Source organism: Mobula hypostoma, chromosome 14, assembly GCF_963921235.1.
Source record: "Mobula hypostoma chromosome 14, sMobHyp1.1, whole genome shotgun sequence".
NCBI lineage: Eukaryota > Metazoa > Chordata > Chondrichthyes > Myliobatiformes > Myliobatidae > Mobula > Mobula hypostoma.
In genome coordinates, this window is record NC_086110.1 from 13993216 (window position 1) to 14105458 (window position 112243).

General features: G+C 43.4%; 1 protein-coding gene across 2 annotated transcripts; it reads left to right on the plus strand.

Moving 5' to 3' along the window:
- Positions 1-42814: 42814 nt before the first annotated feature.
- Positions 42815-106147, plus strand: rfwd3 (ring finger and WD repeat domain 3). 2 transcript variants are annotated; one of them, XM_063067396.1, is made up of 13 exons: positions 42815-43437; positions 44390-44741; positions 50601-50803; positions 73595-73680; positions 75290-75502; positions 75792-75883; positions 77639-77753; positions 88517-88739; positions 89814-89964; positions 92622-92798; positions 93394-93608; positions 95929-96146; positions 105051-106147. In XM_063067396.1, exons 2-13 carry the CDS (start codon positions 44392-44394, stop codon positions 105192-105194), a joined length of 2187 nt encoding a protein of 728 aa, XP_062923466.1. In that variant the 5' UTR covers positions 42815-43437; positions 44390-44391; the 3' UTR covers positions 105195-106147. The 2 variants fall into 2 exon arrangements, with proteins under 2 accessions (XP_062923466.1, XP_062923467.1); XM_063067397.1 differs by lacking the exon at positions 42815-43437 and adding an exon at positions 43468-43577.
- Positions 106148-112243: the final 6096 nt, after the last annotated feature.

The window sequence follows — 112243 nt, forward strand, 5'->3', positions numbered from 1 at the left end:
GGTATGGGCCCCCAAATCCTAACAACTTTCTGCAGGGGCACAATTGAGAGCATCCTGACTGGCTGCATCACTGCCTGGTATGGGAATTGTACTTCCCTCAATCACAGGACTCTACAGAGAGTAATGTGGACGGTCCAGCACATCTATAGATGTGAACTTTCCACTATTCAGGAGATTTACAAAGACAGGTGTTTAAAAAGGGCTCCGAACGATCACTGGGAACCCAAGTCACCCCAACCACAAACTGTTCCAGCTGCTACCATCAAGGAAACGGTACCACAGCATAAAAGCCAGGACCAATAGGCTCCGGGACAGCTTCTTCCACAGGCCGTCAGACTGATGCCAATATAATTGTATTTCAATGTTATATTGACTGTCCTGGTGTACATACTATTTATTATAAGTTACTATAAACTGCACATTTAGATGGAGATGTAATGTAAGTAGCTTACTCTTCATGTATATTCAATAATTTTACAGTCATTTGCAAAAGGACATCAAGAAATAAAGGTGTTGTAATTCACCAGCACATGCCACTTTTATTTACCTTTCTAAGTTGTGATAAAATATGGAAATAAATTTGAATTGTTGAGTTTAAAATAATTTATTCGATTGCCACAGTGAAATTCTGATTGGTTAAATTGTGTAAACATCTAGGGTAGTGGAACTGAGGCAATCACATATAAATACCAGAATCAGATTTATTATCACTGAAAATTGTTATTTTGTGGCCTTCAGTACAGTGCAAGACATAAAAATCACAATAAATCGCATAAATAAATAAATAACTTGTGCAAAAGAAGAAAAGTGAGGTAGCGTGCATCAGTTCATGGTCCATCAGAAATCTGATGCTGAGGGAAAGAATCTGTTTCTAAAGCTTTAAAGGTGCATCTTCAGGCACTGTACCTCCTCTCCAATGGTGGCAATGAGAAAAGGACATGGGCCAAAAGCTGGAAGTCTTAAACATTGGATGGCGCCTTATAGAGGCACTACCTTATGATGGAGTCTGCTGTGGCAGGGAGGAGTTGCCTGAGTCTACCACCATCTGCAGCCTCCTTTGATCGTGCACATTGGAGACTCCATACCAGGCTGTGATGTACCCAGTCAGAATGATCTCCAAGGTACATTTGAGAAAATTTGCAAGAGCCTTTGGTGGCATACCAAATCCCCAGAACTCTGAATGAAGTGTAGCAACTGCTATGCCTTCTTTGTGATTGCATCAACGTGTCGGGCCCAGGATAGGTCTCTGAGATGGTGACACCCAGGAACATGAAGCTGCTTGCCCTTTCCTTTATTTTTGGCGCCTGCGTGCGTCCGTGTGCAATGTCGGCAGGACAATGTCTTTTTCATGCCTTTACAAGGCGCGGAGTGAGAGAGAGAGAGAGAGAGAGAGACTGTGTGGAACGTCACTCCTCACACAGACATTTCACAGTATTTTTCCCTTTATTTTTTTACGAGGTTCAGTTGCAATCTCAACATTCAACCCGGCACGGATGGAAAGTGTACTCGGAGCAGACCCGGCTGGGTTCTAACCTGGGAACCTCTGTTCCAGTGTCCGGCGCTGATGTCATTGTGCCACCAGCCAGCCCCTGCTTGCCCTTTCCACTGCTTTCCTCTCCAGGAGGACTGGTGTATGTTCTTCCAACTTCCCTTTCTTGAAGTCCACAATCAGTTCCTTGGTCTTGCAGACACCGAGTGCAAGATTATTGTTGCAACAAAAGTCAACCAGCCAATTTGTCTCACTCCTGTAAACCTCTTCATCGCCATTTGAGTGTCTGCCAACAATAGCTGTGTCATCAGCATATTTATAGATGGTGTTTGGGCTGTGCCGGGCTACACAGTCATGAGTGTAGAGAGAGCAGAGCAGCTGGCTAAGCACACACCATGTCAGCAAGGAGGAGATGTTATTACTGATCCACACAGATTGTGGTCTCCCGGTGAGGAAGTCAAGAATCCATTTGCAGAGGGAAGTATAAAGGCCCAGATTTTGAAGCTTGTTGATCAGTACTGAGGGGATAATGGTGTTAAATGCTGAGCTGTAATAAATAAGCAGCAGCTAGACACACGTATTACTATTAACCAGATATTCCAAGGCCGAGTAAAGAGCCAGTGAGATTGCACTGGCTGTAGATCTGCTGTGACAAATTGCAGTGGGTCCAGGCCCATGTTCAGATAGGAGTTAATTCTTACTGTGACCCACCTCTCAAAGCACTTCACCCCAGTTAATGTGAATGCCACTGGGTGATAGTCATTGATGAAGCTCACCCTCCTCTTCTTGGGCACTGGCATGATTGATACCATTTTGGAGGTCATAGAACCTCTGACTGCAGCACTGAAGGACTGAAGGTGCCCTTGAACACCAGTCAGTTAGTCAGCACAGATTTTTTAAGCACTCTACCAGTACATCATTGGGGCCTGACGCCTTGTGAAGATTGTTCTGACTGCAGCCTCCATGACAGAGATTACATGGTCACCAGATGCTGTGAAGATTTGCACGAGGGAAACCAGAGACTACAGGTGCTAGAAGCTAGGACAGCAAACAGTCTTCTGGAAGAACTCTGAGTCAAATCAAGAAGGGAATCTGCAATGTTTCAGGTTGAAACCTGCATCGGGAGTCTTGGATAGGATTCTTGGGACAATTGAGATGTTTCTGCATTTTTGTTTTACTGTGCTTGCCCGGAAAACAAATTCTAAATTAAGAAATTTAAAATTACTGTGAATTTATTCCTTTAGTGTATACTTCTGACAAAATGAGTTCCAAATTAACCACATAAACTTAAAAGCCCTCATGAATTTTCTGTACTTTTTTTTAAAAAAAAAACAGATAATGATGGTTTTTCCAAGTTAAATGTTTATTCATGGTATAGGCAGACATCCAGAAGCTTTAAGACTTTAGAAAGTTGTCTTCAGACACCAGATGACAAATGCCATGGCAAAGTGATGATTTGTACCAAAGATATTGCTGTTTACAGACTGTCAGCGTGCTGAAGCAGGGACCCAATCACAGACCAAGTACGGTGCGCACTGTGATATTTACTGTAGCAAATCCAGAGGGACAACAGAGTCGGCGTCAAAGTTCAGGAGGAGATCAAAAATTCCAGAGAAATCCAAAATCAAGAAACAGGCAGAGTCAATATTCAGACAGACAGTTCAGATACAAATGCTGGCCAGGTTCAGGAAAACTCACTGGCACAATTTGGCAACAAACAGCTGAAAAGACGGACTGAAATACACTGAGCAATAAACAGAGAGGCAGATGATAGGTGGAGCACAATGAGACACAGGTGGCAGCAATACAGGTAATAACGAGAAACATGAGAGATGCAGTACTCAGTAATACAGGGGCCGGAGTAGAGCAGGAGCAGGGACGGGAGCACATGGCAATACAAAACCACAGACTGACAGCTGGGGGAAAACACACAAAAGGACAAAGTTCAACTGGAGGTACTGACAGTAACACCCCCCCCCCCCACAAACACCTCGTGGCGTCACAGCAAGTAGAGCTGGGTGCTGGCGATGAAAGCCCCTGACGAGAGAGGGTTCCAGGGTGTTAAGGGCGGGGACCCACCACCTCTCCTCAGGACTGTAGCCCTCCCAGTCCACAAGGTGCTGGAGGCCACGGCCCTAACAACGAACGTCCAGCAGTTGACGCTCCATGAAGGCCTCTGACCCATCGATGAGCTGTTGGGGGGGTGGTGGGAAGTGTTTGGGGACAGGACACAAGGAGCGGCTCATGAAAGGCTTGATGCGGGACACATGCAAACTGGCATGAATGCGGCAGAGAGTGGAGGGGAGTTTGAGACAGATGGCAGCAGGACTGGTGACTTTAGCCAATGAAGTGCGGGAGGGGCGAACTTGCAGGAATCCACCTTGAGGGGCAGGTCTCGAGTTGAAAGCCACACACACCATCCCTTGGCGGAAATATGGGGCCTTGGAGTAATGGCGGTCAGCTTGACGCTTGATCCTAGCAGAGGCACGGAGAAGGGCAGAGCAAGTGCACCTCCACGTCCACTGACAACGGCTGTTGAATGCCTCGGTAGATGGAATGCCAACCTCCTCCTCCTGGGCAGGAAACAGTGGAGGTTGGTAGCCAAGGCAGCACTCAAAGGGGGACAGACTGGTGGATGAGGATGGGTCAGAGTTTATGGTGTCCTCGGCCCAGGGTAGCTGCTGACTCCACGCAGAGGGTTTCTGGGAGACCAAACACCACAATACAGTCTCTAGTTGTTTGTTGGCCCGCTCGGTCTGGCCATTGGTCTGTGAGTGGAATCCTGAAGACAGGCTCAGATGCACCCAGAAAATTACAGAATGTCCTCCAGAAGTTGGATGTGAATTGAGAGCCTCCGTCTGACAACATCTACAGGTAACCCATGTAATTTAAAAACATGTACTAGTAATTTGGCTGTTTCTTTGGCTGAGGGGAGTTTATTTAAAGGAATGAAGTGTACAGACTTGGAAAAACAATCAACTACTGTGAGGATGGTGGTGTTACCATCTGATGGGGGAAGACCGGTGACAAAATCCAGGGCAATGTGGGACCAGGGTCTCTTGGGGATAGACAGGGGTTGTAACAGACCAGCAGGTGACCGGTTAAAGTTCTTGACTTGAGCACAGACCGAGCAGGCTGAGACAAAGTTGTGGATGTCATCTCCCATGGAGGGCCACTGGAACCACTGACTGATGAAGGCCTGAGTATGCTTGGAAGAATGACCCCACTGCAATACCTGTGAGCGGACAGAGCTGGGAACATAAACACGGTTAGTGGGACATTGACGAGGGGCTGCCTCGCTCTGTTGAGCAGTTTGCACCATGGCTTCAATGTCCCATTGCACTGCATCCATGAGACAGTGAGCAGGGAGGATGACATCGGGTACCTCAGAGGTCTCAGGGGAAGGAAATCTTCAGGAGAGGACATCAGGTTTTCCATTCTTGGAACCTGGGCGGAAGGACAGGGTAAAATTGTATCTTGTGGAAAACAGGAACCAGTGAGCTTGACGGGAGTTGGGATGCTTGGCCGTATGGATATATTCCAGATTCTTGTGATCAGTCCAGACTAAGAATGGCACCTTTGCTCCCTCCAGCCAATGCCTCCACTCCTCCAGAGCTAGCTTCACAGCCAGCAGCTCTGGGTTTCCGACATCGTAATTCCGCTCCGTGGGAGTGAGGTGGCGAGAGAAGGTGGCGCAGGGGTGTACTTTCTCATCCTTGGCCGAGCGCTGAGAGAGAACAGCTCCTACACCAATGTCAGACACATCCACCTCCACAATGAACTGCCAGTTGGTGTCGGGTTGAATCAGGATGGGGGCAGAGGTGAAACGTTCCTTCAGGTCAGAGAATGCTTTTTCAGCAGCAGGGGATCAGGAGTATCTGACAGCCGATGAGGTAAGAGCAGTGAGGGGTACAGACAGTGTACTGTATTTTCTGATGAAGCAGCGATAGAGGTTAGCAAAGCCCAAGAAGTGTTGCAACTCCCGATGAGTCGAGGGTTGGGGCCTTTCAACCACCACCTTAACCTGCCGTTGGTCCATCTGAATGGAACCGCCTGAAATTACACACCCCAGGAAGGAGACGGTATTGCGATGAAACTCACATTTCTCAGCCTCCACAAAGTGCTGGTTCTCTAGAAGGTACTGGAGAATTCTGCGGACGTGACCTGTGTGCTCAGCAAGGGACTTAGAAAAAAAAATCAAAATGTTGTCGAGATACACAAACAAATTGGTTCAGCATGTCCCTGAGAACATTATTGACCCGGGCTTGAAAGATGGCGGGGGCATTGCTGAGACCGAATGGCATGACCAGATACTTGTATTGGCCTGATGTGGAGTTGAAGGCCCTCTTCCACCCAACCCCTTCGTGGATGCATACAAGATGGTAGGCGTTACAAAGATCAAGCTTGGTGAAAACTGAGGCCCCTTGGGAGAGATGTGCCAGGCAAGATGTCAATGGCGCAATCATGCGGACGATGAGGCGGTAGGGAATTGGCCCAAGACTTGCTAAACACAGCCTTGAGGTCCAAGTATTCAGGAGGGATAGCACTAAGGTCCAGAAATTCCTTGGCAGTGCAGGGTGGATCTGGGCTTAGAGACAAGGGGATCTGAACACGGTGGAGGCAGTGGAAGTGACAGAATGGGCTCCAGCCTACAATCTTGTGACAGAGCCAGTCAATGTGGGGGTTGTGTTTAACTAACCAGGGATGGCCCAGGACAATGGGAGCTTGAGAAGAGTCAATAACATAAAGGGTTAATTGTTCATGATGGTTGCCGGATAAACTGAGACTCACCGGGGCTGTGACTTGGGTGACGTTAGCCAGTCTCTGACCATTCAAGGCGTTGGCTACCAATGGTGACTGGAGAGCAGACGTGGGTAGCCCCCCCTGGGCAGCCAAGCCGGAATCGATAAAACACTCCTCCGCACCGGAATCAACCAAGATGGAGACTGCTCGCCATTGGACGCCCCACTCCAGAGAAGCAGGCATGAGAGTGAGTGGCGTCAGGGAGGGCCGGACAGGGGTCACGTTCCCCAATACTCTTTGTCCTACTGTTGAGTGCTTGGCTTTTGTTGGGCAGGTGGAGACAAAGTGGTCTGGTTGGCCACAGTACAGACAAGAATGGGTGCTGATTCTGCTTTGTCTTTCAGTCGGCATCAGGTGGGTACAGTCAACCTTCGTAGCTCGGGCTCTGGAAAGGGAATTGTAGATGGGGGAAAACGGCAGGTCAATATAGACTGACGAGGAGCTTGGAAATCACCCAGTGCCCCCAGGGACCCTCTGGAACCCCTCCCTCTGTGGCCCTGCTGAAGGCAAACATCAATCTGGATGGCCAAATCCACCAGGGCTTCAAAGGTGGCAGGAAGGTCCTGGGTGAGCAGTTCATCTTTGATGTCTTCGGAGAGGCCATTCAGGAAGCTGTCGTACTGTGCCTCCAAGTTCCAGCCGCTGAAGATGACTAGGGTCCGGAACTCTATGGTGTAATCCGACACCAATCTGCACCCCTGGTGTATGTGCAGCATTTCACGGGCAGCCTCTCTCCCATGTTTGGAGCGATCAAACACTTTTCTCATCCCTTCAGAAAGTAACTGAAAACTAATACAGAAAGGGGAGCCTGTCTCCCAGACGGTTGTTCCCCATTCTCTCACCCGACCAGACAGTTGGGTGATGACATAGGCTACCTTGGCTCGATCAGTCGGAAATGTTGTTGGTTGTAATTCAAAAATGAGGGAGCACTGGGAAAGAAAAGAGCGGCGGATATCGGGCTCACCTGAATACTTTTCTGGAGGAGGCAGACGGGGCTCTTGGACAGGAGGAGCATGTGAGGACACAAAGGGCAGGGCAGAAGATGCAGTCGCAGATTGTTGATGGAGGCTCTGGGGTAGCTGGAGTGACTGAGTCTGGGCCACAAGATCAGCTACATCGGCAGAAAGCGACTCCACTGCCCAAAACGCAGACTCCAGCTGGTTCTGGTGTATCCCCAGCATCACTCCCTGTTGATCTAGGACAGCTCTGAGACAACCAGGGTCTGCTAAATCCGTTCTGGCCAGATTGTACTGTCAGGACACTGGAGCAAGGACCCAATCGCAGACCAAGTACGGTGCGCACTGTGATATTTACTGAGTAGCAAATCCAGAGGGACAACAGAGTCAGCGTCAAAGTTCAGGAGGAAATCAAAAATTCCAGAGAAATCTAAAAACCAGAATCAGGAAGCAGGCAGAGTCGATATTCAAACAGACAGAGTTCAGATACAAATGCTGGAAAAGCTCAGGAAAACTTGCTGGAACAATCTGGCAACACACTGCTGAAAACACAGGACTGAAATACACTGAGCAATAAACAGAGAGACAGATGATAGGAGGAGCACAATGAGTCACAGGTGGCAGCAATACAGGTAATATTGAGATACAGAAGAGAGACAGAGTACTTGGCTGGGCGTTGGGCATGGGCTGCTGGTTGGTTGGGCGTGGCTCTGCAGGAACTGCTGGGCCTTGATGCGTGAATGTGGTTTGGAACTTGTTGAGGGAAAGAGAGTGGGGAAGGAACGGGAATTGCTGGGAGGGGGTCGTGTGGGTGCAGTAATGGCGGACAAGATGGGGGGGGTGGTTGAGGGAAAGAAAGTGGAGAAGGAGCGGGATAGGGATTTGGGATCAGAGGTAGGCAGCTGGGGAGAGATGGATTATTGTGAAGGGAGAAATAAAGAGAATGAGGAGATAGTGAGGGGACAGATGAATGAAAACCGAGACAAAGGGAATAAAAGAATAGGAAATGACGGTGGAGAGAGCTCTGAAAGTGAGGAAGATGAACAAGCTCAGAGAGGAGGTGTTGTCATAATTAGGTTTAATGAGAAGGTTCAGGGACATATGAAGAAAATTAACCCGTTTGTGCTAACAACAACTCTGGCAAATAAGGTAGGGGAAATAATACTTGCAAAAGTCCTTGATGACGGCAACTTATTGGTAAGATGTGCGAATGAGGAACAACTTGAGAAAGCACTCAAGCTAAAAGAGATAGGAAAATGCAAGGTGGAATACACAGGGAAGGTGGAAGCACAAAATAGTGATTGTAAAGGAGTGATCACGGAGGTACCAATGAGTATAAATATGGAGGAGTTAAAGAGGAATATCAAAGGAAGGAAAGTAATGAATGTTCAAAGATTGAAAACAACAAAGGAGGGAGTGAAAAAGGAAAGTGAATCAGTATTGATTGAATTTGAAGAAGAAAGAGTGCCAAGGAAGGTGTTCCTGGCTTTCATGATTTACCCAGTAAGGGTGTATGTGCCAAAACCATTGAGGTGCTATAATTATCAAAGGTTTGGACACATAGCTAAAAACTGTAAACGGCAGAGGAGATGTTCTAGATGTGGGGCTGATCATGAATATGGAAAGTGCAGAACAGGAGTTCAACCAAAATGCTGCAATTGTGGAGGAGCTCATATTGTGGCATATAGTGGGTGTGAGGTTATGAGACGGAAGAATAAAATTCAAGAAATAAGAGTGAAAAGAAAGATCACTTATGCAGAAGCTGTAAGAATGTCAAGAGAACAGAATAATGCTCCTAATGAACAGGGAGCGATAGGGATATGAGAGATGCAACAAAGAACAAATGGTAGGATTTATGTAGACAAAAAGGCTCTAGCAACATTCATTGCAGGAGTGATTAATAGTACGGCTGAGGTAAAGTCAAAAAGTGACAAAATTCAGCTGGTGTTAAAAGCAGCAGTAAACCATTTAGGGTTAGTAGGACTGACATGGGAGGAAGTGAGGGTGAACCTCACTAATCAGTCAAGCCAGGAAGTGTCATGAGTTGGTTAATACTAATTATGGTGATTCTTTTACAATGGAATGCAAGGAGCTTACTGGTCAATGGCCAGGAATTCAAGCACTTTATTAAAGAAATGGTTGTAAAACTGGATGTAGTGTGTATTCAGGAAACTTGGTTGAAACCAACTTTAGACTTTGTGGTATATGGGTATACAATGATAAGGAAAGATAGAAACCTAGGGGGAGGAGGGGGTTGTGCTATATTAATCAAGCAAGGTATACCATATAGGGTACTGGAAAAAGGAGATGATCAGGGATACATAGTGGTGGAAGTGTGGGAGAGAGGGGAGGGAGTGGTTATAATTAACTACTGCAATCCATGTAAAAGGTTGGATTTGGACAGCCTATTAAGGATACAAGGACAAAACAGACATAAAGTAGTGTGGTGTACAGATTTCAATGTTCATAGCACAATAAGGGGGGATCAGTTTATAGATCCAAATGGAAAGGTAGTTGAAGATTTGATGGAAGAAAGGAATTTGGTGTGTATGAATGATGGTAGAGGAACAAGGATAAACATAACAACAGGAACTGAGTCAGTGTTAGATATTACGTTAGTGTCTAATACCTTGGCTGGCATTAGTAACTGGGGAGTTTGGACTGCTTCAGCAGTAGGCAGTGATCACTACCCAGTTTTATGTTCAGTGGGTGAAAGAGTTGAAGTAAGACCAGGTGGTGGAATCCCAAAGTGGGTGTTTGGAAAAGCAGACTGGGGTAAGTTCCAGAAGTTGAGTGAAGAAGCATTGACAAGGATTGACATTTCTGGAAATATAGATGAATTAAAAGTCAGGTGACTTCAGCAATTATTATGGCAGCAGAAGGATCTATACCCATGAGTAAAAATAGGATGAATAGAAAACTGGTACCATGGTGGACAGAGGAATGTTGTCAGGCTGTAAAAAACAGAAATAGAGTATTCAGGCTAGTTAAAAAAACCCATAATATGCAGCATTTGATTCAATATAAGAAGGCACAGGCAGTGGTGAGAAGAACTATACGTCAAGCTAAAAGGGCAAGTTGGAGGAGTTTTTGCAACAAAATGGGAAGAACAACACCTGTGGGAGAGGTATGAGGAATGATTAAGAGAATGGGAGGAGATAGAAGGGAATGGGAATATCCAGTAATGATATCTGAGGAGGAAACAGCAGTCTCCAGTAGGGATAAGGCTGAGATCATGGCCAAGTCATTTGTACTGATACACAGTTCAGAAAATTTGTCTGAAGAAGGGAGAAGGAGAAGGGAAAGAATAATGAGCCAACACCCAGGTGTGTTAATCAGGAGGGAAGGAACAGATGATATAATTGATGATCCATTTACGTTAGCAGAAATGGTGAGAGCAATAAAGAGATCGAGACCAACCTCCCCAGGGAAAGATCTGATATGCTCTGTGATGCTAAAAAATCTAGGAGAAGGAGTGCTCTTGAAGTTGCTGCATTTTTATAACAGAGTGTGGGAGGAGGAAAGATTACCAAGTGCATGGAAAGAAGCAGCAGTAATTCCAATAAGGAAACCTGGCAAGGATCCATCAAAACCCACTAGCTACAGACCATTAGCATTAACATCAGATATATGTAAGATAACGGAAAGGATGATAACAGAAAGGTTATCGTATGAGCTTGAGAAGAGGGGAATGCTGGCAAGTTATCAGAGTGGTTTTAGAAAGGGAAGGAATTCCATGGACTCAGTGATAAGGTTAGAGACTGAAATAAGGAAGGCCCAGGCAAATAAAGAGTCAGTAGTTGCAGTGTTCTTTGACATTGAAAAAGCCTATGATATGATGTGGAAGGAAGGATTATTAATTAAATTGCACAAGATGGGGGTTGGTGGGAGAGTTTTTAATTGCATTAAAGATTTTTTGTTTGGTAGAAAAATTCAAGTTTGGATTGGATCAGAATTATCAAAACAGTACATAGTGGGAAATGGCACACCTCAAGGTAGTGTGATTAGCCCGTTACTTTTCATCATTATGATCAATGATGTCTTCACAAAGGTACCAGTGGATATAGGTAGGTCACTGTTTGCGGGTGATGGGGCCTTGTGGAAAAGAGGCAGGAATGTGGAGCATATAATCAGGAAACTACAAGAAGCAATTGATGAAGTGGTGGAGTGGGGTTACGATTGGGGATGTAGATTTTCAGTGCAAAAAACTCAAACCGTATTTTTTTACCAGGAAAAGAATTGAGGTAGGGAAGAAGTTAAGGATGTATGGAATTGAATTAGAAAGGGTTGCATCATTTAAATTTCTGGGAGTTATATTTGATTCACGATTAACATGGGCAGACCATATCAGGAAAGTTGAGGGGAAACGTAAGAAAGTAATAAATGTGATGAGATGTTTGACTGGTAGGGAATGGGGAGCAAGTTGTTCAGCATTGAAGAGAATGGCTTTAGTAAGATCTGTGTTGGACTATGGAAATACAGCATATGGATCAGCAGCTAGGTCTCTTATAAGGAAACTGGATGTGATTCAGGCTCAGGCTTTGAGAGCGTGCAGTGGGGCTTTTAAAACATCACCAGTGTCAGCCCTTCAGGTAGAAATGGGAATAATGCCTTTGGAACTAAGAAGGATGCAACTGATGGCAAACTACTGGGCTAACTTGCAGGGGCACAATGATTCTCACCCTGATAAAGGAGTGTTGCAGGAGTGCTGGGAAAACGGGAGGTTTCAGAGGGATAACTTTAGTCGGGTAGGGAATGACTGTGAAAGAATGTGGAGTGTTTGATCTAAGGATAAGTCCTTCAGTAGTTTATCCGGTTGTAGCTCCATGGAAGCTTGTATGGCCTGACATAGACTGGCATTTGTTAGAGGTAAAAAGGAAAGGAAGATACAAAACTGATTTGGTAAATGCATTTAACTGTCACGTGATGGAAAAGTATAGTGATTATACTCATATTTATACGAATGGTGCGAAGGAACCTGAAACAGGAGTGACAGGGTTTGGGGTGGTTATACCAGCAAAAGAAATTGGAATCAGCAGAAGAACATCTAATAAGTTAGGGGTGTTTACAGTGGAGATGCTGGCAGTGTTGCTTGTGTTGCAATGGGTGCAGAAAGCCAGACAAGCCAAAGCATTGATATGCTCAGATTCATCCTCAGTTCTAGCAAGTTTAAGGTCTTTTCACACAAACAGTCGGCAAGATGTACTTTATGAAGTCCTTCAGTTAGTTGCAAGACTTGCAAATCAGGGAGGTCAGGTAAATTTTCTATGGGTTCCAGCACATGTAGGGGTGAAGGGGAATGAGAGGGTGAATGAGTTGGCAAAGAGGGCGTTAAAGAAAGAAAACATAGAAATGCACATTAGTATCAGTAAAGCAGAGGTTAAGTGTGTAATCTGGGAAAAAATCAACCAAATGTGGCAAGAAAGATGGGACAGGAAGGGGAAAGGGAGGCATTTATATCAAATACAAAAAAGTGTTGCAGTTACTAGGGTGGGTAGTGGAAACAGAAGAGAGGAAATTGTGTGGACTAGGTTAAGGCTGGGGCACTGCACTGTGCATTAAACAAAACATTGAAAATGATAGGGAAACACCAGACAGGATTGTGTGAGGAATGTCAGGAAGAGGAGTCAGTAGAACATGTAGTTCTGAGTTGCAGGAAGTATGGGATACAGAGAGAGATGATGAGAATTAAACTAAGGGAATTAGGGGTGCAGGAGTTCACATTAAAAGGGTTGCTGGGCATGGGTAAGAGAGCACAGGTTAGGGTATTTTTAGCTTTCTTAAGGGGTACAGGGGTTTTTTTATAGGATATGACAGATAAACAGGAATAGGGTACTAGGATGGCCAAAGATGGGAGGATAAAGTATAGGTTAGGGTGTGTGTGTGTGTGTGTGTGTGTGTGTGTGTGCGTGTGTGTGTGTGTGTGTGTGTGTGTGTGTGTGAGAGAGAGAGAGAGAGATTGGGTGAAGGGGTTTAGAATGTGTGTCTATTGCACACTCTGGAGCAGAAGGTGGCGGTAATGCACCATTAAGCTGGGTGCCAACCACCATAAAACAAGACACAGACAGACAGACAGACAGAGTACTCAGTAATACTGGGGCCGGAGTAGAGCAGGAGCAGGGACGGGAGCACATGGCAATACAAAACCACAGACTGACAGCTGGGGGAAACACACAAAAAGTCAGAGTTCAACTGGAGGTACTGACACAGACTTAGCCTCAATGTAAACAGATCTTCCAAGACAGAATACAAAAGAAATATTTAAAAGTTATCTGAAGTAATTGCTAATTGCATGCTGTGTTGTCTTGATGTAACATCTCAAAACCAAGGGATACCTATTTTAATTGCAATTCATTATATAAATCAATTTTGAAGCAAGTATACCTGAAGTGTAAGGATATAATCATATTTTCATGAAAAAAAATCATTGTGCAGTATCTCTGGAATCCGAGTTTTGGAGGAGAAAAAAATCAGAATATTGATCGAACGACAGAGACCTGCAATCTAGATTTTGGATTTGGGATCACATTGTAATGATAAAATGCACTGAGCCTCAATATGGTGAGTTACTTACAGAAAAAGAATGGTCCTGTAGAATAAAGGAACAAGATCTATTGGTACGTGGAACCAACTGGGAATGTTTAATCTATGTTGTCTATTGTTTTCAACAGTAAAAATACTCCAGGGCTCCTGAAGCAGATGAGATGGTATTTACTACATGAAACATTTGTGAAATTGAATAAGAGGTAGAGATTATTAGATAAGAAGAGAAAAATTGCGTTGCCAAATGTTCTAAATTCATTTTAAAATCACATTTCTATCTGATTTGGAATAAATCATCTAGACATATAAGTTACCAGTCTGATGTGAATATGAGAGCTAATGAAATTTAATCTAATGTAAATACAAATAATAAACAGTTTACAGACATAGATGTTGTGCCCTTGTCCATATACATTTAAAGACAACACTGTGTGGAGAAATGGGGGAAAGGAAGTGCTCCTGACACCTTCACTCAACAAAGTTCTCCAACCCCAATTATTTGATGAGTTCATGCAAAAACCCAAGGAATGCCTTCTACTGTACTTCATGACAATGGGCATGCCTTTGGAATGCCAATCTATATGCTACCTTCACCTTCTTCTTTGACACTCCCTCCCCCAGGATTGAGGGTGACTTGCTTCCACTCGAGTGGAGAGAGGAGGGTGTGGAGTACGTTTCTTTTAATGTGTGATGGGTGTTGCACATCAGCTGCCAGTCTTGGCAGAATGAGATTTTGGTCCAATTACATGGAGGTCCAAAACAACTGGACATCTGAGACATCATATTTCTTCAAAGAATGGGGTAACCCTTCTTCTTCCATTGTTGTTGCCCTCACTACATCTCCTTCATTTCTTGGACATCGGCCCTCATCCCATCTTCCTGCCACCATAACAGTTGGCGTTCCTCTTGTCCTTATCTACCATCCCACAAACCTCCACATTCAATCATTATTTTTGCAACTTCTGCCATCTTTAACAAGAACCTACCACCAAACACACCTTTATCCCACCGTCACCCCCAATCTCCACTTTCCACAGAGGTTGCTCTCTCCATGATTCCCTTGTCTATTTATCCCTCCGCACTGATCTCTCTTCTTGCCCTTATCCCTGCAGGCAGGACAAGTGCCACACTTGCACAACTCCTCCTTCACCATCATTCAGGGCAGTTATAATGGGTGACTTCAATCTACATGTAGATTGGGTGAACCAAATTGGTAAAGGTGCTGAGGAAGAGGATTTCTTGGAATGTATGCGGGATGGTTTTTTGAACCAACATGTCGAGGAACCAACTAGAGAGCAGGCTATTCTGGACTGGGTTTTGAGCAATGAGGAAGGGTTAATTAGCAATCTTGTCGTGAGAGGCCCCTTGGGTAAGAGTGACCATAATATGGTGGAATTCTTCATTAAGATGGAGAGTGACATAGTTAATTCAGAAACAAAGGTTCTGAACTTAAAGAGGGGTAACTTTGAAGGTATGAGACGTGAATTAGCTAAGATAGACTGGCAAATGACACTTAAAGGATTGACGGTGGATATGAAATGACAAGCATTTAAAGATTGCATGGATGAACTACAACAATTGTTCATCCCAGTTTGGCAAAAGAATAAATCAAGGAAGGTAGTGCACCCGTGGCTGACAAGAGAAATTAGGGATAGTATCAATTCCAAAGAAGAAGCATACAAATTAGCCAGAAAAAGTGGCTCACCTGAGGGCTGGGAGAAATTCAGAGTTCAGCAGAGGAGGACAAAGGGCTTAATTAGGAAGGGAAAAAAAGATTATGAGAGAAAACTGGCAGGGAACATAAAAACGAACTGTAAAAGCTTTTATAGATATGTAAAAAGGAAAAGACTGGTAAAGACAAATGTAGGTCCCCTGCAGACAGAAACAGGTGAATTGATTATGGGGAGCAAGGACATGGCAGACCAATTGAATAATTACTTTGGTTCTGTCTTCACTAAGGAGGACATAAATAACCTTCCAGAAATAGTAGGGGACAGAGGGTCCAGTGAGATGGAGGAACTGAGCGAAATACATGTTAGTAGGGAAGTGGTGTTAGGTAAATTGAAGGGATTGAAGGCAAATAAATCCCCAGGGCCAGATGGTCTGCATCCTAGAGTGCTTAAGGAAGTAGCCCAAGAAATAGTGGATGCATTAGTGATAATTTTTCAAAACTCATTAGATTCTGGACTAGTTCCTGAGGATTGGAGGGTGGCTAATGTAACTCCACTTTTTAAAAAAGGAGGGAGAGAGAAACCGGGGAATTATAGACCGGTTAGCCTAACATCGGTGGTGGGGAAACTGCTGGAGTCAGTTATCAAGGATGTGATAACAGCACATTTGGAATGAAAGCGGTGAAATGATCGGACAAAGTCAGCCTGGATTTGTGAAAGGAAAATCATGTCTGACGAATCTCATAGAATTTTTTGAGGATGTAACTAGTAGAGTGGATAGGGGAGAACCAGTGGATGTGGTATATTTGGATTTTCAAAAGGCTTTTGACAAGGTCCCACACAGGAGATTAGTGTGCAAACTTAAAGCACACGGTATTGGGGGTAAGGTATTGGTGTGGGTGGAGAATTGGTTAGCAGACAGGAAGCAAAGAGTGGGAATAAACGGGACCTTTTCAGAATGGCAGGCGGTGACTAGTGGGGTACCGCAAGGCTCAGTGCTGGGACCCCAGTTGTTTACAATATATATTAATGACTTGGATGAGGGAATTAAATGCAGCATCTCCAAGTTTGCGGATGACACGAAGCTGGATGGCAGTGTTAGCTGTGAGGAGGATGCTAAGAGGATGCAGGGTGACTTGGATAGGTTGGGTGAGTGGGCAAACTCATGGCAGATGTAATTTAATGTGGATAAATGTGAAGTTATCCACTTTGGTGGCAAAAATAGGAAAACAGATTATTATCTGAATGGTGGCCGATTAGGAAAAGGGGAGGTGCAACGAGACCTGGGTGTCATTATACACCAGTCATTGAAAGTGGGCATGCAGGTACAGCAGGCGGTGAAAAAGGCGAATGGTATGCTGGCATTTATAGCGAGAGGATTCGAGTACAGGAGCAGGGAGGTACTACTGCAGTTGTACAAGGCCTTGGTAAGACCACACCTGGAGTATTGTGTGCAGTTTTGGTCCCCTAATCTGAGGAAAGACATCCTTGCCATAGAGGGAGTACAAAGAAGGTTCACCAGATTGATTCCTGGGATGGCAGGACTTTCATATGAAGAAAGACTGGATGAACTGGGCTTGTACTCGTTGGAATTTAGAAGATTGAGGGGGGATCTGATTGAAACATATAAGATCCTAAAGGGATTGGACAGGCTAGATGCAGGAAGATTATTCCCGATGTTGGGGAAGTCCAGAACGAGGAGCCACAGTTTGAGGATAGAGGGGAAGCCTTTTAGGACCGAGATTAGGAAAAACTTCTTCACACAGAGAGTGGTGAATCTGTGGAATTCTCTGCCACAGGAAACAGTTGAGGCCAGTTCATTGGCTATATTTAAGAGGGAGTTAGATATGGCCCTTGTGGCTACGGGGATCAGGGGGTATGGAGGGAAGGCTGGGGCGGGGTTCTGAGTTGGATGATCAGCCATGATCATAATAAATGGCGGTGCAGGCTCAAAGGGCCGAATGGCCTACTCCTGCACCTATTTTCTATGTTTCTATGTTTCTAAAACAAGTGAGACAGCATTTCACCTGCGAGTCTTTCAAGGTCAGCTACAGTATCGAGTGCTCCTGGTGCAGCCTCCTCTACGTCAGGGTATTGAGGGACCACTCGCTCTGTCCTCAACAGCTAGGATTTCCTGGTGGCTAACCATTTTAAGTCCAAACCCCGTTCTCGTTCCGACATATCAGTCCATGGACTCCTCTACTGTCATGATGAGGTCTCTCTCAGTTTGGAGGAGCAACATCTCCTATTCTCATATTCTGCCTGGATAGCCTTCAACTTGACGGCATGAGAATTGATTTTGCTAACTTCTGGTAATTTCTCTCCCACTCCCCTTCCTCTCATTTTTCATTTTCCCATTCTAGCTCCCCACTTACCCCTTCTCTTCTTCTCAACTGCCTATCAGCTCCCTCTGGTGCTCCTCCTCCTTCCCTTTCTCCCTCCTCTCCTATCATATTCTTTCTTCTTCAGTCCTTAACTTTTTAACCAATCATCTCCCAGTTTCTCACTTCAACTCCTCCTCACCTGGCTTCACCTATCTCCTTCCAGCTTGTACTCCTTCCTCGCCCCCCAGCCCCTCACTTCTTCTTCTGTCTCCTTTTCCCTTCCTTTCCAGCCCTGATGACAGCTTGGCTGGGATGGTTGTGTTGAATGCCGAGTGTAGTCAATGAATTGCAGCCAGGTGTATATGTTCCTAGTGAAGAGCCAGAGAAATTGTATCTGCTATAGCAATAAGCAAATTGTACCAGATCCAGATCATCTCTGAGGCAGGAATTAATCTGTACCTGAACCATCCACTTGAAGCATTCCATTACAATTGATGTAATCACTACCAGATGGTAGTCATTGATGCAGGTCACCACTCTGTTCTTGGCCACTGATTCAATAGATGACTTTTTGAAGTAAGTGGAAACTCAGACCAGAGAAGCGAGAGGTTGAATATGTCCATAAATACCAACTCCACATCCTGAGATCTATACCTAATGCCATGCATCAACACATGCATGGTCTTGACCATTTCCTGCAACAAGACTCACTCTCTTTGTCTCAAAGTTCTCCTTGTCCACATTTCCACTCCAACTTTTGTTTCCTTCAGTGTTTCAACCAAATCTTTTTTCCCCTGTTTTTTCATGCAGAAAGATCACAAACCAATCTAAATTAAAAGCAGAAAATGAGGGAAATATTCAGTAGCTCTGGCCTGTAAATGAGAAGAGAAACAGAGTCAATACCATAAGGTTGAAGATCCTTCATTTTTTTTTCCACAGGTGCAGCCAGATCTAGCAGGATATTTCCAGTATCTTTCATTTTTAACCATATAACCATATAACAATTACAGCACGGAAACAGGCCATCTCAGCCCTTCTAGTCCATGCCGAACTCTTACTCTCACCTAGTCCCACCAACCTGCGCTCAGCCCATAACCCTCCATCGCTTTCCTGTCCATATATCTATCCAATTTAACTTTAAACAACAACATCGAACCTGCCTCAACCACTTCTGCTGGAAGCTCATTCTACACAGCTACCACTCTCTGAGTAAAGAAGTTCCCCCTCATGTTACCCCTAAACTTTTGCCCTTTAACTCTCAAGTCATGTCCTCTTGTTTGAATCTCCCCCATTCTCAATGGAAAAAGCCTATCCATGTCAACTCTATCAATACTCCTCATAATTTTAAACACCTCTATCAAGTCCCCCCTCAACCTTCTACACTCCAAAGAATAAAGACCTAACTTGTTCAACCTTTCTCTGTAACTTAGGAGATGAAACCAAGGCTACATTTTAGTAAATCTCCTTTGTACTCTCTCAATTTTATTGACATCTTTCCTATAATTCGGTGACCAGAACTGTACACAATACTCCAAATCTGGCCTTAACAATGCCTTATACAATTTCAACATTACATCCCAACTCCTACACTCAATGCTCTGATTAATAAAGGCCAGCATACCAAAAGCTTTCTTCACCACCCTATCCACATGAGAATCCACCTTCAGGGAACTATGCACCATCATTCCTAGATCCCTCTGTTCTACGGCATTCTTCAATGCCCTACCATTTACCATGTATGTCCTATTTTGATTAGTCCTACCAAAACGTAGCACCTCACATTTTTCAGCATTAAACTCCATCTGCCATCTTTCAGCCCACTCTTCTAACTGGCCTAAATCTCTCTGCAAGCTTTGAAAACTTACTTCATTATCCACAACGCCACCTGTCTTAGTATCATCTGCATACTTACCAATCCATTTTTTATTTTAGTTTTCCAGCATTTGTAGATTTTTTTTATTTTCAGTTCTTGAATTCCACTGTTCCTGATTTTTCTCCTCCTTCACTTTCCTCTGACCGAGCACTTCTACTCTTACATTTATCTGTATTATCTCTGCCCCCTCTGATTCTGAATGAACTGTTCCCTGCTGAGGCCCCAGCTTCATCCACCTCTTCCCTGAACCTGACATGACATTGATCTATTCTTCCATTCCCCTGACGTCTGATCTTTTGCCAGGTCCTACAGTCTCCACAGTTCCTGCTCCAATTGAATTCTTCCTTTCAGCCTCTTTGTCTAGATTTGTTCATTACTAACAGCCAACATGATACTGAGCATATCAATTTTACCCTCCCCCACTTACTCTAACCAACCTCTCCATGAGTTTGCAGATCTCCACATATTAGATACAAACACTGAAATAGTCATCAAACCTATTGACAGTGGTGGTGTCGCTGTGGTTTGACAATGCAACCTGCACCTCACAAGTTGAATGTCAGGTCCCATGGAAAGGATCTGGCCCAGATGTTGTACCTGGCCGGGTACTGAAGACAACTGGCTCAAATGTTTACTGACATCTTTAACCTCTAACTTTGACAGCCTGAGATACCTACCTGCTTCAAGCAGGCTTCAATTACACTGATGCCCAAGAAGAATATGGTAACCTGCCTCAACAACTATTGTCCAGTAGCAGTTACATCCACTGTGATGAAGTTCTTTGAGAAGCTGGTCATGGGGCATATCAACTCCTGCTTAAGGAGTGACTTGGATCCACTCCAATTTGCCTACCATCCTAGGAGGTCACCTGCAGATGCCATTTCATTGGCTCTTCAATCAGCTCTGGAACGTCTAAACAATGAAGATGCATACATCAGGATACACTTCATTGACTACAACTCAGCATTTAACACTACTGTTCACCTGAAACTAATCAAAAACCTCCAAGAGCTAGGCCTTGATATCTCCTTGTGCAACAAGATCTTTGGTTTCCTCACTTGCAGACCCCAGCCAGAGCAGATTGCCAACAACATCTCCTCCACGATCGCAATCAGCACAGGTGCATCACAAGACTGTGTGTTTAAACCCCCACTGCATTTGCTTTATGGCTGTGAGTCTAAGTACCCCTCCAATGCCAAGTTCAAGTTTGATGATGGCACCACTGTTGTAGGCCGAATCAAAGGTGGCGATGAATCAGCATATAGAAAGGAGATTGAAAATCTGGCTGAGTGGTGTCACAACAACAACCTCTCACTCAGTGTCAGCAAAACCAAGGAGCTGATTATTGACTCCAGGAGAAGAAACAATGAGTCCGTGAGCAGGTCCTTTTTTGGGGATCAGATATGGAGAGAGTCAGCAAATTTAAATTCCTTGGCATAGTCATATCAGAGGAGCTGTCCTGGGACCAGCAAGTAAGTGCCATTGCAATGCCTCTACTTTCTTAGAAGTTCACAATGTAATCTAAAACTTTGACAAATCTCTTCAATTGCACAGTGGAGAGTATCCTGTCTGATTGCATTCCAGCCTAGTATGGAAACGCCAATCTCCAGGAACAGGAAATCCTACAAAAAGTGGTAGATACAGCCTAGTCCATCACAGGAAAAGGCCTGCCCAACATTGAGCACATCTACAAGGAGCACCACCACAAGGAAGCCAAATCCATCATCAGGGACTCCCGACCATCCAGGCCATGTTCTCTTCTCAGTGCTGCCATAGGGGAGGGAGTACAGTTACTGCATTGAAGCTTTCTCCAAAAGCCTTAGATCTGTTGCAGTAAGTGCCCATCGTAGCTGTTTATCGCAAGTCACTCCCCTGTGCTTGCTAGCGATTGGGCTGTTTAGGGAGCATTGCAGCCCTTCTGCTGGCTGCCGTCTGGCACCATGACGCTGGCTGCTGACACCGCAGCGCTGGTAAAGTGTAAATCTAGTGTGCTGAGTGCACCTGGGTCATTAGCCAGTGCCATGCTCTCTGGGTCACCACGGACTGGGCCATGACCGATGCCACAGGGGCAGCGGAAGTGTGTTGTAGTGAACAAACACACACTTTAGATAAGTACTGAACTTGTAACTGTGTGTAACTTGAAGGGTTTACTGAAGGTTTAGTGTTTGTCTTGTCTGGTAAATAAATAGTTAACTTACTTACTGGTAGTGAGTGTCTTACGTGCCCACTCAATGAACCCACGAACCTGATTTGACACAACAAGGCCCCAAACCACCAGCTTCAGGAACATTTATTACCCTTCTATTGTCAGACACCTGAACCAGCATGGATAACTTCACTCTCCTCAACACTGAACTGATTCCACAACCTATGGACTCACTTTCAAGGACTCTACCAAACACGTTCTCAGTATTATTTATTTACTTGTTTTTGCACATTGGCTGTTTGCCAGGCTTTATTTGTGTGTAGTTTTCATTAGTTCTATTGTATTTCTTTGTTCTACTGTGAATACCCGCAAGAAAATGAATCTCAGGGTAGTATATGGTGATATACACTCGGTGGCCACTTTATTAGGTACACCTGTACAGCTGCTCATTCATGCAAATATCTAATCAGCCAATCATGTGGCAGCAACTCAATGCATAAAAGCATGCAGATGTGGTCAAGAAGTCCAGATGTTGTACATCAGAATGGGAAGAAATGTGATCTCGGTGACTTTGATTGTTGGTCCCAGGTGAGGTGGTTTGAGTATCTCAGAAACTGCTGATCTCCTGAGATTTTCACACACAATGCTCTCTAGAATTTACAGAAAATGGTGTGAATAACAAAACAAAATCCAGTGAGTGGCAGTTCTATGGGCGAAAATGAGAGAGGTCAGAGGAGAATGGCCAGATGGTTCAAGCTGACAGGAAGGTGACAGTAACTCAAATAACCATGTGTTTCAATAGTGGTGTGCAGAAGAGCATCTCTGAACACACAACACGTCGAACCTTGACGTGGATGGGCTGGAGCAGCAGAAAACCACAAACGTACACTCAGTGGACACTTTACTTGGTCCAGGAGGTAAATAAAAAGTGGCCAATGAGTGTATATGTACTTTTGACAATAAATTCGAACTTTATCATATCTTTGTTTGGATCATGTGTAATGAAAGAGTTAAATGTATGCATATACATATGCTAAAGTAAAACATAACCTTGTACAACGAAATAGTGTTTCCCTAGAATTGGAATTGTTTTGCCAAAGTTAGAAGTCTACAGGCTTAAGAATGGATAATGATGAATATGTAGGTTTTCATAAGTAAAATGGCAGAGGCATTTTAAGTTATAGGGAAATCATGACAACTCCTTTATTTTCAACCAAATAGAGAACACAAAGCGTAGTAAAAACTTTGTGTCAGTACATCATCTCATCAGAGCAGCCTCTTAAAGTGAACCCCAACCCAATGTCAGTGCTTGTGAGTTCTGCCTATGTCCCCACCCTTTGCATTACCCTACAAATACACATTTGTCTAGGGAAGGTGAGATCATTCAACACGTGCAGGTACCAAATGGTGCCTTATCATGAGAATGCACTGGGGAAGAGTTACGTTAGAGTTTTGAAGGGATCCTATCTTAGCTTGCTGCCCATTGCACGAGTGTACTTTGCTGGCTTATAGTTTCCTAGTCCCAATTATTTCATCCAATCCTTTTACACTCTGTCCTATACAAGAATGATTGGAGAGCCCTTCTCCTCTTCTTTGAACGGACACCTAGGCAGTAACCCTCCACCACACGCACCTGTACCTAAATTGAAATACTTCACCTCAACCCCAATCACTTTCTCCAGATCAAAAGAGTAAGGAAGGAACTTATGTGTGCCTGTACTATGCCTGTCTCTTCTTGGAATATGTGAATCAGTCCTTGCTTTAATTCTCCTCAGCTCCTATATCATCAGAAACTCTGTTGTTGCTTCTCCCTACATTCATACAAAATCTGAGAACTTCATTAACGTTCCTGCCCGATTTGACTTCCACACAGTCCATTTCTGACTCTTTCCTTCCCTTTATGAATATCACTATCTTCATCTTGGGGGAGGGGGGTGGTCAGGTTACAATCCCCATGACCTCTTTTAAAGAAAGAATTAAAATGTGTGGCACAAAATGGAAGTTTGTAAGACAAAGTGGTGTCATCATGGAAAGTGGTGATAGATAGTCTGGAGGTGTGCATGAACACACATCCTTGAGATTGGATACTGTCAAAGAACGTCTTCCTTCCCTCAGACCTATTGTCTCTGTCTCTAAGTTACTGTATGTGCCTCAGCCCAAGGTCACAAGAAGTAAGAAGGTACAGGCTCTTATCACTAAGGGATTGAAAAGAACTGGGGTAAAAGTTATGTTAGAAATATTGAAGGATCTAAAAAGGGCCACTTTCTTTGTGTGTGGGAATTGTGGGGGGAGAGAGGGGGAGGGGGAGGGGTGAGAGAGGGGAGTGGGGAGAAAGGGGTAAGAGAGAGGGGAGAGGGGAAGTGAGAAAGGGGGAGTGTGTGGAAGGAGTCGGGGGAGGAGGAGGGGGAAGGGGAGAGAGGGGAGGGGGGAGAGGGAGAGATGTATGAAAGGTTGTCGGATATTTATGGCTCCTTCCAGCATTGTGCAAATCAGCTCATTAAGTGGGTGATAAGTATAATTTTATTTTCGGTACTGGTACTCCATTAATTATTTCTCTTTCTTTCCGTATTGTATGCTCTATATACTGTAACTCTAATAAAGTCATTCCTTGTGGCCTTTAACACCTCCTTTGTTTGCCACTACCTCTTGTTGATGAATTAGAAAAGAACACAAGACAAATTTTGAAATATTTCATTAAATGATCATCATAGTTGGCAGGACTCAGCAGAATGGGCACCAAATTTTGCAAACAACAGGATGTACCCACAGGCAGGACTGAGCTAGGGTACCGGGCGGGTCAGACAACACCCATGGTTTTGGGCAGTGGTCAGCATATTGTCTGTGTGTTACCCTCCCACGCCAAGATGGAAAACAGTGGCAGTGACATCCCAAGCATTGAGCCATTCTGCTGAAAAAAGCAGGGTTTCCAGACAGGAGGAAAGTAAGGGTAAGGCTGGTTGGATTTTGTTAGTCAAAAGAAGATAAATGACACGTCTTAGGCAACAGAGCAATGAGGGGCCGCGATGACTGAGAAAGTGGAAAGGCTAGAACAGGAAAACGTCACTTTAACTGATTGGGCTCAGTCAGCCCAGGAACGTGCTGACAAAGCTGAAACCCAGCAAACTATCCTAGCGTGTAAACTGCTGAAAGCACAGCAGGCATACTTGGCAAAGCTGAGGAATCAGGATCTGGATCCCGTCAGAGTGGGGGCACCGAGGACTGAGAAAAAGGGACCACGTGGGATAAGTACGTGAAAGGGAGCAGAGAATGTTTCGCTTCATGGCTAACTCGGTTGTGGGGCACAGGAGCCTGCCATGGGGAAAGCTAATGACTTGCTCCCTCTCTTTACAAAGCCTGGTATTAATAGTCAGATGTGGACTGAAAATTATGATCCTATGGACTTGTTCTTGTGAGTCCGACGTTCACCAATGAGGGTCTATCCGAATGCAGTAGACTGGGTGTACTCTGGCACACTATAAATGAAGGAATTGTGATGCTTCGAACTATAGTCACACATATGGGCCTAGATGAGGAGATATTGAATCAGGGGCGTGGGAACTGGGTAGTTCAACATGTGCCCTGACATCTGAAGGGGGACCTGGTGTGTAGCTTGGGAACGCAAGTGGGACAGCTGTGGAGAAGGAACTGGACAGGATGGAAGCAGATTAACAAACTCGGTGCTTTGAAGTCAAAGGAGGCACAGGAAACATTAAAGAACAGTGTTTGCAGTAACCGCCAGCTAACCAGCGGGGAAGTATTTCAAGCCCTGTTAAAGGCAGGAGTGGATAAAGCAAGGATTGACGGTATTCACGAGAACCACGTATGCCTTATGGAAACGTGGGCAATCCATCACCAGGGCTGAAGTAGAAGGAGTAGTAGAAAGAATGATTGACAGCAGGGGCACAGGGAATTGATCCTGAGTGACCCCACCCCTCCCCAGCCTCTCAAATAGAAGTGGAGCCAGAGCCCGGAGAAGTCAGAATAATAAAGACTCTCCCCTGAGGGTGGAGAGATGGGAACGAGCAAAGAGTTAATGCTCGGCTTGATACAAGAACCTAACATTCAATTATAAGTTGAAACTGGCCAGCATCAGTGGCTCTGGAGCAAGTAGAGGAGGTAGGTGGAAACATAGCAAAAGCCTGGGACCCACATGGCTACTGGGGAGGGACGACTGACGGAAGCCCAGGTACAGATAGCTGTGTTATCTGAAAACATAAACAGGATGAATGTACTGTAGGCACAAACAGTGCAGACTGAATTGGGAAAATGCACACTTGGCACTTTAAAAGCAACTGTCTGAGTGGGATTAGCGAAGTGGGAGCCTCTAACGATACCACCACCCAGTGTTGTGTCTGTGTGAAGCAACACCGAACACCAGGAGGACCCATACACCATCACAGGGCTGTTATAACCAGGTGTGCTCAGGCAGGCAACCTCAGTGTACAACAATCCTGTTTGGCAAGTTAAGAAATCAGATAGCATCTGGAGGACGACTGTCTGTTATCACCAGCTAAACAAACATGCTCCTCCATTAACTGCTGCTGTCCCAGACAGTGACCTTAGTGAAAAGAATGTCGCAGGGAGACAACAAATGTCAAATGTCAAAGAAAGACCACAGTAACTTCAGCACTTAACCAGTGTGCAAAAGACACAAACTGTAAATACAAAAAGAAATAATAATAATAAATAAGTATAATGTCAGGAATATGAGATGAAGAGTCCTTAAAAGTTGAGTCCATAAGTTATGGGAACATTTCAATGATAGGACAAGTGAAGATGAGTGAAGTTATCCCCTGTGGTTTAAGATCCTGATGGTTGAGGGGTAATAACTGTTCCTAAACCTGGTGGTGTGAGTCCTGAGACTCCGGTACCTCCTTCCTGATGGCAACTGTGAGAGGAGAGCATGTCTTTGATGGTGTGGGTCCCTGATGATGGATGCTGCTTTCCTGCAATGCTATTTCATGTAGATGTCCTCAATGGCGGGAAGGGCTTTGCCTGTAATGCACTGGGCCATGTCCACTACTTTTTGTAGGATTTCCTGTTCAAAGGCATTGTTGTTTCCATACCAGGCAGTCAATATACTCTCCATAGAAGTATATCTATAGAAGTGTGTTAGAGTTCTAGATGTCATGCCAAATCTTCAGAAACTCCTAAGGAAGCAGAGGTGCTGTTGTGCTTTCTTCATAATTTCACTTACGTATTGGGCCCCTGAAATGATAACACTGAGGAATTTAAAGTTGCTGATCCTCTCCACCTCTGATCCTCTGATGAGGACTGACTCGTGGACCTCTGGTTTACTTCTGAAGTCAATAACCAGCTCCTTGGCCTGCTGACACTGAGTTATTGTTGTTATGTATGGTGTCTCTCAGCCAGATTTTCAGTCTCCCTCCGATAAGCTGATCATCACCACCTTTGATATGGCCCGCAACAGTGGTGTCATCAGCAAACTTGAATATGGCATTGGTGCTTTCTTAGCCACACAGTCATAAGTATAAAGCGAGTAGAGCAGCAGACTACATATCAGGGCATTTTCTGAACTTAAGATATATAGCAAATATTAACTTTAGCAACCAATCTTTAGGCCTGGACATGGATTGTAGATTAGGTTTAAAATGAAGCCCTGGAGAATAGTTTCCTGGAGTGGTGAATTTCAGTTAATTGAAAACCAAACAATGCAGGGCTGGCTGGTGGCGCAATGACACATCTGTAACGAAGGTTCCCGGGTTCGAATCCTGTCGGGGCTGCTCCCGAGTACGCTTTCCATCCGTGCCGGGTTGAGTGTCCAGATCGCGACTCGACCTCCTAAAATAAAGGGAAAAATACTGCAAAATGTCTGCGTGGGGATTGGCGCACCACACAGTCTCTCTCCCGCTCCGTAGCTTGTAAAGGCATGAAAAAGACATTGTCCTGCCAACATTGCACATGCACACGCACGCATGCACACGCCAAAAAATAAAGAAAACCAGACAATGCTGATTAACATTCATTTAGGGGCTCTGGAGCGTGGGTGCGAAGAAGGAGGTGTGAAAGTTGTACATAATTCAAAGGAAGCATTGTAGATACATCTTTATTATAGCATTGTCCTGCTTCTACCTTTGATCTTTAGCACATAAAATGTCATGTAATATTGGGTTAAGCAGATTTCTTCCTTCAAGAGTGTCTCATTTTGTTGAATGAAACACATCTGTATCCATTAGCTTCAGTGTCTCTCTGGTGACTTTGTTCATGTTACAACATTTGGGGGCTCGTCCGGGATGCTTTTGTGACCCATTGTGTGGCCTGGGATCTCAGCAGTCTAAGTGGGTGAGTGTTTTTAAAATTAGCACCACTCCTACTTGGATCTATTTGGGTTGCTGATTACCGGATTATGGGGTATCACGAATACGGCAGAGAACTGAACTCGTAGATATAAAAGTAGTGTAGTGTATCCGTGCACATGTATTAATGTAAGAGACTAAACAGTTGTGTGTTAATTTGGTGAGAGAGGGCCACCAGTTGCAAAGGGTAGCTACAGATGGTTCAGGACACCAGTGGAGTGCGTGTATACTTGTTCCGGGAACTGTATTTTGGCAGATGTGTTTGCAAGTGCATGTGTTTTAAGAATATGTCTGTAACCTTGGTGTAACAGTTTTAAATGCAAAGGGATACCATAGGCATTATGAGCTCAGTCGCACATAGGTGGAAGATTGTGAAGTACATATTCTGTGGTTGTAGGTATGTAGACGCAAAATTAGCCCATTTGCCCCATTAAGTCTGTCCCTCCATTTTATCACAGCTGATCCATTTCCCTCTTGCCTTCTTGCCTTCTCCCCATAATCCTTCTTACCCTGACTAATCAGGAATTTATCAACCTTTGCCTTAAATATACCCTATGATTGGCCTCCGCAGCTGCCTGTAGCAACAAATTCCACAGATTCACCACTCTCTGGCTAAAGAAATTCCTCCTCATCTCTGTTCTGAATGAACATCCCTCTATTCTGAGGCTGTATCCTCTGGTCCTAGGCTCCCCTCCCAGAGGAAACATCCTCTCCACATCCACTCTATCGAGGCCTTTCAACATTTGATAAGTTTCAATGAGATTCCACCCTCATTCTTCTAAATTCCAGTGAGTACAGGCCCAGAGCCATCAAACACTCAGAGAAAGCCTTTCAATCCTGGAACCATTTTAATGAACCGCCTTTAAATCCTCTCCAGTGTCAGCTGATCCTTTCTTCAATCAGGGGCTCACAGTACTCCAAGTGAGGCCTCACCAGAACTTTATAAAGCCTCAACATTACATCCTGACCCTGGCACCCAGGAGGCAACATACCATCCAGGTGTCTCTATCACATCCAAAGAATCTCCTCTTTATTCCTCTAACTATGGAATCTCCTCTCAGTCCTGCAGCCCTATTCACCTCTCTTCTGAGCCACAGCACCAAACTCAGTGCGAGATACCCAGTCACTGCGGCTCTCCCTGTAGGTCATACCCCTCAATAGGATCCAAAAACTTGCTGTGGAGCGGAACGGCCACAGGGGTCCTCTGCACTGGCTGCCCATTTCCCTTTCTGCTCCTTCCTCCTGTAATCTAGGGGTGACTACCTCCCTGTAGCTCCTATCTGTCACTTCCTCAGTCTCCCATATGAGGGGAAGGTCATTGAGCTGCAGCTCCAGTTCCTTAACAGGTTCTCCGAGGAGCTGCCGCTGAATGCAGCTGGTGCAGATGTGGTTATAGGGAAGCTGGAGGTCTCCTAGAATTCCCATAAAGGACACAATAGCGACCCTGGAGCCTTTTTCACTGCACCAACTGTGCCCTAACAGATTCAGAATGAAGAATAAAGAAAATGAAGAAGAAACTTAGCAGGTACTTACCTCACCCAAGCCTGATCTCACCAAAGCCTGATGAGTTAAAGCCAATATAACACTTGCAATTGTGGACAAAACTTGAATCAATGAAGGATGCTTGACAGTTGTGGCAGGACCTGAATACTATCACCTCTTATAAAGTTAAATCGGGTGACATGGGAGACAGCAGGGCTTTGCTTTCAGATGAGCTCAATGCCTTGTTCGCTTGCTTTGACTGTCAAATCATGGAGGAACTTGTTGCAGCTTGTGATAGTTCCTCTATGACTTGACAGTCAAAGCAAGCGTAGAAGGCATTGCCACAACTGTCGAGCATCCTTCATTGATTCAAGTTTTGTCCAGAATTGCCACGTCGCCCATGAGATGGCTTTACAGAGATTGTACCTGGACCTCTTGTGACTTTCTTGGTCACCAGACTTGAGTGACTCTGATCTGGCCCTCAGCAGATTGTGGATCTCATGGTTCATCCAGAGCTTCTGGAAGACTCTGAATGATTTTGTGGGGTCACATTCGTCTGCAACCGTTCTAATGAAGTCTGTGACAACCGTGGAATGTTCATTCAGATCCACAGATGAGTCCTTGAACATGGCCCAGGCCACCTTGACAAGCTAAGATCAAAAGTAGAATTCTTTTATAAATAATGAATATGAGAAAGTCTGCAGATGGTGGAAATCCAAAGCAACACACACAAAGTGCTGAGGGAGCTCAGGAAGTCAGCCAGAGTCGATGGGAGTGAATAAACGGTCGGCATTTTGAGCCCTGATCCTTCTTCAGGACTCAAGATCAGTGGTTTTTACTGTCTCCAGAATAGCTGTAAATATGGAATCAGTTGTTCTTTCCAAAGGCAAGCTACACAGATATCTGAAAGGAGTTCTTGTGGCACTTGTTCGTGAAAAGCAAGAAGTAACTACACAGATATAGCAATCAGTTAAAAAGTGAAATAGAATACTATCTTTTATTATAAGGAACTGGATTACAAAAGTAAGCAACTTTTGCCACATCTATATAGGGCTTTGGCAGATCCATATCTAGAGTACTGTACACAGATTTGTATTCTCTTTCTAAAGAGAAGAATGGGAGCTGGGGAGAAGTATCTCTTTTGCTCCTTGAAAGTGTGGTCCGCAGCAGCCGACGAAGTTATCCATGAGGTAGGTGCTTGGTGCAGTGATTTGGCCATAGTTTCTGTTGAAACAACAATAGACATGGAAGGATCTCAAGAAGCGTTGTAGCTGCTTGAGGGAGTAAAGTCGGGACCTTGCAACAATGGCGAGCACCTTCTCTGGGTCCATGGTTATGCCTTGGGGTGAAAGGATGTAACCCAGGAAGGAAATGACCTGGGTATGAAATTGGCACTTCTCCAACTTGCAGTGGGGTGGGATTTTGAGGAGACCCTGAAGAACTAAATGGAAATGACAGACATGGTCTTGGATATCCTTGGAGAAGATGAGGATGTCATTGAGGTAGACGAGCACATTCCTGTGTAGCATGTCTCGGAGGATATTGTTAATGAAGGCTTGGAAAGTGGCTGGACCGTTGGAAAGTACGACGTGCATCACCAAGTATTCGTAGTGGCCAGTGGGTGTTATGAACGCCATCATCCACGCATCCAATCTGAAAATGCGGATCAGGTTGTACACGCTCCACAGATCCATTTTGGTGAAAATATGAGACCTGCAGAGTGTTTTGAATGTGCTATCCATCAAGGAGCGAGGGTAGCGGTTCTTAATGGTGATTTTGTTGAGTCCACAGTAGATGATGCAGGGATAGAAAATGCCAATCTTTCTTTTTGACAAAGAAGTATCCTGGGATGGTTGAATGAAAGTATGTTTTAGCGTTTCACCTATGCAGTTATTCATGGCTTAGGTTCAGGTGGGGAGAGGGAGAACAGACGGTCTCGGATTGAGTGGTATCTGGGAGTAGGTCGATCACGCAGTCGTGTGGTCTGTGAGGCGGCAGGGTTCTGACCACCCATAGGCGATGGCTATCCCATGGTATTCTTGTGGGAGTCTGGTGAGGTCGAGGGTTTCCTTCATCTCCATATACTTACAAGGTGAAGACGACTGGGGTTGCAGGCGGGTGGGTCCCCAGCTCAGCATTGAACCAGGTGACCAGGCGAAGTGATGCTCATCAGTGGAGAGCCAGGGGTAACCCAGGATGAGAGAAGTGTTGGGTGAGGCGATTAGGAGGAATTGGCTGGACCTATGGTGCTCTCCAATGCTCATATGCACAGGCACACTCTGAATATTCCAGACCCCAAGGAACGTAGAAAGGATGAGAGATAGGCTCAGTACTGACTACACGCTGCAAACACGGAGTCCGGTCCAGAAGGTTGCGGGCTGCGCTGGAGCCTACCTCAGCCTCCTGTGTGCATAGAGCTGTCAGGGTGTGGAGGAGGATGGAGACTGAGTTGGGCTATGGTGCTGGAACGAGGGGCTGTGGGGAGCTTACCAGATAGAAGGCCCCTCGTCTCTACCTGGTGGTGTTGGTTCCCAGACTCCGTGGACATTTGTTGCATGGATGACTGGCAGCCCCGCAATAAACGCGCACAAATCTTTTTCTCCAGCGAAGCTCATGCTCCCGGGCAGAGTGGGGAGATGGTTAAAGGAGCATTCCCTAACTGCATGGGTTCAGGAAGCATGGCTGTTGAGGTTCTTGCAGCTTGAAGTGGTTCTGGGGTCTCTGGCTGGTGATCTGAAGAGACATTCCACTTGTTGATATGGAGGGCCAGAGTGATGACGCTTTCAAGGTCAGTGGTCATCTCACTGGTAGACAACTTCCATTTCAAGAGCCTTGAGAGGCAGTGATAGTAAAGAGCCAGGAGTGCTTCCCCATTCCAGCCACACCCCGCTGCGAGGGTATTGAATTCCACGGTGTAATCCAGCACTGAGTGTGAGCCATGATGTAGGTGAAGTATCTGATCCACTGCCTCCCTTCCACTTCCCAGACGGTCAAAAACCTGGCGCATCCCAGCAGTGAATGCCTCATATCTATCGCCATTGGTGGTTTTGTTATCCTAGTTAGTGGCGGCCCAGCTCAGAGCTTGCCCAGTCAAGAGAAGCAATCTTGGCTTGGTCTGTTGAATATAGAGATGGCTGGAGCTCGATGTGTAAGATGCACTGGGACCGGAAGATGCGGCATCGGGTTGGGGATCTGTCGAAGTGTTTGGGCACCAGAATTCGAGGCTCGGAAGGGGGAGGTTGACTGGTGTGGTGTTGCTGTATCAAGACAGAGAGTAGGAAGGTATACAGTATATACTCAAGGTTGCTCAAAGCTACGACTTCCATTGAGGTTATGGATCAGTTTTGGTTGTTATTTAGTGTTTTTAGTGGTCAGTGTTGAGGATCAAGGCCCAAGGGTCAAAAGTACAGATGTCAAATCCTTTTGGCTGGAGTCCTGGGTCTGCTGGGGCAGTTGAAGGCCCAATGTCTGCATTTCCACATTCAAATCCAATTCCGCCCCTCTTCTTTCTTTCAAGGCCTTCTGTCTCTTTCACCAATCAGCTTCCCAGCTCTTTACTTCATCCCTCCCCTGCAGGTTTCACCTGGTGGTTCCCTTTCCCACCTTTTAAATCTACTCCTCAGCTCTTTTTACACAGTCCTGCCGAAGCGCTTCGGCCCAAAACGTCGACTGTACTTTTTTCCATAGATGCTGCCAGGCCTGCTGAGTTCCTCCAGTATTTTATGCGTGTTGCTCGGATTTCCAGCTTCTGCAGATTTTCTCTTGCCTGTGATTATTTCATTGCCCCAGATGGTGCCTCTGAAAAATCCATCACCTTTTATAATCCAGATAACATAAGACTAAACCAATCACTGGTTGCACAATTACATCCCGTGGGTAATGTGCTAATACTTAACCAATGAAAAGTGAAAAGGTATGGGTAATTGCTATCCTGCTTTCTGCCAGAATGTGGGCAAACAACTACATCCTGTGAAAAGTACATGAATTTGTTAAAAAATGTAGAAATTATGATTAAACTATGACTTTAGTAGAAGTACAGATGATTAAACTACCACATAGTCTATCATTAATTCATCTAATATCTTACAAAGAGTATTAAAAAGGCAGTGGTTTTCAACAGTTGGTTGTTGTTCTTGTGATGTGAGCATTATTAAAAGCAAGCTAATACTAATTTGGATAATTGGGGGTGGGGGGGGATTTACTTCCGTTCTTTTTACTTCCGGTGCTTCGTATATAGTGTCCTGCCATGCCGTACGGGTTGTGAAAGCCTCTGTATAAACATAACAGTTTTGATGTTGGAGATAAAGTTGGTTCTTTGGGCATGAAGTTGTCAAGTGTGCCTTTTTCAAAGTAGAAGTTACCACATATTTTTGGCGACAAGGTGAACTGGTTGTGTGGACGTGTCGGCACATTTCGAATGGGAGCAGCAGTGCCAATAAGGAGCCTCACGTTCAGATGGCTACGTTTGGGACTATCGTTGAATTTGTGGAAGTAACAGAGGACTGGCTGGAGTACGAGGAAAGGTTGGGACACTTTTTCTGTGCTAATGGAATTACTGAGGAGGCTAAGAAGCGCTCTATTCTCCTGAGTGTGTGTGGGGCAAAGACTTACAAGCTAATAAGGAATTTAGCCACACTGCGGAAACCGGGGGACATTCTATATAATGAACTGGTCAAGCTCGTGGGGAACCACTACAATCCGAAATCTTCTGTGATGGTCCAACGGTGTAAGTTTCACAGCCGTTTCAGGAAGCCAGGTCAGTCTGTGGCCAATTTTGTGGCCGAGCTTCGGCAGCTGTCAGAGCGTTGTGATTTCGGAGCAGTGCTGGAAGACATGCTCCGTGATAGATTGGTACGCGGCATTAATAATGACAGCATACAACGCTGCCTGTTAGGGGAAACCCCGCCGTTGACTTTCAAGAAAGTCTTAGAGATTGCCTAAGGCATGGAGATGGCTGCTAATAATGTCAAGAATATCCAGAAAGGACATGGGGGGTCACAGTCGGCGGCAGGGAGACTGGTAAACAGGCAAAGCGGGTGGAATGTTTCCGGTGTGGAGGGACACACTATGCAAATGATTGCAAATTCAAAGACACTGTCTGCCATGCTTGTAGCAAAAAGGGACATTTAGCTAAAAAGTGCAGAAGTTCAAAGGGTAAGATTAAGCCTGGGCAGGGGAAAGCTCGACAGGCTCAGGCAGCCACACACCATCTAGAAGAAGCAGATGAAGAGGCAGCGTGTGCCTACAACATGTTTGCAGTGGAAACAGATGAGGAACCACCTGAACCATATTATGCCACAGTCAGAGTCAGGGGAAAGGCCATTAAGTTTGAGATTGATTCAGGGGCTACTGCATTGGTCATTAGTGAGGAGACCTACAGGAGGATATGGGGGTCCAACCTGCCTCCCATCCGACCGTCAAAGCTCAAACTTAGGACCTATACGGGGCAGGCCACACCTCATTTAGGGGTGTTATATGTGGACATTTCAGCCGGGGGTCAGAAGGTTGAAGCCAGGCTAGTGATAGCAAAGGGCAGGGGGCCCAGTCTTTTGGGCCCCGATTGGCTTCACAAAATCCGGCTAAACTGGCATGAAATTAAATATCACACATGACGGAGAACATTCTGCAGCGGTACAGTGACGTTCTCAGGGACGAGCTGGGAACACTAAAGGGTGTGACAGTGAAACTCCATGTCGACCCTGAGGCTACACCACGTTTTTTTAACCCCAGGTCGGTGCCCTATGCCATGAAAGGCAAAGTCGAGGAGGAGCTGTAACGTTTACAGAGGCTGGGCATTATTGAGCCCATCCAGTTTTCAAGGTGGGCGGCTCCCATTGTTCCAGTTCCGAAGGCAGACAAAACGGTGAGGATATGTGGGGATTATAAGTTTACGGTGAATCAGGTCTCTGGGCTGGAGGAGTTACCCATTGCCACCGGTGGATGACCCATTTGCGACCCTGTAAGGGAGTAATCTGTTCACAAAGCTGGACATGAGCCACGCCTACCAACGGCTGCTGATTGACGAGGATTCAAAGGAGTATATCACAATTAATACGCACAAGGGATTATTCAAGTACAGTCGCCTGGTGTTTGGAGTGGCGTCCAGCCCTGCCATTTTCCAAAGGACAATGGACACTTTGCTGCAGGGGATTCCACACGTAGCAGTGTACTTTGATGACATTTTGATCACAGGGGCTGCGGAGGTGGAGCATCTGGCTAATTTAGAACGGGTGCTGAAGAGGCTCTCAGACGCAGGGCTGCAGTTGAAACGCAGAAAATGTGTGTCCCTGGCATCGAGTGTTACTTACCTGGGACACAAGATCACAGCTGAGGGGCTTTGCCCTGTGGAGGACAAAGTGAGAGCTATTAAGGAGGCCCCAAGCCCTAAGACCGTCACGGAACTCAAATCATTTTTGGGCATGGTGAATTATTATGGCAAGTTTCTTCCTGAACTCTCGAGGGTTTTGACCCCACTGTATAAGCTGATTCACAATGACACTAAGTGGCAGTGGGGTGAAGAGCAGGAGAAAGCTTTCAAGGAAGTGAAAGATCTCCTTCACTCAGTGAAGCTGATTCTTCACTATGACCCAGACAAGGAGATCACCCTTGCAGCGATGCCTCACCCTATGGCACTGGCAGCCCCAGAGATTTTTTCTTGCTGGTGCTACGGAAGGGCTGAATTATTCAGTGATGGTGCTGAGGGATGCACTGTATGGTAATATGTATTTGCAAGGCCAGACGCGTGGCATTGGAAAGTCAGTTTCAAGTATTATGTGCCTACTATAAATGCCTCTGTTGATTCACAAGCAAAAGCAATTGATAGATCTAATATAGAAGTGAACTGTGACAGTGTCAACAGCATCGGACACAACCCGGGCTACACAGAGCATAAACAAACAAACCAACAGAGCACCCGACCCACAGCGCACAACGTGAATCACGCACCAGTCCCACAATCAGCGTCAAATGCATGCTTTTCAACTGAAAAACACAAAATGAACCCACTGCTATTCACATTACATAGTCAGCAATGCCAAAAGATACACCATTATTAAAGTCAAATAAGGCAAACAACAGATGCAAGGCTTTACCAGGAGTTGGACAAATCGTACTCTGACCATGCAATCCCTCAATTAATTTGGCTATTGAATTTAAAACAAAAATCAACAGAATCACCGCTTGGAAGTGTAAGCAAAACCAGTAGGCTTAATAGCAGTAAATGTAATATTTTTGGATTTGCAGGAAACATAAGGACTATGGGGTATCCACCACAAAATAATAATAGTAATCAGCATTAGTCTTGGCCCAAATTTTTAAAAAAATCAACTGCACTCACCATAAATGTTTTCAGAGAAGCACAACCCGTCTGTTGTTGTGATTGGTGGCGAAAGCATCAATGATTTTCTGGATGTCAAGTGCCTTGGTCCTCCGGCTATTTATGGCCAACAGAGCCAAGTTGCTGTTCTGAGCATCGCCGCTGCTATTCCTTAAGTAGTTTTTGAAGCGTCTGAGGCAAGAGAAACTCCGTTCCCATGAGGCAGATGTAACAGGCAGAGTCAGTGTTATGCAGATTAGTTTGTATAAATCTATAAATGCATCGCGGTAGGGTCTCATTAGAGCTAGAAACTCCACTGTGTCATTCACTGTCTGTCCTTGCTTTTGTTTTGTTTCCAGCAGATGCTGAACCTGATGTAGCTCTGCAGTCAGGTTCACTTCAGTCACTCCATAGTATTGGGCATTGACCAAAGACAATTCTTGTCTCGGAAGCACTTGTGTTTGGGACTCAATGCTGAGACTCCAGTCAGAACACTCCCAGTCTCAACTGAGAACCGTCTTTTCATTTCAGTCAGAAGTCTGTCTACAACTGGATAGAAACAGTGCTTGTGAAGGTCATCAGAGGATGTGACAGGTGTGCGTTCAGTTTGGGCCTCAACAACAAAATCATGTAGGCGGCGGGGTGCCTGGGCCTGTCTCCTTTCATGTGGTCTGTTCTGTATACCGGCCTTGACGCACAGGTCCCTAGCTCTTGTCTGAATTCCACTCCATGATTCCTCTCCCCGTTTTGCTGAGAGTGCTTCGATAACAGACTGAGCCAAGGCCACAGCGGATGAAAGCTCCAAACCGGGAGATTGTAGCTGGTCTGACATGAACTTGGTGATTCGGAATAAATCCTCAAACAGAGTGAGAAGTAAAGTCAATCAGTCCATTTACAGTTCTGGCCTCCGTTTTCCTCCGTGCATTTGGTTGACCCATAATGTCCTGTAGTGTAGCTAGAATGGCAGGGAGTGATTTCCTTATAGCCCACAAAGCTGTATACTGCCATGCCCAGCATGTATCTGACAATTTCTTCAACTCCATGGGCTGTGCAGTTGATTCCAGTTCTCTCTGTTTCTTCATGAAAAGATCATGGGCAACAGAGTTTGAAAAGAAGTTGTAAAGCAGCTGCACAGTTTCAAAACACTCACCTGCTTGCTGTACATTGCTCACAACATCCACTAAAACAAGGTTAAGTCTGTGAGCACGGCAGTGTATGTATAACGCCTGCAGGACGTCTTTCTTGAACCTCTCTTGTATCCCGTTATTGCACCTGGACATCAGTGCCGCCCCATCATGACACTGACCTATACACGCGTTCTTATCAATAACACACTGGGCGAGTGTCTGTTCAATGCTTTTAAGAAGCGACTCTGCGTCCAACCCTTCTGCTGGAGTGAAGTGCAAGAATTCTTCAAGCACTGTTTCGTTATTTAAATACTGCACCACCACTAATATTTGCTCCTTTTTACTCAAGACTTTACTTTCATTCACCATGATGGCAAAATATCCAGCCTCCTTGATTTCTGCACTTATTTGACGTCTGACCATGTCTGCCATAATACCCATAATTTCATTTTGGATATCGTGATGGGTGTTTTTTGCATTTCCAGGATTTCCCTCTTTTTTTTAGCTACAGTCTTATCAAACTTCCCAATTACACTGAGCAACTCAGAAAAGTTTCCTCTATTGCCAGATCCATCATTATCCCGGTATCCTTGTTGGGCAATGCCTTGGCACGCAGTATAGCGTAGAATCTCAACCACAGCTGTCATATACTCACGATTTTCTTGGACAATCTTTGCATGTCCTTTATCAAGCACATTTCCCAATCTTGAACCATCTTGTTTTCTCAGTCTGAATTTGGCCCATGCCTCCATAGCAAACTTATGAGCTGCACTTACGTGGTGGGTTTTGAAAGCTGTTGTAGCTTTCCGCCAGTTGCGGTAACCGGTGACAGTGAAGGTAGACTCAGAATGGAACCTATATCCTCCACACAGGAAATGCCTGCATGCGAAGCAGAATGTAGCATCTTTTGTGATTGAATATTCCAGCCAGGAGTACAGGTCAAACCAGCCACGAATCCTCCTTTGCTGATTGCCAAACTGTTGTGAAGGGTACTTTTTCAATGCTGGCCGACAGGGTCCTTCCTCAGGCTGCTGGCTAACATCGCTAATATTATTCCCACTCGCACTAAGAGCGGCTTCATCCACGTTCTCTTCCAAATCCCGCTCCACTTCTTGTTCCTCTACTTCGCCCTCACACTCCTTCAATGAACTGCTGTCGCCCTCATCCCCACTTACTTCTTTCTGCATGTCACTTTCAATTCAGACAGGCTCAGGCTGAGACACCACTGATCCCTCTGGATGAGGTCGTTTTCTCACTAAAAATCGATCCATTTTTCACGCCGGCCAAAATAATGCACGTGCCAGGCCCACGCTCGCTTGTAAGAGCTAAAAGCACAATACCTGTATGTGTGTGTGTGTGTGTGTGTGTGTGTGTGTGTGTGTGCGTGCGCGCGCGGCACCCGTTAGTCTCGCGAGACCATGGATCTGTGCCTGGACGTATACTGTCAATCTCTCGCATGGGTGAAAGTGAGTGACATCACCATCTGAAGTGACCTTAGATCGGCTTAACTGATCTGAGGACAGCAACGGCAAGACATTGACAACGAACGACTAAGCAGAAGTGTCGAGTGGATCTGACAGAGTTTATAACTTTATTGCTGTGTGGGTGCTATGGTAGTTGGGGGCGCTGTTTCTCTAGATCAACTGGAGAAACAAGCTGTATTCAAAACTATGCAGAGAAAGCAAAGCAGCTGCAGTTAATTTCTTGGTGGTGCTATTGCAATTTCTGCTGGGGCTATAGCCCCAGCTAGCACCACCTTAGCACCACCCCTGCCCTATGGAGTTGGGGCAGTTCTCTCACATGTAATGGAGGACCATTCAGAGAAGCCTTTTGGTTTTGCTTCACGTACCCTGACAGCTGCTGAGAAGAGATATTCACAGCTGGACAAAGAAGGTCTGGCCATTGTATTTGCGGTCAAGCACTTGCATCAGTACTTTATGGATGTGTATTTACAATTTATACAGACCATAAACCACTGATGAGCCTGTTCAGTGAGACTAGATGCATCCCACTGCTAGCCTCAGCGAGGAAACAGCCTTGGGCTCTTACATTGTCAGCCTACCAGTACATTATAGTGTATAGAGCGGGTGGGGATAATGCAAACGCCAATGCACTGAGTCGACTACCTTTACCTGAGACACCTCCAGAGACTGTGTTTTCATTGGAGAGGCTGTCAGAGACACCAGTAAAGACGACCTAGATCAAGCAGTGGACAGAGAGGGACCCAGTCCTGTCCCAAGTCAAGACTTTTCTTTTACAAGGTTGGCCCAGAGTCGTGGAAGGAGAGGAACTGAGGCCTTATGCCAAACGCAAGACAGAACTCGATCTGCAGGATGGCTGCATTTTCTGGGGGGCGAGGGTCATCATGCCTCCCCCTGGCCGTTCACAGATTGTGGAGGAAATTCATGAGACTCACCCAGGGGTGTCTCGAATGAAAAGCCTTGCAAGATCCTCGTCTGGTGGCCAGGAATGGATCAGGATCTGGAGAACAAGGTAAAATCACGCACGCAATGTCAGACTAATGAGAATATGCCACCACCAGCTCCTTTGCACCCATGGGAGTGGCCAGACCATCCCTGATCTAGGCTACATTTGGACTTTGCTGGCCCTTTTATGGGGTAGATGTTTCTTGTAATGGTAGAAGCGCATTCGAAATGGATTGAAGCTCAGATCATGAGCAACATCACAGCCCCCTCAACCATAGACAAACTCAGGCAAGTGTTTGCAGTCCACGGGTTGCCTGACACTCTGGTCACTGATAATGGCCCGATGTGCACCAGTGAGCTGTTCAGTGAGTTCATGCAGCAGAATGGCATTCATCACATCCGGATGGCCCCTTTCCACCCAGCCTCAAATGGTTTGGCTGAGCGGGCTGTTCAGACAGTGAAGGACGGCCTGAAGCGGATGACAGGGGACTCCCTTAGCATTCGGCTTTCACGTTTCCTGTTTAAATACCGCCTCACGCCACAGACTACGACTGCCCGCACTCTCGCAGAGATGCTGATGGGGCGTAGGCCCAAGTCAAGATTGGACCTGCTGCGCCCGGACATGAAGGCGAAAGTGGAGAGAAAGCAGGAAAAGCAGAAGGAGGAACATGATCAACATGCTCGAGGAGGCAGATAAATCCGGATGACAATGTCTATGTGAGAAAAAATCAGCAATGGCTGCCTGGGGTTATTCTTAAGCAGAGTGGTCCCGTCTCCTATGTTGTTAAGCTGACTGATGGGCGTGTTTTCCGCAGACATCAGGACCATGTGCGCCTGCGTCATGATACCGGCTCAGAGGCGGACAGTTCCATGGAGTTTCCATTTGTGAGACAGACTACGGTGGAAGCATGTCCACCAGTGATTTTGCCAGAGGGTGAGATGCTGGCAGAGGGGTCGGGGTCCCCTGAGGAGGATGGACATTCTCACGCAGACACACAGACCCCTCTCAGGCCCCCAACACCAGACCCACCCAAAACACCCTCACCAGTGGTGCCTGCTGGGTCATCGGGGGTAGTACGCAGATCACAACACACTCGTAAACCTCCTGACAGACTGAATCTTTGACGGGATAGCTCTTTTTTGTTGTTGTTAGATTGAATGTTGAATCTGTCACATTTTCCAGATGTTTTGTATTGGTAAGCTGGTGCTGAAATACTAGTATAAGTTTTCAGGGGTACGCAAGTTAATAACACCACTGCTTTTATTTCCTAGTTTTTTTACACTTGGGGGATGTTGGATTTTAAAGGGGGAGAAGTGTTGTGATGTGAGCGTTATTAAAAGTAAGCTAATACTAATTAGGATAATGGGGGGTGGGGTTTACTTTCTGGTTTGTTTCAACGTACACATGATTAACTTGAATCTTCAATCCAGAAAATCTTTAAGGAATGCTAAATAGTTTGAGTAAATCCAAATTGAATTTAGAAGACGCCTGCTATCAGATTGATAAGATGGATATATCCGAATATGACCTCTCATCTAAAACTTCGACTAACTTCTATAGATGTATGTTGGAGAATGGTTTAATCATGGCCTGGTTTGGAAACACCAATGCCTTTGAACAGAAAGGGCTACAAAAAGTAGTGGATGCTGCCTAGACCATTACGGGTGAAGGCACAGTTCTCATTAAACTGTGGGGGTGTGCGGCCGTGCAGTAACTGAAACGCTCCCACGCACATAGCCTTTGTTGCCGCGTAACTGGAATTGAAAGCGGCACGAGAAAGTTTACGAAATGTGAAAGCTTTTCTTTGTTGTACTGTTTCATTATACCCTTCAGTTAATAAATAAAATCACATGATTTTTCAATTTTCATTTTAAATATTCGTAGTATGCATTTTACAAAGAAATAATTAAACTGAAAACATTTTAGTGCAGTTCGGTGCAGTTTACAGGCAGTGTAAACATTTCCTGCTCAGAGCAATGGTTGGTCGGTGCAGCTACAAAAAAATTAGAAAGAAGTTTGGGTAAAGCCTCCCCACCATTGAGCACACCTACACGGCGCCCTATGGCAGGAAAGCAGCATCCATCATCAAGGAACCACACCTCCCCCACCTCGCAGGCCAGGCTCTCCTCTTGCTGCCGCCATCGGGAAGAAGGTACAGGAGCCTCAGGATCAGCCCCACCAGATTCAGGAACAGTTATTATCCCTCAACCATCAGGCTCATGAACCAGCAGGGATAATTCACTCGCCCTGTTCTGATGACTCACTTTCAAGGACTCTTCATCTCGTGTTCTCGATATTTATTATTTATTTATTCATTATTATTATTATTATTATTATTATTATTGCATTTGCACAGTTGGTTTCCTTTTACACATTGGTCGATTGTGTGTCCTGTTGGACGCAGTCTTTCACTGATTCTATTGTATTTACTGTGACTGCCCGCAAGAAAATTTATCTCCGGGTTGTAAATGGTGACATCTATGTACTTTGATAATATAGTTAATTTGAACTTAAACGTCAGCATGGACTAGTGAGACAGAAAAACAACACTCTTTCCAGTCTTGTGTTTGAGTCCAAACAGTGAAGGAAAAAAGGCGGATAGGATCAATATCAGATTCCATCCTGATCTCACACCAGTCATAAACTTCTCAGCAGATGACCATGGTGGCTGGGAATTTGGAACCACGGCTCTGAGTCTGCAGGCCTAATACATTGACACTGTCCCGAATTCGTAGAAATCCAACCGCCACCGTCCGTGGCCCTGCAGCAAATGCTATTGATTGACATGTCGCTTTCCGGATTGATTGGACAATTGAAGATGATTGGCATGCATATTCGCCCGCTTATTGGCTCTCGTTGTAAATTAGGAGGAGCATCGAGCGGCCCTGTGAGTGGCGCGGATTTTTCAGTTAGAAGCCGAGAAGGACGGGGGCGAATTATAGGCTGTGGGCCTGTGCCCTTTTTGGTAAGCGTTCGGTCTGGAGAGTAACGTTACCGGGGTTTCGCATCCTCGTAAATACGTAGAGTTGACGGTGGGGTTCCGGTCTGGATTTGCAGCAGTCCGAGCCGGGAGAGCGGCTTTCCCGGTGGCCCAGGCCTTGGCCGGTGGGTCCGGCGGCGGTGTGGCGCCATGCTGGAATGCAGATGGACACAATATCTAACAGTCCCTGGCGAGAGCCCGATGGCTTCTCGTTATACCTGGCACTCTGATCCCTTCCGTGTCCGTCCTGGCGCTGCTCCAGCTTCTCCCTCTCCCCTTTCCTAGCCGTTTTCAATTTTCCTTCACCAACCAGCACCAACTTCTCTCTCCCGGTTCTCCTCGCTCCTCTTGCCCTCTCACTTGCACACCCGCTTTTGTTTTGTTTTTACTCATTATCCTTTATTCCTTGCTCCAATCCCCGATTTCTGACGAAAGTGTTAATTCTGCTTCTCTTTCCACAGATGTGCCTTGACTATTTCCAGCACTTTCTGTAATTGTTTCAGTTTTGTTGCATCTGTTTTTTTTTACCTCCCCTCCACCTTTTTAGGAAAGTGGATTCATTCCTCCCAACCTTTTTATGCTGGCTCTCTTATCTTTCCAGTTCAAATGAAAGGTCTGATCCCCAAACGCTGACTGTGAATTTCCCTTCAGAGATGCTGCTTGACCAGTTGAGTTCCTTCAGCACTTTGTGAACCTGCAGTCTCTTGTATCTCCTTTCATGGTGGTTCTCCCTTTACTTTCACCGCACTTTAGCCCTTTATATCTCTCACATTCTTGTTGCCCTCGTCTGTCCCTCAGAAGCCTTTGCTCTTGCATTCTTATTAAATCATTTTTGTACTTATTTCCACATTTCTGATTACCTACACTGGGAGTTCATTATTTTAAATATATAATGTATTCATTTCTTTTTGACAGCATTTGTTCCTCTCTTTCCTAGGAATGGCTCAAGAATTAATTGATGTTGTTATGCAGGCAGAGGAAGAAGCTGTTTCCTCGCAGTTAATATTTCGTGACCCAGCTTCAAGCTCAACAGGACCAAGCACTGATGATAATCCTGGCGGTGAGCAGCTGAGAGAGCTGCCCTTACCAGCAGTCCCTCCAAGTTCTCATCGTGGTGGGCTGGAAGCAGCATTACTAACTGAGGAACTTCAAAGGCTGCAAGGTGCACTGAGAACAGTAGCCCAGCATTTTTCACTTGGGCAGAGACCTAGTCAGCAACGTAGACAGTTCAGGAGGCATAGTCGTCGCCAATCAAGTGCGAGTACTTCTCAGAGGTCAGCTTCATCCAGGTAACTCCTGTAGCCACAAAGCATTGAGAATCTAATGGCTGTGGCTTAACTTTTCAAGCATTAAGAAGCTTGGACTTAGAATTAATCATATTTATTTTGGCCTTCTGCAGGACTCTATACCAATGTTTTTAATTGTACTCCTAATGTTATTTTCTTACTCAGATCTGTTCTGACACAACTGTGGTTTGATTTAAAGGACTGTTGGTGTTGTAAAAGTGTTTTCTTCTGTAAATTTGGAACTCTGCAAATTTACAGCTGTCCATTTATGGATGGTGAACAACACCTGAATTCCACATTTTTTTTTCAGTTTTGCTCCTCTATTGTGCTGCATTGTCACATTGCTGAACTCTACCATCATCAAATAATACAGTAACACGTCTGATAACCTTCCACCTTTGGAATTTTGTCGATGCTGGTCTAATGGGAGTTTGAGATAGTGGCTGAAAGGTAGGGCTCAGATCGCAGTTGGGTGCGTCCAAATGCAGACAAGTAGGTACCAATGACATGGGTAGGAAGAGTGACAACATTCTGCAAAAGAGTTGGGTGTTAAGTTAAAGGACAGGACCTCCAGCATTGTGATCTTAGGATTGCCACCCGTGGCATGTGCTTGAGGCCAGAAATAGGAAGCTTATACAGTTTAACACCTGGCTAAGGAGTTGGTGTAGGAGTGAGAGGGTCAGAGTTTTGGATCATTGGGCTCCCTTCCGGGGAAGGTGGGACCTGTACAGAGAGATGACTTATACCTGACTATTATCCTAGCGGTAGGTTTGCTCGTGCTGCACAGTGGGGTTTACACTAGAGCTGCAATGGGAATGGAAACCAGAATGCCAGAACAGAGAGTGGAGAGGCTGTGGAGATAGATGTCGGTAAGACCTCAGACAAAGTCAGGAATCAAGGGGTTGACCATTGTGTGACTGGTGTCCTGAGCTGCGTATATTTCAATGTAAGAAGTATCGTAGGAAAGGCAGATGAGCTCAGAGCATGGAATTGTGATATTGTAACCATTAGTGTGACTTGGTGCAGGAGGGGCAGGACTGGCACCTTAGCTTGCCCGAGTTCCGTTGTTTTAGACGCAACAGAGTGGGAGGGATTAAAGGGGAGGGGTAACGTTACAGGTCAGGGAAAATGGTACTGGAGTATTCATCTGGTGAGATTATGTGTGGAACTGAGAAATAAAAAAGGTATGACCACGTTAATGGAGTATATTAGAGACCACCCAATAGTTGGAGGGATTTAGAAGAACAAATTTGTAGAGAGATTGCAAACTTGCAAGAAACATTAGGTGATTTTTAACTTTCCTCATATTGATTGGGCCTCCTATACTGTGAAAGAACTACAAACCCCATTTCCAGAAAAGTTGGGATATTTTCCAAAATGCAATAAAAACAAAAATCTGTTATATGTTAATTCACGTGAACCTTTATTTAACTGACAAAAGTACAAAGAAAAGATTTTCAATAGTTTTACTGACCAACTTATTATATTTTCTAAACATACACAAATTTAGAATTTGATGGCTGCAACACACTCAACAAAAGTTGGGACAGAGTTAAAATAAGATTGAAAAGTGCACAGAATATTCAAGTAACACCAGTTTGGAAGACTCCACATTAAGCAGGCTAATTGGTAGCAGGTGAGGTATCATGACTGGGTATAAAAGTAGCGGCCATCAAAGGCTCAGTCTTTGCAAACAAGGATGGGTGGTGGCTGACCCCTTTGTGCCAAAATTCGTGAGAGAGTTGTTAGTCCGTTCAAAAGGAACATTTCTCAACGCAAGATTGCAGAGAATTTAGGTCTTTCAATATCTACAGTACATAATATTGTGAAAAGATTCAGAGACATCTCAGTGCGTAAAGGGCAAGGTCGGAAACCACTGCTGAATGCGCATGATCTTCGAGCCCTCAGGCGGCACTGCCTAAGAAACCGTCATGCTACTGTGACAATTATAGCCACCTGGGCTCGGGAGTACTTCGGAAAACCATTGTCACTCAACACAGTCCGACGCTGCATCCAGAAATGCAACTTGAAACTGTATTACGCAAGGAGGAAACCATACATCAACTCTGTGCAGAAACGCCAGCGAGTTCTCTGGGCCTGAGCTCATCTCAGATGGACCGAAAGACTGTGGAACTGTGTGCTGTGGTCAGATGAGTCCTCATTTCAGCTAGTTTTCAAAAAAAAAGGGCGTCGAGTTCTCCGTGCCAAAGATGAAAACGACCATCCAGATTGTTATGAGCGAAAGGTGCAAAAGCCAGCATCTGTGATGGTATGGGGGTGTATCAGTGCCCACGGCATGGGTGAGTTGCATGTACGTGAAGGTACCATTGACTCTGAGGCGTATATTAGGACTTTAGAGAGACGTATGTTGCCATCAAGGCGACGTCTCTTTCCGGGACGTCCATGCTTATTTCAGCAGGACAATGCCAGACCACATTCTGCATGGGCTACAACAATTGGCCTGCTGCCAGTCCAGATCTATCTCCTATTGAAAATGTATGGCACATCATGAAGAGGAGAATCAGACATCGGAGACCACAGACTGTTGAGCAGCTGTAGTCTTATATCAAGCAAGAATGGACAAAATTTCCAATTGCAAATCTACTAGAATTAGTATCCTCATTTCCAAAATGATTAAAAAGTGTTATTAAAAGGAAAGGTGATGTAACAGAATGGTAAACATGCCTCTATCCCAACTTTCGTTGAGTATGTTGCAGCCATCAAATTCTAAATTTGTGTATGTTTACAAAATACAATTAAGTTGGTCAGTAACTCTATTGAAAATCTTTTCTTTGTACTTTTGTCAGTTAAATAAAGGTTCATGTGAATTAACATATCACAGAATTTTGTTTTTATTGCATTTTGGAAAATATCCCAACTTTTCTGGAAATGGGGTTTGTAGGTGGAATAGAGTTAATCAAGTGTGTTCAGAAAAGTTTCCTTTATCATGGAGAAGACCCAATGAGATACTTGATCTGCTATTAGGGAATGAGACAGGACTGGCGACAGAAGCTTATGTATGAGAAATCTTTACTTTATTGTCGCCAAACAATTGATACTAGAGCGTACAATCATCACAGCGATATTTGATTCTGTGCTTCGCGCTCCCTGGATTACAAATTGATAGTAAATATTAAAAATTTAAATTATAAATCATAAATAGAAAATAGAAAAGGAAAAGTAAGATAGTGCAAAAAAAACCGAGAGGCAGGTCTGGATATTTAAGAGGGTACGGCCCAGATCCGGGTTAGGATCCGTTCAGCAGTCTTATCACAGTTGGAAAGAAGCTGTTCCCAAATCTGGCCGTATGAGTCTTCAAGCTCCTGAGCCTTCTCCCAGAGGCAAGAGGGACAAAAAGTGTGCTGGCTGGGTGGGTCGTGTCCTTGATTATCCTGGCAGCAGTGCTCCGACAGTGTGCGGTGTACAGTGATTCCACGTATGGAAGATTGGTTTGTGTGATGTGCTGTGCTGTGTTCACAATCTTCTGCAGCTTCTTCCAGTCTTGAATGGGACAACTTCCATACCAGGTTGTGATGCACCCTAGAAGAATGCTTTCTACGGTGCATCTATAAAAATTAGTGAGGGTTTTAAGGGACAGGCCAAATTTCTTTAGCTTTCTCAGGAAGTAAAGGCGCTGGTGGGCCTTCTTGGCAGTGAACTCTGCTTGGTGGGACCAAGTCAGGTCATTTGTGATATTGACCCCGAGGAACTTAAAGCTTTTGACCTGTTCCACTTGCGCACCACTGATGTAAATTAGGTTGTGCGGTCCGCTACTCCTTCTGAAGTCAACAACCAATTCCTTCGTCTTGCTGACATTGAGGGATAGGTTATTGTCTTTGCACCATGCCACCAGGTTCTTAATTTCCTCTCTACTCAAACTCATCGTTACCCGAGATATGGCCTACAATTGTTGTGTCATCAGCAAACTTATATATTGAGGTTGATGGAAACTTGGCTACACAATCATGGGTGTACAGTGAGTACACTCATGTATCTGCATCTAGTGATCCACTAGTCTGCTCTGTGGGTTGAGATTCCAAACTGGACAAAGGCCAATTTTGATGGTATCAGAAAGGATCTGGCAATTGTATTCTTGAACTACACTTCAAGATGAGGTGATAAATTGAATTTACCATTGGCTTTGTGGGAGAAGCCAGAGAGTGATAGTAGATGGTTACCTCTCTGAACGGAGGTCTGTGATTAATGATGTGCTGCAGGGATCGGTGCTTGGTCTGTTGATGTTTGTCATCTATATCAGTGATCTGGATGATGTGATTAACAGGATCAGCAAATTTGCAGATGACACCAAGATTGGGGGGGCCGGGGTGGTGTAGTGGCAGTGTGGAAGGCTGTCATGGCTTATAGAGGGATCTGCATCAGTTGGAAAAATGGGCTAGAAAATGGCAGATGGAATTTAATGCAAACAAGTGCGAAGTGTTGCACTTTGGTAGGACCAACCAAGTTAGGGTATACACTGAACAGTAGGGCACTGAGGAATGTGGTAGAACAAGGGATCTAGGAATAAAGGTCCATAATTAGTTGAAGTGGCGTCACAGGTAGACGGGGTCATAAAGCTTTTGGCATATTGGCCTTCATAAATCAAAGTATGGAATACAGGAGATCGATGTTATTTTGAAGCTGTATAAGATGTTGGTGAGGCCTGATTTGGAGTATTGTGTGCAGTTTTGATCACCTACCTACAGAAAAGATGTAAATAAGATTGAAAGAGTGCAGAGGAAAAATCTACAAGGATGTTGCTGGGTCTGGAGGATCTGAGTTGTATGGAAAGATTGAGTTTATTCCTCAATGTAGAAGATTAAGCGGAGATTTGATAGAGGTATACAAAATTGAGGGGTATACATTTAGGGTAGATGCAAGCAGGTTTTTTCCACTGAGTTTGTGTGGGGCTACATCTGGAGGTCATGGGTTAAGGGTGAAATGTGAAAAATTTATGGAGAACATGAGGGGGAAACTTCACTCAGCGGGTTGTGAGATTGTGGAACAAGGTGCCAGCACAAGTGGTGCACACAAGCTTGCTTTTAACATTGGGTAAGCGAAGTTTGAAGAGGTTCATGGATGGTAGTGGTATGGAGGGCTATGGTTCCAGTGCCGGTCGATGTGCGTAGGCAGTTTAAATGGTTGTGGCATGGGCTAGGTGGGACGAAGGATGTGTTTCTGTTCTGTACTTTTCTATGACTAGCTTAAATGTGTGGTTGGCATGGTGAGATGGAGCAAAACACGATTTCCATGCTGTTTATTCTGATAAATGTTGAAGTTAGCAGGAGTCGTCCTGGATGAAACAATGCTGACCCTCCAGTGTCAGAACAAGATATGGGTATGTGGTGCAAGATAGAATATGAGTGCTGGTAGTTTATGTAGGCTGCAATCTAATTATTTTGATTGCCTGCTTGAATTCAGTTTTTGGCTACCTGATAATTAATTGCTCCCGTGGTGGGCTATCCCAACATGTAATGCACTGCTTGTCTGTCCAGCAATAATGGATTAATCCATTTTGTTTTATTCTGCAAACAAATTTTATTGATAAGCTACTTCTGAGGAAGCACACTTCTCTAACCTATCTCTGTAATTTCATTTGACATTAAATTTTCCTAAGGCATAACCTTGTTGAAGAAGATCAGTACTACTGACTGCTGATGTCACTGCCTCAGCTGCTCCATGGTGACCAAGATTTTGCTCTCAGCAGGAGAGCTTAAGAAAAATGCTCTGATTTGAAGGAGAGAGATTTGGATTTGAAATCCTTTTTATTTGTCTTTGACATTTGACTCCAATATTCTGACATTTGATGACTGGGAATAAAATTTACATGTGCGATTTTCCCCCCCCCCCCATCTCCCCCTCCAGGTCTGGGGCTCTGGATAACTACTTTCGGGTTAATACCCAACAGCGCACAGCAACAGACGGGCTTGCACAATATGGAGCAGATGATGTGAGCAGTGAAGATTCAAGCACTGATCAGAGCACTGATCTCAGTGAATCAGAGGAGAGTGGTAGCAGCACAGAGATCGAGGATGACTTTGGAGGAAATGAATCTGTGGCAACCTCTGGTGAGTTGAGAGGTTTTGGTGTCATTGTTAATGTAATGTTCCGTTATATTGGCTCGTGTATGTCTCGGCGAAATCCAGCCCAGCACCTGCTTCAACACTCCCCACAGAGTTGGTCGCCGCCCGAATCAATCACAACATCAATCATCAGCCAGCACACCCAGTAAATTTTAACAAATACACTTTATAGATATTACTAATTCTATGACATTAATATACATTTGATACAGAGAGGAAAGTAATGAAAAAAAAAGGCACCAACACTTATCAAAGTCCAAAGTCCAAGTTCTTCGCGCGCTACCGTTGGAGCTCAATTCGACTTCAGACGACCACCCGAATTCCGTCGACTCACGGCTCGGGACCACCCTGAGTGATCAACCGGAGCCTCTCCGCACATCCGCGGTCCTCCTCGTCTCTCCTCCGACCCCCCCCCCCGTCTCTCCTCCGACCCCCCCGTCTCTCCTCCGACCCCCCCGTCTCTCCTCCGACCCCCCCGTCTCTCCTCCGACCCCCCCGTCTCTCCTCCGACCCCCCCGTCTCTCCTCCGACCCCCCCCGTCTCTCCTCCTCCGACCCCCCGTCTCTCCTCCTCCGACCCCCCCGTCTCTCCTCCTCCTCCGACCCCCCCGTCTCTCCTCCTCCTCCGACCCCCCCGTCTCTCCTCCTCCTCCGACCCCCCCGTCTCTCCTCCTCCTCCGACCCCCCCGTCTCTCCTCCTCCTCCGACCCCCCCGTCTCTCCTCCTCCTCCGACCCCCCCGTCTCTCCTCCTCCTCCGACCCCCCCGTCTCTCCTCCTCCTCCGACCCCCCCGTCTCTCCTCCTCCTCCGACCCCCCCGTCTCTCCTCCTCCTCCGACCCCCCCGTCTCTCCTCCTCCTCCGACCCCCCCGTCTCTCCTCCTCCTCCGACCCCCCCGTCTCTCCTCCTCCTCCGACCCCCCCGTCTCTCCTCCTCCTCCGACCCCCCCGTCTCTCCTCCTCCTCCGACCCCCCCGTCTCTCCTCCTCCTCCGACCCCCCCGTCTCTCCTCCTCCTCCGACCCCCCCGTCTCTCCTCCTCCTCCGACCCCCCCGTCTCTCCTCCTCCTCCGACCCCCCCGTCTCTCCTCCTCCTCCGACCCCCCCGTCTCTCCTCCTCCTCCGACCCCCCCGTCTCTCCTCCTCCTCCGACCCCCCCGTCTCTCCTCCTCCTCCGACCCCCCCGTCTCTCCTCCTCCTCCGACCCCCCCGTCTCTCCTCCTCCTCCGACCCCCCCGTCTCTCCTCCTCCTCCGACCCCCCCGTCTCTCCTCCTCCTCCGACCCCCCCGTCTCTCCTCCTCCTCCGACCCCCCCGTCTCTCCTCCTCCTCCGACCCCCCCGTCTCTCCTCCTCCTCCGACCCCCCCGTCTCTCCTCCTCCTCCGACCCCCCCGTCTCTCCTCCTCCTCCGACCCCCCCGTCTCTCCTCCTCCTCCGACCCCCCCCGTCTCTCCTCCTCCTCCGACCCCCCCGTCTCTCCTCCTCCTCCGACCCCCCCCGTCTCTCCTCCTCCTCCGACCCCCCCGTCTCTCCTCCTCCTCTGACGACCCCCCCGGTCTCCTCCTCCCCCCCCCCCCCCCGGTCTCTCCTCCTACCCCCCCCCCGCCCCCGGTCTCTCCTCCTACACCCCCCCCCCCCGGGTCTCTCCTCCTACCCCCCCGTCTCCCGTCTCTCCTCCGACCCCCCCCCCCCCGTCTCTCCGACTCCCCGTCCACAGTCATATCATACAGCATGGTATCCCAAAACAAAACGATACATAACCACCCATTGGCTAATAGAAGGCTGCTAGCTCAATTTAAAGTAAAACAAACTGCTGGCGCAAACTCTCTTCAGCGTTAAAGCACAACAAAGCCACATTCCCCAGATTAACATAACAAAGTCGCCATTTTAAATGTAACAAAAGAAAGACCCCGTACACTCTTCCCCCCCACCACAAAAAGTCATGCCCTCATGATGTTAACAGAGTTCACTAGTGCTCCTTGTAAAACACAAAACCCAACCCAGGTGCATAAAGCAGTGACATTGCAGAGCAGTAGAGATCACACCCTGCTCTCCCGGCGCTATATAAGTTAGTCTTTACGGGGGATGCCTACTCCTCTGAGGCCTCTGTACTTCCTCTGCTGACTCTCCCTGTTCAGACACCCCAGTTGACCCCCCCCGGGCCTATCTGTCGGACCTTCCCCTTCACCAGGATCCCTCTGCCCCGGTGAGCCCTCTGGCTCGGGTTCTGCCTCCACCCTCTCCTCCCCCAATCTCGGCTGTAATACAGGCAGCTCTGCAACTCCCTCCCTCAGTTCCCCTGACTCAGTGATGGAAGGGCCAGGAGTCTCTTCTCCCAGCACCGGGGAATCAGCGAACGGAAGCAGGTACCACACGTCTGAATCATCATCTTCCGATGACGTAACCCTTCTCGAGGTGGGGACCCGCCATTTTCTTCGCAGCGGGCTCTTCCTTCGCCCCGTGCCCTCGCAGAGTCCTCGTAATAGGAGTAAACTCCCATTCAGGCTCTGGATCCATCTTCACCTCTCGACCCAGAGGCAACAGGTGGTTCCGATGTAGTACCTTGACAGGGCCCTGCCCGTCCTCGGGTCTCACCCGGTAAACCGGGAGATTCGGCATCTGACTCTCCACCACATAGGGGGTGGCTGCCCAACGGTCTGCCAACTTGTGCTTACCCTGTAGTCCTAAATTCCGGATAAGGACTCGGTCTCCCAGCAATAGCTGGACGAACTTTACCTTCTGATCATACCTCCTTTTATTCCACTGGTTCTGCTTGGTGGCTGCCGCCTCAGCCAACTCGTACGCCCTTTTCAACTCTCTCCTCATATTGGACCCGTACTTCAGATATGGCTTCAAAGGTATTTCCCCCGCTTCAGTCCCAAAACACAGATCAGTGGGCAACCTTGCTTCCCATCCGAACATCAGATAGTAGGGCGAGTACCCCGTAGCATCATTGTGAGTACAATTGTAACAATGAACCAAATGGCCAATGTGCCGACTCCACTTACTCTTCTGTCCAATCTCCAAGGTGCTCCGGTTAAACGTCCCGGGTTGAGGATCACCCTGCGGGTGATAGGGGGTGGTTCTGGACTTTTCAACCCCAAGCATATCCAGCAATTCATGGATAACCCTGCTCTCGAAGTCCCGTCCCTGATCACTGTGGATCCGCCGGGGAAGGCCATAATGAACAAAGTACTTCTCCCATAACACCTTTGCCACTGTAGTCGCTTTCTGGTCCTTAGTGGGAAAAGCCTGCACGTATCTAGTGTAGTGATCCGTGATGACCAAGACATTGGCGGTGTTGCTGGTGTCCGGCTCAATAGACAGGAAATCCATACACACCAGGTCCATGGGTCCCACACTCTGCAAGTGGGATAACGGAGCCGCCTGCGCAGGTAGGGTCTTCCTCCCGACGCAACGGCTACAGGTCTTACAGTATTCTTTCACCTCCCCCCTCATCCGGGGCCAGTAAAACCGGTCCTTGACTAATCCATAGGTCTTCTCTACCCCTAAGTGCCCGGAATCATCATGTAGAGCCTGGAGCACAGACTTCTGATGCTTCTCCGGCATGACCAGCTGCCAGCGCCGGGGGTGGTCCGGAGGCGACGTGACTCGGTACAGGGCGTGGTTCTTCAGCTTCAACCGAGGCCACTCCTTCAGTAGTAGGGGCACTGAGGCATGTTTCGCCTTCTCCACCTGCCCCATATCACCCTGTCCAACCGCGTACCAGGTAGTGCCAATGCTCGGGTCATCACACTGAGCCGCCCCCACTTCCTGGGGGCTCAGCTCCGGCAGCTGCCTGTTCCTCAGAGCAGTCACATTACAGTAAACAGTGGGTAGCACGTCATCGTCAGCCCCCAATTGATCCACTGCCCGATCCGGCCCCATCGGGGCTCCTGCTTCCCCGTCACTCCCAACTTGACACATGGCCTTTACTCCCTGGGCGGGGACACTCTTCCACTCCTCGGCCGTGCCCGACTCGCCATGCGCCCAACGAGACAGGGCATCTGCATCGATGTTCCGACTCCCCGGCCCGTACTTCAGGCTGAACTCATAGGCAGACAAGGCTGCTAACCACCGGTGCCCAGTAGCATCCAGCTTCGCCGAGGTCAGGATATAAGTGAGGGGGTTGTTATCAGTTCTCACCTCAAACTGGGCCCCATATAGGTAGTCATTCAACTTGTCCACCACCGCCCATTTCAACGCCAAGAACTCCAGCTTGTGAGTGGGATAGTTTCTCTCAGATGGCGACAAACTCCGACTGACAAACGCCACCGGCCTCAATCCGTTTCCCTGGTACAGAACAGCCCCCAGACTGTCGTGACTGGCATCAGTGTGTAGAACATACGGCTTCCGGGGATCAGCAAATGCCCACACTGGGGCCTGCGTCAGCGCCCTTTTTAGAGATTGGAACGCCTCCTCACATTGAGCATTCCACCTCAATCCAAAAGGCTCTCCCGGGTTCAAGTATCCTCCTACCTCCGACCCTCGGTCTTCCTTCCCCCTCCTCCCCACAGGTGGATAGCCACACAGCAGCTGGTTCAATGGATGACTCATTTTCGCATATCCTTTCAGGAACCGCCGGTAATATCCGCAAAACCCCAAAAACGAGCGTAAGGCGCTCACCTTCTGAGGTCTCGGCCAGGTGGTGACTGCGGCTATCTTACCCGGATCGGTGGCCACTGCATCTCACGAGATTATGTGTCCAACATAACTGACTGACGTCTTGCAGAACTGACATTTATCCAGAGAAAGTTTTAATCCTTCCTCCTTCAGCCGACTCAGCACCCTCAGCAGCCGCTCCTCATGTTCCTCCAACGTAGATCCAAACACTATCAGGTCGCCCAGGTACACCAATACCTCCAGCAGGTTCATGTCCCCCACTGTCCGCTCCATGAGCCGCTGGAAGGTGGCTGGGGCCCCCGAGATGCCTTGGGGCATTCGTTCGAACTGGAAAAACCCCAGGGCGCAGATAAAGGCTGTCTTCTCTTTATCGGTCTCACTCATCGGAATCTGGTAATACCCACTCCGCAAATCCAATACACTAAACCACTGCGCCCCACTCAAACAGGCCAAGGCATCTTCCATCCTCGGGACAGTATATTGGTCGGGAACAGTGCGGCGGTTCAGGGTCCTATAGTCCATGCACATGCATACCTTCCCATTTTTCTTCCTTGCCACCACTATGGGGGACGCATAGGGGCTTCGGGACTCCGCAATAATCCCTGCATCTTTCAACTGCCGCACATCTTCCACATCTGCTGGGGCCAACTGCCGCGACCTCTCCCTAAACGGGGTGTCATTTGTCACCCAGATAGTGTGCCCAGTGCTCTTGGAACATCCTACATCAAACTCCCCCTGAGAAAAGACATCCCCTAGCTTCAGCATCTTCTCCACCAGCCTGCTCTTATACGCCGGCGGTACAGGGGAGTCTTCAAAATTAAAGGCCTTCTCGATCAGCCGCCCCCCGTTTCCCAATAGTTTCCCTCCAGTGGGCTTCACGGGGGCGCTGGACATCACCGTCACTGGGAACAAGTGCGTGAGGGGCATCCCGCGCTTAAAGGTGATCTCTCTCTCCATTATGTTCCTTACCATCACCCCCATCCGCCGTGCCTGTACAGCTGAGGGCCTCTGCAATTCAGGTCTCACCAGCGCCCCAGCCGGGAACCGGGACTCCCTTTCCAGGTCGTCGGGGGCGTCTACTAGCAGGGCCTCACCCGCAAGTACTCCGGGGAATCTGGGGTTCCCCATCACTAATGCAGCCTCCCCTGGCCGTATCACCTTAGGCCTCGCCTGAGTGCACCACACCGTCCCTCGTTTACACTCAGGATCCAGCCCCTGGGGGTCACCCACTCCTTCATACACCGCTCGGAACACGGGGTGTACTGAGAGGGTCTTCAGAAAGTTCTCTCCCCCCGCCCCCTTCTAGCTACAAGTTCTACCTGCCCGATACCTTTAAGCAAACTCAACCCTCGCACCAGTACCTCTACCGGAATGGGATAATCGACCCCGCTTACCACACACGCATGATTCACCGGTACCTCCTCCAATTCACACCAATTTACAATCTTGTCTCGATCCACCTTCACACCACTTACCGCAACGACAAGTACAACTTTCCTGAAAAGTCCAAATCCAGGACGGTAGCCCCCACTTGTAACGTTCCGTTATATTGGCTCGTGTATGTCTCGGGGAAATCCAGCCCAGCACCTGCTTCAACACTCCCCACAGGGTTGGTCGCCGCCCGAATCAATCACAACATCAATCATCAGCCAGCACACCCAGTAAATTTTAACAAATACACTTTATAGATATTACTAATTCTATGACATTAATATACATTTGATACAGAGAGGAAAGTAATGAAAAAAAAAGGCGCCAACACTTATCAAAGTCCAAGTTCTTCGCGCGCTACCGTTGGAGCTCAATTCGACTTCAGACGACCACCCGAATTCCGTCGACTCACGGCTCGGGACCACCCTGAGTGATCGACCGGAGCCTCTCTGCACGTCTGCCGTCCTCTCCGTCTCTCCTCTGACTCCCCGTCTCCCCGTCCCTCCCCCAACTCCCCGCCAAAACTCAGTCCACAGTCATATCATACAGCATGGTATCCCAAAACAAAACGATACATAACCACCCATTGGCTAATAGAAGGCTGTTATCTCAATTTAAAGTAAAACAAACTGCTAGCGCAAACTCTCTTCAGCGTTAAAGCACAACAAAGCCACATTCCCCAGATTAACATAACAAAGTCGCCATTTTAAATGTAACAAAAGAAAGACCCTGTACATTAACATCAATCAATTTTACTTCTTATTGCAAGGGAAATGAGTCCTGCATTTAGTTCCAACTATTCACTGCTTGGTGCCTGTGAAGAACTGTGCAGCACTAACGTTCATAGAATATTTGTATTTGTCTCTTTCACTCTCCAATCAGCCTGTTCTTCAAGGATTCCTGTCTGAATTGGAGAAGGGAGAATGAGAAACTTGCAGGTGGTCAAAATATGTTACCTTGGTTGAGTAGAACAAGGTCATTTCTAGTTGCTGTTTCCCTAAACTGAGGCTACGTCCTCACTACGCCAGATAATTTTGAAAACGAAGCTTTTTCTCTTCGTTTTGACCCTCCATCCACATTGAAACGGTGTTTTCATCCCCCGAAAACGGAGCTTTGATAAAACACTCCAGAGTGTATAAATTTGAAAACGATTGTTGCACGTTGTAGTGTAGACGGGGTAATTGGAGATATTTAAAAACACTGACATGCCAACACCACAACAACCATGCTTTTTCTGCTTCTGCTTGGTACTTCGCAAGCACTGCCGGATAGCTGTTATAACGCGCAGTCAGTGTGAATGGCGTGAGAGTTAAATTGTGAAGTGAGCTTTTTTGACTAGATCCCCTAAATTGATTTGATGGAGTCTATCTTTAAAAATACTATTGTCGGAACTGCGCAGGTCTGGCGGCAGAAGATTCCACTCTCTTGTTGATCTTGGGTAGAGGATGGCTTCATGCGTGTGTTGCTTACTTTATTGCCTACGTTAATAGCTTGTTTGGAGTTAAACATGTCCACGTTCTCCACTGCTTTGCTGACTTTGTAGTCATTTGTAACTCGCAGAAACAGCTCAACTTCATTGTCTGTCTAAACGAAGAAGTCTGGTCTGCTTTTTCCAGCGGAGGTTTTCTTTGTGTTCCTCGAAGACATTGTTGAAAACTTTCTTTCGCTGTTGTTGTTCGAACTCTAGTTTTTCACAACGCCACCGCGGAAATGTAAATATTATACCGTTCCCTTTTGGCTTGTCTTCTGTAGAAGTGTCTGCGCATGCCCAGTAGGAGTAGATTTGCCCAAATATCCATTTTAATGTGGACAGACATATTTTGAAAAACGCCTAGTGTAGACACCTGTCGTTTTTACTCGAAACCGGCGTTTTCGAAATTATCCGGTCTAGTGTGGACGTAGCCTGAGGAAGGGTGGCAAATGTTTGTTTATCCTGCTCAACATTTCATCATATTAACACTTTTAACTATTAAGTGTTATCACTATTAACACTTCTTTGATAATTAATCTATTTAACATGCATGGTGATTTGAGCAGCACACACAGAATGCTGGAGAAACTCAGCAGGTCAGGAAGTGTCCATGGAAATAAATAAACAGTTGATGGTTTGGGCTGAGACCTTCAGGACTGGAAAGGAAGGGGGTAGACACCAGAATAAAAAGGTGGAGGTAGGGGAAGGAGGACTAGCTAGAAGGTGATGGGTGAAGCCAGGTGGTTGGGAAAGGTAAAGGACTGGACAAGACATGATCTGTGAGGAGAGTGAAGCATGGGAGAAAGGGAAAAAGGAGGGGCACCAGGTGAGGAGAAAAGGTAAGAGGCCACAGTGGGGAACAGAAGAAGAGAGAAGGGAGAGGGGAAAAATTGATCTTTATCCAATCGGGTTGGAGGCTACCTAGATGGAATATGAGGTGTTGTTGCTCCATCCTGAGGGTGGGCTCATCATGGTGAAAGGAGGCCATGGACCAATACTTCGGAATGGAAATGGAATAGAAATTAAAATGGTTGACTGCCAGGAAATTCTGCTTTTGGCAAGTGGATTAGAGGTGCTCAACAAAGCAGTCCCCCAATTTGCATCAGATCTCACTAATGTAGAGGAGGCTGCATCAGGAGCATCGAATACAGTAGATGAGCATTTTCAACATTTTCACAGGTGAAGTGTCGCATCACCTGGAAAAACTGTCTGGGGGCCCTGAATGGAGTTGAGGGAGAAGTAACTTTTCCCCTCCCTTCTTCCCCCTTCTTCTACTTCCCACTCTGGCGTCTTCCCCCTTGCTCCCCAGTCTGAAAAAGGGTCTCAGACCAAAACGTTGACTGTTTATTCAGTTCTGATGCTGCCTCACATACTGAGTTCCTCCAGCACTATCTTTTCTGTTTTATGATTTGAGCAGGATCATTCCTGTGGAAGCAATAGAATCAAAAGAACAACAGAAAAAAAAGATTTCAAAGTTATTTGGGTCATTAAAAGTGGATATGCATACCCTAGCATTGACCTTAAATTGTATTGCCCCCAACCCCAAAGTTTTCCTTTTAGCACCTTGTTTGGTAGATTTCTACAGTAAAAAATCCTCCTTTAAGTTAAATTTTAGGTCTCTGGTTTGTTTTTCAGTATTTAAGCTTTTGATCTGACCTCATTTAACCTGAATTAATGTGTTTGAGTTCATTTTTATTTACGCAATACATTACTTCACGTGGTTCCAAGTAATCTCATAACACTATCTTCCCCTGGGCTATTATCGGGCCATGATCTACTTTGTAGCTTCCCCTCTCCCAAGTATAACTGCAGATGGTTCTGCTCTTCCCCCCGACCCCTCCCCAAGTATAACTGGAGATGGTTATGCTTTTCCCCCCCACCCCTCCCCAAGTACAACTAGAGATGGTTCTGCTCTTTCCCCCCCCCACACCTCCCCAAATGTAAATGGAGATGGTTCTATTCTCCCCCCCGACCCCTCCGCAAGTATAACTGGAGATGATTCTGCTCTCCACCCCCCCCCGACCCCACCCCAAGTATAACTGGAGATGGGTTCTGCTCTCCCCCCCCCCAACCCCTTCCCAAGTATAACTGGAGATGCTTCTGCTCTCCCCCCACCCCAAGTATAACTGGAGATGGTTCTTCTCTCCCCCCCAACCCCTTCCCAAGTATAACTGCAGATGGTCCTGCTCTCTCCCCCCCGCCCCCCAAATCTCTTCCCAAGTATAACTGGAGATGGTTCTGCCGTCCCCCTGACCCCACCCCAAGTATAACTAGAGATGGTTCTCCTCTTTCCCCCCCCCGACCCCACCCCAAGTATAACTGGAGATGGTTCTGCTCTCCCTGCCCCCCCAACCCCTTCCCAAGTGTAACTGGAGATGGTTCTGCTCTCCCCTTCTTCATTCCTTTTGAAATTTATTGATAACATTTTGCATTGTATTTGAAAGTGCAGACTGACAAACTGCATTTGAGATTTGTTCTATGTAGACTATTTTCATAAATCCTAATATTGTCCTTGCATTGTAATCCTCAGTTGCTTGTCTTGCGATCAAAAGTCGATCTAACTCAATTTGAAATCAACTCCAGTGCATCGAGTCTGAACTTTAAAATGACAATTTCCCTTTGGAAATAAATGCCCAATCAAATTGTTGTTGAGAATGAAGATTCTGCTGTGGTACTATAATGTAAGGAGTATTTGGTTATGTCGATAACAATAAAGAAAAGTGTGATGTCAAAGTCAGGATGCTGTGTGAACTGGAGAGGAACATAAAAATGGTGGTATTCCCATGCCCTACTTTTGTCCTTCTACGCAATATCGTCAATCGAGCCTTGGTGGGATATATCTTTTCTTTCTTTTTAAATCTTTTTATTGAGTAAGTATACAAAAAAGGTAATCCATATAAACATTAATACAATGTTAAAGTATAATAAAATTCCAAAAGATAACAATACCAAAAAGAAAATACTACAATGTAATTTAAGCATAAGAAACCAAGATAACATAATAGTATACTAGATTTTATATATATCAATGGAAAAAAAAGAAAAAAAAACCCCAAAAAAAAACCCACCGTGCAACTAACTAAAAGCAAAGCAAAGCAATGGGCTAACTTGAAACCAAACAAAGTTAAACTTAAAATCACGTCCTCAATCCCGACCTCCATTAAAACAGTGAAAAAAGAACAAGAAGGGTAAATATTACATTAAATGAAAATATCGAATAAAAGGTCCCCAAATCTGTTCAAATTTAAATGAAGAATCATAAAGGTTACTTCTAATTTTCTCCAGATTCAAACATAAAATCGTCTGAGAAAACCAAAAAAAGGTAGTTGGAGCATTAAGCTCTTTCCAATGTTGTAAAATACATCTTTTCGCCATCAAAGTAAGAAATGCAATCATTCTACGGGCTGAAGGGGAAAGATTACTAGAAATTTTAGGTAGTCCAAAGATAGCAGTAATAGGGTGAGGAGAGATATCTATATTTAATACCTTAGAAATAATATTGAAAATATCTCTCCAAAAAGTTTCCAAAGTAGGGCAAGACCAAAACATATGAGTTAAAGAGGCTATCTGCCCCGAACATCTATCACAGAAAGGATTAATATGCGTGTAAAAACGCGCTAACTTATCTTTGGACATATGTGCTCTATGAACCACTTTAAATTGAATTAGGGAATGTTTAGCACAAATAGAGGAAGTATTAACTAATTGTAAAATCTGCCCCCAATCATCCACAGAGATGGTAAGCCCCAATTCCTGTTCCCAATCTACCCTAATCTTATCAAATGGAGCTTTCCTAAGTTTCATAATAATATTATAAATCATAGCCGATGCACCTTTCTGACATGGATTAAGGTTAATTATCGAATCTAAAATACATATAGGAGGAAGCATTGGAAAGGAAGAAAGTATAGTACTTAAGAAATTTCTAACTTGTAAATATCTAAAAAAATGTATTCTTGATAAGTTATATTTATTAGATAATTGTTCAAAAGACATAAGGGAACCATCTAAAAATAAATCCAAAAACCGTAAAATACCCTTAGTCTTCCAAGTTTGAAAAGCGCGATCCGTAAAAGAGGGAGGAAAAAATATGTTACCTAAAATAGGAATCGCTAACCCGAATTGATTAAGATCAAAAAATTTTCTGAATTGAAACCAAATACGCAAAGCATATTTAACGATCGGGTTAGAGACCTGCTTAAGGCGTTTCGAATCAAAGGGAAGAGATGAACCTAAAATAGAACCAAGTGTATAACCCTGAACAGATTGTAATTCCAATGCTACCCATTTAGGAATAGATAGTATGTCCCGGTCAAGTAACCAAAATTTCATATGTCGAATATTAATAGCCCAATAATAAAATCTAAAGTTAGGTAATGCTAAACCTCCATCTCTCTTAGCTTTCTGTAAATGTATTTTACCCAGTCTCGGATTCTTATTCTGCCAAATAAATGAAGAAATTTTAGAGTCGACTTTATCAAAAAAAGATTTAGGAACGAAAATTGGTAATGCCTGAAACACATATAAAAATTTTGGCAAAAAAAACATCTTAACTGCATTAATACGACCAATCAAAGTTAAATATAAGGGAAACCATTTAGATGAAAGTTGAGTAATATGGTCTATTAATGGTAAAAAGTTAGTCTTAAATAAATCTTTATGTTTACAAGTAATTTTAATCCCAAGATATGAAAGGTAATTATTAATCAATTTAAATGGAAATTTATAATATAAGGGAAGATGTTTATTAATCGGAAAAAGTTCACTCTTACTAAGATTTAATTTATAACCTGAGAAAAGACCAAATTGTGCTAATAACTCTAAAACAGCAGGAATAGATCTCTCAGGATTAGAAATATATAAAAGTAAATCATCAGCATAGAGTGATAATTTATGGAACTTTAATCCCCGAGTTATCCCAGTAATATTTGAAGATTCTCGAATAGCAATTGCAAGAGGTTCTAATGCAATATCAAATAATAGGGGACTAAGAGGACAGCCTTGTCGAGTACCACGAAAGAGAGGAAAAAAAGGTGAGTTTAAAGAGTTAGTACGAACCGAGGCTACAGGGGAGTGATATAACAGTTTAATCCAGGATATAAATTTCAAGCTAAAATTAAACATTTCAAGCACCTTAAATAAATAAGGCCATTCTACTCTATCAAAAGCTTTCTCGGCATCTAAAGAAATAACACACTCAGGAACATTTTGTGAGGGAGTATAAACGATATTTAACAATGTACGAATATTATAAAAAGAGTAACGACCTTTAATAAAACCCGTTTGGTCTTCCGAAATAATAGAAGGAAGTACTTTTTCTAGTCTATTTGCTAATAACTTAGAAAAAACTTTAGAATCAACATTTAATAAAGATATTGGTCTATAAGATGCACATTGAGCAGGGTCTTTATCCTTCTTTAGTATTAAAGAAATTGATGCTCTATTAAAAGATTCCGGAAGTTTACCAAGTTTCAAAGAAGCCTCAAAAACCTTATAGAGCCAAGGAATCAATAAAGAGGCAAAACATTTATAAAATTCAACGGTAAACCCATCAGGGCCAGGAGCTTTCCCCAGATTCATAGAAAAAATAACATTCTTAATCTCATCCATTGTAATGGAAGTATCTAATAAAGAAGACATATCCTGTGAAATCTGAGGGAAGTCTAACTTATCTAAAAAATCATTCATATATTTAGAATCTCGAGGAGACTCTGATTGATATAAAGAAGAATAAAAATCACAAAAGGTTTGATTAATCCCCACATGATCCAATATCAATCGATCATTTTGGTTATAAATCTGATTGATTTGAGATTTAACATAATTAGATTTCAATTGATTAGCCAGCAGCTTGCCAATTTTATCACTATGAACATAAAAATCACTTCTTGTTTTCTTTAATTGGTTTACAATCGAGGACGAGAGTAGTAAACTGTGTTCCATTTGAAGTTCAGTTCTTTGTTTGTATAGCTCCTCAGAAGGAGCCATAACATATTTCTTATCAATTTCTTTAATCTTGTCCACAATTGCCATCTCCTCCTGCTTCTGTTTCTTCCTCAAAGCAACGGAATACGAAATAATCTGACCCCGAATATAGGCTTTAAAAGTGTCCCAAAGAGTGTTAACCGAAATATCTTCTGTATGGTTAATTGTAAAAAAAAGCTCAATCTGTTCATTCATAAAATTAACAAAGTCCGAGTCCTGAAGCAACAGCGAATTAAAACGCCATTGTCTATTGTTTGGTATATTGGCCATAATTTTAATAGAAAGCTTAAGTGGAGCATGATCCGAAATGGTTATAGAATCATAATCACATTTAATCACTGAAGGAATGAGACGAGAGTCAATAAAAAAATAATCAATTCTTGAATAGGAATGATGAACATGTGAAAAAAAGGAAAAATCTTTTTCCTGAGGATGCAGAAAACGCCAAATGTCCGTCGACCCAGAATCAGAAAGAAAAAAATTAATCAAATTTGCAGATTTATTAGGTAAAGTCCGTAAAGGAGCCGAACGGTCCAAAGCTGGAGATAAACAGGTATTAAGATCTCCGCCCCAAATCAATGAAAACTCGTTCAAATTCGGAAACTGATCAAACAATGATTTATAAAATTCCGGACAATCCATATTAGGAGCATAAACATTAACCAAAACTACTTTTTTATTAAATAGTAAACCACTAACCAATAAAAATCTACCATTCGGATCAGAGATAATATCCTGTTGTATAAAAGTAACTGAGGAATCTATAAAAATAGAGACGCCTCGAATCTTAGCATTGGAGTTCGAATGAAATTGTTGTTCCTTCCAGAATTTGAAAAAACGTAGTCTGTCCCCCCTCTGTACATGGGTCTCTTGTAAAAATAAAATTTGTGCTTTAAGTCTCCGGAACACTTTAAAAACTTTTTTTCTTTTAATAGGATGATTAAGACCATTAGTATTCCAGGAGACAAAATTAATAATAGACTCCATAAATCCTAAAGTCAACCCACAACAAGGAGGATTGACAATAGGCGTGACCCACAAACCCGGAGAGGAAACAGAACATACAGAAGATACCGGGGAAAAGGACGCAACCAGTACTTCAATAATGTATATAGCCCAAAGAAAAACAAACTAAAACGTGAAGCCCCTCCCACCACCCCCCACCCCAAGACCCCAAGGCAAAATCTAAAGCAGACCCGCCAGAAAGAAGCAAGCGCTAAAACTACCCCCATGACTTCCGGTATACGCTCCCTAAAAAAAAGGTATAAATATGAAAAGGATCCGCTAATTGTAAAACAGTAAAAAAATAAGTAAAAAAAAAGTTAGCTCAATTAGAATACACACAGAACAGAACAAAAGCCGGAAAATATATATTAAAAAAAACCACAATAAACCTCAAACTCATGAATAGACACAGCAACAAAAAAAAATAGGATTATTAACATAAAGTGATTATAAAAAGCAAAACAGAATAAAATTTAAAAAAAACTACAAAATTTAAGGCCGCACAGGAAATACGTAAGATGACAAAAGGGAAGTAACCACCCAGAATCCCCTGGGAAAAGAAAGAAATGACGCAGTTAAAAAGAAAGTTTAGCAGCCATATTAAGAAATCAAAAGTAAACTTTTCTGCCCAAATAGGGCACAGAAAAGTTAAAACCAACCAATTCACAGCCTCCGATCAACGGAGAAAATTAAAAAAAAAGGCAATTAAGATGTTGAAGATGAAAGTTGATCCAGATAGCTCTGGGCATCCGATGGAGAATCAAAAAAACGAAGGGCTCCATCTAACATGCGAATCCTTAGACGTGCAGGGTACAGCAGCGCTGGTCTTAAATCCATCTTATAGAATTCCGACATCACGGATCTGTAACGGACCCGTTGGTCCCAGATTGGTTTACTGAAATCTTCCACGAATCGGAACTTAAGATCCGAAAAATCAATGAAACCTTTAGATCGAGCGAATCGAAACAGTCTCTCCTTGTCTTGAAAGTAATAAAAACGTAAAATAACATGCCTAGGTCTATCTGACCTAGACGAGTATGATGGGATTCTGTGAACACGATCCAGTAGCGGTGGTTGGTCAGGAAATACAGTAGGGAATGCATCTTTTAAAAGTTGAGAGAAATATTTCATGGGGTTGTTAGCTTCAACGGCTTCTCTCACGCCGATCATTCTTAAATTCTGCCGTCGCATTCTAGATTCCAAGTCAGAGTTTTTAAAAGTCAAAAAGTCAAGTTTCTTCTTCATTACATTAATTGTTTCTTCGATTTTCCCCATCTTAAGCTCACTTTGTTGCGCGAATTTTTGAAGATCAGATATAGCCGACTGATGTTCCGCAATACATGTTTGCATCTTATCAATTAAATCGGCAATTTTCTGGAAATTAGTTGAGATTTCCGCATGAATCAGATCTTTAACAAAGCCTGCAATTTCCGTACGAATCATCTCCCTAACAGAGGTTGAAATTTCCCTCTGAATTAACTCCGATATCGCTTTCAAAGTCACCGGTGATTCAGTCGGAGGGAGATCCGTAGCTTTCGGTTTAGCCGAAGGTTTACCATCCTTGCCGTTTTTCCCGTTCTTAGACATAGCAGATCTAAGTATCATCCAATTGTCAGAGAATTCAGTTTAATTCAAAGTATTATAAAAATTGATGCCTTAATGGTTAATTAAAGTATAGCTGACCATAGAGTAAAAAAACTCAGAGGTAATGGAGCGAGTCAAGAACGCGACTTCACTCCATGAGCGCTACCGGAAGTCTCGGGATATATCTTGTAGATTGTACACAGTACAGCTAATGTGTTGGTGATGGAGAAGTTGAATGAAAAAGATGGTGGATAGGATGCCAATCAATCGGTACGGTTTCCTGGATGCTGTCGTGCCTGGTCTGTTATCAAAGCTGTTTCCATCCGAGCAAGTGGAAAGTATTCCATTGTACCTCTGAATTGTGCTCTGCCAATATATCAAATTTATTGTGGAATTGTGATGTGAATCGCCTCCAAGAGAGCATCCAAGCACTGATGTGCACTGTATTTGTCCAGTTGGGCCAGTTAAATTTTTAACTAATTGTAAACCCCCCCCGAAGTCATCAGTGGGGAAATACGGTGCAAGTATTTGCATGTATCAGGAGTTATTAATTCTAAAAGTATGGGGATGTAATTAAAGATGGTTGGTCTTTGACTGCTTGAGGAACTCCTGCAGCAATGGTTTGAGGTAGAGATGCAATTTGAATAACTATAGGCATCTTTATTTGAGATAGCAATTATTCCAGCCTGTAAGTTTTCTCCTTTAATTTCTACCCAAATAAATTTTACTATATCTAATTGATGCCTTTTCATTAACTCAGTTATCTTGATGTCTACCCTCACCTCTTGCATTTGTGCCTGGTCTATAGAGGTGTGGAAATGCAGTGCTGGTGGAACCCAGGCTTAATGTGAGGAGATTCTTGAGGTGGTGGATTGATTCTAGATTTCCACCTTGGCTTGATGGCAGTGATGGTGCAGGGATTTAATGACTAGATTACAGTGTGCGGTGGGATATAATTCTACTGTTCTTGAAAGCCCATAATGACTCATCATGGCTCAGTTTCGATATTCTGGGATCTTTTCTGCAACTGGCCAAGTTCAATATGGTGATAGTGTAGCCTAAAATGGAGCACTGAAGCTATTTACATTTTTTTCAGTCAGGCTGAGATGTGCTATAGTGGTTTGTTTCCTAAAACCCAATACTTTTGCTTCTCTCAGTTAAATTTTATTTGCTAACTATCAAGTTTTAACCGGTGTAAATTCAAGCATCTAATGGTGCTCTGTTTCTTTACACCTCAATTTGTCTGTAAATATAGATTACCCTTGTAGCACCAACAGCTTTTCATTTAGCAGAACTGTCAGTTGACCATCACACTACCTGCTTCTCTTTGGAAATTCATCTTGTTCCAACCATGTTCCTTTTAGAAATTAAATATATTGTGTGCAGTTCTGGTCACCTACCGACAGAAAAGCTATCAATAAGCTTGAAAGAGTGCGGAGAAGATTTACAATGATGTTGCCAGGACTTGAGTGGAGTAATAGTGAAAGGTTGAACAGATTAGCGCTTTATTCCCTGTTCTCTGCAGTGTAGGTGAATGAAGGGAGATCTTATAGAGGTGTACAAAAATTATGAGGGGCATAGATAGGATAAACACATCCAGGCTTTTTCTCTTGAAGCTGAATGAGACTTGACCTAGAAGTTATGTTTAGGGTGAAAGATAGAACCTCAAGGGAAATTTTAGCAGTGGTGTGAGTGTGGAATGAGTTCTCAGTAGAAGTGGTAGATGCCGGTTCCGTTGCAAAATTTAAGAAGTTTGGATAAATATATAGATGGGAGGGGCATGGAGGGCTATGGTCCAGTAGCAGGTAGATGGGACCATAAACAGGTCAGTGTGGACTAGACAGTCCGAGGAGTCTCTTTCTGTGCTTATAGTGCTCTATGACTCTAAGATCCAAGAGCGAGTGGTGCCATTGCCCTATACAGCTGTGCTGATCTACTTCTACAGGCTGAAAATAATGAGCAAAGTGTCCTCTGGTTATGTTTATTAAAATAGACTAGAAATGGTTTTCATTTGATTAATTCTATTTCCCTTGTTTACTTGGAGGATTACTCTCATTTAGAATTAATGTGTCTTGGGTAGTGACTGAGCAAGTAGCTCAGTTGTATCTGGGCAAACCAGGGTGGGCAATCAATGCCAGGTTTCTCTGCAATGCTCATATCCTGAAAATGAGCTTCACAATATTTTTGCAATGGAGATTATTTTTTAAGACCTCACACTTCTGTTTTCTATAAAGTAATTGTAGCTTGTGTGGCTTTTTAATATTAGCATTCTGAAATGCTCAGAGTGAAAAGAACAGTATGTTTTAACTGTTGGGTATTCATACCTGCTTTTACATGACATACGACTGGGTTATGGTCACTATTACAGTCTGCATCTGGATATGTTTTGCATTAAGTCACTGAGTTTCTAAATCTTTGGTTTATAGTAATAAAGTCAATTTTATTTCTAGTGTTATCACCTGGACTTTTACAGGTCCACAAGCGTCTTGGATGGTTTTTAAAGTAGGTATTCATAATGACCTGATTATTCATCTTGCACCATTCTACCTATTTCTCACCTGTCATTTCTTTCTCCACCCCCCCCCCCAGTCCAAATTTTCCTAAGGCAGGGGTCCCCAACCTTTTTTGCACCGTGGACCAGTTTAATATTGACAATATTCTTGCGGACCGGCTGATCTGTGGCGGGGGAAGAGGGTCGTTCAAGTAGGGTTGTCAATTTTTTCACTCCCAAATAAGGGACAAAAGTAGCAGTCAAATACGGGACACTTGTGTTTACCCCGAGAAAGACAACCATGACCATGAAGCCTTGCACGGGCACCTGTATGCAATTTTTTTTTCTACAAATCAGTTTTGGCTTAATCTTCCTGATTCTGTTAAGTGAAACTACACTGTACATACATTATTTCTACTTTATATGGGCTGTGTATTTATCGTATCATTCCTGCTTTTACTGTATGTTAGTGTTATTTTAGGTTTTATGTGTTATTTGATAGCTTATTTTTTGGGTCTGGGAAGGTGCAAAAATTTTTCCCATATAAATTAATGGCAGTTGCTTCTGTGCTTTACGCCATTTCGGCTTATGAACGGTTTCATAAGAACGCTCTACCTTAGCGGGGGAAATAGGGGACAAGGGCGGTCCTGTATGGGACAAACCAATTTAGCCCAATATACGGGATGTCCCGGCTAATACGGGACAGTTGGCAACCCTATGTTCAAGTTCAACAGTGCGTGACAGGGAATGAGGAAAGGTGCAGCTGACTCATATCATTTCATATCGCCAAATAATATCATTTCTTCGCAGCCCAGTAGCACATGCTTTGCAACCTGGTACCGGTCCGCAGCCCGGTGATTGGGGACCACTGTCCTATGGTATTTTCATCAGCAAATTGTCCTACTTTAGCATTTAGATTTCCCGTGACAATAACAATATCTTGAGATTTGCATCCATTCTTTGCTTGCTCAAGCTCTTCATAGAATTTATCTATATCCTCATTTGTTCCATCTGTTGTTGGTGCATATACCCGTATAATTGCTAAATCAAATGGTTGTCCTCTGAATCTAACAAAGAGCACTCTTTCTGATATTGCCCAATGTCCTAAAACACTTTTTGCCATGTTTTCATCCATAAGAATTCCTACTCCATTAATATGGGATGTTCCACAAGAATAAATTAGTGTTTTATTTCTATTCTGACATGTTCCAGCACCTATCCAACGAACTTCACTAATTTCCATGATGTTAATCTTTAGTCTTTCCATTTTGTTTATCACATTGTCCAATCTTCCTGCTTGATATAGGGTTCTTACATCCAAGTGGCAATAATTTTCTTTTGTGTTACTTGAATTTTGTGAGCACTAGCTTGATGACGGTCAGGGATCCCCAGCTGACCAGAATCAACCCTACCGAGCAAAGCATCTTCAGAATTGTCTTGAAGATCCTCTTGACGCTGTTATTGTGTGATACATTTTGTGAGTTTGACCATGGTTTTCTTAGCAAATAGAGTCTAGGAAACATAGTATCTAGCAACAGTGGTTTGCTATTGCCTACCGTTGGGCGAACTAAAGAAATCGTCACTTCTCTTCCCAAATGTTCATCTGCCTGTACTATAGCTGTTGACATTTGAGGTCCTAGCTCATCTGCCTTCTCCGTCATAAGTTCAGTTACTGAATCTGCCGGATCTGCTGTTGGCCTTCGCTCGTATCCTGAGCAGGAATCCTTGCAGGTGCTACCGTTCCGGGTCAGAGTGGCCCTGGGAGCAATGAATGACTTGCCCCAAAGCTCTGAAAGTCCCCAGTCAGAGCCTCATCACCAGTTGCAGTTTAGAGTCATACCCTAGACTTAGAATAGAAGAGCAATAGAATGTGAATTACATAGGACCATAAGTTTAATGAGTCATATCATCAAGATACTTCTAAGAATTTTGATGACAAGAGCTAAAGGTAAGATACAAACTGAAATAGGTAAAGAACAATGTGGTTTTGTGAAAGACGAAGGTACAGGAAACACAGTATTGATGTTAAGGAGACTATCAGAATGAGCTATTCAAGTGCAAAAAGATTTGTTTGTTTTATCGACTACACAAAAGCATTTGATAAAGTGAAGCACAATAAGTTATTTGAAATATTACAGAAAATTTCAGATCTAGATTCGAAAGACCTCCGCCTAATCAGAAATCTGTACTGGGAACAAACTGCTGCTGTAAGAATAGATGGAGAAGTGAGTTAGTTTACAAAAATCGAGAGAGGTGTTAGAGAAGGGTGTGTTTTCTCCCTTGATTTATTTACTGTGTACAGTGAAATAATTTTACAAAAAATAAGAGACATCTTGGGAATCAAAGTTGGCGGTGAACACATCAATAATTTCAGATATGCAGATGACAATTGCAAGTACGGAGGAAGAACTACAAAACTTAATTGACATAATTGTCGAAGATAGACCTATTTTTGCACTTTCTATCAATTTTCAAAAAGACAATGTATGGTGTCACGTACCCCGTGATGGGTTAAAGAACCAGCAGAGATGGAAAACACTTTGGAGTCTGGTATTGCTATTAACTAATAATAATTATTAGTAACTATGCAATATAGTAAAATAAATCCAGATAAATCAAACAGATTAGCAATGATTATATATAAGTAAGTGTGGAATATATATGAAGACCAAGCTTCAAGTCTAGGGGTAAATAGTCTAGGGTCTTACGATAATGAGTAAAGTTCAGTTCGTGGTATTGAATTGAGTAGTGATGGAGAGAGAGAGGGAGAGATTTGAGTCTTCAGGTGAGCTGACACTGTCGATCTTCCCGTTGTCCTCAGTCCTTTAAAAGTCACCGACTGTGACCACAACAAAGGGGACCGTTCTTCTGTGGTGGAACTATCAACCCAGGCCCATTGGTCTCGCCCTGTTCACACTGCAAGAGCCACTGATCAATCCGCCTGTTCGACCCTCCAAAACACACTTTCTTTGGGCACAACAAAAGTCATTCAGTGTCCAAAATCATGTGTCACAGGTCTATCATCTGACCTTCTATTTATCTCACTGTACTGAGTACCAACTGTCTCTCAAATAACTCCTCCCTTCTCTGTGTAAGAATGTACAAGCAGGCAATGTCCTTGGAGAAAGTATAAACAACCTGTGAGCAGCCTTTGTGTGTGTGTCTCTCCCTCTCTCCCTCTCTCCCTCTCTCCCTCTCTCCCTCTCTCCCTCTCTCCCTCTCTCCCTCTCTCCCTCTCTCCCTCTCTCCCTCTCTCCCTCTCTCCCTCTCTCCCTCTCTCCCTCTCTCCCTCTCTCCCTCTCTCCCTCTCTCCCTCTCTCCCTCTCTCCCTCCCGTTGCCCTCTTCCTTCCCCCCCCCCCCAAAAGCACAGTTCATAGGGGTAATCAAGCACAGTGTATAGTAGTAATTCAGGACCCCGTCACAATGGTGATATCCAAAAAGAAGGAGAATCCTATCTGCAGGCTGTGAATAAACAGGGAAGATATAAAACAAGTACAGAACTTTTGCAACTTAGGAAGCTGGGTGACATCAGATGGCAGGTGTGACATGGACATCAAAAGAAGAATAGACAAAAGCCACCTTTACGAGAATGAAGAGTATACTGACCAACACTAAACTAGGCATGACAACCTGCCTCAGAGAACTGAAATGTTGTGTTTATCCAGTTATGTTATGGATTAGAATGTTGGACAATATCTAGTAACATGAGGGAACGAATTGAAGCAGCAGAGATGTGGTTTTTGAGGAGGTTGCAAAGAATATCCTGGATGAAATGAATATGTAACGAGGATGTCATGAACAGAGCAAACACAAAATGAGAAATAATGTATGAGATCATGAAAAGGCAACGTAACTTCATTGGACATGTGATTAGGAAAGAGGAGTTAAAATGCACGGTGATTATGGGAAAGATTGAAGGGAAGAAAGCAAGAGGAAGACAAAGACAAATGATGATGGAGACAGCAGCCAGAGAACTGGAAATGAATACCAATGAATTGATCCACTTGACCCGAAACAGGAGTGTGTGGGCCATGGCAGTCAAAGTTCAAACTGGGCACAGCACCCGATGATGATGATTCATACCTGCATATAGCTTTATTTGTGTCCATTCATAACCCACGCCATTTAAGGTATCATTTTCTTTTAATGCAAATAATTACTTTAAATGTGGTATTTTCTGCTTTTACAGCTTCAGCCAGCACCTTGGCAGCAGCAAACCCCGCACCAGCACAGAGTGCTGAGAATGAGGGATCACAGTCTACACATCAAGAACAGGTCAGATATCCTGATAACTTTTTTTTTGCTTACAGACTTAATGCTGGGATTTCTAACTTGTGTTTCTTTATTTCTATTTAGAGATTCAGCATGAAATAGGCCCATCCAGCCCATTACACCCATGTGACCAATTAACCAACTGGCCCATATGTCTTTGGAATGTGGGAGGAAACTGGAGCACCAAGAAGAAACCCACACGATCACGGGGGAACATACAAACAACAGTGGGATTGAACTTGGTGTAGTACAGCATTATGCTAACCGCTACACTACTATGCTGCTCAAACAGTACAGTATCTTTGGTCAGAACTTTATTCTGTGATTTGCTTTACCTGGATTGTGGATAATTCTGTGGCAATTAGTTAAAGCAGCATAGTATTTTAGCTTGCAGCATCAAAGACCTGGGTTCAATCGTGACCTTAGGTGCTGTCTGGATGAAGTTTGCATGTTCTCAGTGTGGGTTTCTTCCGTTTGCTCCAGCTTCCTCTTCTGGTCCTAAATACATGCAGATTGGTAGGTAAATTACCCACACTACATTGTCCCTAGTCTGTAGGTGAGCAGTGGAATCCAGGGTAGCTGATGAAAATGAAGATAGAATGAAGAAATTGAGATTGATGTAGGATTAGTGTAATGGATAGTGATGGTTTGCATGGAATCAATGGGCCGAAATGGCTGTTTCTGTGCCATATCTCTACAAATGCCAAACAGGAATTTTATACATTTGCGATATAAAAATGAGGTGGTTAAATGCAACTAAAATGTCAATTGATTAAGATCTAATTAAATGACACTGGATGGGAAAATGGAGCTGAATGGCTTCCTGGCTCTCGATTGAGTTCTTTGGTTAGACTGCTTGATCCTGATATTTGATATTTTTTGGTTTTTTTGGTGTATTCATGAGCTGTCATGTTAATAAAACTGAATGAATGATAGTTCAAGATCGTACCATGTTAATAATGATACCCTCATTGAGGCCATGCTTTACTTCATTACTAATATGGTGTGAGCTCGTGAGATTTGTTCCTTTATCAATGTTGAGTTTTATTAGAGTAAGCCATACATTTTCCACCAATGATTTTTCTGTACAATGTTAGGAACCATTTGTATTTAAAATATTTTAAAATGCAAGCATGTATTATACAATTTAATAGATTAAACTGGATAGCAGACAAGCAGTTAGTAACTGTTGTAACTACATCTTGTGCTCAAGTTGTCCGCAGGATGAATTGATCCACAATACTACCAGCTTTAGGTTCATGAAATACAACTGCATTTCATTTTTGACTGCAGCATTCCCTCATCTGTCCATATGCCTGCTTTCAATTTACTTGAATACACAAAAAATAGAGTCCTCAGAGTTGGCTGGTCAACCTACTTTCAACACATATAGACTTATGACTCCATAGAGGTCCTTGCAAAGTTAGGCAAAGCAGAGAAACAGAGCAAAAGTAGGAGGTTTAAGGATATTCTCATTTTTGAGTCGTATAATAAAAAAAGTGACTGCTGCAAACATTGAAATTTTAGTGCATTTTTCTGATGACTTGCACTAGGAGAACAAAATGGGTCTGTAATGGACAAACATTCATCTCTCACTGAATATTTTACCTAGGAGTGCATGGCTTCACGTTCAGAAGACACTCTAAATGTGAAAAAGGATGAACCAAGTTCGGTCTCTGATGATGAAGGTGATACTTGCTCAATATGTTTTGAGCCGTGGACTAATGCAGGAGAGCATCGTCTTGCTGCTCTGCGATGTGGCCATCTTTTTGGGTTTACTTGCATTGATCGGTGGCTGAGGGGACAAGGAGGAAAATGTCCACAGGTATGTCTGCAACATGGCATTGGGGTAATGAGCAAAATTTGCATCTTCACAAGTTTTAGAGAAGTATAATGGGCTAGTACAGTGTTCTCTTGTTTTTAAAGCCCAAAATAGGTGGATTCCACTGATACGAATAAAATTCTTGGCGGCTGTTTTACCTGAGTATAAAGGATAGATTCATGGAGCATAGACAATAAGGAAATGAGAGCCTGCACCTCTTGAGGTTTTAACGTCTATCTGAAGCCAGTGGCAGAATAGAACTATACTAAAAGATTTTGTTTGGATTTTGCAGTGTAATAAGAAAGCTAAGCGATCAGATGTGGTACTACTATATGCTCGAGTACTTAAAGCTGTGGATACCAGTGAACAGGAGCGATTAAAGAGGTATATACCAATATGTGAAAACTTTTTTCCACTTGAAGTTACGAAAGCTGCCGTACTTCAGCAGCAGGACTACGGGGCAGGAGTGGGGAATGATCAGTATTGGAGGTTGTGGAGAAACTCGATAAAAGCCATGAGCAAAGTGACCTGGATTTTGCTTAAGTGGTCCAGTACATTTTGGCCCAATTAAGCAGCTGTCCCAATTAGCCAAAATTTAATTAAAATAGTCAAAAATGTATATTTAAAAAAAAGACAAACTGCTGTTTAACTGGGCATTCAGTTATGTATTTAAGTGAAATACAGAACAAATTAAATCACTAATAATACTACAGTACTATAAAACTGTAGTTCCTAATAGTTATTAGTGTTGGCACATAGCCAAGTGGTTCAGGTATTCATCTAGTGATCTGAAGGTCACTAGTTTGAGCCTTGCCTAAGGCAGCGTGTGTGTTCTTGAGCAAGACATTTAACCACACATTGCTCTGCAACGACACGTGCGCCACGCTTTATGGGTCCTAATGCCCTTCCCTTGGACAACATTGGTGACGTGGAGAGGGGAGACTTGCAGCATGGGCAACTGCCGGTCTTCCCATACAACCTTTCCCAGGCCTGCGCCCTGGAAACCTTTCAAGGCGCAAATCCATGGTCTCATGAGACTAACAGATGCCTAAAAAATAGTTATTGATGGAAGAATTAATCTGGTGTACGCTGCCATGTTCTTTTAGCTGTAAATGAATAAAATCAGTCCAGATAATGGACTGCCTTCACACAGTTATGTTTTCCAATTTTTCATTTCTTTGGAACATTCAAGATGATTGTCAGTACCTTCAAATTCTTTGTAGTTCCAAACTTGTTAAAGTAGTGAAGTCATTTCATTTTCATTCCCGGCCATTTCTGGCATCTCCAAGCCTGATTGCTTGAAACCACAGTGAGCAAAATTGTTCAGAATTGTCTTGCTGCTTATTTCTCACCAACTATCAGTGATAGAAATCACTGCTTTTTGAACACAAATACATGCAACTACTCTACTTAAAAACTATTTGCTCCAAGCACAGTATAGAGCTTAATGGCCAAACGAGTGCATATGACTGATGCTAGTTAGAAACTTTGGCAACATTCTCCTGTCCCAATTAATCAGCCGTGTGTCTCAATTAAATGAAGAGAATTCCAGCTATTTTCATGATTAGATTTTGTTCTTTAAGAGTTTTCACAAATAAGAGGCTGACCTGATTAACCAGAATCTACTGTATTCAAATTCAGTCTAATTGTAGCATACTGTGTACCCTAATGGTATGTGAATTTGAGTAATAATGAAAACTTTAAAAGGAGCAGCCTTTGAGAAATCTGGCATTTTGCTCTAGTCCCACACCTGTGCAATTAATCTTTAAATTACTCTTCGAAATGGCTGAGCACAAGATCTCCAATATTCCCACTGTTGATCATATCCTGACCAATCTTTATAATTTCAGTAACATTGCCAAAAACAGATAATTTGGTAATTTTTGCCTTACTTGTGATTTACTGTATGCAAATTGGTTACTGTATTTTCTACTTTAGTGCCTTATGTATAATTCTGAAATCCTGAAAGTATAAAAAAATTCTCATTCCTAGTTCAAAGTATTGAATTTGAATAGAATATTTATGAACTTGTGCTCCCTTAAAATCTATTTCATAAAGTTAAAATTTCATTTTTCCTTTTGGATCTCCTTAATGTGTTTTCTTTGTGTGGCTCTTTTTCCATTCTGTTCTCTTGGACAGTGATCTGGAAAAGGAGCAAATGTTACGCCAGAAGGCAGAGCTGGAATCTGCACAATGTCGCCTCCAGCTCCAGTTCCTGACAGACGAGTGCTCCAAGTTACGTAAACAGTTGCAGGTCAGACAGCTGTAAATCTTCTCTAATCACTTAAAACAAAAGAAAGGTTATTGGTAAATTGATTTACAAAATCTCTTATTTCCACAAAATAACTACTCTACTTAATACTGTGGAGTTCCAGAGTATTATGGAGGTGGTTGGTTGGAGGTGCGTGTAGAGTGATTGTGTTTTACTGATAAGAAAGGAGCTGGTATCAGTGAGATTGTAGTTTTTAGTATGTTTCTTGGGAGGTACATTGTTTGTACCTGTGCATACCAGTTGCTCTTTTCTGTGTAAATATTTACACACAGTGAGATGATGCATACAGTAAATCTGCTTGTGTATAGAAAGGCGAGGCTGACGTCCAACCGGTAAGAGGCTACTTTGAGCCCCTTATCTCTGCCGGCTTTGTCGAGTACTGATCATTAGACACTCAGCTGTGTAGTACTGGCATGTGCAATACTTACAGCAGTCCAGCATCCATGAGGTGTTTGGGGATGCTGGAAGTGTGAGAATTGCTTAAAAAAATTACTGTACACAGTGACATTCTGTGCATAAATATTTAAACTGAAGAACTGTCATCTATAAAACTGTAATAATTCCTAAGTGATTGACAGGAAATCATCCAGTGTATGCTGCCATGTTCTTCTGAGTGACTGTAAATGGTTCAGTGGGGTGATATTTTCAGCTAATGTCAAATCTTGTGTTGTGGCGTGAATGAAATCATGAGAGAGAGAGAGAGATTAGATAGATAGATAGTGGTAGATACAAACCAGCTTCTTTATTTGACAAAACAAGGTTCAGCAGGCATCATATGGGACTGAGATGCTTTTGGTGGAAAGGTCTGCCGGCCCTGTGATGGGGCTCGATATTTATTTGCTAAACACAAAGGACAGTCCATATTAACAAGTATAGACAAAAACAACAGGAATTCTGCAGATGCTGGAAATTCAAGCAACACACATCAAAGTTGCTGGTGAACGCAGCAGGCCAGGCAGCATCTGTAGGAAGAGGTGCAGTTGACGTTTCAGGCCGAGACCCTTCGTCAGGACTAACTGAAGGAAGAGTGAGTCAGGGATTTGAAAGTTGGAGGAAGAGGGGGAGATCCAAAATGATAGGAGAAGACAGGAGGGGGAGGGATAGAGCCAAGAGCTGGACAGGTGATAGGCAAAAGGGGATACGAGAAGATCATGGGACAGGAGGTCTGGGAAGAAAGACAAGGGGGGGGACCCAGAGGATGGGCAAGAGGTATATTCAGAGGGACAGAGGGAGAAAAAGGAGAGTGAGAGAAAGAATGTGTGCATAAAAATAAGTAACAGATGGGGTATGAGGGGGAGGTGGGGCCTTAGCGGAAGTTAGAGAAGTCGATGTTCATGCCATCAGGTTGGAGGCTACCCAGACAGAATATAAAGTGTTATACCTCCAACCTGAGTGTGGCTTCATCTTTACAGTAGAGGAGGCCGTGGATAGACATGTCAGAATGGGAATGGGATGTGGAATTAAAATTTGTGGCCACTGGGAGTATAGACAATGAAGCTTTCACACCTTTTGATTAAATCAGTTCCACCAGTGCCAGCAGCATTCGGGCTGGTATTCAGGAATCCATTGTTCCAAACTGAATCCACAATACATTTATTTAGTATTTTACGTGCTTAACATGAAGGACAATCCATATTTACAAAGTGTAGATAAGGCTGTCTTTGAAACTACCCGTAAACTTCACACTTTCATCCCAGAAGCACCAGAAGCGTCTGGGTTAGTATTCTGGTATTCACAGCTTTTAGGAAATGCGTTGTTACGAACTCAATCCACAGTACTTTGTCAAAGATCAGAAGACTGGTGGCCAAAGTCATTTAAGTGTAAATGAATCATCTACCCAAAAACTCACTCTAACATCATGGACATCTTGGCAAGGGTCTAAGTTTTTTACAGTCAAAGTAAAAAGCAAAATTATCAAAAAACATTGCTTTTTTGAATTGATGTCCAACAGCTCAGATGGATAACACAAGCACATGCAACTGACACTATTTAAAACTATATGCTCTAAGTGTCTAATAGCTGCACAAGTGCACACAGCTGTGCTAGTTAGAACCTTCAACAGCAGTGTCCTGTCCCAGTTAAGTGGCATGGTGTCCCAAATAAATGAAAGGAATCCTGGCTATTTTCTCAATTAGATTTCTTTGAGTTGTCCCAAATAACTAATGGCTCAGTTAATCGGAATACAACAAAAAAAATCAAATGATTGAACTTGCGTGAAATGCCAGATCTTCAAGGAAGATGCTGCTGCATTTAGCCTACAACTGATCCTCCTGTGTAAAGGTGTAAATAAAGTAAAAAAAAGACTTTTCAGAAAAAACAATCTTGTGTAGGCTCAGTATTGAATTTTGCAAGTGGTCTAACCAAGGCTTGAGTCCTTGTGAGGTTGTGGGAACAGTTCAGTGATAGGGCAAGTGAAGTTGAATGAAGTTATCGTCACTGGTTCAAAAGCTGGATGGTTGACGGGTAATAACTATTCCTGAGCCTGGTAGTGAAAGTGCTGAGGCTCTCCTGTACCACTTTGATGGTAGCAGCGAGAAGAGAGCATGACCTGAGTGGTGGGGTCCCTGATGATGGATTTTACTTACTTATAAACAACACTCCATGCAGATGTGCTCAATGGAGGGAGGGCTTTACCATGGGGCCATATCCACTATTTTTTGTACAGTTTTCTATTCAGGGGCATTGGTGTTTTCATACCAGGCTGTGATACAGCCGGTCGATATACTCTCTACCACATATCTATAGAAGTTTGTCAAAAGTATGAGATGTCATACCGAATGTTCACAAACTTCTAAGGAAGTAGAGGCGCTGACGTAATTTCTTAGTTGCAAATACATGCTGGGCCCAGGACAGGTCCCTGAAATAATAACACTGGGGAATTAGAAGTTGCTGACCATCTGAACCTCTGATCTTCCAATGAGGACTGACTCATGGACCTCTGGTTTCCTCCTCCTGATGTCAATAATCAGCTCCTTGTTCTTGCTGACATTGAGTGAGAGGTTAACAACAGGAATTCTGCAGATGCTGGAAATTCAAGCAACATACATCAAAGTTGCTAGTGAACGCAGCAGGCCAAGCAGCATCTGTAGGAAGAGGTGCAGTCGACGTTAGAGGCCGAGACCCTTCGTCAGGACTAACTGAAGGAAGAGTGAGTAAGGGATTTGAAAGTTGGAGGGGGAGGGGGAGATCCAAAATGATAGGAGAAGACAGGAGGGGGAGGGATAGAGTCGAGAGCTGGACAGGTGATGGGCAAAAGGGGATACGAGAGGATCATGGGACAGGAGGTCCGGGAAGAAAGACAAGGGGGGGGTGACCCAGAGGATGGGCAAGAGGTATATTCAGAGGGAGAAAAAGGAGAGTGAGAGAAAGAATGTGTGCATAAAAATGAGTAACAGATGGGGTACGAGGGGGAGGTGGGGCCTTAGCGAAAGTTAGAGAAGTCGATGTTCATGCCATCAGGTTGGAGGCTACCCAGACGGAATATAAGGTGTTGTTCCTCCAACCTGAGTGTGGCTTCATCTTTACAGTAGAGGAGGCCGTGAATAGACATGTCAGAATGGGAATGGGATGTGGAATTAAAATGTGTGGCCACTGGGAGATCCTGCTTTCTCTGGCGGACAGAGCATAGATGTTCAGCAAAGCGGTCTCCCAGTCTGCGTCGGGTCTCACCAATATATAGAAGGCCACATCGGGAGCACCGGACGCAGTATATCACCCCAGTCAACTCACAGGTGAAGTGATGCCTCACCTGAAAAGACTGTTTGGGGGCCCTGAATGGTGGTAAGGGAGGAAGTGTAAGGGCATGTGTAGCACTTGTTCCGCTTACACGGATAGGTGCCAGGAGGGAGATCAGTGGGGAGGGATGGGGGGGACGAATGGACAAGGGAGTTGTGTAGGGAGCGATCCCTGCGGAATGCAGAGAGAGGGGGGAGGGGAAAGATGTGCTTAGTGGTGGATTGAGTGAGAGGTTGTTGTCTTGGAATCACTCAGCCAGATTTTCAATCTCCCTCCAAAATGCCACCTTTGATTCAGCCAATGACAGTGATGTCATCAGCAAACTTAAATATGGAATTGGAGCTGTGCTTAGACTCACAGTTATAAGTATAAAGTGAATAGATTGGGGGAGTTAAGCACACAGCCTTGTACTGCACATGTACCAATGGAGACCGTAGAAGAGATGTTGTTGCCAATCCAAACTGATTGGGTTCTGCAAGTAAGAAATTGAGGGTCCATTTGCACAAGGAGGTATTGAGAACAAGGCCTTGAAGCTTATTGATTAGTTTTGAGGAGATGATGGTATTGAATGCCAAGCTGTAATTGATAAAGGGTATCCTGATGTATGCAACTTTGCTGTACAGAAGTTTCAGGGTATAGTGAAGAGCCATTGAAATGACAACTGCTGTGGACCTGTTGTGTTGTTCGGCAAATTAGAGTGGATCCAAGTCGCTTCTTGGGTAAAAGTTGATGTGTTTTGTAACCAACCTCTGGAAATGCTTCGTCACAGTGCAAAGTGTTACCAGCAGTTCTTTTATCAATTAAGCTATATTTGTGAAATTGGACTTGAGATATACCGATCAGTGGAACACAAGTCAAATTTCTCTAGTGTCTAAGAAAATAAATCCTTAGTATATCCTGTTTATGCATCGTGTAACTATGGAAAGTGTTTCTTGAAGATTGCTGCTTCTGTTTGATGGTCTCAGTGGCTGTAGATTCCAATTTTGAATAATCTCTTTGCCATGTGCTCTCATGACGTACATACATTTGAAAAGTATAAAGAGAAGTGGAAAATTTTCATTCCCATATTGCCCAGCACAGACCTACCCTTCCCAGACAATTATGTAGTCAAAAAATTTTCAACCCATGGTAACTTTCATTTGTGGTTGCAACAGATTGCATTAGGTTATTAATCTTCATAATCAAGACTTGAGCATTAATTGTAAATGTGTTAGTTCATTACCTTATTAAATCCCATCTGTTTTGTTAGCCTATTCTCTCTAACCATTGGCAACCAAAAAAACATACTTCCTGACACTTTAATCTAATGCTACTTAACCGTCTATAAATGCATGCTGTCTAATTTTACTGTCCGTCCATTCAAGCAAAACAAAATTGAGCAAAAAGCATTAGCAATGAGTACAATTCTAAATAGTGGATTGTGGTTAATTGGGACATATCAGGGCCAGTACATTTCAGCCCAATTAAGTAGCTGTTCCAATTAACCAAAGGTTCTGGAAATAGTTAAAGTATTTTTTATTTAAAAAATGGCAAACTTGTTTAACTAAGTAACAAATTACATATTTAAATGAAATACAGAGCAAATTAGAATACTATATCAATACTAGTGATTGTCTATCATCCGATAGTAATAGGAAACCTGTGCAAGAGTGTTTTTAAAGTGGAAAAACCATTGCACTAGGGCAGTTCCACTCTCTCAACCTCTGAAATCCAGGTCCAGTGGTGTGAGTAGTCGTCACAACTGGGGTCTTCTTTGGTTGTAGTAGATGACCATGACTTCTATGCCTTGTTATACCCTTTCGCTCTCCATGGAGTGTTGCACTGCTAGGGCAGACATGTCCTATTTCTCTGGGGTATGAGACTCAGCGGCTACCCTCACCTGCTTTAGCCTGCCTGTTGAAGTGGTGTACTGGTGTGTGGCCACTATCGCATGCAAACTGCTACTTGGAGCCACTGTGAGAGCTGAGTATCTGGTGGGAACTAAAAGTAACATACAGAATGATTTTCGATACCTTAATTCTTCATAGTTTCTTGTGAAACTGAGTAGTGAAATCTCACTCCTGGCTGTTTCTGGCATCGCTAATCCTGAGTGTTTGGGGGAAAAACAGTTCTGATTTCTCACCAATGATCAGTGATAACTCACTGCTATTTGAACACAAACACACACAACTAATGCTATTTTTTTTATTGTTCTGTGCCTTGAAGCAAGGTGTAGTGTCTAACAAGAAGGCAAGTGCAACAGTCCCCTGTCCCAATTAAGTGGTATAGGATTCCAAAGGAACAAAGGAAATCCCAGCTATTTTCTCAATTAGTTTTTGTTCATTCAGAGTTGTCCCAAATAAATGGCTACTCCTCTTAACTGATGGACCAATTAACCAGAATCCACTGTGTCTATGGCCATAAAACTACATAACATTCATACCCGTCCTGATAAAGGTCTCTGCCGGAAATGTCGACTCTTTACTCGTTTTCAGTGATGCAGCCTGACTTGCTGAGTTATTCCAGCATTTTGTGTGTGTTACCTAATTCAACATTTACTACCATGTCAGGGAGCCAAAGTTCATAACTACCAATGTAGCTGTTCTTTTTCTGCAGCCGTGCCATTATCTTAAATTGCCAATGGTCATCCTTTTTGCTTTTTGGATAATGTTTTGGTATGATGTAAATATTGAAGGACTCTTCAGTTCCCAAGTGCTGACTGTGTCACTTTTGAGTCTACTGACCCAATAGCACTTAAAACTTTCAATTTGTTCTGTTCCAGGAGAGTTTATATATGGTGCCACTGAAGCCTTTTGTTATCGGAGCAGGTGTCGCAATTTTCAAATACTGGCACTTCTGAAACTGAACTTGAGAGTGTACGCTCACGAGATGAAAAGGAAAGGTCAAATTAGAGGAAAGAGAAAAGAAATAATTTTCTGCATCCATACCCCTTTCAATGTAAAACTGTAGTATAAAAATAATAGTAATTTTCAATGTTGGAGTTTGTGATTTTTGTTTTTGTCAGCGAAGGAACAGCTGTCCTCAATTCCACACTATAGTGTATTCTTGCAGGTTACAGCACTTGGTACACATCTATGCTTTAAATTATTCATTTTTGTGATCTGAGCATCACCATCAAGGACAACATCTATTTTCCATGCCCTTGAAGGTGAGCTGTCGTCTTCATCTGTGGTAGCACTTCTGATATCTTAAAGTGAAATTGGGAGAAAATCATTGCGAGCAGTTCTGAGCTCCTTGTGTAAGAAAGATGTGACGGCATTGGAGAGGGTATAGAGGAGGTTTACAGGAATGATCCCGGGAATGAAAGGGTTAGGTTAACGCATAAGGAACATTTGATGGCTCTGGGCCTTTACTTGCTGAAATTTAGAAGAATGAGAAGGGGAGCTCATTGAAGCCTGTAGAATATTGAAAAACCTGGATAGAGTGGACATAGAGAAGATATTTCCAATAGTGGGAGAGTCTAGAATCCGAGAGCACAGCCTCAGAATAGAAGGGTGTCTCTTTGGAACAAATGATAGGAATTTCTTTAGTCTGTGAGTAGTCAATCCGTGTAATTCATTGCTGCAAATAGCTGTGAAGGCCAAGTGATTGGGTATATTTAAAGCAGAGTTTGATAGGTTCTTCATTAGTCAAGGTGTTGAAGGTTATGGGGGAGAAGGCAGGAAAATGGGGTTGAGACAGATATAAACCAGTCATGATGGAATGGCGAATTATACTGGATGGTCTGAATGGCCTAATTCTGCTCCTGTGTCTTTATCATCTTAGGGGTTTTAAGGATTTGGAACTAGTGATGTGCTTCAAGTCGGAATGGTGTGCAGCTTTGAGGACAATTTTCATGTAATGGTCTTTCCACATACCAGCTTCCCTTGTCTTTCTTGGTAATAGCATAATCTGGGTATGTGATTTTCAGTATATTTTGTAGATGATACAAACTGCAGCCAGTGTCCACTGAACTATTGTATGCTGGTGGTGAAAGAGTGCCTGTTTCAGGAAGTTGATGGAATGATAATTTCTCCTGGATGGAGTACGACTGTTCCTGATTTGTGTTATAGATCAATAAAAGCCCTGAAGTATCAGAAGGCAATTTACTTCTGTAGTCTCTGACTTGCTCTTCTAACCATAGTGTTGCTGTGGCTAGTCTGTTCAGTTTCTGCTCAGTTAACTTTTCCCCATGGGCTTGCAATGATAGAACCACTGAATATTAAGGGTAGGTGGTTGAGACTTGCTCTCACTGACACTTTGTGGAGCAAATATTTTTTGTCACTTCTGAACCTCTGCTTGAATGTTGTCGAGGTTTTGCTGATGCTTGTATGTGCTGTTTCATTTACCAAGAAGTTGCGAATGGAATTGCACTATTCAATATTGTTGTATGCAATACACAACACTATACATGCATGCATTTCTAAATGACAATAAATGAGGACTGAGTGTCCTCATAATCTAATCTGAAATCTAATCTATACAATATTCAACAAACATCCTCAGTTCTGACCGTGTGGAAGGAAGGTCATTGAAGGAGTTGTAACTGGTCAAGCCAAGGATGCCATGCTGAGGAACTCCTGTAGTAACAGCCTGAGACTGTGGTAATTTATCTCTGGTATCATATTTGAAGCATTTTCCTTTATCTATGATGTAAGGTGCAATCCCAACCACTGGATTTTCTTTCCTTTCCCTACTGACTTCCGTTATACAAGGGTGTCTTCATGCTCTTGGTAAAATGCTTTCTTGCTGTCAAGGCCAATTGCTGTTATCTTCCCTTTGAAATTCAGCTCTTTGGCCCATGTCAAAAGGTCTTGAATATCTCTGACATAAAATTTTTGAAAAACATTTAAAAGCAACTAAAAATTAATCATGTTACAAAACTGCAAAATGAAATGTATTAAAGACTAGATCTCACTAGTTAAAAAAAATCATTTGACACAGTAATTCTAAATGCGGTAAAAGGGCATATCATTGAGTTAGCTCTTGAAATCATTGCATCTGCTCCATTGGGACTGGTTTAGTAGGCAGATTCCCCAGTTACCTACTAAGGAACTGCAGGAGAAATATTTGGCCAATGAACTCCCAAAAGAGCCTTGCATTAGTGCTTGGTAGCACCATATTCAATAACTTCAGGAGCAACACACACAGTGCTGGAGGAACTCAGCAGGCCAGGCCCGGCAGCATGGAAATTAATAAACAGTCAACGTTTTGGGCCAAGACCCTTCATCTGGACCTTAAGGATCCATGTCACAAGCTATCCTTGGCAGTAAATTCAGATGTTAATCTGCTTTCCCTGCTGAAAGGTTGTGTTCAACCACAGAAAATACAATGTATGCAGTTCTGATTACCGCACAACATTTAAGATTAAAATACGCGAGAATAAGGAAGGGATATGAAGATATTGCCAATACTGGAGAATTGTAACGGAGGAAAAGTTAAGCTGGAGTTGCTTTCTTTGCAATAGGAAATGCTAAGGGTCCATTTAACCAAATTGAAATAGATTAAAAAGTGAAAAGGAGCTGTTTCTTTAGGTTTCAGTGTTGAAGGACCCCAGATTTGACTAAGTTGCTAGAATCAGTGAGTAGAATATATTTTGAGGTAGGAGGTGGGAAGAGGTTCAAAGAATGATTAAAGTTTTTTTTAAACTAAATTGTATTTAATACAAACACACACATTTCCAGCATCTGCAGATTTTCTCATGTTTGTATGTAGGAGGGGGTGGGGGAAGAACTTACAACTAATATTAGCAAACATGACCTGGAACATTACCTGATTGGTTTTAAAAGAACCCTTTTGGTTCACTGACAGTATGCTTGGGAGGAAATGTTCCATTTCCTTTTTTAACTGACCTGGGTGACCAATGACTTCAGACCAATTCCATGTGATTGTCTCTTAAATGCTCTCTGAAATAACTAGGCAAGCCACAGGACATGTACTACTGCCACTAAATTTAAAACAGAGGAGGAATAAAACTTGATGAATCACTTGTTTTGGTCCTAGTCATATCGCATGGAAACAGACCCTTCGGTCCCCCAAATCTCTACATCACGTACCCATTTACACATTCCTACAGTCTCGTTTTATTTTCCTTGTATTCCTATTCACTTCTCTCCTCCCTCTCTCACCTCTTCCCCCCCCCCCCACACCAAACCTTCATTTCTGCACCAGGGTAATTTAGTATCAATGAATGTATTTTGTAATGTGGGAGACTGGAGTACCCACATGATGTTGGGGAGGACATGCCTGCTCGATACAGATATTGGGGATGAATCCAAGTGGCTTGAACTGTGAAGGAGTGACTATGGACGGCTCCTCTGCACTCCCCAAACAGCCCAGTAAACCTAGGGGCATGGTGTAATCAGCTTATGTAGTTGTGGAGACAGGATTTTCATTTTTGGCTGGTAGGACTCCATGTGGCGTTGCCCATCTGCAGTTTGCTTTGAGGAAACTAATGCAAAGAACCAAAGTTGGGAGAATGGCAGATAACAGGCAGGTTGAACAGAAATACTCCATGGTTACCTTTGGTTCACAGCATGGATATTTTGCACCACTGATCTGACATAACCCCCTTGCATGAGTGGAATGCACTGGCAAGATACTATTTATTTACATTTCTCAGATCAGATTTTTGAATTCATTTTCTTAAAATCATTGTAGCTAAAATGGACGGAGGGACAGCCAGCAATGTTGAAATTTGAATTGCAAATAAGGTGCAGGGCAGACATTGTTTAGACAGCAGCTCACTGTATGAATTTATGTAGCATTTAGCTTTCTTTGCTAGGGATATTTTTGAGTTTTGTTTCTGTATTTGCTAATTGTGAAGCTTTGCTTTGACTATCATGTGAATGTGTTAAATTTAGTAATATTTACTAAAAAGCTGTATTATATAAAAAAAAAATTCTGCGTTGAGTTCCTGGTATGCATCTACATGGCTAGGTGCTGAAAGACTTTGATTTCTCTTTGACTCTGGTGGGTGTTTTATGTGGCTGTGGCACAAATGTGATATTTAGTTTTGACCATCACTACAGGAGCTGAGATGCCTGATGGCCAAGCATGGTCCAAGTGCTTCACAAGGTCCCTCAAGTTCAAATAACTCACTGAACATCAGTTCCAGCCAAAGTCAGTGCAAGTACCAGTTTGAGAAAGGCATTATGATTTCACAGAGTGGAAACTGTCGAGTCATGGCGTACTGTGCTTCAATGAGCTGCCTCGTTGTGTCCCAACCTTCTCCTCAAACCAGTCTCCTTCCTGGTAAGTTTCTGAAGGATTTATAAACTTATTGAAGTATTAAGAGTTATGCATGTTGCAGTTTGCAATATATAAATAAACAAATCTCTTGTTTCATCTGTAACTGTCTTTCAAAGACATCATTTTAGCTTTTCATCGTTTACTTCCCATAATCTGTGAATTATTTTATTAACGTTAGTCACTTCTATATGACTGTTTTCCTCTACTGCCATGATGAGGTTATTCTCAGGTTGGAGAGGCAACAACTTGTATTCCATCTTTGTAGCTTCCAACTTGATGACATAAACATTGATTTCTCTAACTTCAGATGATTTTTCCCACCTCCTCCTTATCTCCTTTTTATCTACCTGTCACTTCCCTCTGGTACCCCTTCGCCTTCACTTGTTCTCTTGGTCCACTCTCCTACGTGGACACGTGGCCAAGTGGTTAAGGCATTTGACTAGCAATCTAAAGGTCGTGAGTTCGAGCCCCAACCGAGGCAGAGTGTTGTGTCCTTGAGCAAAGCACTTAACCACACATTGCTCTGCGACGACACTGATGACAAGCTGTATGGGTTCTAATGCCCTTCCCTTGCACAACATCGGTGTCGTGGAGAGGAGAGACTTGCAGTATGGGCAACTGCCAGTCTTCCATACAACCTTGCCCAGGCCTGCACCCTGGAGAGTGAAGATTTTCCAGGCGCCGATCCATGGTCTTGCAAGACTAACGGATGGCTTTAAATTAGTTAATTCTCCTCCCAGAATTCTTCTTCAGCCCTTCACCTTTTCCATCACCTCCCAGCTTCTGACTTCATTGCACCTTCCCCCCGCCCCCAACCTGGTTTCACCTATCACTTGCTAGCTTGTACACGTTCCCCTCTTTTCCCTCCGCCCCCCCCCACTCTCAACTTATTATTCTGGCTTCTTTCTCCCACCTCACCCTTCTCCTTCTTTTACTGTCCTGATGAAGGGTCTCAGCCCAAAATGTTGAACATTTATTCCCCTCCATTACTGTTGCCTGACCTGCTGTATTCCTCTAGCACATTGTGTGATTAAGCGTTTTTCCTCCAAGCCTCATCTTTTCTCATCTGGCTCACAGGGTGCGGTGTTAAGAAGATCAGTGCTGTGAACTTCCGCAGTACCCAGTACATTCCAATCCATTCCAAACAGATCAGAGGCTTGGCATTCAGTGATCGACTTGACAGTGTTCTCTTATCTGCTTCACTAGACACCACTGTCAAATTAACCAGGTAAATGGGTATTGGTCTGCAGTGCCCCTTATAATGGGAGTAAAACATTGGCAAAATGTTACTGGCATTGTTGCGGCACCAGACGAGTTATGTTTGTCATGGATGGTCTCTACTGACTCTTGTTGGAACGTAAGGATTATGTGCATATTTTTTGTTTGCTCCAAGTTGTCTTCAGTTATTTATTTATTTGAAGGTGTCCTGATTCTTTACGTTGGAGATGAAGTTTTGGGCAGTAGGTGCTAATGAAATAGAACCCTCTGCGTGCTGTGTGATTTGGTTAAACCAGGGGTTCCCAGCCTGGGGTCCACAGACCCCTTAATAGTATTGGTCCATGGCAACAAAAAAAGGTTGTGAACCCTTGGGTTAAACTGGTTTTCAACAACTACTCCAATTTCTTACTTGCATCTTCTGACACTTCCTCATTTTCCACTTGCATTCGCTATCTCATGTTTCATGTTGCATTTGCAGATGACCAGCACTGGAATTTTTTTCTCCCCAATTTCCTCAAACCCTCTCTCCTCTCTCTCCCCCCCACCCCCACCCCCACCCAACCACTTCGGCCTTGGAAGGTGTTGATGCCCCACTTGTATCTGCTTTCATGGAGAACAGCTGCTTCTCAGTACCGTGCTTATTTAATTTCTGTATACTTTCTGAGTCCAGCTATACTATCACACAGCTAACCAAGCCTGAACCTGCTTGTGCCAGACCTCTCTTGAGATTTTGCAGCTAAACAGTCAACTTAGTAATGGAGCAATTAATTTCAGATCTGTGGTCTTTCACATCCATCTTCAGGGCTTTGGGATCGAAAGATGTTAGAAATGAGGAGGATTGAGACCACAGAGGGACCTGAAAACAAGAATGAAGATTTTAACATGGAACTGATGCCTAACAAGGAGCCCCTGTAGATTAGCTGGCACTGGGATAATGGATGAATGCTTCACTGAGCAAGAACATGAGCAGCAAGTTTGGATGGCCTCAAATGAGGGAAACCAGCTAGCATGAAGTCTTCTGAAGTGAATGAACTTGCATAGGGAAGGTTTACTTAGTTGGAAAATTGTAAAAGAAATGCCTTTGAGATGGCAAGTATCAGTTTAGAACTTCATATTTGATGCCTGGTCTGATGCAAAATATTGTCTATTTTCAAGAATTGCAGAGCTATGTTTGGAGTTGAACAGTGTTTGTATGACAGAGGTAGACAGTGTAGATTTCTAGTGTAGACTGTCAGTCTTTCCATGATTATTACACGGAATTTCTGTTCATCCTCTCCTAGACGGCAAGCAAGCATTGTGATAAGTGAGGGTTCAAGAGTAGGGTTGTTGAGGTAAAGCCAGCTGTTGACAGCATATAACTTAATCTACATATAATGTATATGGGCCAGGAATACTTTGTTACCCAGACAGAGAAAGAATTGTCTGTCATTTCCATTCAAGTCTTTGTCCCTCAGGATTGAGGATTTGTTTAAGGCTGTACTTTAGGAGAAGTATTGGGGTGGGAGAGAGTAACCCATTTAAATGGGGACAAGGGTATTAAAGATAGATGTAAAAATTTGAACAGGTCTGTAGAAATATGAAGTATTTAGCGCAGTTGAAGTTTTCAATGAGTAAATACGAGTGAAGTGACAAGAGATCATGTTCCAAAAGAGTGCATATGTCATTGGGAGGGTGAGGATGGATATGGTTGAAGATAAATTAAAGGTGCTGCAGTTTGTGATTGAGGCAATAGTTGGGAAGCTCAGTGAGATGGCACAATCAAGAAGGTGACCAGGAATGAGTTGTGGAATTAATGTGAAGTATGAATTTGGGAGGGAGAAGAGGGCAATGAGCTTGAGATGCATGAGAGTAAGGCAATTTGAATTGGAAGGTGAAATCTCAGAAGGGTAAGTCCTATAATATTCAGAGGCTGAAGGAGAGAAATGAAGATATGAGAAAACCCAATTTCCCTCGGGATCAATAAAGTATATCTATCTATCTATCTAAACTCTCCTTTGTATGTGAATAAATGAATGAGAACAGTCATTTTTGAACAGGAGCCGAAAGTGGTGGGGGGAAGAAAAGGTGTGATGTGTGATAGACCAAGCTGTCATTTGCTGATGAAAGTTTCAGCAGCACTCTGACAGTCTCATTAGGTAAGTGCTGAAATGTGTAGCTAATTAGAAAAAAGTTTGAGGGATGATGTTGTTGTTTACAGTCCAGGCTCTTGTCAAAGCCATGACACTTGTAATCATTTGCTGTAAAGTAGAACTGTTGCTTAGATACTCTGAAAATTATCTTGCAAGATGTTGTGATATATAAATAAGATGTTAGAAGGCAGACCACAATCGGATTAATTGCACTTGCTATTGTCAGCATTTGACAACCCAGGAAGCATTAATAGCTGGCAGTAGATGAGGGAATTTGCAGCACTCTAATTTATTCCAGTTCGAAAGTGCCTAGTGCTCAAAGCCACATCCTTCCTTACTAGCGTTGGTTAAATTCATGACAGAGGAATTGTGAATGGCTGCACTGTCTCATTAGCTAAGTTGATTTTTTTTTTCTTGATGAGAAAAAGGCCTTAAGCCCTAAGTTTGTACCTCAATGTTAGCTATTCCATTCTTTGCCATCATCTTTTGTTTGATTTAAACTATCTTAAGTATTTTGTTTTGAAATTTCTGTCTCTAGTTTGATTGCAAATACTGTGGTACAGACCTACAACACTGGTCGCCCTGTATGGAGTTGCTGTTGGTGCTCAGATGACACAAACTACATCTATGCTGGACTGATAAATGGTTCTATCCTGATGTATGACATGCGGGACACCACCACCCATGTTCTGGAGCTCCCCCCACAGGGTTCCAGGTAGTTATTTTTCAATGCACATTAGCTTTTATTTTGCTGTTGCACTACTCACCACCTTTTGTCCTTCCTGACACCAAATGCTTGCCCACTTATTTTCGTGATATATAGTATTGTGCATATATAGTCCTAGTCCCTCACCCTGTAGCCGTCTGTACTTTCGATGACTGTTCCTCTCATCGTGCAGCAACCTTTTTCCCAGCTCACAGAGAAATGTAGCATGGGAACCGGTCCTTCAGCTCAATTTGTCCATGCTAAGTTGCCCAATTAGGTTATTTCTTCCTGCGTTTCTCTCGTATCCCTCTGAACCTTTCTTCTCTGTGTACTTATCCAAGTATTTGTTCTTGCCTTAACCACTTCTTCTGACAGCTCATTCCATATAGATGCCACCCTCAATGTGAAGAATTTGCCTCTCATTTCCCTTTTAAATCTTTATCCTCTCAGTTTAAACCTTTTCCCAATAATTTCTGATTCCCTGTGCATTCACCCATTGATACCCCTCATAATTTTATGTACTCAGTCTCCTACACTCTAAGGAATAAATTCCTAGCCTAACCAATCTTTCCACATAACTCCACTTGTATGTCTTAATATTCAGGTGTCCTGTGACCTCGCTGTCCTACCTCCCTCGAATGGCATCTGCAGCATTTCCATGCGGTGGTCTAGTGGCAGGCACTTTGGAAGGGGGTTGTTTTTGGGAACAGAAATCCACAAACACATACAAGGCACATCTGCTACCTCTGGAGGCTGGGAGTTGCACAGATATACAGATTGAACCTGTAATGCGACACTGCCTTGTTACCTACAGACCAGGTATGTGGAAGAACTGGGAATATGTTGCCAATGGATGTTGAATGGAGTAGGGTGGGTATTGAGCAATCATCTGAAATCAAAGCTACAGATGTTAGAAATCTGAAATAAAAACAGCAGTTCATGCAGCACCTGTGCAGAGGGTAGTTAACACTGCAGTTCAGTTATCTTTCATCAGTAAATATTTCAACATTTTCATCTTTTAATTGGGCACTGAACTGTCTGGCTTGGCTGGTACAGTGCCTTGAAAAAGTATTCAGCCCCCAACCTTTTGTTCACATAAGTGAGTATTATAACCGGGGATTTTAATCAATTTAACTGAGAATTGTTATTTGTCAATCACTGCCCAAAAACAGGGAGAATTGTAAAACATAAACTAAAAATTCAAAAACTGCAAAGTCAGCAGTTCAAAAGTATTCATCCCCCTTTGCTCAGTAGAGTACTTAACTGAGCCACCTCTCACAGCTATTACAGCCAGTAGTCTTTTTGGATAAGTTTCTATTAGCTTTGCAGAATGTGATGGAGCAAGATTTGCCCATTCTTCCTTGCAAAATTGCTCCAGCAGTGCTGGTTTAGTTGGGGAGTGGCAGAGATGATCGATCGGGTTAAGGTCAGACGCTGACTGGGACATCAATGATTACTCTGGCAGTATGCTTTGGTTGTTGTCATGCTGAAAGACAAACTTCCTCCCCACTTTAAGCTTTCTGGCAGAAGCTAGCAAGTTTTTATCCAGGATCTATCTATATTTAGCAGCATTCATCTTCCCATCAATCCTGACCAGATTTCCAGTACCTGCTGCTGAATAACATCCCCAGAGCATGCTGCCACCTCCACCATACTTTACAGTAGGGATGATGTTAGTGTTAACTGGCTGATGTGCAGTATTAGATTTAGACCATATGTACCACTTAATGTTGAGGCCAGAAAGTTTTACTTGAGTGTCATCCGACCATAAGACCACCTTCCACGTCTTTACAGTACTTTCTAAGTGACACTATGTAAAGTCTTTACGGGCAAGGATATGCTTTTTTTTTAAGCCAGGATTTCTTTCTTGTCGCTTTTCCATAAATACCTTTTATATGCAAGGCCTTAGAGATTGTGGAGCCATAAACTTCATCTCCAGTTGCAACCACTGACTTCAGCAGTTTACTCAGTGACTGCCAGTGTCATAGCAGCCTTTTCATACAAATGTCAGTCTTCTCTGGTGACTTCAGTGTAGAGGGGCAGCCTGATCTAGGCAGTAAGCTGTGGTTTCATATTTTTTCATGATTGACTGCACTGAACTCCGAGGTATGTTCAGTGCCTTTGAGGTGGTCATGTACCCTTCCCCAGATGTGCTTCTCTATTAATTATTTCCCTGACTTGTCTTGAACGCTGTTGTCTTCATTTTGGTTTGATCTGTTGAAAATCTACAATACTTTTGGATCTTAGAGGGGGAGGGAGTGTGGGACAGCTTCTTCCACGAGGCCAATCAGACTGATTAACTCATGCTGATTTGAGTGTATTTCTATGTTATATTGTCTGTTCTATTTATTATAAATTACTATGGTTGCACATTTAGACGGAGACGTAACAAAGATTTTTACTTGGATGTAAGAAATAAAGTCAATTCAATGTATTCTCATGAATTCATTGAAAACAGGTGATCCTCCAATTTTCTACAACAACAAATTGGGTGACTTGTTGTGGAAATGTACAGTAATGCAACTGATATAAGTTAGCATAGTAATTATAAAAAGGAAGAACACTTTTCAGTCTCACAATTTTGGTTTTTAATTTTTAGTTGACATGTTGTGGAATTTTTCTTTTGATTTGATATGATGCACAATATTTTGTAAATTAGCTCAAAAAATCCCCTTCAAGATATTTTAAATTTAGAAAAGATGTGACAGTAAAATGGAAATAGTTGTGGGGGGCTGAATACTTTTTCAAGGCATTGTAAAGCGATGACCAATCCATGTGGTTATAAAACCGACTCTGGCTTATTAAGGCAAAAGCTAATAAACTTCATTGTTTATCCTTGTGTGTAACTTCATCAAACCAGAAAGCCTCAGTGCAGTTGCTGAAATGTTCTGCAGTAGTAAATTCCATTTAGAGTGGGACTATGCTGTTATGTTTGGCTACAGTAAGGAAATATAAAATAACAGCCAGTATTGCATTGTTCTGATAACTGGATGGGTATTTTCCTGTTCTTATGTAGCTGTTGGCATGATGGAATAGATGCTGACAGATTCTCATTTATGATAGAAATTTTATTTACTATTCAAAATCTTGAAGTTTCACTAGTCCTGGAGGCAGTAATAAAGGTTGTTTATTTTTGAAGGTAAAACTCACAATTCTTTACGGTGTGTCATGATGGAGTTATCAAGCAGTGCCTCTCCAGAGTCGCTCGAGAACCTCATCTGCACTTGTTACCCAGTGCAAACGTTCAATGCAGGCCCCACATGTAAGCTTTTAACGAAAAATGCAATTTTCTTAAGTCCTGAGAAAGATGGCAGTGTCCTGGTGTGTGCAGGAGATGAGGCAACCAACAGTGCAATGGTAAGTGATGTCTTTTTGACTGCTCTTGAATATCTGCTTGTCTTTAATGTTTAATGTTTGTTCTTAATCCAGGATTCCAATCTCACTGCTGGTTAGGATAATGGAGATAAATGTATTATGTTCTCTTGTTCTCTGATTTAAAAATTTTTTAAAAATTGTCTTGTGTGTAGCAATTATAAAAGGAATGCAGGGAAGTGGGAGTTGGAGTCGAAAAGAATACACTGCAATGTAAGGTAGTGTTAACACTTGTCTTACTTAGAAATATGCCACCTTTTTAAGGTAACCAGTTAATTACTTTTCATTATTTAAAAATCTGTTTTTATTTCTTATACCAAAATCAATGACTTCACATTTGTCTTATATTCTGTTTGTGGTGCACATCCCCACTAAAAGCCCATGCATTCTCTATACATTCTCCCACCACTCCACACTAATCCCAGCTTTAGATCATTGGGAGATTTGGTGAACCTGCTCTTCATCCCCTCACCAAATTATTGATACCCGACTGTGAAGAGCTTAAGGCCCACATCAAACCCTGCAGTATTCCATAGATCAGAGTCCAAAGGTAAACTGATTACTCTGCAGTTTTCAAAACATTACCCAATCTTTAATTCACACCATTTTCTAATTCCAAGTACGGTGTTACATTATCAGAAGCCTTATTGAAGTCTAAAGTACCTGATATCAACTGGTTTGCATGTCTTTTCTGCCAGTTACAACCTCTAATGCTTTGAACTGATTTGTACAATGTGGTGTCCCTTGCATAAATCCATGTTAACTCTGCTTAATCATGTTAATAACATTTCTTTAACTCTAACGTTTCCTAAGATCAGACAAGCTAGTCTACAGTTTTCAAGATTAAGATTTATCATGTGTACATTGAGACATATTTACGTGTTATTTGGGTTAACACTACCACACCTGAGGGTAGCCTGCAAGTGGCACCCCACATTCTGGCGCCAACATAGCAAGCTTACAGTGCTTGGCAGAACACCACACAACACAAAACAAAACAGAACATACCAAGCAACAAAACAAGCACCATTCCTTCCTCCCCACCCATAAACATGGTCCTCTAATCGCACAGAAATTATTTTTGTGTGCTGAGTTGACCCACATAATAGCAGCAGGCATGGTCATCACTTGAAATTCCTGATGTGTCAAGGAGAATTTCATTTTCTCTTTCCCTTCTTCCATGAATAGTATGGTTATATTTACTACCTTAAAATCTGTGGCGGCTGTTCTAGAATTTAATGGAATTTTGCAACAGCTAGTGCACACACGATCTCCACTACCATCTACTTCAAAACTTTGGGAATCAGATTATCAACTCCTGCAGATTTAGTGACTTTCAGTCCCAGTAATTACTGTAAAGTAAGTTTTTTTTTAAACTAATTCTAATTTCTTTGATCTCATTTGTTAAAGACCAATGGTTCGATTTTCTTGGTCACTCTACAAACACTTATCTCTAATGTTTATTAGATGTACCCATTCGTTTTGATCTATGCCACGACCAACTTGTTAATGAATGTTGTATGCATTTGGATAACAAGCCTTAAATTTTGTCCTTGTGTTATTTTCACTCTCTCCTCCAACTGAGGGTATACAGTCATTTCTGTGTATTTACTTCCTGCAGGATCCTGTTATCATTATCCATTTTGCTTCCTTGCACAAGAGCTGTAAATGCAAATGATGGATGAGCCAGTGCATCTTCTGTTCCTAGCTGCTTTCTAACTCTGTGACGTCATAGTAATTTGTGTGTGTGCCGTATCCAAGACATCTAATCTCCTCCTCTACCTCTAATTCAATTTTGTTTTAGGATTTGATTTAAATTGGGTTTAACTATAAAGCAATATGAAAAATATTTTTTGTTTTGATCAGCTCAAGTTTGAGCTGTGAATGCCTGCTTTATAGCAGCATGCTTCCATTTTCTGTTTCCTACAAGTAAGAATGACACATTGAAGGTAACCTCTGACTATGAGGCAAATGTAAGAGGTGGATTCTAGTGATCATTACTGTAAAAATGGGGAAAGGTGGGAGAAGAATTTAGCACTGAGTGAACAGAAAGCAGCTTGAGAATGTGGTAGCAGTGACTGAAGGTTGTATCACTAAGTTCCGCAGTTTTGCTTTTAAATAAAAATGTTGGGCGTGTTCAGGTCTGTCAATTTAAGGAAAGGAATTTCACACTTTTGTTTACTGTTCAACTTATTTCACCTTTGTGTTGAATCTGAAGTGCAGTTTCTGTTTTTTTTAACATTAGTTTCTGATACTTGTATGCATTCCATCAATTTTGTTTTTTCATCTCTACTCTGACAAACTCAGCAATACAAGATATGTTATGTTAGTGGCCCAACCAGAAACAAGCATGCTGGTTGTTTAATGTTTAGAGTACTGCATTCTGTCCTTTCAAGAGAATGTAAGAAATAAATCAGTAACAAGCCACATAACCCTTCAAGCGTACTCTACCAATCTTATGATTGTTGTTGATCCTTGTCCACTTTCTTAATTCTCTTGATTTTAAAAAAAATAGAAAGGGAAGGGGAAAGACCAATTATTCCAAAACCCCGATGGTTTGGCATGTGGTTCACTGAGAATGCAATTCCTTGCTCCTTGTTCTGACCTTTCTTCTTCTATTGCACAGGGATCACTGTTCCCTTAAAACTTGTTTGGAGAACTATTAGTTATTGAGAGAACTATTGTACTCTGGAACATCTTAAAGTGATTTAAAATTTATATTTTTCAAATCACAAATATTTTAATATGCAGTAAATATTAATACAAATGCATATAATATAATTAATATTATAAAAGTAATGAATTTAAGAAATATAACATAAATAATTAAAATTCCTAAATAACAGAATAACATCCAATAATTTGGAATATCTGACAGTGTGGGAACACTGTCACAAGAATGCTGAGAAAAAAATTTTTAAAATATACTTGGCAACTGATCTTCTACAGCGCCTGGGCTAGAGAATTCCAAAGTAATTGGTCCTCATTCCAATTTAAATGCATGATCCTATAATTCTGAGATTTTATCTCCGAGTTCTAGATTCTTCATCCAGAGAATACAGCCTCACTTAAATTTTGGAATCATAGTTGTCTCAATGAGATCTCTTCCCACGCACCACCCACCACAAACTATAGTTAATCTTTTTAAATCCTTGTTTCCCAATGAGGAACCTCTCCTTCCAAAAAAAAATCAGTCTAGTTAATTACACTGTACCAACTCCCAAGACAAGTATGAAAAAGAGTCAAAAACTGCATGTGACACACCAGCTGTGGTTTTACCTCGCCCTTGTATAATATTTAAAGCAAGAATTTGTATTTTTTGCACTCTAATCACTCTGCAATTCTGACCTATATATCAATCTTTATGTTTACTTTTTGTATGTTCATGGTTTCTTGTGAGCTGGCACATCAAGATTTCTCTGTACATATTTACTGTTTTGATTTAAAATATTTTCCTCTTCATCCTGCCCAAGTGGATGGCCTCAAATGTTTCCATATATTTCATCTGCTGCCACTTTACCTACTCTCATAACTTATCTGTTCCCTTTGCATGCACATTGTATTCTCCTTGTGGCTCATTTTTGCACCTGGAATTGTTTCATGAGCCACCTTGGATATGTCAGCAAGATAAATTGAAACAGCTGAGATCCCAAAAAGATCCTGGTAACAACCCACCAATGATAATATGCTTTCCTGAAAAAGAACTTTTACCGTTTCCTTTTGTCATTTAACCAACACTGAGCCCTTGGGAAATATCCTGATTTATCTTATCTATTGTGCTAGTTATATTTTTAAAATAAATTGGATTTGTCAGATATGATTTACTTATCATTAACTCGTTGAGGCTGATTAATCATGTAATGATTTTCCATGTGTCCTGTCACTGTCTTTTAATTGTCAGCTACCTGCTAGAATTCATTATGTCAGTGTGAAAGATTTACAGTTCCTAATTTCCCTTCATCTTTTGAATAGCAATGTTATACTTGCTTGCTTTCAGTCTGTTGCAAGTATTCCCATTTTGAGGAATTTTTGAAAGGTGCTTTAACCATCTTCTAAAACCCTATGGTAAAGGCTATCAGACTCAAACATCAATTTTTTACTCCGTTTCTCCAGTAGTGGTGTGATTTACTTTTCCCTTTGTTTCTGTGTTCTATATTTTTTTAGATTATGAAGACACACAGTCCTCTTTTAGAACCATAGAACCATAGAAACTACAGCACAGAAACAGGCCCTTTGGCCCTTCTTGGCTGTGCCGAACCATTTTCTGCCTAGTCCCACGACCTGCACACGGATCATATCCCTCCATACACCTCCCATCCATGTATCTGTCCAATTTATTCTTAAATGTTAAAAAAGAACCCGCATTTACCACCTCGTCTGGCACCTCATTCCATACTCCCACCACTCTTTGTGTGAAGAAGCCCTCCCTAATGTTCCCTTTAAACTTTTCCCCCCTCACCCTTAACCCATGTCCTCTGGTTTTTTTCTCCCCTTGCCTCAGTGGAAAAAGCCTGCTTGCATTCACTCTATCTATACCCATCATAATTTTATATACCTCTATCAAATCTCCCCTCATTCTTCTATGCTCCAGGGAATAAAGTCCTAACCTATTCAACCTTTCTCTGTAACTGAGTTTCTCAAGTCCCGGCAACATCCTTGTAAACCTTCTCTGCACTCTTTCAACCTTATTTATATCTTTCCTGTAATTTGGTGACCAAAACTGAACACAATACTCCAGATTCGGCCTCACCAATGCCTTATACAACCTCATCATAACATTCCAGCTATTATACTCAATACTTCGATTAATAAAGGCCAATGTACCAAAAGCTCTCTTTACGACCCTATCTACCTGTGACGACACTTTTAGGGAATTTTGTATCTGTATTCCCAGATCCCTCTGTTCCACTGCACTCCTCAGTGCCTTACCATTAACCCTGTATGTTCTACGTTGGCTTGTCCTTCCAACGTGCAATACCTCACACTTGTCAGTATTAAACTCCAACTGCCATTTTTCAGCCCATTTTTCCAGCTGGTCCAAGTCCCTCTGCAGGCTCTGAAAACCTTCCTCACTGTCTACTACACCTCCAATCTTTGTATCATCAGCAAACTTGCTGATCCAATTTACCACATTATCATCCAGATCATTGATATAGATGACAAATAACAATGGACCCAGCACTGATCCCTGTAGCACACCACTAGTCACAGGCCTCCACTCAGAGAAGCAATTCTCTACCACCACTCTCTGGCTTCTTCCATCGAGCCAATGTCTAATCCAATTTACCACCTCTCCATGTATACCTAGCGACTGAATTTTCCTAACTAACCTCCCATGTGGGACCTTATCAAAGGCCTTACTGAAGTCCATGTAGACAATATCCACTGCCTTCCCTTCATCCACTTTCCTGGTAACCTCCTCGAAAAACTCCAACAGATTGGTCAAACACGACCTACCACGCACAAAGCCATGTTGACTCTCCCTAATAAGCCCCTGTCTATCCAAATGCTTGTAGATTCTGTCTCTTAGTACTCCCTCCAATAACTTACCTACAACTGACGTTAAACTCACCGGCCTATAATTTCCCGGATTACTTTTCGATCCTTTTTTAAACAACGGAACAACATGAGCCACTCTCCAATCCTCTGGCACTTCACCTGTAGACAGCAACATTTTAAATATTTCTGCCAGGGCCCCCGCAATTTCAACACTAGTCTCCTTCAAGGTCCAAGGGAACACTCTGTCAGGTCCCGGGGATTTATCCACTTTAATTTTCCTCAAGACAGCAAGCACCTCCTCCTTTTCAATCTGTACAGTTTCCATGGTCTCACTACTTGATTCCCTCAATTCCATAGATTTCATGCCAGCTTCCTTAGTAAATACAGACGCAAACAACCTATTTAAGATCTCCCCCATTTCCTTTGGTTCCGCACAAAGCCGACCACTCTGATCTTCAAGAGGACTAATTTTATCCCTTACAATCCTTTTGCTCTTAATATACTTGTAAAAGCTCTTTGGATTATCCTTCACTTTGACTGCCAAGGCAACCTCATGTCTTCTTTTAGCCCTCCTGATTTCTTTCTTAAGTATTTTCTTGCACTACTTATACTCCTCAAGCACCTGATTTACCCCCTGTTTCCTATACATTTCATACAACTCCCTCTTCTTCTTTATCAGAGTTGCAATATCCCTTGAGAACCAAGGTTCCTTATTCCTATTCAATTTGCCTTTAATCCTGACAGGAACATACAAACTCTGCACTCTCAAAATTTCCCCTTTGAAGGCTTCCCACCTACCAATCACATCTTTGCCAGAGAACAACCTGTCCCAATCCACGCTTTTTAGATCCTTTCTCATTTCTTCAAATTTGGCCTTCTTCCAGTTCAGAACCTCAACCCTAGGACCAGATCTATCCTTGTCCATGATCAAATTGAAACTAATGGTGTTATGATCACTGGAACCAAAGTGCTCCCCTACACAGACTTCTGTCACTTGCCCTAATTTGTTACCCAACAGGAGATCCAATATTGCATCCCCTCTAGTTGGTCCCTCTATGTATTGATTTAGAAAACTTTCCTGAACACATTTTACAAACTCTAAACCATCTAGACCCCTAACATATGGGAGTCCCAATCAATGTATGGAAAATTAAAATCCCCTACCACCACAACTTTATGTTTCCTGCAGTTGCCTGCTATCTCTCTGCAGATTTGCTCTTCCAAGTCTCATTGACTATTGGGTGGTCTGTAATACAATCCCACTGATGTGGCCATACCTTTCCTGCTTCTCAGCTCCACCCATAAGGACTCAGTAGACAAGCCCTCTAATCTGTCCTGCCTGAGCACTGCTGTAACATTTTCCCTAACAAGCAATGCTACTCCCCCACCTTTCATTCCTCTGCCTCGATCACATCTGAAACATCGGAACCCTGGAATATTAAGCTGCCAGTCCTGCCCCTCCTGTAGCCAAGTTTCACTAATTGCTACAACATCATAATTCCACGTGTCAATCCACGCCCTCAACTCATCCGCCTTCCCCGCAATACTCCTAGCATTGAAATATATACACCTCAGAAGATTTTTACCACCACTCACAACCTTTCTATTAGCGGATTTGCTTAAACTTTCAACATCATTTATTTTCACCCCAGCCACACTGTCAGCTCTGGCACTCTGGTTCCCATCCCCCTGCAAATCTAGTTTAAAGCCTCCCCAATAGCACTAACAAACCTCCCTGAAAGGATATTGGTCCCCCTGTGGTTCAAGTGTAACCCGTCTCTCTTGTACAGGTCCCACCTGCCCCAGAAGAGGTCCCAATGATCCTGAAATCTGAAACCCTGCCCCCTACACCAGTTCCCCAGCCACTTGTTCCTCCTCCAGAGCATCCTATTCCTACCCTCACTGGCACCTAGCACAGGTAGCAATCCTGAGATTACCACCCTTGAGAAACACACATCAAAGTTGCTGGTGAACGCAGCAGGCCAGGCAGCATCTGTAGGAAGAGGTGCAGTCGACGTTTCAGGCCGAGACCCTTCGTCAGGACCCTTGAGATCCTGCTTTTCAACTTCCTACCAAGCTCTCTATACCCACTGTCCTGGACCTCTTCACTCTTCCTTGCTATGTCATTGGTACCGATGTGCACCACGACATCTGGCTGGTCACCCTCCCACTTCAGAATGTCATGCAATCGATCAGAGACATCCTTGACCCTGGCACCTGGGAGGCAACAAACCATCCTGGATTCTCTGTCATTTAGTAATGCTTGCACCAAGGAATGATACAATATTTCCTCCGGTGTGATATCACAAAACACAGGACAGACCAAGACTGAAAAAACGGGTAACAAAACCACATAATTATAACATACAGTTACAACCGTGCAACAATACCATAACTTAATGAAGAAGTCCATGAGCACAGTAAAAAGTTCAAAGTCTCTCAAATGTCCCACATCTCACGCAGACGGGAGAAGGAAGAAAAACTCTCTCTGCCGTGCCCGACCACAGTCCGACTCTGAGTCATCCGAAAACTTCAAGCCTCCGATCAGCTCTCTGACACCGAGTACTGAGCGCCATATCTGTCCGAACGATTCGACCTCAATCTCGGTCGCCAACAGCAGGCAAAGCCGGGGATTTTGAGGCCTTCCCTCTGGAAGATTCCTGACTGCGCAGTAACAACAGCAGCGAACTGGCACTTCAGAAATTTCTCTAGATGTTCCTCTGTGCTTTCACGTCTGTCTCCATCAAATCAGAATTGTCCACGGCCCCTATTTAACGGATACGATATCATTTTTCACCGGAGGGCTGCGCACACGCGGCGCTCTGCTGTCTCTCCTCCCGCCTCAGGAGATTATGCAATTAATCTATATTTATATTTAGAAAAAAAAATCACCATCCCTGACTTGAGTGGCAGATCCTTTATTGTGAGACTCCAAAACATGGATATAGACAAGAAAAATAAACAATTCCATGTCAGCTTTGTCTTTCAAATGAGATTGCTCATCATTTTGGCAAGGCTGTCTTCTTGAGACACTCCCTCTGTTTTGGATTGGTCTAGTAAACCTTTTGCTATACTCCCTCTGTTACATCTGTCGTTCCACTGTCTTTCAGGTGTGGTCTTGCCAGTGCTCCATATAACTGAAGCAGGATTTTCTACAGCCCTGCTCCAAGTTGAGTACATAAGACCTACCTTAGTTCCTTACTGTCTTCAGATTTTCTGTTTATTTCTTTACTATATTTGATGAGCTTTGTGCAATAAATATTTAATTGCATACTTTTTCCTTCCTTTTATTACTTTGATACTTGCTATTGTTATTCACCGGCTTTAATTTTGAACTTTCATCTCTAGTTTTGAGACTCAGTAACCGTGTTCATTCTATTTCTATCACAGTTGTGGAATGCAGGGACAGGCTCTCTCATCCAGAAGCTTCAAGCTGACCAACCCATACTGGATATCTGTCCATTTGAGGTGAATCAAACCAATTTCCTTGGAACACTGACTGAAAAAATGGTGAAGATCTACAAGTGGACCTGATGGAAACTATATTTATAGCTTTGTTTTCACTGACTTGCCAAGGATGGAAATCAAAGGCCCAAATCTGATGATGGGATGAATCATGGCACTTTATAAAACTTTGCTCATATGTGGGCCATGTGTGACAGATGTATCCTCTCCATCTAATCATCAAAGTGTTCCTGTGCTGTAAGCCATGGCCTTTGTTTAATTGCTTCCATTGTTGACAAATGCAACTAATGAGAGTGGTGACATTTCCGACAAGACTCTGGGTAAAAATAAAAGCTTTTTTTAGTACTGTTTTTCCTATTCGTTATTTTACATCTCTTGGCATTTGCAATGTACTTTGCCTTTATTAATGTATAAATAATATAAATCACCAGGAGTCCCCAAGAGACCTGCAGCAACTCCTCCCACCCATTCTGTATCCCTTCGCCTTTGTCTAATTCCAATGAGGATTTCTATATTTAACTGACATGCAGTAGGCCAACAGAAAAGAAATTTGAGTACATGTTGGGAGGGGGACTATTAATAACATGAAGGCTAATCCACAGCATTGCCCTTTTAAATCCAACCTTTTCAAAATCCCTCCCATTTAGACGTGTGGAAATGGTTCCCTCTACCATTGGAGGACCTTCAGAATATTGGGATCTTGTACAATTTGGTGTGATGCTGCATCTCCTGATTTGAGGAGAAAAAGAATTTGCATCTGTTGATTTGATTAGATACTAGAGAGGACCAGAATGTTGACTCTGATAACATAATGATCGAGAGAAAGGGACCATGACAGGATGTGTTACAAGAGTCTGATAGTCTGATTTGATGCAGGAAATTTCCTGTTGGGGTCCACGGTGAAGGCAGTGGATGCTAGTATTTGATCTGCACTTGACTGGGAATATGCTCATTTGCAATCAAAATTTTCAGTATGTATATGTGTCATTTTAATACTATTACATTGAAATAAAAAAATTATCTGCATGTGAAATTTTTGGTTCTTTATTCTCCAGCCCTCCAATTGCTGATTAAGTGATAACTGGATAATTCCCATGTTCCATCAGAACTTGCATTGCAAGCAAAATCCATGATAATGTTGCAGTTGCCTGCTGTTTTTTTAAATAATTACAACTATCCACTTGATGTCAACTCCACCTCTGCATTCCAGACTTGTTTAACTTTTTCCTTTTGTGAACTTGCTTCATTTAAGTAAGCTCATCTGCATTGCATTTGATTTTGATTTTTCTTGATCAATCTGGGGGTCCAGTTTGAAGTTTGTGTAACTATTGCTCACTTGCACAAAGGTACGTGTAACACTTTGGTTAAGATTTTTACTGCTACTGAATTGATTAAAAATCATGTAAAACAACAAATAATATGCATTAAGAAAGTGAGGTAGTGTTCAGGGGTTCAATATCCATTAGGAATCGGATGGAAGAGGGGAAGAAGCTGTTCCTGAATCACTGTGTGTGTGTGTGTGTGTGTGTGTGTACACCTTCAGGCTTCTATATCTCCTACCTGATGGTAACAGTGAGAAAAGGGCATGCCCTGGGTGCTGGAGGTCCTTAATAATGGATGCTGCATTTCTGAGACACCGCTCCTTGATGTCCTGGGTACTTCGTAGGCTAGTACCCAAGATGGCACTGACTAAATTTACAACCCTCTGCAGCTTCTTTGGATCCTGTGCAGTAGCCTGACAGTGAGGCAGCTTGTCAGAATGCTCTCCATGGTACATCTATAGAAGTTTTTGAGTGTATTTGTTGACATATCAAATCTCTTCAAACTCCTAATGAAGTATAGCCGCTGTCTTGCTGCCTTTTTCACTGCATCGATACGTTGGGACCAGGTTAGATCCTTAGAGATCTTGACACCCAGGAACTTGAAGCTGCTCACTCCACTTCTGATCCCTCTGAGGATTGGTATGTGTTCCTTTGTCTTGCCCTTCCTGAAATCCACAATCAGTCTTACTAACATTGAGTGCAAGGTTGTTGCTCCAACACCACTCCACTGGTTGGCATATCTCCCTCCTGTTCGCCTTCTCGTCACCATCTAAGATTCTACCAACAATCGTCAGTAAATTTATAGATGGTATTTGAGTTATGCCTAGCCACACAGTCATGTGTATATAGAGAGTAGAGCAGTGGGCTAAGCACACACCCCTGAGGTGCACCAGTGTTGATCGTCAGCGAGGAGATGTTATCACCAATCCGCACAGATTGTGGTCTTCCGGTTAGGAAGTTGAGGATCCAATTGTGGAAGGAGGTACAGAGGCCCAGGTTCTGTAATGTATTCCATCATACTTCATGTTATAGGCCTCCATTGGGTCTTCCCTCAGCCTTGCAATGAAATATCCAGTCTGCTCTATCTTTCCTGATTGTTATAACCTATTATCATGATTATAAGTCTTTTCTGTACCTTGTCCATTGCATGTTTATTGTTTTTTACCAATGAAAATAATCAAGAAAGATCAATAAGCAGCATCCTTGGGCACTGGGAGAAATGTGTCAGGAAAGGACAGAGGTTTAGGTCAGTTTTTGCATTTGACACACGCGTACCCCTCTGCTAAGGAAGGATGGTTGAATTGTTGGGCAGAAATTCCTGGAAATTTGGGAGCAACTTTTGGAAACTTTTCATGCATGTGTGTATCTTTGACAAGGCCACTATTTTGTTCCACTGTTTAAATGAAATGATTGTTTCAGAGTGCAGGGAATTATATTGATTTTGGATTTTAGTCATGTAGACTTAGTCAGGTAAAGTCAGCTGTTTTCACTCCCTCAATGTAGATCATTTACATGAATTTTAAATACTCTAGCATCTGTGTTGGAACTTCAACTTGTGTTCTTGGACCATAAATCTGTGTCACTGGAAGACCAATCCAGTAAGTTACTCATTGTACCACGTAGAGAAAAGCAAGTGCTGGGGAAGTTAATCATTGACAGAGTAAGGATCAATGAAGAGGCCGAGTAAAAGCAGGGTGAATGTGGAAACTATTCTATTTTCTTCCGCTACCAGTGGATCAGGAATAGGGTAGTAGGCCCCGGCTGAAATGGAGCCAGTAGGAACTTCGGAATGTTTGAAGTCAAGAGTGGTCGGAGAAGAAAATTGAGTTCAGTTTAAATTCTGAACCAAATTCTAACTCAGTACTTTGGTCAGCTATCTGGAAAGAATGGCAGCAGGTTTTGAGTTCAGTGCACTGAAAAATTTGTAGGGCTTTGTAATCCACTGGGAAAACACTTCTTAAATCTAAGGTCAGTTCATGTAAGTCGTCAGCATTCTAAATAGAGTACTGTATTGTTATATGAATGTTAAGTCAAGTGGTCACTATAGCTCTTTTTTGAAATATCGCCATTGAGAAGGCCAGCTAGTTCAGCATACTTGTTGGGGAGAAGCCAAGCATAAATTCTTTTTGCTCAGCTGATTGAATCATGCATTTCAATGTTTGGAAATTTGAAGTATCGATTGAAAGATATTACTGCAAAATTCTGCCAAGGCATTACGTATATCACTAAAAGAATAACATTTTTATATAGCTTAAATCCCCTTTGTATCAACTTCCTATAACAGTCTCATTCACACTCGAAATTCTAGTCCCACTGTTTTCCCCTGCTGCAAATGTCCATGCCCTATACCTAAAGCCCTACAAGTAATCTTTACCTGCCCTTTCCTCATGTCCATTACCCACTCCACCCTTCTCCATATGTAGTCCATCTGGGTCTCTCCATCTAAGATTTGTTTTTGACTCCTATGTGGGAGTTTACCCACTTTTGCCTTCCTTACATGCAACAAAATAAATCCCCACAAAGGTGAGGTTGACATTCTAAGATTTTTTTTAAATGGGTTTGCTTTGAAAGTTAACTCAATAGTTGAGAATCTTGGTGCACGTGCATAATTGTATACTTCTGAAGATACTGTCCTCCAAGCAATTAACTATTTGTTTTTGAGAAGATGCAGCAGGGATTTGCTGGAAAGTTTAAATTATTGGGTTAGGTTCAATTAACCTATCCCTTGAGTACAGTAGACTGTTCAGTGAGGGGATCAGTATTCAAAGTTGCTGGTGAACACAGCAGGCCGGGCAGCATCTCTAGTTAGAGGTACAGTCAACATTTCAGGACGAAGGGTCTCGGCTTGAAATGTCGACTGTACCTCTTCCTAGAGATGCTGCCTGGCCTGCTGCGTTCATCAGCAACTTTGATGTGTGTTGCTTGAATTTCCAGCATCTACAGAATTCTTGTTGTTTACGAGGATGTTGCCTGGATTGGGGAGCATGCCTTATGAAAGGAGGTTGCCTTTTCTCCTTGGAGTGACGGAGGATGAGAGGTGACCTGATAGAGGTGTATAAGAGATGAGAGGCATTGATCGTGTGGATAGTCACAGGCTTTTTCCCAGGGCTGAAATGGTTGCCACAAGAGGACACAGGTTTAAGGTGATGGAGAGTAGGTACAGAGGAGATGTCAGGGGTAAATTTTTTACTCTGAGAGTGGTGAGTGCATGGAATGGGCTGCCGGCAACGGTGGTGGAGGCGGATACAATAGGGTCTTTTAAGAGACTTTTGGATAGGTACATGGAACTTGGAAAAATAGAGGGCTATAGGTAAACCTAGTAATTTCCAAAGTAGGGACATGTTCGGCACAACTTTGTGGGCCAAAGGGCCTGTATTGTGCTGTAGGTTTTCTATCTTTCTAAATGCTTTTCATATGACAAGCCATTCAATCCTGGAATCATTTTTGTGAACCTCCATTGAACCCTCTCCAGTTTCATCACATCCTTTCTAAGGGGCCCAAAACTGCTCACAATACCCCAAGTGAGGCCTCACCAGTGCTTTATGAAGACTCAACATATGAGGGGTGATTGATAAGTTTGTGGCCTAAGGTAAACGGAAATGAGTTATACAGCTCTTGTTATATGCACATGCAGTTCAACTCTTTCAGTTATTATACAGAAAGTCTGAAGTTAATAACTCATTTCCTGCTACCTTAGGCCACGAACTTATCAATCACCCCTGATGAGTTAACTTCAAACTTTCTGCATAATCACTCAAAGAGTTAACCTGCATGTGCATCTACCGAGAGCTGTATAACTCTTCTCCTTCTACCTCAGGCCACGAACTTATCAATCACCTCATATATTTGCTTTTATATTCTCGTCCTCTTGAAATGATGTTAACATTGCATTTTCCTTCCTCACCACAGACTCCAGCTGCAAATTAACCTTTAGGGAGTGCTGAACAAGCACTCCCAAGTCCCTTTGCACCTCAGAACTTTGAATTTTTTCCCCATTTAAATAATAGTCTGCCTGTTTATTTCTTCTGCCAAAGTGCATAACCATACACTTTCCAACATTGTATTTCATTTGTCACTTCTTTTCCCATTCATCCAATCTATCCAAGTCTCTCTGCAGACTCTCTGTTTCCTCAGCACTACTGGCCCCTCCACCTATCTTCGTATCATCAGCAAACTTAGCCACAAAGCCATCTATTCCATAATCCAAATCATTGATGTACAATGTAAAAAGAAGCGGCCCCAACACCGACCCCTGTGGAACACCACTGGCAGCCAACCAGAATAGGATCCCTTTATTCCCACTCTCTGTTTCCTGCCAATCAGCCAACGCTCTATCCACGCATGTAACTTTCCCGTAATTCCATCAGTCTTCACTGAGGAAGACATCAGCGGTATACCGGACACTCAAGGGTGGCAGGGAAGAGAAGTGTGCGCAGTCACAATTACGACAGAGAAAGTACTCAGGAAGCTGAATAGTCCAAAAGGTAGATAAATCTCCTGGACCAGATGAAATGCACCCTCATGTTCTGAAGGAAGGCTCTTATCTTGTTAAGTAGCCTCATGTGTGGCACCTTGTCAAAGGCCTTCTGAAAATCCAAATATACAACATCCACTGCATCTCCCTTGTCTAGCCTACTGGTAATTTCCTCAAAAAGTTGTAATAGGTAAGGAATCCATGCTGAGTTCTGCCTATCTCGTCATATGCCTCCAGGTACTCTGTAACCTCATCCTTGACAATCAACTCCAACAACTTCCCAACCACCGATGTTAAGCTAACAGGTCTATAATTTCCTTTTTGCTTCCTTGCCCCCTTCTTAAATAGCAGAGTGACATTTGCAATCTTCCAGTCTTCCGGAACCATGCCAGAATCTATCGACTTTTGAAAGATCATCGTTAATGCCTCTGCAATCTCCACAGCTACTTCCTTCAGAACATGAGGGTGCATTTCATCTGGTCCAGGAGATTTATCTACCTTTAGACTATTCAGCTTCCTGAGTACTTTCTCTGTCGTAATTGTGACTGCGCACACTTCTCTTCCCTGCCACCCTTGAGTGTCCGGTATACCGCTGATGTCTTCCTCAGTGAAGACTGATGCAAAATACTCGTTCAGTTCCTCCGCCATCTCCTTATCTCCCATTACAATTTCTCCAGCATCATTTTCTATCGGTCCTATATCTACTCTCACCTGTCTTTTACTCTTTATATACTTGAAAAAGCTTTCAGTATCCTCTTTGATATAATTTGCTAGCTTCCTTTCATAGTTAATCTTTTCCCTCTTAATGACCTTCTTAGTTTCCTTTTGTAAGGTTTTAAAAACTTCCCAATCCTCTGTCTTCCCACTAATTTTTGCTTCCTTGTATGCCCTCTCCTTTGCTTTAACTTTGGCTTTGACTTCTCTTGTCAACCACGGTTGCATCATTTTTCCATTCGAAAATTTCTTCTTTTTTGGAATATACCTGTCTTGCACCTTCCTCACTTCTCACATAAACTCCAGCCACTGCTGCTCTGCCGTCTTTCCCGCCAGTGTCCCTTTCCAGTCAACTTTGGCCAGTTCCTCTCTCATGCCACTGTAATTTCCTTTACTCCACTGAAATACTGTCACATCAGATTTCGGCTTCTCTTTTTCAAATTTCTCAGTGAACTCAACATGTTATGATCACTGCCTCCTCAGGGTTTCTTCACCTCAATCTCTCTAATCACCTCCGGTTCATTACACAATACCCAATCCAGTACAGCTGATCCCCTAGTGGGCTCAACAACAAGCTGTTCTAAAAAGCCATCTCGCAGACATTCTAC

Coding starts and splice junctions, on each gene's coding strand:
- rfwd3 (XM_063067396.1), top strand. CDS start 44,392: ATGGCTCAAGAATTAATTGATGTTGTTATGCAGGCAGAGGAAGAAGCT. Junction 73,681..75,289: donor AGTCTACACATCAAGAACAG/GTCAGATATCCT, acceptor TATTTTACCTAG/GAGTGCATGGCTTCACGTTC. Junction 96,147..105,050: donor AGGCAACCAACAGTGCAATG/GTAAGTGATGTC, acceptor TTTCTATCACAG/TTGTGGAATGCAGGGACAGG.